Source organism: Drosophila obscura, unplaced genomic scaffold (genome assembly GCF_018151105.1).
Source record: "Drosophila obscura isolate BZ-5 IFL unplaced genomic scaffold, ASM1815110v1 contig_190, whole genome shotgun sequence".
Lineage (NCBI taxonomy): Eukaryota > Metazoa > Arthropoda > Insecta > Diptera > Drosophilidae > Drosophila > Drosophila obscura.
This window is the reverse complement of record NW_024542779.1, coordinates 442364-565810: the sequence shown is the minus strand read 5'-3', so window position 1 is coordinate 565810 and position 123447 is coordinate 442364. Positions and strand designations below refer to the sequence as shown.

The window sequence follows — 123447 nt, the reverse complement described above, 5'->3', positions numbered from 1 at the left end:
ACATTTATTGATATGTACTATATGTACGATATAGTCGCATGATGAGAGAGATTAACGAGTGGAACGAGAAGGATGTTTTTTTTTCGCAATTCGGAAAGCGTGATGATGTTTGATATTTTTTTTGTCTAAAAAAAACTCTAGCCTTAGTCAGTGATAAAAAAAAACCCCTATATATACAGCCGATATATACATACGATATATACATTTTTGTTTTTTTTTTTTTGTGTCCATATTTTGTAAGCTAACTTTAATGATAAAACCACAAACAAAAAGTTGCCTTAATCAAAAAAAAAAAAAAAAAAAAAAAATTGAAATAAAAAAAAGAAAACTTTCTATTTGACAAAAAAACTAAACTAAATTACTAATCCAACACTTTGTTAATTCTTTTGCAAAAAAAAACAACTAATATATACAAACAAAACTAATTATTAAAAATTATATATATACATACAATGAGTGGAAGAGGAAGCGGAAGAGAAACAGAGAGAAAGAGGTATACTCGTAGTCGATAGAAAGATCGATGACTTCGATGACCATTAAGTGCTGCTAAATACTGCAAAAATCCTTCAAAACTTGCGCCTTATTACAGTTTAAAGAAAGAAAGAAAGAACGAAAAAAAAACAATGTGAAACTTTTTTGTAAATTATATATTATTATATATACTATATACATATATAGGATATACATACATACATAGTAGACCATATGATGCCTATACCATTTATATATGCATGCATATATATATGTATATTTCTGTGTGTCTATTGCCTGATCAAAAAAAAAAAAACGTTATACTTATATACAGATTTAATACATATAGAAAAAGTTCTACATGTGTATAAAAACAAAACAAAAACAGCTGTGAACACCAAAAAGTGGCCTAAAGGAGCAAAATCATACACCCACACAGAAGGAAATGAAAAGGAAAAAATTGCTTTGTTTGTAATTTGTAATTGTAATTGCCTCGATTTTTACTAAAGATATAACCGATAAACAAAACAAAAATGATACAACTATATCTAATATTTATATATTACTATGTACGAAACAAAACAAAAGAAAAAAATACCAATATCATTGTCTACAATCCCCATATGTAAATGTTTAACAGAGCTCTGCACACGCCTTTCTCTAGATGTACCTATACCATAAATGTTATACATACATATATCACCATTGAACCATGAACTTTGAACCTTTGTACACCCACAGCACCCCTGTTCCCAGCCTATTTGCCTTGAATAGGTTTGATTGTTAGAGCATCAAAAAGAAATCAAAAAAGAATTTCCCTCCCCAGTTCGAAATGGGCAAGGGAGTTACCTGAGAATATTTGCAAATTAAGCAAAAACAAAAAAACTTTACCTCACACTCGACACACAGAATAACCCTATATAGAGGAACAGAGCAGAGCGTAGACTCCGTCCACTCCAGCACTCCACCACTCGGCCACATATGATATTACGCTTTGATCCAAGCTTCCAAGCAAAACAGAAACAGACTCTCAGGAGCAGCGAGTGGAGTGGAGTGAGTGGAAGGAGCTGCCAGCCTCGATCAATGTTAAATTTAACTGTAACACCACACGCTGTAAACTGTAAACTGTAAATGTAATGTATAACTGTTAAAATCGTAAAATGTAAACTGTAAATGGCTATAATGCAATCAAAAACAAAAAAAAACTGAACCCATGATCAAGCCACCTCCCAGAAGAGGTGGAGGCAAAAAGTTCTTCGCTTGTAAATTGTTTTGTTTTTTCTTGTTTTTTTTTTTTACTCATTTGTTTTGTTTTTTAATCGATATCTAATATTTATATAAAATATAGAATAATATGACATATACATACATATATGGCCTAAAAAAAGATGTTGAGATGTTTTTTGTATGCGTTTTGGGGTCTGCCTGCAGCTGCAAAATGAGAGGCATGAGGGAGAAAGAATAGACATATAGCATCATCAGAAAATAGAATCAGAATCATCGCCTCATTTCACCTCAACGACTGACACAACACGACAGACCTCTGAACACTGACCTCTGACCTTGGACTAGACCTTGACTTCATTCTCTAGCTTTTAGTTTGTAGGCTACACACAAAAACATTTTTGTTTGCTGTTTGTTGAAGCAAAAAAGAAAGCGCTACAAAAGTACCTGGACATAAAAATAAAAACGTGTAACGATCAACGCGATAAATATCGATATGCGATAGCGATCAGTGTTTGTTGAAACTTTAAATCTAGAGCATAAACTCCCTACCCCCGCCCACCCATAAAGTACACCCTAGTACCACAGAGCTGCAGACAGAATCCCAGAACAGAAACGTACGCCCAAAAGAACCTCCCATTGATTGTATAGATTGTGGAGCCACTTGTATATGTATTGCTAAATGATATTTGAAAGATATATAAAGTTAACGATCCAATGTAATATATATGTTTGTACGTGTCTGTCTTTCCACCACAAAAAGAAAACCGCAACCCCCACAAGAGAGAAAACAAGCAAAAAGAAAACTCCCACAAACTGTGCTAAAGAGGAACCCCAAGAAAGAACGAAAGAAAGGATGATAAAGAAAAAGAGAGAGAGAGAGCGAGTGTTGTTATTTGGAGAGAGTCCCAGATGTTATTTGTGTGGTTTTGACCAGAGCAAAACCGTACGGGAAATAGATCTAGCCGACTACTACTACTATAAGAAGAGAGCAAATCCAATCCAATCTAAACCAATCAAGCAAAATGCAGAAAACGCCTTTGTGTAAACTGATAAATGATAATGCAAAACCCTGACAAAACGCAGCTCCCATGTGTATCCTGTATCTGTATCTGTATCTCTAACTGTAACTCTTACTTTAACTATAACTGTAACTGTATCTTGTATATCTCTTAACTGTCTCTGTAAACCATCTCCGATCCGAACCGAACCGATCCGATCCGACCACAACCGAAATCACACACACACACACAGAAACCACATAAAAAGAACTACAATAAAAATTCAAATTTAATATCCAAAAAAAAAAAAAAACAACTGTCTTTTCATATAGCATGAATCTCCATGGTTCAATCCATTGAACAATCGATCTCCGTCCCGGCTACTGTCCGAACCGAACAGCGTCATCTGGCCCCTGGGGTGGGGGCGGCGATCCAACCTCCAACATCCAACCTGACCTGCCTCTGTCTCTGATTGTTTACCCCGAGATTATTTTCGTTCTTGGCGCGTGGCTCGGCGTGGGCGTGGGACAATCGTTTGGTTCTGCCACGATACCCGATCCGCTCCGCTCTGCTCTGCTTCGATTGCCCCAATCGCCGATCGGACCTGATCTGCATCGCTGACGGGGCTGACTTATAAACAGATGATGACATCATTACGCGCTCTCTCTCTCTCTCTAGCAATCTCGGCTATGCTTGGTCTCTCTTGCAAGCCCGGGATCTATCTCTCTCTCTCTCTCTCTCTCTCTGTCTGTCTGTCTGTCCGAGGGTGTGCGATCAGTGACTATTCAGTTGGAGGCAGCAGAGCAGGCCCCCACCATCCCTCTGGCTGCTGGCTGGCTGTTCTGCTGCTCATATGCATAAGTTGAAGGCTCGATCGTTTCTGCGGCGCTTGAGATTGAGGCTGGGACTGGAGGCTGGAGGCTGCTGGTGCTGCTGCTCGGGTGATTAATGCTCCCCCCGGCCATGATTAATGCCTAATTGCTTATTGAATGTCATAACAGTAATAAAGAAAAAGAACGAAACAACAGAACATGCCTCCAAATCCTTCTCAATGCAAAATGTGTCATACTCGTAGATTGGGTCACACATTCGATGGGCGATGATACGATGGCAATCTCCGGCTGGCCCTTACTATAGTGCATCCGGTTCTACAGTTAGTCATCCTAATCAAAATACTCAACATAAAGTTGGTTGCACATGGCTCTTTTCGTCCCTGATTGACTGTACAAGCGACCCCCCAAGCGAGGACAGAAACGTTAATCAACCGAGGAGAGCTGCCGCATGACGCGAAACACCTGCAGGACGTGCAAGAAAAGAAATAGCACCAATGGAAGAGTGAGACATCGTGTTGAACGTCATCCGATTGAACGGATCTATAAAATATGAAAACTGAAGTACGAACCAAATAACCGATCACCGAGCAGGCGAACTGCTCTGATAAATTATGGCATTTAATCGCATAAAATATCGGCAATAAATAACAACAAAAATGCATTATCATTCGGTTAACTATTAGCAATCACAGTACAGAAACACACCGTACAGTCACAGGTACAGGTACAGGCACGGGCACAATTGTGTTTGTATTTGAATTTAGATAGAGTCTTACATGTGTTGCAGCATGGGGTATTTATAGTCGTGCGTTAAGTGAAAAATTATGCCACCAAAGCCACAAAAACAACTACAACTGCGATTGTGATAAATGGGAAATGTCTTTCGGGGGCCGAAAGGCTCAAGATTAGCGACACTCAGTGCCCACAGCACCAGCACCAGCAGCAGCGAAGCGCGCGCGCGCCTCCGCCTCTGACCATCAATGTCGACCCGCTGTCTGCCAAGGTTCCACCCTGCTCCGAGGGAATGCTCTTGGTCGGCCTGTCTGTCTCTTCGTCTGTCGATCGTTGGGTGACTCAGAGACATGTAGGTGGGGAGTGTCTGTAAAATATTTGAAATTTAATCAGGAACTATATTCAGGAAACAATAGTCAAGATGAATTGGGACATAATCAGGCGAGTACAGACACCTATTTGTGTAGAACCGATGGAATCGCATACCTATGTATATCTCCTAGCTGCAGCTGCAATGGGAATAATCGGAGAATAAACACACACACATTTGCATAGGGAATCTTTATTGAAATGTATAAACATAAACAATTTAATGTCGACCCAAATTCACAAACTTCTTGTATATACTTCATGTTTTCATTGGAGATCATTCAAGGAACGTTTTATAAACGTGTTAGGTATTTAAACATTTTTTAAAAATTGTTTTCTTTTGAGATCATTCAAGTAACTTCTTCTTTGGAAAACAATTTGTGGGCCTCCTCTTTGGGCATACTTAGAACTATTTTCATTTGATTACAAACAATAATAATAAATTATTCGACCGTCAGGAGTACAGATAGAAACATTACAAGGCCCACAACAAAGCACAGCTTCTTGAACAGACTCGATTTCTGCTGGCGCTTCTGTTTGTCCAGAATATCGTCCGCCATCCGAGCCTTTAAAATGTGCTTGTGGTATGTCTGGATGCTTGACTCAAGCTTTTCCAACTCCTTCATGGAGACTTTGCCCAGAGGGGCCAACTTCAGGTTAACATGGACAAACTCAATGGAAGACTGCATGAGGTCCATCTGCGCTGTCACCATACTAACGTCCTTTGCTAGAACTGGGTTTATGCCATCCTTCTGCCAGGCGTCCACATAATAGTCGACCAATGCTTTCAACATATTCTCCCGATACTGGGTCATATCAGCAGACATCTGATTGTCCGTATTTACTGGAGCCTGTCGACTGTCCCGGCTGGCTGTTATAAAAATGTTCGCAATCGTTTTGACAATAAGCTCGTCACGAGGAGAGCCGATTATATCATCTTCAATTTTGGTCGGTAGGTTTGGCATTTCAGTAAAAAAGTAATCTGAAAGCAGAATCCAAAATGAAAACAAATGAGAAACTTGGGAAAACTTATGGCTTATTACTTATTATGATCTTAATATTTTCTAAGCAGTTAAACATCCCAAAATAAAATTATGCCATTTGTTCAGGGTCACACAACAATCATCAGAATGGGTGAGCGCATGGGCAGCAGCGCCCCCTGTCTGCCGCCTGTTTGTGTGCCTCCGCGTTGCACGCGTGTGATTAATGTGTCTGCACTTGGCGCACACACAGACACACTTACGCAAAATTAACACACAACACGTTTGCCACACGTTGATGGCAGAGCATTTTGTCTAACCAAATGGTCCGTCACAAATAAAAGCGCGGAGAGGAGAGTGTGTTCGGCGGGGCACACAGGTAGCATGTTGCACGTTGAGAAGAGAGAGAGAGAGATGAGTTGTGGTGGCATGATCTACGGGCATTATGCAGGCCACTCAATCAGAGTTTGCTTCAGTTAATCTGTCAGTCAGTCTGGCACTGGGTCAAGTCACTGGGAGGTGCAGCAGAAGGTCAGGCTGCTGTTGGCGGCGCCCGCAATTGCAATTGATATCCATATGTACATGTATGTATGTACACGACATTCGAAATTTCGCATTCACTGTCGAAGTTTTCTTAAAATTGCGGTAAATGTGCTGCTGCTGTTGCTATGGCGGCGCCGGTTGAGATTTAAGGCATCTACAAACACACGAAATTAAAGCCCCAGCACATGACTAATTCGCAATTAATCAAGTTTTCGATGTTCTTTTGTGGGGCATTACCAAGCGCTGCTGATTTGCATAACAATTACTCAATTACTCATACCTCTGTCGTGTTTAAGCTCCGTTTTTTGCACTTTTATTCACACTTTTGATCTGTCAAACAAAAAGTTGGCGCCCGGAAAAAACAGTGCTAGAACTGGAACAAAAGCATTAGCCAACACTAGTTTGATAGCTATCCTTAAGTTAATATCGATTGCATATATCGTGTCGTATATTTGTTGTATCACACCCAAAATGAGTATGAATTGTCATCAATGTAATTAAAAAATATTGTTAGCTATTAAAATAATATGTGTATTCACCAATAACGGCCATTTCGAGCAGCTATTGAATCGATATTTGAAAGTTAGTAAAATTCGTTCCACTTATCGCACAAAAATACCGATAAGTGCATCAATAGGTAGAATAAAAAATGTGAAGGTGCATCTGACTTGAAAAAACAAATAAATAGAGTTAATTTGTTCCAAATCGATGGTATATCCATATTAACGACGAACAAATATCACCAACAAATTTATTATCAAAAAATATATATAACGATATATCGATATAACAATTTACGTTCAACAACCCTGCCCCACCCGCATCCACATTGTTGCTGTTTTGTTCTTGGCGCGACATTTTGTTTTCACCTTGCAGAAAGTTCAGGGAAAATGTAAATACGGACATGGCCCAATACTCTCCGCGCCAGTGCCTGGCCACGCCCGGAGCCACCGACTTTGGCTTCCCCTTCGCCCCGTACGACATCCAGGAGCAGCTGATGCAGGAACTCTTCTCGGTGCTGGAGCGCCGACAGGTGGGCATTTTCGAGAGTCCCACGGGCACTGGTAAATCCCTGACTCTCACCTGCGGCGCACTCACCTGGCTGCGCCAGCATGAACAGCTGGTCCGCTCCGAGCTGCTGCAGCGCATCAACGAGGTGGAGAAGGAGCTGGACCGTCTGCAGGCGGCCAGTGCCCAGGCGGAGGACTGGATCTGTGCCCAGACCGCGTCCCGGGAGCAGCAAATGGATCTTCAGCAACTGAACCACCTCCGCTCGCTGCTGGAGAAACGAGAAGAGCAGCTGGCGAGGATCAGGGAGCGCACCAAGGAGAGGAAGAAGCATCAGAAGTTCAGGACAAGACCCAAGCCCGACGAGGAACAGCAGCAGCAGGAGGACATCGAGCATCACTCCGATGTGGATGCAGACTCAGATTCGGAACACGAGCTAGCAGACGGCCCCGAGGAGCAGTCCGAGGATCGATACCGCTCCGTGCAGATCTTCTTCTGCAGCCGCACCCACTCGCAGCTGGCGCAGATTGTGGCTGAGCTGAGGAAGACACCGCACGCTGCGTGGGTGCGCTGCGTCTCGCTGGGCTCCCGGCAGCAGCTGTGCATCAATCCGCAGGTGCGCAAGCTCCGGAACGTGGGCCTGATGAACGAGCGCTGCCTGGACATGGCCCGGAGCAAGGCCCCGGCCCCTGCCAATCCCAGCAAGAAGTCCCGCCTGGCGGGTGGAGCCGCCTCCTCGCTCAGTCGCTGCCCCTTCAAGGCGCCCGCACTGGTTGAGATCCTTCGGGATGTGGCTCTGTGCGAGCCCCTGGACATTGAGGAACTGGCCGTCGAGGGCAGCGCCTGCGGTGGCTGCTCCTACTACGCCTCCCGCTCGGCCCAGAACGATGCCCAGCTGGTGCTGCTGCCCTACCAGCTGCTCCTGCAGCAGTCCGCCCGCCAGCAGCTGGGCATCGATCTGCGCGGCTCCATTGTGATCGTGGACGAGGCGCACAACCTCCTCGACTCGATTGCCCAACTGCACGGGTCGGAGCTGACCCGGTCCCAGCTGGAGCTGGCCCGCGATCAGGTCGCCGGCTACAAGGAGCAGTATGCGCCCCGCCTGAGCACCCGGAATCTTCTGAGGATCAACCAGCTGCTCTTTGTGCTGCGCCGCCTGCTGAAGCTGCTCGAACCGAAGGCCGCAGCCCCGTCCCCACCCGTGAGAATGTTGCGCACCTACGAGCTCTCCTCCGAGGGCGACTTCGACAACATCGATCTGCACGCCCTGCTGGAGTTCTGCGGCCGCACGCGGTTCGCCCAGAAGGTGCAGGGCCATGCGGCTCGGGTGCAGCGGGAGCCGCGGCCCAGCGAGAACCAACCGCCCGCCTCCAGTCGCCAGACGCTGCTGCAGCGCCTGGCCACGCAGCATCGGACGTTGGGAAAGCAGACCCAGGGCAAGCGCAAACTGGCCGAGACCCATGCAGAGGCAGAAGTTGATGCGAAGGAGACGCAGCTGGAGAGGCTGGCACTGGCACCCTCGCCCATTCGGCCGCTGTTGGCCTTCATCGAGACGCTCACCAGCAATGCGGCGGATGGGCGGGTGCTGCTTAATGTCCAGGCGGGAATCGTCAAGTATCTGCTGCTGGATCCAGCCGAGCACTTTGCCGACATCCTCTCGGAGGCCAGAGCGGTAAGTGGGCCTCTATTTTATCTGGCAAATTATCTTCCACTTGCCTGCTGCAGATTGTCATCGCTGGCGGAACTATGCAGCCCACGCAGGAGCTCAAGGAGCAGCTGTTTTCCCGTTGCCCGGAGCGACTGGTGGAGCGCTTCTACAGCCATGTGGTGCCGCCGGACGCGGTGCTGCCGTTTGTCGTGGCCAAGGGACCGACTGGAGCCAGCCTCTGCTTCAGCTATGCCCAGCGTGGCGCTCCCGCCATGGTGAGTGGCAGTTGCCTATTCGCACTGCAGACCCACTTTAATCCACTCTCTCCCAGCTCAAGGAACTGTCTATGGTCCTGCAGAACCTGTGCAATGTCGTGCCTGGGGGCGTTGTCTGCTTCCTGCCCTCGTACGAGTACCTGGAGACGGTACACAGCCATCTGGAGCAGAGCGGTGGCCTGAAGAGCATTGCCCGCAGGAAGCGCATCTTTCGTGAATCCTCTGGAGCCGCAGATCAGCTCCTGCAGCAGTATGCAGAGGCTCCTGGACTCCTTCTGGCCGTCGTGGGCGGTAAACTGTCCGAGGGACTGAACTTTGCCGACGACCTGGGGCGGGCCGTGCTCGTTGTGGGACTGCCGTATCCGAATCGCAATACGCCGGAACTGCAGCAGCGGATGCGGCATCTGGACGGGCGCCTGGGCCCTGGCGCCGGCAACGAGTATTACGAGAATCTCTGCATGAAGGCGGTCAACCAGTGCATCGGCCGCTCTGTGCGACACATCCGGGACTACGCCTGTGTCTTTCTGATCGACGAGCGATATGCCAGCGCCCGGATACGGGATAAGCTGCCGGAATGGATATCCCGGCACATTGCCGAGCCCAACGGCATTGGATTCGGTGCTGTTCAGGCACGCACCGCCCGCTTCTTCAAAAGCAGATGACGAATCTCAGTATTGTTCCTTTCGTAGATCGGAGATATGTTAAATTGGTTTAAGAATAAAATTTATTTAAATATATGCACATATCGGTACATGGCGGAAAGTCTTTTTACCAATCGATAGCGATTATTCCTTAGAGTTGTGCAGACGCGGTGACGCGCAAAATTATGGAAGAATATTTCTACAGGTAGCAAAGTAAGAAAAGAAAATAAAATTCTGTTAAATGCATAATATATGTGACCATGTCCCACAAAGATAATTTATTAATTTTATATAATTCGTCAGTCACTGTCGAAATATACAAAAATATGTAGTTAATATGTTGCAAATTTGTAGCTAGCGTGTATTTACCATGTACCATCAAAAGACCATTAATTAAACCCTATTTTATGAATAATCAAATAGAAATGATTACCTAAAATATGTGAATATTTTAGGATATTAATCAATTTGTCGTAGAAAATTATATGATCAGTGCTGAGGGCTCCAGTAGAAAAAATGTTTTGAAAACAATATTTGTTTTATATTTATGAAAATGAATTAAAATAATAAATTATTATATCCATATAAATGTCATTCCTATAAAACTGCATTAACTAGATTCTATTGCGGCGCAATCAAAAGTTCAACTTCAAGTTCGAACGTCGTGTAACGTCGCTTTGGCCGTTTTAGTTTAAACCCTATTATGCAAAGAATTAAATGAAAACGAGTTCTGAAAACTAGCCAATCTTGTACAAACTTTATTGAGGAATTGGATAAAATTATTTGTTTAGGGTTGAGAGGGCCTACTAGCTAGTAATATTAAACTGAACATCAAAATTATGGAATACAATTTCAAGCAGGGGGGTATTTAATATTTCCATGTATGTAATTTAAAATATTTTAGGCATTACAGGTGAAAGATATCGTTGGTCATTTTTGTCTTGTACGTAAAGAGAAGGGTGGAGCTACAGGGAGCCTTTACAAATTGTATTATTTTCAGCGGTTTAACAAAGGGTGCTCAACTTCTTAAATAGAGGGGTGTTAAGTGGGTTAAGTTCAAAATTACCGCCAAACTCATTTAGTGCACAAAAAATACTGACATTTTTCGCTCTCAATTCGTGGTGGTTTTTCAAAATTTGCTCTCTTTTCAGAGGTGGAGAGAGAGTTTTCGTGGTGCGAGAAACATATAAACATGCTGAAATTTTTCCCATACAAATCAAATGTATCTTACGGGAACGCGTATGGAATGAAGATTCATTGTTGCGTCATTCCATACGCGTTCCCGTAAGATACATTTGATTTGTATGGGAAAATTTTCAGCAACATGGGGAAATGAAGTAGCAGCATTGTTGTGCAACTTTGGCACGAAATGAGCAACAATCTGCATACCTTGGGAAAATGGATATTTTGGACCTGAGATATTGTTTGTAATTTCAGGCTCCAATTAATGCAGACTACTCAGTCTCTAATTTAACGATATTAACGAAATTTTGCAGCTCACCTGTTCCAATAATAGGTATCAGAACCGGGATAAATGTATTTATAAAGCACAAAAACATATGCATAGATAGGTAAAAAAAAACAACTCAATCTAACAGAAATGCAATATTAATGTTTCAAAGCAGCCTGAAACAACAAATTTGACATCAATTAAAGGAAATAAGGTATACAAAAGTCCATACGTACAGAAGTAACTTGGTTGACCAGCAACACTGACGTGACATATAGTCAACATTTACGTTTTATGCTTTGGCCGTTTTTGTTTGAACCTTATTACGTAAACAATCCAATGAAAAAGAGTTCTGGAAACTAGCCAATCCTAAACAAAATTTATTGATAAATTGCATAAAATTATTTGTTTAGGGTTGAGAGGGCCTACTAGCTAGTAATATTAAACGGAATATCAAAATCGAGGAATATCATGTCACAAAATATCATGGTATGGCAGCCCGTAGCAACTACGAATTGCACGAGTCTGGCAGCGCCTCAAAAACGACGTCACATTCGTTTTATGTTGTTTTTGTTTGAACCTTAATATGTAAATAATCCAATAAAAAGAACTTCTGAAAACTCCCCAATCTTGTAGAAAATTTATGTATCTATCAGCTAAAATTATTTGTATAGGGCTGAGAGTCCCAACTAGCTAGTAATATTCAACGGAATATCAACATCGAGGAATATTGCCGTGTCCGTAGGTATATTTACGGTATATTTCGAAAATGAAAAGGTGTATTTCGGTATATTTCAGAGGGTCAGACTGGGTATTTTTTTCAGCAAGTTCCTGGTCACACTGGCACAGCGAGAAACAAAAAAAATTGCAGCGCCGTGAATTTTTTTCTGAAGCTGAATATGTAAAACATCAACGTGCTGTGCTGTGCAAATCAAATACAGATATACTGATCTGCTGCTCTCTAAAAGGTTACAATCAATTCCTCTTGATTTTGGCCGCCTCGCCTCCGCGTGCATTCGTCTGGTCGTGTGCCTTTGTAGTGTGTGTGTGTGTGTGTGTGTCACTCCTTGTTTGCCTTTTATCATCATCGATTACCATCGTCTTGAATATAGGCGTCGTGGGGTCGGGTCCCGCCATTGCACAAATATTTATGAACAATAATCATATTTCCTCGACTTCCACCGGCCGATAAAAGTCTGGCCCCAAGAGTTTTAGTGGGGCGGGGAAAGACAGAGCGAGCGAGAAAGAGAGAGTGACGCCAGTCAAAGAATTTCGTTGTGTGTTGGTCGGTGGGGGGAGCCATGTTCCTAAGGGTTCTTCGAATTACATGGATCTGTCAGGGGGGGCAGCGTTGCAGCAGTGAGTGTCATTGGAGCTGCTCGCCGTCACGTTCCGTCTCACTCTTTCTTTCGTACTTAGTCAGCGAAACTAACTTAGTAGAGTATTTAAAGCGGTTATTCTTGTTAGTTGCTTCGAACAAACCCGTTTTTGGCTGACTTTTGATAAAGAAAGAAGAAGAAGAAGTGGCACACATAAAGCGGAAAACTTTAGTCAGCATCTCTGAGTGGGTGAGCGAGTGAGTGAAAGACAGAGAGGGCAGAAATCAAGTTGCATTTTTAATTCCGTCCTGCAGGAATTATAATATATTTTTTTAGCATTATGCCTTCTTGTTTACTTCTCGTTCCACACGCTCTGGCCAGGCCCTCTTTAACCATACCGTCCTCCACACCAGCCCCTGCCCCATCAAAGGGCCCAGTCAGTCAGTCCCGTTCCCGTGCGACGGCTCTCCAGTTCAAAAGAAGCCGAAAAGAGCGAAATGAGGGAGAGAGAGCCAGAAAGCATAACAACTGTGAAACAGCGACAGATAAATGCCCTTCGATTTGCATCTGCATATGCGAGAGGATTTCAATGAAAATGCCTAAAGCGGTGTATTTATATCACCGCCGATATCTTATATGAATATCATTTAAATCCGAATCTCATATCTGTTCCCCTGATAGGACATTCACAAGTCGGCTCTCACGTAATGTGCTCTACGCTCTCTTCCTCTCTCTCTCTCTCTCTGTGTTTGGCTCGCTGGCTTTGCAGCCGCGGTCTTGGGTCTCTGCTCATTCGCAAACGGACCTCGGCAGCAATAGTAACAGTAAACGGTAAACGGAGTGTTAGTAGGAGAAGAAGAGGAAGACAACTTGCGAAACGGAATAAAACGGTACGCGAAACGTTTCGGTGTTTGAGGCGTACGTACGAATCGGGACGGTACAAGACGGTAAATGAAACAACGCCCCTGGGAAGCCGAGAACAAAAAAAAATATCCTTTAAAACGCGGCGGCGATAACCCCCGGAATAATTGCATAATTTAATCTGTGTATATATGTAGAATAAAATTCCAATATTTGTCTATATAGTATATAGCATGTGCCGGTCCGGATTCCGCTGATAACCTTATCATTATTATATATGTACCTATATATATATTTTTTTTTTTGCGAAGTGGATGCTGCGGTGCAGTCAAAACAAAACGTGGATAGTGGGGGAAAGCAGAGGGGACCTCTGATTCGGTGTGGCTATAAACGCCGCTATTTATCTATGTATATATGTGTGTGTGTGAGATCTGTGTGTGTGTGTGTATGTGGTCAATTCTTTTTATACGAATTTTTTGTTGTTGTGTGTGTGGAAAGTGAAAGTGAAAACAGGACGCGCGCCACAGGGAGAGACAAAGAGAGTGTGTGGGAGAGCGGTTTGGTGGAGAGAGAGAGAGAGCATGCGTTGCTGTTTCTATTCCTTGGATTCCAGCCAGCCCGCACTCCATCCCTTCTCTCACCCACATTCTCCCCTGTCAGCCAGTGGCTCCCTGTGAAGAAGAGAGAAAGAGAGACTTCGTTCTAAAACGGTTCTTTTGCTTGCAGCCGCCGTTTTTTGGAATGCGCTAAAAAACACTCTCAAAATTTGCGCAGCAGCAGAGGCAGTGGCTTGTGACGTCAAAAGGAGTCGCGTCGTCGTCCCCGTATTGTGACAGAGAGAGACGGAGAGAGAGAGAGAGTATTAGTGTTAACAGTTATTCCTTTGGACCTCCCTCTCTCTGTGTGTGCCGCTGCCGTTGCCGCCGCGAAAATGGAACAGCCGAGCATACTCGTCAAAATCCTTCACTCGGTGCCGCACGTGAATTACACGTTTCGCCGGGTGAACGACACCTTCAATCCGGACAGCGATATATATCTCGAGGTGAGTAGTGGTACCCCGTAATACCCTGTAAATATTATATCTCATGATGCCGCGGGACGGGGCCAGTGCACAGTACTTATCCTCTCTCACACCCTCACCCTCGTTGATTCTCAAGTGGCCCTCTTTCTCTTCCTTTCTCTATGTGTTTCATGAGTGGAAACTCTTGAGTATCCAATCCGTGTACTTGTGGAATAGAAAGAGGAGGAGGAGGGCATATGTATATTTCCTCAAGTGTTGTTTTCTATTTCTTTTGTCCATTTTCCCACCCTCGCCAGCCTGCTGCTGCTCTTCCTCTTTCCGTTCTCCATCCTCTCTTTGCACGCTCTTTACCTGAGAGAGAGAAGGGAACGCACGGTTAAAAAAAAAAACCGTGTGGGAAATACTCGCGTGAATTTTCATTTTGTTGACGGTCTGCTCTTCGCCTCTCTCTCTCGCTCGCTCTCTCTTCTGTCTGCTAGCCCGCCCGACCATTGCCATTCCGTTTCATCCATGTGCTATGTGCCATGTGCCTGCCTGCCTGCTCCCTGTACGATGATTTAGTCCGTTCCAATTCCCACTTTGTTTCAGGCCTCCTATGCCATGTGCTCTACATGTGCGTCCGCGTCCTCTCTTTTGAAATAATGAGAGGAGTGGTTGAATGTGGGGGGAAGGCGGATGGATGGATGGGGGGCGCTGCAGCAGCTGCAAACTTCCGGCTTCCTTTTATGAACCCCCCCACTTCCTATGCCCATTCTTCCCCTTCCTTTCTCTACTTTGTTGAGCGATCTTTCCACATCTTTTGCCGCCTTCTCTCGCTCGCTCTCTCTCTCTCTCTCTGCAGGGGATTCCCTCACATATGATATGCAGATTTTGCCATTCAGAAATCCCCGAGGGAAAATTTGATTAAAATTAGCAGAGCTCTTCCTGCCCTCCTCCTTCCTCCCTCTGGGAATGCCGGTTACTAGCGACTCTCGAATCCAAATCCAAAAATCCAGGTCATCGCTTGGCATGGCCTCGGCTCTACCTCTCCTCTGCCACACTCCTCTGCCTCTCCCTCTCTTTGTTGCTTGGATTGGATGTAGGTCATGCTGCTGCTGCTGCATGCACCGGAGGCCGGGTACGGGTTTGGGGCGTAGTTTTTACGCGCGTCAGCAAAATGTTGAACCGCCGCTCTACGGCTGAGGGGGAGGAAAGGGCGCGGGACCCAGAAGATGGCTAATTGGTGGGGTTTTTGTTCCGGCAAGCCAAACGGAAAAGGAATGGAGGGAGGTATGGAGGGAGGTAGGGAGAGATGTCATCTACAAGGGTCTTCCTCCCTTTATTCCATATCTACGCATGGGAATCTCTACTGCCACCCGCCCACTCATCCATTGATTGTGGGATGCGATGAGATGCGATGCCCTGGCGGATGAGATGATCATCAATTCAACCTTCAATGGCTTCAGCGGACGGACATTGAAGAGGAAGGAGGCGCCAACCCTCTCTGGATGTGCGGGTGCGGGCACCCTATAAAAGGGGGAAAGAGTAACTCAACCCGCATAAATGGGACAGATTGGACCCAGACACCAATCTATGGTTTGAGCTAAAATTAAACGCGAAAACAGCTTGGTTGAGGAAGTTGGCGACATCTGCCGCTTCAGAGTCGTCCGAGAATTGAGACACAGATTGAAGAAGGCTTTTTCCCTCTATCTCTCTCTCTCTATATATAGATAACTCTCATGATTCATGGATTTTACGAGTACTCTCTTCTTCCGTGCATATCTGTTGACACTTTCCACAGTGTGGCGGATATCATATCTCTCTGGGGTGTACTTTCATTTGAGTGGCTGCAACTGCAACTGCTGCTGCTGCTGCTGCAGCTGAACAGCAGAACAGCAGAACAAATGGGGCAGGACGACCGACCAGGCAGGCAGCAGGCAGCCAGGCAGCCACAGAAGACGGAGGCACACAGCTGCTATCACATTGTGGCAGAACAAACAGATGCCCCTGCCACATGCCCCGCCTCTCCGACCACTCGACAGATTGCTTTGTATCCCGTCCGTCCGTCTGTCCAACCACTGCGTTGTTGTTGTTGCCCTTTACGATTCGTCACACAAAAAGGAAACACACAGAGGAAGGAACAAAAGGAAGCGAAACGAAACAGAATGGCATGGAATGAAACGTTGGGTCTCTCCCTCTATCTATCTCTCTCTCTATTGTTTACACACTCTTTTGAAGCGCTTTTTTGTGACCCAAAGATCCGACCACCCCAGAGATCAGAAATTCATAAACAACAAAATAAGATGAAAGCCCAGCAGCTCCCAGACCCAGCCCCACGCTCTCGTACTGCTGTTTTGTTGATCTCTGCTGATCCAAACCCCCAGCAGCGTGGGCCCAAATAGTGGCGAGGAGGGGTAACACCGAACCACTGAAGATACCCTGTTAATGATATTTGGTTCAGAATATAATGCTCCAGAGGTTGTTTTGTATGAGGGGGGATGTCTCTTGGCGATTAAAAAATATACAAACGAAAGATTATTGCGCTGGGCACATGTCGGGAGGATCCACACTTAAAATCATTCTAATGAGAGCTCCAAAGGTAACATTTAATACAAAAAATACTAAATAAATACTAATAAAATGGCTATGGAAATTATTTTATTGTGATTTAATTTTTGATTGCCTTTATTTTTAACTTATTCTGGGCAGATGTACGAAATGCTAGAAATATTTCCAGTACCCATTTGATTTCATTAAATTCCCTGGATATTCCCCACAAAATCAAGAAACCTAAAAGTGGCTCCTTCTTTAAATATCCCACTCCCCCAACCTTTGCTGGGTGGGGAAGGGTATCCAAAGTTCAGGTGCAAACGGGGCTCTGCTCTGTGCCCTCTTGTACTCTCTCTCTCTCTCTCTCTCGCCACTGCAGGGAAAACATTGAATCGGCTACGATCCCTCTGTTTCGTTGGGTTTCCTTTGTTCCTTCTTTTGTTTTGTGGTTACAGTTCTTCCTTTGCTTCTCCTCTAGTTGCCTCTCTAGTTTTTCGTCTCTCTGTCTCTGACGATCGGCTTGGTGTGTGAAAGTTTTGCGTGGGCCTCAGCCGTCTCACCAGTTTTGTTTTTTGTTTCCAAGCATCTTTGAATGAATCACAGAAAAAAGCCACAGAACCAGTGCTCCATAGTGCTCCACAGTGCCCCATAAGTGCCACAAATCGAAATATCAACACAGAATTAATGCACATTTGATGGCTTTTGTTTATATGAAAATTCGATTAGGAGCGATCGCTGGGGCAGCTGCTGCTGCTTGCTGCTTGCTGTTGTTTGCTTTTCCAGAGACCCTTTCGCATAGCTGTGGTGGGGAGAGGGGTGATGCTTGTGGGGCTCTGCTCTCCCTTTGCTTTGCTTCGATCGGACAATGAAAAAGCTCTCTGGGTGATGATTAGCATACAGAATTATGCCACGTCCAAGAGGCACACACAGACAGACGGATGACACACCCACCTTCCACGTACCTCACCTTTTTGTTGTTGCTTCAGCACTTTGTTGCACTCGTATCGTCGTTCTATGGCGTACTTCCTTTTTTTCTACTCTACTCTACTCTCTTCTCTCCGCTTTTGCATGCTCCATTCTCCACTCTCCACTCTCTCCTCTCCTTACTCCCCTTTGCATTCGTTCCGTTTTGTTCTATGCCACTTATGTACTTCCTGGCTTTATTCCATTTTTATTCATATTTTTCCATATTTATTGTATTTATTTTATTATTCATTCTCTCTCTCCCCCTCCCCCGTTTTTTATGCCCTTCTGTTGCTGACTCTGTTTCCTGTTGCTCTACGAAAACGAGGGTTCCGTTCCTTCGTTCTCCCCCACTGGTTCTGCTATCTTCTTGGGTCACTCTTTTCCTCGCTCTCTCGGACTTTAGAGTAACCTTGACTCCTACTTCCTTCTACGTACATTTTGCTCTACCTTCTTCCCTTTTTGTGGTCATTTCTTCTTCTTCTTCCCTCCTTAGTTCCCTTTTATTGACTTCCCATATCTACATTTTTCTTCGAATGGGCAAGGAGGAGGAGGCGATAAAAAAGACAGAAACAGAAGAAGCAACAAAGAATGCCGACTGCAGAGACGGAGATAGAAGAAGGGATTCGATAGAGAGAGAGAGAGAAAGAGACACAGTGATATAGTGATGTTGTGAGAGGGGGGAGAGAGGAGCCAAAGATAGAGAGCAAAGAACAAGCCCCGGAAGCGCGTGGCCGAACCTTTTTTCCCCCCAATGCATAATCGGGAATCCATTTCCATATTCCATGCATTTCGTTCTAATAACCGTTGTGTCTGCGAAACAGATGGAGAAAGAGAGAAAAGAGAATAAAGAGTGGGGAAAAGAGAACTGGTTTTCCCCACCCCTCCCGCTCCTCATGTCTGTGTGTGTGTGTGTGTATGTGGGTATCCGATCATTGTGGTGTCAGAAGCGAAATCCGATCAGGGAAAACACGTCCCACCCACGCAGCAGGAGGAAAAACTCGAACCCAATGGGGCTGGAGCACAGCGGGGAGGCAGACAAAAGAGAGTGAAGAAGGGAGAAGAAATGGAATAATAGCCCCAAAAAAAAACGATAACTGAATCAATTTAAAAAGAAAAACATTGAAAATAATTTAAATGGAATTCGAATATTTAAATTTCGTATATTAAAGATGATTTTCCTTTGTTTGATCGAAGTTTTAATTTCACTTTGCTTGCTATTTAAAAATTTAAATACTAATTTTGCTTTCACTATGCCATTGTGGCTTCACTTTATCTGAGGGATTCCATACAAGGGAAAGTGCAGTTCCAGTGCCAGTTATCGTGGATAATCCCCTAACTCTGGATGTACCTTGATTTATTGTGTTATCATTTTTAAGAGAAAATCTCTTTGGGGGGGTCTCCTGGAAGAATCAATATGGATCATCTCTTCTTAATTTTTACCCACCGCAAATCTTGAAGCTCGAATCTCGGAATCTTCTGTGTTTACTTTCAATATTTTTGTTTTTTGTTTTTCTGGTGTTAATTTTTTGCATGTCTGGGCGGGGAGGGATGGGGGAATTATTGCATAAATATACAAACAGATACATATCTTGTGATTTAGTTTCCAATTAGCTGCCGCCACTTTTCACACTTCCCACAGTGAGAAACAGAGACAGATAAATGGCGAGAGAGAGAGGGAGATTCTCAATTGAGGAAAAGAGGTAAAGAGAGGTGAGGTAGCTGTGAAGAGCCGACGACGGTGATGGGGGGGGGTGAAGAGAGCGGAGCCGTCAAGGTTATTTGTTTTTGCTGCTGCTGCTGTTTGCTGGCAATTTGCTTTGATTTAATTCAATTGGAACACACGGAACATCGTGTAACGTTCCATCGTCATCGTCATCCACAACCATCTTCTCTCCATCTCTAGCCAGCCTCCTCCTCCTCCTCTACCTTCAACCTCCTTCATCCCAAGCATTCCATCCCATCATCGACCGTCGTTGACTGTGGCAGCGCGTAATTTTTCTCACATTTTTAAGCGCCTTACAAACGGCAAGAAAGGTGGGTGGGCAGGCTTTTCGCCCTCCCTGAGGAGCACCTCATCCGTTGGGTGGCTGCCATAAATTCCCTGAGCGAAAGGATAAATTCCCTCATCTGTTGGAATAATGAGGGCTACGATAACTTTTCCACCGATGGGTATTTCAATGAAAATTCTGTCACTTTTTCAGAGAATGGAGAAACCTCGAAAAGTGTTTCTTGTGTTCTTTTCCACAGAAAGTAACTCTTGGAGAATCATGAATAATCTATTTAGTATTCTGCCAATTAATTTGAAGTCCTTTTTTGACGCATATATTCGAATTTTTATCGTTACATTATGAGTTGAAGCAAAATTGCATGCAGCACAAATGGCGTTGATTTAATGCACATAAATGTTCCCCTAAGTGAGAGGAAACACAACCGAGAGAGGCACGAACTACATAAATGCCAATGGAAGCGAGCGTATCGTATGGTATATGGGGGAGCAGGACTCGGACCAAGGAGCTTTGGGCACGAGACATTTTCGCTTCATTTTGTAGATTGCATTGCAGCACACGCGGGGGGAGGGGATGGGAGGAGTGTGTTTGGGGCGAGGGGGGGGGTGGCGTGGCAGCGTCTCGTGGCTCAAGTGTCATTCAACTGCGAGGCGGAGGACACACGACACACACCCACACACACACACCACGGGGCGAGACGACACGCAAAGTGCTGAGGCACAAACAGAAAAAACACACACACACACACACAAACACAGCGAGCGAGCGACAGGGAAAGGGAAGAGCGGAGGGAGAACTGTAACTAGTTTTAATGATTATTTACAGTGGCAAAAAAGAGTGCAATAAATAATAAATAGAGAGCCTACCCGCCGCACCCCACCAACCCACCACCAGCAGATTACGTAGGGGAATGGATCCAATGGATGTGTGGACTCAAGGCTCAAATATCCAACCCATCCCCACACCCAACCCCCATCCCATCCACACATCATGCAATCTGGCAATCAGGGAACTGCGGACTACGGACTACTGGGCACTGGGGGTGTCGCTTTCAATTCTGATTGACAGCCGGGAAATTGGCTAGAAATCAACTTAAAAACGAAATCTGTTTTGTTTTGTTTCGTTTATATCTTCGTTGAATCTATAAATCTATGACATTTCCAACTGGGTTAAATCAATGCGTTTGTTCACTCTTTTGAGAGATGATGGAAAGTTCTTGGAATGATTCATTTCCAAAGAAAACCAAGAACGAAAATTAAAGACGTGCTCAAATAGTTCTTAGAGGATCTGAGATCTACGGAATCATCTAGGGAATATTCATAGACCTACAAGGATTCCGTTCTCATGGCAGAGTTCAAATATTGTGTTGAGCTTCTTTTCTTCAGTTTTTATCATGCAGAAAATGACTCAATGGGAAAAAGCAAGGGGATAGAGCAAACAATTTCACCGATACTCGGGTGTCGGTTGAGTCATGTTTTGTGTGCCATTGCGAGGAACGAGGAGCGTTCCCATACTCAACATCGAAATCATTAAAGATAACGAATTACGAATTAAATTACGAATTTTACAAAAAGATAACACAGTAAATTTGACCAGTTAAAATCGATTTAAAATGGGGGAAATTTCAACGATTTTCACTGGAATTATCAGGAAATACTCGCATGCCCCTAGACGCGTAAAAAGGATCAAGCTGGTTGGTTTCAATTTTGATTTCTGACTCATTTGCGATTCATTGGAATCAACGTGTGATGTCACAGACTTGCCCTGCCCTGCCCTGCTTGCCCTGCCTGTCTGTTTCTCTGTTGGGTGTCCAATATCCTCCTCCACGACTCCACGACTCTTGTAATTTGACACTCACAACGATACGCTGGGTGTGGTGTGGTGTGGAGTGGAGTCGAGTGTACTGCAGGACATATACTGGTGGAGTTGCTGTTTCTGTTGCTTTATTTTTTTGAATGACAGGCAATGAAATTACCTTTAAGCGAAGAACATTTTTTCGGTTGCAGACTGAAAAAGGGTTCCTCCTCCTGTGTGCTGTGGCTGTGTGTGTGTGTGTCCTTCTACTGTCTGCTGTGGCTGTGTGTATGTGTGTGTGTGTGTGTGTGTGTGTGTGTGTGTCCTGTGCCCCCCAAAATTCAATTCAATTTCAGACATGGACAAAAAAGTGAAAAAGAAAGAAAGAATTAACTTTTCTGCAGGCGACATTTCTATGTCCCTTTAATACCCTACCAAAGTGTGGGTATATACGGGGTGGATGCATCGCAAATGAAAAGTGCTTGCTCCTACATTTACGTGGCTTTCACTTAAAATTAGATAAAATGATTTGCTGCATATGGTATTCATACGATGGATTGTATATTTTTGTACATTTAAATATTTCAAACTGACGATGAACAGCGAATGGTGTGTCCTTTCTGCAAGGGGAACATTTTATGCAATATTTTTAATTTATTTCGAATAATGTTTCCATTGCTCCTCTTCCCCTGTGGGCTAAGGGTGTCCGCTTTGTCGCCTAAAAGGACCCCACTGCTTGCTCTTTTGAGTGCTTGCTGCTGCTTCTTCTCCTCCCTCTTGCTCTCTCTGCTTGTACTCGTTCCACTTTCCATTGCCGAAGCCAACTAACAACAAATTGCTACACCAGAAGCAGAAGCAAATGCAGCACAACAGAAGCAGCTGCAGAAGCAGCAACAAAAATGTTGCAAGTTATTCAATTAAAAGTTTTTGTTGAATGTCCAGGACAAAAGAGAAACCAAACCATTAACCAGAAAAGCAGGGGGAAAAATTTGATGCAGGAAATGTACCACCCACCGAGATTATAATACATTTAAAGCCCCCCCACCCAGAAACTAATCCTTGCTTTTATTTTCTTTACTTTACTTTACTTTTTGTTTTGTTTGCTTACAGAGTTTGGGCATCCTTGCCTCGATACCCGCCGGCCTGCTCATCGTCTCATTGGTGGGACTGCTGCTGTATTTACTCACCCGCTGCTGTGATCGACGCCAACGGAAGCCGAGCGCCCAGCGATGCCAGAGCTGCACTTTGCTGATCATCACCCTGATGACATGTGCAGCGATTGGATTAGGTGAGTGTCCCGTCCCGTCCCATCTGTCCTTCTGTCCGCCCTCTGGAATGGAAGTAAATTGGACCGCCAGAGCACGTACGTAGTTGTAGTTGCCATCGCCGCCGCCGCATCGCATGGATTGACTTCTGGCAATCGGCCAGAAACTTCTGGACTGCTGGACGGCTGGACGGCTGGACTGCTGATGGAACGTGGCTTGCAATCGTAATAAATGCATTTGCCCTGCAGTCTGGAGATTTTCTTTAGGATTATGAAACATTTGAGGGAGTTTGACACGGAGAATAATGAAGATTTATCCAGATTAATAAAGAAAGAAACGATTTGAACCGAAGAGCGGTGCTGCATGACGCGCGATAAGATGTGGTCTCTGTGATCTGTGGACTTGACATGCACAAAATATCTATAAAAGATGACTATAAAATGAAGAAAAGATGAGTAGAAAAAGAAAGAAACCCGACGGAAACTGTTGCATGACGCGTGTTGCAGAGCTGTGTGGAGAAAAGTGTAGAAAGAATAGAAGAAAAGAAGAATGGCACAACAAGTAGAAGAGAGCCCGAAAATACTTTTGTGGAGTGTAGCAGCTGGAAGATGTTTCGCTCACTTGTCACGTAATGCCCTCCAGCTGTAGGGCTCCTGCCTACCCCTGCCCTGCGCTGCCCTTTCCCTCTGTGCTTTCTGGAGCCGCCGTGCGGCAGATGCGTCATCGATTAACCAGCAATTGGGTAGAGACGAGAGAGCAGTGGAGAGGGTGTGGGCCAGGGGGGAATATGATGGAATAATAATTTAATTATTGCTCTTAATTGAATCATTCATAAATGATGTCGAGTGTGTATGTGGCTGTGTGTGTGTCTGTGGCACGGGCCTCTTACATCACTGACCTTTCCCCCGGTTTATGGCATGTGGATGGAATGTTGCTGCTCTGGTAATCCCTGATCTCCGACTCCGATCTAAGCTGAAAGAGCGACACCGAATTTTATTTTTCATTCTTTCTTTTTTTTTGTATCTATTTTTTGCAGGTTTATATGGCAACGATGACTTTCACAATGGACTGCTGCAGGCATTTAGCTCTGGAAAGAATGTTGAGGGTCTCGTTCTCACCCTGAAACGACAGGTGAGTTGCACCGGGGGGGCTGGATGGGTGATGGGTGAAAAGAAATAGTGATAATGGTTCTGCTACTCTTCGAGAGACCCAAACCATGCTCTCTCTCTCTGTGTCTCTATGAGGCGTTCTACTTCTGCTGCAGGACTCCTGTTCCTGCTCCTGTTCCTGGTCCTTACTCCTTCCTCCTTCAGTCCGGCTTCATTATAATCAACCTAAAAGCTGCTCCCCCTGCTGCCACTGCCACTGCTGCTTCTGCTCCAGTGTTGACAGTTACCTCGTAACGACAGAGAGGGGACTCCAAAAGCTTTTGCTATTCATAAACTTTGTCAGGAGCCAAAGGACATGAGACAAGAGACAGCAGCCAGAAACAGGGACAAAGACAGAGAAAGAGAGAAGCGAAGCAGCCGAGCTGCCTGCTGGGGCCGATATGGCAAAAAGGTTAAGGGAAAAAAACGGGAGGAGACTCGCCAAAAGAGTACTGGGGGGGGGCGGAGGGGAGGACTCTTAGGAGTAGGAGTGGGGGAACGGCGATGCCGCCATCAGCATCAAAGGTAGTAGGGATGCAGCCAGCCAGGGTTTGGGGGGTGGATGTGAATGAGAAATGAGGGGCCAGGAGTCATCGTCGTCGTCGTCTCGCCCAAACAGATGGCTGGCATTGCCCGACTCTTGAGTAAAACGCTATTAATTATCCCAGAGGAAGGGAACCAGAACTAGCAACAGAAGAGGGGTAGAGTGGCAGAAGAAATGACGGGGAGAAAGGAGTGAGGTGAGGAGTGGGGCGTCCTGCTCCAGACGACGGTTTGCGTGTGTGCAAAACGATTCCTTCTAAACTGAAACCCCACACACACGCCACCCGTTAAGCCTCCCTCCCTGCCTCCCCGCCGCCTCTTCCAAGTGCGGAAGCAAAAGTATTACGATGGAAACTAGTTTTCCTTTCCTTTTTCTTGCTGTGTGCCCACAATCCCTTTGTGCCTTCGTCATCTGTGCGTGCGTGTGCGTGTGTGTGTGTGTGTGCGTGTGGAAGGAAGGAGGGTAGGTAGGAAGGAAACACTCCCAAAGAAATGCAAATGTTGGGATAGGTTCAGGAGGTTACCTTACCCTTACCCTTACGCCCCCCTCTCTCTATTTATAGCTAACTCTTGCAGGGTATATAAATATTGTGGAATAAATAAATGCACAGGTATTGCTACAGCTTTAAGATACATGTATATATATATCCAGTGACAGGCTCTCCCAAATACTTAGATTTCATGGAAATATTAATTAAATATTAAATATTGGTTTCATTTTCTTGAAGACGTATTTGCACCCCTTAAAGGGGCTTTCTTTCCTCTGTCTTTCGCCTGCACTTACAAGCATGCCCCCCTACAGAATGTATCCCCCCACTATAATTATCAAGGGTATTCAGAACATGCAGACTGGTCGCCGTTGCCCCTTTCGTTTTGGTCATTAACTTTTGAACTAGGGGTTGCTTTGGCTTTGGTTTTGGCCATTTGCTTAACACTTCTCGGACTCTCTTTTTTTCTGACTCTCTTTTTGTTGTTATTTTTTTTTTTTTTGCAGACTGAAAGCATTAAGCATGACCTGGAGTCCAAGATGGCCGGCCACAAGGTGGAGCAAATGGTGGAGAAGCCCCAATACAATCAGACGGTGGTGATGCTGCTCATTGAGACGTCGCGCCTGGTGCGAGAGAACACATCACGAGCGGTCGCCTCCCTGGACAGCATGGTGCACTATTTCATGAAGGCCAAGGGCGGCGAGAATGACACCTCATTGATGGGGCTGCTGCACGTGAGTCATCAGAGTGCTGAGTGGTGGATTCCATTCACAAATGCAATCTGTCGTTTACTTTTGTTTTGCAGATGGGAGAACTCTACGAATCGATACGATGGCCCGCCACCTTGGCCTTCCTCACTGTCCTGCTGCTGCTGTGCACGGTGCTGGTAATTGGAGTGGCACGCAGGTCGCGTTGCACCTTGATATTCTTTAGTGTTTCGGGCCTGTTCTGCATCATCATCTGTTGGCTGCTGGCTGGCATCTACTTGGCCTCCAGTGTGGCTGCTGGTGACTTTTGTATGCGACCCCATGACTACATGTGTCGACAGGTTGGCATGGTGAGTGAGACAAGCTTGCACAGGCACGGGGCAAATCCCACACGAAACTAATCCCCAATCCTTTTGTTGTTTGTTCTGCAGCGGAGTCCTTATGTGGATTTCCTGAATTGTGGCACGCCCAGAAATCGTTTTATTTTGCGCCTGAACGAGAGCAGGGATCTGGTGGATCGGGCCAGAGAGAGTGTGGAAACCATGCAGCGGTAAGGATAACACAAGGACTACTCTCCTGCATCGATTGAATTGAATGATTCATGAGTTATAATCCTCAGAATGAGCCAAGAGACCTATCCCCGCATCGATGTCCAGCGCACCTTGACGGCCATGGACAATGATCTGGAGGAGACGCGTCGCAATCTGACGACCCTTTCGGCCACTCTCGATCGCAGGGCCATCGATCGGCATTATGCGGAGGCGCTGCGCGGGCTCTGCGGCGGTGGATTGCTGGGCCTGAGCCTCATGATGGTGGCGGGGCTGCTCACCTCCTTCCTGCTGACGATACTCGTGTATGCGGACTCGCATGCCTGGATCTACTTGAGCAAGCGGTAGGGCGCTATACCATTCATTCATTCAATCCACTCCTGCTAAATCTAACCCTCTCCTTTCCTCCGATCTCTGAAGACCCACGCTGGATGCAGACAAATCGGAGACGGCTCCCTTGTTCCCGGCCTCAAATGCGCCCAGTGCCAGCATCTCGCCAACAGCACCGCTGGGCACGGGGACTATCAATCGCACGCTGCTGCATCATCAGCAGACGCAGGGCGGTGGTGCAGGAGGCGGCGGCGGTGTGTCCAGCGGTGGTACACTGCCAGGATCCGGTGGAGGAGGCGGCGGTGGCGCAGGCGGAATGAACGGCAACAATGGCGTTGGACCGTACAGGAATGGAACGGCGGGACTGAGACAAGGGTTGGCATCACCATCATCACAATCTCAATCAAGCCACAACAGCTCATCCACGGCCATTTATGGCCACCACCACCATCACCACAACAACAGCAACCAGAACCAGAACCACTACAACAACAACCTCCACAACAATCACTACAGCAACCACTACAGCAACAACTACAACACACAACAACAACAACTGCAACAACAACAACAGCAACAGCATAATAGAACTAACCAGACGACAGCGGCGGCGATGGCCACGATGGTAGCTCCAATGACAATGGCCGGCCACCACCACACACGCACCTCGGTGTCGGGGGCCGCCAGAGGAGGGGGTCGTGGATCGCCGTCGCCGTCGCCGCCGCCCGGCTATGATATGGTGCATGGCACAAGGCATGAACTTTGATTTCATTTTTTTTGCTTCTTGATTTGTGATCCCCCCTCCCCCTCCCCACGAAATTCCTACCCTACCCATACTCCCTCCTAGATCCACACTTCAATTTTTTGTTTCCATTCTTTCTCCTCTTTTCTCCTTTTTCCCATTTTTCTGTTTTTCCGTTTTTCATTTCTGTTTTCTGTTTTGCCCGTTTGTTGAGTTTCTCCTCTTATTTTTTTGTTTTTGTTTGTTTCTGCTAGAGAGATTAGGGATCTCTCTCTTAGTTCTTTGTTCTCCTTTTTTTTTGTTTGTTTGTTTTGTTGTGCTGCTTGCACCCCTTGCACCCCCCTTTGCATGTGAGACCCACCGAACATTAGATCATCCACCACAACGAGGGGCTTTACTCCATGCCCTAACGTTACGTCACGACCCCCACACAACAAACACACACACACACACACAGAAACACACAACTGAAACTGGAACTGAATCGCACACTAATGATGCCACCCCACCCCCCACTAATATCCCTCCCTATACTCAGCGAACTATATTCCACGGCAGGTTTTTTGATGAGACTTAATCGTAGATCCAAGTGTGACTCTAGGAGGGTGTGCAACAGTAACAGAGCTGCAAGGAATCTTGGGAACCAATGTGGGGCACAAGTTAAGCATTTTTAACAATGCTAAAATATACTTAAAGAGTGCCAAAAGCAGGCAGGCAGAACACAATCTATAATCCAGGGGGGGAGCGAAAAGTGAGCGAGAGAGCTCTGCCACAAGGAGTTATCTATAACACTCACAGAACAGGGAGAAGACACAAAAGATCTACACTCTCTCCCTCTCTCTCTCTCTGTCTCTCTAATAGTTATAATCGTACACCTATCGAATAGATCTAATTATAGGATAGGACACAAACAGAGCACTGCATGACAACCACACGCTGTAGCAATAAGCAATTTAAAGCATAAATTCCCAGCCTTAGGATCATGGATCATCATCGCTGTGCAGGTAGCCACGTCCAGTACGCTGCGGGTAAATTAGACACCCAAAATGGTAACCCATTCAATTGCCATTCAATTTGTAACTTCTTAAATGGAATCCCCCCATGTGTACTGCTCGTACAAGTGTCTCCCCCGACATCCTGTGTCATACACAATTTGGAAGTTACTTGTCATAGTGGCTCTTTGAACACCTGGCAGCTCGCGGCAGTTGTTTCTTTACAGATTTTTGCATGTTTAAGTCCGCATAAATCACTTTATTTTACATACTTTCATCCGTTGAGTTGTAGTTACATGTAGGGCTCTTAATGGAAAAACGGTTTCACAGATATATATACCATAGATATTCCATAGATGAAAAGCATTGCCATTTTGATAAAACATTCGGTTTTGAGTGAAGCAAAAAGACACTGAAGTATCGAATATTTCAGGCTATTCCTGCTGTGGTTACTTTAGAAATACTTCCTTTAAGGCTTCCAGGAGCGTGTCTTTTCCTCTGCTATCTTCTATACCCACTTGTTCCCCACTCTAGATCCTCGAAACCGAATAGAATTTAATTATAGGTTACATTATAATTTTAATTTTGGGTTTAGCTTTAGTTTCTATGTCTATACTCTCTTCTTTTTTTTTTTAAATAAACAATAATCCAATCCCACATTGGTTTCAATGCATTAAATGGAACAGGAAACAGATGAAGGAAAAACTGGTGGCAACTCCCAGGGGGAAGGGGTTCTTTAAGATTAAAGATAACTCGGTTAAACTTTAGATATTTGCCTATATGTGTGTGGGTTTGTGTTTATGGACACCTTGGATGCTTTTTAGACACCTCAAATCCCAAAGGAAAACTTTAGACTGTAGACTGAACTGAATTTAGTTCCAATAGATAACCCCTAGGAACAATCATAGTCCTGCAATATTTTAGCCAAGAAGCAGGGCCACGATAGACGCTGGCAGAGGGATGAATCGATGGCAGGGGAAGAGAAATGAAGAATATTTATGAAAAGTTTGTGCCCTTTGCCAAATACTTATATGGATTCTCCCTTCCCTCCCTTTGTTGTTGCAGGTCCGGCCATCACACATTGGGACGTCTGCCGTCGCACCATCAGCAGAGCGCCTCGTATATGCAGGGACCGAACAATGGAAAGTACGCGACGCTCAGCAAGCAGTGTAAGACGCTCGAATCGAACGACTTTTACTGAGATTCGCTTGCCTGCAGCACCTATGCAGGCAATAGCAACAACACAGCCCAGCAGCAACAGCAGCAGCAGCTCCAACTGCAGCTCCAGCTGCAGCAAGCGCCGCCGCAGCCACCACTCCAGCAGCAGCAGCAGCATTCCCATCAGCAGCAGCAGCTGCAGCACAGCAGCAACATCATCAATCAGCAACATCAACATCAACATCAGAACAGCAGCAGCACCTTGAAGAACATATTCGCTTCGGCGACCCTGCCCCGTTCCACGGGCAGCTCCATCCGATCCGTGCTCTCCGCACAGACGGCCAATGCCATGTGCAGGTCCACAGGCAACGGCCTGGATGTCGGCAACGAGGGGGGGCTGGCCGACGACCGGGATCCCCGCGATGTCACAAACAACAGCTTTAATCGCTTCGATCCCAAATACATCAGCATCGGACCCAAGGCGGTGCGTGGCAACAATAATCTGAATATTGTGGCTGCGGCGACGGCCAACAAGTGTGCCACATTGCGGCATGTGGGCCGATATGGTGGCTCCCTCAAGGGTGTCTCCTCCTCGATGCCCATGGGTGCCTCACCGTCGCCGAATCTGCGCAGCGCCAAGACGCCATCGATAGCCACAGTTTCGAAGGATTACTGCCAGCAGCCGGACTGCATACCGCAGGTGTGTGGCTCCACGGAGTTCCTTGTCCAACAGCAGCAGCAGCAACAGTTGCAGCAGCAGCAGCAGCAGCAACAGCTGCAGCAACAGCAGAAGCTGCAATTGCAGATCCAGTTGCAGATACAACAACAGCAGCAGCAGCAGCAGCAGCAACAGCAGCAGCAGCAGCAACAACAACAGATGGTGCCACCACCAGCACCACCTCCGCAACAGCCACAGCCGCCGCCACAGATGCAGATTCAACCCGCACCACCGCCGCCGCCACCAAAGCCAAAGAATACCTTCACAGAGATACCCGGCACCACGGGCGTTGGGAGCTCCTACGCCAAGGAGCAGCTGCAGCAACAGCAGCTCCTGGCCCTCCAGCAACAGCAACAGCAGCAGCTTCTGGCCCTTCAGCAGCAGCAGCAACAGCAGCAGCAGCAACAGCAGCAGATTCATCCACCGACGACCCACATACTGCCGCCCTCGGCCGTCTACAGCATCGAGAGCAGCGAGGTGCCGACGGCTGCGCCGCGGGTGGTGCAGCGCAGCCTCAATCCGGCCTCGATCGTGAACCAGCCGCTGCCGGAGATACCCTCGCAGTCGCCCACACAGTCGAAGATATCCGCCCAGCCGCTGTGCGCCGCCAGTCTGGGACAGTATCGGTCGCTGCAGCGGCCCCAGAGCCACAAGATCTCAGCCGCTGCCTCCCAGCCACAACAGCAACAGCAGCAGCAGCAACCGCCCTCCCTGCCGCCCAAGAACAGGCACAAGACATCAAGGGGCGGAGGTGGTGGCGGTGGCGACTCTAGCAATGCCAACCACATGCAGACCCTGCCACCAAAGTCCGCCAGCCTGCGGCAACAGCAGCAGCAGCAGACAGGCGGCTATGAGAGGGAGCGGGAGAGGGATCGCGACCGCGATAGAGAGCGTGAACGTGAACGGGAACGGGAGAGAGATCGTGAGCGTGACAGGGAGCGGCCGCGTCGTGCAGAGACGCTAGACAATGCCCGTAGCTACGTGGAGCAGCAGCAATACGGTGGCCAGGTGCTCGTCGGAATGAAGAAGCAGCACTCGTACGACAGCAGCAGTACGTATCATCACCACCAGCAGCAGCTGCAACAGCAGGCCCAGCAGCAGGCGGCCTTCTACCAGCGCCAGCACAACAACAACTATCAGGGCGGAGCCGGTGTGAGCTCCTCCAAGCAGCAGCAACAGCAGCAGCAGCAGCTGCTCATCGAACAGCAACAGGCGCTCTTCTATCGCTCTCTGAAACGTGGCGAACGAGGAGCAGGCGGAGGAGGAGCCGGCGGTGGTGGCGGCGGCACTGGACCCGCCACCCATGGGACACACTCCAGCCATGCCCATGCGCACGCCCATGCCAGCCATGCCGCCCATGCCAGCAGCGACCTCTACTCGGTGACGGAATTGTAGGAGTGCGCCTGCTGCGGCGGCGGCGTTGATGTTGTGCGACGGGGCACATCATCAACGTCGCTGCACGCAGCGGCGGCGGTAGCCAGCACTCACACCCAGACGCAGCAGTCGGCGCAGGCGCCCATTCCCCTGCCCCCCAAGAAGCATCGCTCAAGCCACGCCCAACAGCAGCAGCAGCCGCCCCCCCAATCCGCCTGCAATGCCAATCTGTGCGAGGAGCACGAGTACGACGAGTACTTCCCGCAGCCATACGACCAGCAGGCGCCTCCAGCCCCCGTCCCAGCAGCCGTCACCACCACCTCCTCCTCGTCGAAGCACGCCAAGCAGCAGCAGCAGCAACAACAACAGCAGCAGCAGCGGGCGGCCACCTTCGACGTGGCCGATGCCCGGGACTACGAGCTGAAGCGTCTGGGCAACCGGCGTTCCCAGCAGCAGGCGGCACCCAGTAAGCGCAACGGTGGAGCAGGCCTTGCCGCTGCAGCAGTGGCAGCGGCGGCTGCCGCAGCGGAGCACCATCACAGCCATCGCAGCCATGATAGGGAGCGATCGCGCAGCGATCATCGTATAGCCAGCTATGCCTGCGAGGAGGCGGCGGCAGCAGCGGCGGCAGCCCTGTGCAGTGCTGGTTCCATGAGTGTGCTCCCCGCCAATGGTTCCCAGCAGCAGCAGCCATCATCCCATCGTGGCCACCAGCAGCAGCAGCAGCAGCAACAACAACAACAGCAGCAACAACAACAACAACAGCAGCAGCAGCGGCGGGAGAAAACCTTTAAAGTATGATTTTTAGAGACGTCATAAAAATTGTCCACTCCGCGCCCGCCAGACGGTGGCAGGGGCGGCTCCAGGCGACGAACGCGTTGAGGCGGAGGGGCGGTCCAGGAAGCGTTGCGGATTCTTTCGATTAGAGAACCCCCACACAGGAGGAGCGACGCCTGAAATTCAGTGGAAAAAGTGGAAAAATTATTCCGATTCTGCTGCTCCCAATAGCCATTCCAAAGCAAAAAATTTGTTTAACTTAAGTCTGTCTCTGTCTAACACCCCCCACCCACGCACCCTGTCATTCCCACTACCACTACCACTCTATCTCTGTCACTCTCACTCTCTCTCCCTCTCTTTATGTCCTGTGAACACTGCAGAGAGAGAGAGAGAGAGAGAGAAATGCATCCATATTGGAACAGCTGAGAGGCACACAGTGGCGTCCACAAATTACAGATCTATGCACACAGACTCATCCCGATTGATGCAACACTGCAGCTGTAAACTGTAACTGTAACACACCAAACACACACACAGACACACAAACACACACGCATACATACATACATACATCAGTTCTCTGCTCTGTGTTGTTGCCTATTGTTATTATTATTATAATTATTATTAACCGTACTGTACTATAATTAACAATCTATGTATGTAATATGCCCCCATTTATATATATAGTTATTTTTTTTTTTAACACCCCTCTCCCCAGACCCTCCCTATATTATGTACGATATATTTAGTATGTATGCGAGTCTTTAGTGTGTAAGAGCCAAATTATTTATTTACGAGTGGATATTGTAGTGACCCCCGTAACCCCTGACAAACCGTCTCGAGCTCGAGCAGTGGAGGAGAGGCTTGACATTTTTGGGGGAAGCATCTGGTGTTTTAAGACTTAACAATCAGCTGTACTAACTTTTAAAATGTAATTTTAATCAAAATGATATGAAGAGGAGCTTCCCAGTGCTTCGAGCTGCCACTGTACACAGTCAAGGCTCGAACCATTGGGAAACCATCAATGAAAATATGAAGATTTCCAATGATCGAGCCTTACCCCCGCGATCCGCTCGCTCGTTCCCTTCCGAATCGACGACAGAACTATTAATTATTTTTGGTTTTGTTTTTTTTTTGAACTTTATGTAATTTTATTATTTGAGAATCCGTTGCGAGAACCACCACCAACAACAACAGCACCAACAGCGACACGTACGTAGAAATTTTTGTGACGTCAGAAATCTAAAACAAACAAAAAAACAAAACAAAAAACAAGAAGAAACCAAATGCAAAAACAAACGAACACCAAAAGAAACAAAAAAAAACAAAAGCAAAACAAAAATACCATGAATGAGGGAAAGTCAAAAGCCGAAAACATTTCACAAAATAAAATTATAACAGTAATATTTAAACACCTTGAATAAAACTCAAAGCAAAAAAAACATAGGAAAAGTTTTAAATTTTAACAAAACAAACAAAAAACAATAACAGTTACATAACTTTTGAAAAAGTAACCGAGCAATACGAATACGAAAAAAAAATACGAAATAAATAGCAGAAGGAGAAGGAGAAGAAGAAGAAAATGTTCAACTATTTTAACGAGAATTCCAAAATGAAATAATAAACGAAACGAATACATAGAAATATAAACATACATACATAATACATAGCATACACATACACACAGAAATACTTACGTGCAGATACGTATATATAAACACACATATAGTAGTATATATATACATACATACATATATATGGAGAAAGCATTAACTAATTAATCAAACAACAAAAACCACACCAAAAAAAGATAAACCAATTGTTCAGGTCAATAACTGCATTTAAGCCGCAAAGAGAAGGATAAGGGGAGAAGAAGGAGCACGAACGAAACGAAATGAAACGAATAGAAAAGAAAAGCGAGAGAGAGGAAATTAAATGAAAATGGAAAATCCCTGTTAGGCGTTAAACTAAACGAAACAAAATGCTCTTTTTTTATATACGAAAAATAAATGTATTGTATGTATGGAATATTTAAAGAAACGAAAATATATACCTACACAATTTACAGAGATTGCAATAAAAAAACAAAAACACAAACGCATACACACACTCGCACAAATCCATATATATACACACACACACACACACACACACCACACCTAAGTACACCCATATATAGTGAATTGATTAGCAAAAGTGAAGAAGAGGGAAAGGAAAAATGCACACACGCTGGCACATGACAGCAGCGAACGAGCGAGCATCTAACTGTTATCCTCTCTCACTATCTTAATGTCTCGTACCAGTCAGCCAGCCAGCCAACCAACGGTTAATCCTCTCCCTCTCCGATATAAACCACCTAATCGCTATCTCTTTCTCTCACTCGCTCTGCGCTCTGTCTCTCTGCGGATCATCCCTCCCTCCCACGAACTGTGTGCCGTGGGTGGTGTGCATTTTTCGTTTGCCGTTATTCCATTGCAAAATGTTTCAGCAAGTATGTAGTGTAGTGTACGAGTAGTGTAGAGACTCCTAGCGAATAAGGCCAAAGTATATTTAAAAAGGGAGGAACCGAGAAAGGAAATACCAAATAATTTGCAGGCAGGCAGGCATTTACTTGTAGCATTTAAAAAACAAATTACATTCTACACCCACACACCCCAACACACACACACGAAATAATCGAAAGGAGCCGAGTGTGGGATTAATTCTTAAATATAAACTAAATAAAATGCAATTATAGACACAGATCGTATATAATACAGACGGGATGGATATATTATAGGAATATAAGCAAACAAACAAAAAAAAAAGAGAAGAGATTGGTGCTTCGACGAGGTTTAAGCCATACCAGAACGGGAAAACTAGTGCACTTTTTTTCTTACTTTAACGGATGGAATGGAGAGATGGAATCTTAATAAACGATATTGCAATGATGTGGGGGATAAGGATAGCATAGCCCCAAATCGTATTTAAAGTAAACGAGAAAGTAAGACAAATTTTAGAGAAATCGGTTTTTACACAGGCCAACACACCAAACCAAACAGCAAAGAAAATTGATCCTGTCATTCTGTCCCTTCACGCGTCCCATCAACCATTCGCCATTACTTCCTTACCTCACTCCCCCCATACAAAGCGATTTGTGACAAAAGAGCACGCACCCCCAGCAGATCCTCTTGAAACATTTCAGTGCATATTATATAATGCATCTATACATATATAAATAATATATAGTATATATACATACATGATTACGGTAATCCAAATATAAGTCTGTAAATTTGTTAACATTTCTAAAAGCTAAAAAAAAAAGACCTCGACCAAACAAGGTACACGAATGGATAGATCGTGTGCCTGTGTGTGTTTAAGAGGCGTCTCTGTAGTTGTAGTTAACGGAATTACAATTATTCACACACACAAACACACATACGAATGAATACAAGCCACTCTCGTCGAATCATCTAAGAAGAAACCAAAATGTGTGAATTATACAGTAATGATTGATTGATTGATTTATTAAATACGAATCGAAAAAAAAAATAAAATAAAAAAACAAAACCAAACAATTGTTGAAAGCAGCCGCTTTAAAATAAAAAAAAAAACGAAAAATAAAAACAAATGAAAGTAATTATATAACAGTTGTGAACAAATTATATTTACATAGCGTATGAATAAATTGCATAACAATTGATAAAAATACAAAACAAATAACGTCTTCTATCTTTATTGGATTTAAATTTAAATACTAACACGAAAAGTAACGTTTTCTGTCGTTTTTGCGCAGTTTTGAGCAACGCGCTAGTGTGTTTTACTCTGTTGGCGCCATCTGGCAGCCCTCTTGTGCGAGGCGTTAGTGCATTGGATAAAATCCCATGTGGCAACGCTTGCAGCGACGCGAAAAAAGTAAATTTGTACTTGTTGGGCCCCCACAAATAATAAATGGCAATTAAAACGCTGGAGGAGGCCAGCATCGACTGGGACTCACTGATAGAAGAGTGCGAGGAGTCCGAAGACTCCGACCAGGAGTGGGTCAACTCGATAATAGTGGAAGAACCAGAAGAGGAGTTGGCAGAAATTACGGTAGATCAGGACGAAGCAGAGCAGGCTGTGGATGACCCCGAAGAGTGGATGATGGGGCTGGAGGAGGAAGAATTAGAGCCCGGAGAGTGGAGACCAGATCCTACGGATTCAACGTACCGCCTGCCCTGGGCCTGCACACGCTGCCCCATGCGGTTCGCCAGTCACGAGAAGCTTATCGCCCACCGGCGCATGCATCCTCGAACGCGAAGGGAAAACTGTCCGCCGTCGTCTACCTTCACGTGCGAGGAGTGCGGCAAGGAGTTCAAACGCCGCCGCTGGCTCGACGAGCATCTGCGCACCCACACCGGCGACCGGCCGTACGAGTGCCACGATTGCGGTGCCCGTTTCGCTCAGAACAGCAACCTTAGCGTTCACATCCGGACCAAGCACCTTAAGGAGGCTAAGCATCAGTGCCCCAAATGCCCCGGCCGTCGTTTCACACGCCGGCGACTGCTCCAGCAGCACCTGAAGACGGTGCACCAAAAGCTGTTCGATCTGTCGTGCGAACAGTGCAGCGCCAGCTTCTCGCACCCAGTCTACCTCAAGAAGCACATGCTGGTCCATGGCTGCATCAAAGCCTACTGCTGTCACATTTGTGGCAAAAAGTTTAGCCGGCTCGAGAACCGAAACTCTCACCTCTTCGTCCACAGCACCCGTAAGCCCTACATCTGCACTGTGTGCGGCACGGGCTTCTCAAGAAAATCGCATCTGCTGCAGCACATACAGTTCAAGCAGCACCCCAACGAGGTGATCCAGCGGCAGCAGCCATACTTCAGCGACTTGCTCAGCCAGTTCACCCGCAAGAAGGATGCCGAGGAGCATATTGATGGAGAATTTCCATTGAATTGCAATTAAACCATTTGCTTGCATCCAGCCAGCATGTTCGACATATCCGAGATATAAGAGTATTCAAGTATATACCCCCTACGTATCCCTTCTGGTCATTCTGTTTTTTTAACTATCACTAGAAACGTAGTCCCTAAGCTAGAGCTTAAGAGAGAACATTTTAACTGAATTTTAAGTGAATTTTAAATGAATTTTAAATTAATTTGTACATAACTAGAATAAGTAATCCGCAATGCATATAACACTCATAGTATTATTATCGAAATATGTAAATCTAAGGCTCAAATACAAGAACATGCCAGTTCTTCCTCTAAGCAATCACATGCCACATGGGTGTGGAAGCCTCTTGCATTTGGCAGAAGATAGATCTCAGTAGTAGTTTGTAAAGATAAGATTAGAAACTATTTCTCGTGCATATAAAGTAGTACCTACACGTATATATATTTCGATTAGGATTAGGCTTAGGAAGAGGCCATTGAACGCAATTCTAGCCTCTGATAGGGTCTGTATTTAACTCGACTCAAACTCCTTGCCCTGCCAACCCAATCGCTAGCCCCATGAGGGAGTCCCTTAGAAGACAGCAAAAATGGACCCATCTACCGATGCTGATCAAACCGCTGTACACTACTCTTAACGGTTCCTAGCAGTCACATGAATTAAATTCCATCATCGATTGTGTGCTTCCTGGGGATTATTTTAATCACAGAAGCTAAATATCGAAATACTTAAAAAAAATGTTTCAGTTATGGTATGGATTGGATCCATTGGATTGTTTCTTAGATATATTTTCTAATGGCTAGCAGCACCAGTGAGATGTTTGAATGAACAGCAGAACGAGATACCCAGCACTCCAGCTTCTTAGCAGCCTGTGGCCACCATATATGGGATCTGATCTTGTGTTCGCAGCAGGTTTTTTAATTGTTTGCTTTGTGTTTTGTTTAGAGCCATTGCCCATAAAGCAGTAAAGGCACACCAGCCCACAGTTGATCGGCAAACGAGATGAGCTCTTCTGCAATTTCTGGATGCGTTATAATCACAGTGGCTCTACGACATGGCTCGCCCTCTTGGCCGTAGTAATGAATATATGGAGCATTACAGTACAGAATCTCAGTCTCTGTCTCAAAGGCGGTGTTCTCGATATCGAGTTTCACCCACAGGGGCGTCAGGTTCGACATGAGTATCAGCATGGCAGTGCCCTCGCGAATAGCCAACAATTTTTCATCGTGGCTCATGTGGACATCTTCGAATTTCACATCCACACTAATGGAAGGCCCGGGGCCTATGTTAAATTTACACCCCACTGCCTTGTCTGAAATTGTATACTATTGTAGCTTGGGCAGGCCATTTATAAAATCGCAAAATATTCAAACCTTTTTTATCCTCCACTTGCGAGCTTTTTGATTTTTCCTTCAAGCTCGCGCTGGTAGTTTCCTCCTCCAAGTCCGAGGCAGAGGTATTTTCCTCCACATCATAGACAATAATGTTTTCTGCCATGTTCAAGTCATTGGTTTCCTCCTCCAAGTCCGAGCCACTGGTCGATCCCTCCAAATCATAGACGATAATGTCGTCGAAGTCCAATTCAGTGTTCGTTTCCTCCAGATCCACGACAATAATTTCCCCCAAGCTTGAGGGATTATTATTTTCCGCCATTATGAAAACTCGCGGTTGTTCCTAGCTTTTTAAACTGATTTTTCGGCACAGCAATGTGTAGGAAAAAATCTTGACTAAAATATGTCACAATTTGGCAGACGAATATATAGGGCCAGTGTTGGTTAATGTGTTTTACCCTTACAGAGCGTTACTTTTCCAATTAGAATTGAGAATAGTTCTGCTTAGGGCCGGAGATCCAATTAGCTGTATGTTGCCTATTAATTGTATTGGCATTTGAATTATCACTGAAATCAGACCAGGCCGTATCGTATATGCAAACTGTTTATAGATTGTGCCACCTGATGATCAAGTTGCATTAAACAGCAAACGAGAGGCAAGCGGCTGGTGCCGCTTAAATGAATTTTATACCAAAAATCAGTCAGTGATTGAAAGTGTTTCACTGCCGTGCTGCCGCGCACGAACACTTGTATAAAATGTTCCGTTTTGCCTGCTGCGTGCAAGTGTATGGGTGCGTGCAGATCCCTGTTCTAGAGCGCCAGCGCGAAGACGACGCATGCGAATTTAGTGTGTAAGAGGGAGATGGTAGCTCTACGCGTCGAAGAGAATGGATGAAAAACCGTTTTCTGGCATTTATGTATAGTACATATCAACCATACGTACATATGCAAGTGTGTGTGTGTGTGTGGAGAATGACGTCTCATCGCTGTTTCTTGCTCGGCCGACGGCACAAAATGGCGGAAACGCCAAAGGGGCGTGACATGGATTCTTTGATTCTTTGAACTTGGAAATGATTCTTTTTTGGTTGTTTAGCAGCACGGGCAGTATTTGCAATTACGGAATTACATACATAAATACATATATGTACATACATATGTATGTATTTACTCCTGTCCATGCTTGAATTACCAAACATATTTTTCAGCATCAAATCGTTGGCTGTGAACACACACACATGCACATGCAAGTTCTGTGTACACGCGCTAAATTTATAGAGTTGTATGCTCTGAAATGTGTGAGAGCGAGACGTCGCGAGTGGCTCAACACAACACACACACACACGCACATCAGCAAACTGCCAAGCTACGCCGACAGCCGATATTTCTCACTCACTCTTGCATATTGCAGCTCTTTACAATGAGTGTGGTAGAGATTCAAATGGCAGCAGAGGAGGCAAATCGGAGGCTCGCCCAGCTTTGGGGACCTCCTTAATCTGATATATAGTACGTCTGAAACTAAGAAACCAACTCCGTTACTTTTAATGCAATGAAGAGATGCAAACTAAAATTTAAAATTAATTAATAATTAATTAATTAACTAAAATTAATTATTTAAAATTATTAAAATAAAGCTAAGATAAGCTAAATGTATTTGAAAAAAAAGCAAAATATATTCCAAAAGTTGTTTGCAAATTTCATAAGCTATTTGTGAAGAGAGCGCAAAGTTATGCTACTTTTATTTGAATTCAGAAACATTGCCAAAGTTTACTTATCGCTACAGAAAGTACTCTACAATTTTAATACAAGAAACGTGTATGAAAATGTTGTAGCATACTTTGGATGTGTAACAGCTTTTCACACAACAAAAAGAACGAACATTCGATTTCATTCAGCTTTAGTCGATATCATCGAGTATATATATCAATATAATGTATAATAATCCCGTGTGTTTCCTGAATTTTCGATTTATTTAGAAATAGTCCCCGTCGCATAGTTTCTCAACTGTTTTTGGATTCCGAATAAAAACGATGAGGTAAAATGTGCCATAGGTTCCTCTGAAAAAGCAGCTGTAAAATTTCTTTAAATATTATTCAAGATTCATGGGTTATAGATGATTGATGGACCCACCCCAGGAGGCTTCGTACCCCATTTGTTTCTCACCAAAGCCCAATCGGTGTCCCTGGGGTCGAGTCCTGACCCCAACTAGGTTTTTTTGTGAGACTTTTAATCTGGACATGCTAAAGTATAGTGGGGATCCTATTCCTTTTCCCGGCTGTACCCTACGCCAGCTATGGGGTCGGCCCCACAGCTGATCTCTACCCTCCGCTCTGGTACTTGGCCCAGCAGAAGAAATGTGTGGGGAAAGAGAAAAAGAAAGAAATGATTTAACAACAGAAAATGTTACCACATTCGAAATAACAACATGAACGACATGAAATGAAAAGTGAATGGTCGTTGTCGTCCGCGGCTGCTGCTGCACTTTAATACCGATACCGAAGAAACCTCAACCTGCCACAACCTTACAGCCATTTCATTTTATTTCTGCCGGATCCCGGTACCCTCCCTTTTGGTCAGCGGAGTGGAGTGTGGGTAAAAATTAACAAAAATCAGGCGTAAAAGTCATAAATAACAAAAGCGATAATAAAACCCATGGCACGGTGGTACAACAATAACGATGAAATGGTAATATTTAACACCTTTTAATACACTTCTGCGGAGAGTATTATGATTATCCACTCAGGTTTGGTGGCATCATGATGACACTATGACAAGTCCAGAATTAAGTCACTCCATCAGAGGTTTAATAAATAAATAAATATTAAACAATTTAAAAGGTTTTTCAATTCCCCATTAATAGCTTTGGGGCATTGGAGTACTTCGGAATGAATTAATTTGAACTCTCCTTGGATTCCTCGATCGATTAGCAAGGGTATAGAAACCTTCGGTAAGTCAATCTACTCTTTTTTTTCTGATCCCCCACCTCTTTTGGGACTCAACTCTGATGGAACTTTTGTCCAAATTTCGCACATAATTTGGCCAGCAGCAGCAATTCACATTGATCGATGGAGGTATCGATCAGTTATCGATAGCTAATGAGCAGAGCCATAAAGCACGCTCCATCTCTTTATGCATCTGTCACAGCGACCCCCTGCTGAGAGCGGCAGGGGCCTTCAACAACTTATCTAATTTATTGTGGCAGAGATCTCGCTCCCCTGCGTTTTTTTTTACCTTTCTTTTGTTTTGTGCCTGAATGAACTTGTCGACACAGAAATACACAGAAAAGATTCCAATGAAAGAAAATAGAGAATGACAAAAGAGGAAAGGAGGGGGGGCGCATATGGCTACAGTTCAGAAAAGAGTTGCGTAACTTTCACGCAGCTTTGACCCTGACGAAATCTCTATCTTGAGATCTTGAGCATTTGGGTTTGAGTCACAGTCACAGGCCAAGTCACGTCTCAGCGAGCGAATTCTGGCCGCTTCCGGATCTGGCCGGATGTGGCGGCTCAATTATGCTAATGAACGTGGGAGTGAACCCCGCCCAAGAACCGAATAAGCCAGCAAGACAGAACGAACCATGGCTGTGGTTCCAAAGCCTCAAGTTCATCTCAAGAGCAGAGCGCAGTGGGGGCCCTCTGCCCATGCCCATCACTTCCATTATTCCCATTATTCCCATCATTCCAGCTGTCCAGCTGTCATCCTTTCACTTTCCGAACTCCAACTCTGAGTCCGACTCTGAACTGGGTCAGCGATAATGGCATAAGGATCAAATGCCCCAACTGGTTGGCCGCATTATGCAACAGAGATTTGGGAGAGAGGATGATTAAGTGTGTTTTGACCATCCATCATGACCAGAGACAACCCAGTGGGGATTGCGGATTGCAGTGGAATGAGAAATCACTGGGGAAAATTTCAGCAGTTGGATTGTTGTTAGAGCCATTAATGTTCTCTCCATTTCGCTGACATACTAATCAAAATATTCCGGAGTGAGATGCCATGGTCTGGCATACTGATTAATGCATCCAAATTCCAATAAGAGAGTGCCGCAGACTGCGAATGGTATGTGGAATATATTTTAGATTAGGTCAGTCTTTGGAGGTACAACTTTCATCTTCTGTACTCCTCTGCTTATGGATACCGTGAGGATTGTTGTTAATTATTCTCCTAATTATTGCATTTTTCTTGCATATTTTCAGAAGCGTTCGCTTGATTGATTGATTCCTTTGCGAATCGAATCCCGGAACTGTGTGGAGGATCTCTTTTTTATGGGTTTCAAACTAGATGGAGACCACTTAATTTCTCTTCCACAAGTAATCGTTGTGATCGTTGGCCTCCCAGCTAATTGGCCATGCCAGTGGCGTTGCCAGAGAGCTCTGGCACTCCGCTCCACTCCACTCCCACAAAACACCACTACGCTGTCTGCTCTCCTCTCCTTTCTCTCCTTTCTCTCTATAGTTTTTGTTTTTTTTTTATTGTGTCTTTTTGCTTTGATATAGTTTCTCGCATCAATTCAAATCACAATTCACAAAATTTCGAGCAAGCGAAATCCGTAATCAGAAATCGAGCTACGAGAAATCGTGCCCCGTTGGATGTGCCCTGCATTTTAAGCATCTGGAATCTGTCCAGCTTTCCAGTTGCCTTCCTGGAAGCGCATTTCAGATCTATGGCAGTGGGGGAGAGAGTGGGGTAAGGGGGGCGTGGCAGCATTTACGTTTTTCAGTTCGTTTTTGTTTTTTTATTATTATTTCGATATAAAAAAAAATTACAATAGATTGTTGCGCTTGCAGCTCGTAAAACTAGTTAAATAATTTAATGATATCCGTGGGTGGGCACGGGCGGCAGGTAGGTGGCCTCTGGCTCGAAAATGGGCGTGGCCGAGTCACCCGAGTGGCCCGGCGCCCCGTACAGCACCTGTTGCGGTGGTGTCTGGTAGTCATATCCCGACGATGTTGGCGGCTGCAGATACTGATTGCTGGGCGTGGCATAGTCATAGCCAGCGCCAGAGCCGGAGCTGGTCTCGTGCTTGGCCCCCAGGAAGGCGCTGGGCTTGAAGGGCGCCTTGGACAGCTCGTTGAGGGAAATATCATTGGAGTGGTGGTGGCCACCACCACCACCACCACCATTGGACAGGACATCGGTGTGCAGGGCCTGTGGCTTGCTGGCCGTGTAGCTAAAGTGGCCCAGACCCTTGTGGCCCAGGGCGTAAATGGGCGTCTGGTGCTCCTCCGCCGCCTGCTCTGCCTTGTGCTCCTGCTCTTCGAGTACCTGGACCTGCACTTGATCGGGCAGCGGATGCTGTGGATGCTGCTGATGTTCATAGCCGGGCAGCAGCGGAACTCCGTAGCTGCTCAGCGGCGGTGATTTGCCAAAGCCAATGCTGGGCGCCTCGTAGCTGTAGCCGGAGGTCTCCTCTCCGCCCAGATGATGCTCCAGTGAGGGATGGGATGAGGGGCCCTGATGGGCATAGCCGCCCAGCTGCACTGCTCCATGGCCAAGACTCAGGGCGTGGCTCAGTCCCTGCTCCAGGGCCTGCTCTATTGCGTGCCCGTGGCTGGATCCGTGCTCCAGGGCATGGCCATGGCTGGGTCCGTGGCTCAGTCCATGGCCGCCGAATCCGTGACTGAAGCCGTGACCAGCCGAGGAGTGCGAGGAGGAGATGGCATAGCTCGGACGTCCGCCTGCCGATCCGCCGTGATGACTGCTGTGCGAATACTCTGGACCGGCCACCAGGTAGGTGCTGCTGGGCTTGTGGCCACCCAGGAGACTCAGGTAGCCTCCTCCGCCGCCTCCACCCGTGGATCCATGAGAGGCGTACTTGTAGCCCAGGCCAGCGCCAGATACTGATCCAGATCCAGATCCGTGGCCCTGTCCATATCCATGACTGTAGCCGTAGGTGTGTCCAGTGCCATGGCTGGGTCCGTGACTTGGCCCGTGTCCGTGATAGCCGTGGCCATGCCCGGAGCCAGATCCACCGCTCGTCTGCACAATGTACGTCTCCACCTTGGGACCCTGATGGTGGTGTCCACCGCCGAAGCCACCGCCAAAGCCACCGCTGCTGCTGCTGCTGCTGTAGTGGGGCCTGCCGTGGGAGGAGTGTCCTCCGTAGTGGTGTCCTCCGTAGCTCTCCAGCGTGCTATCCGCGTGCCCGAAGTCGTAGCCGCTGCTGGACGAAAGTCCGTTTCCGTGAAGTGCCGAGGCGTAGCCGAAGCCCGAGTCGTAGGAGGAGGAGTGGGATGGTCCGGGCGGCAGGTACTTGTGCGAGGGGCCGTGGTAGAGGCCGCTGCCAAAGCTCAGGCCGGCATCCCGCTTCAGTTTGTTGGTCGTGACGGCTGGGGCGGGGGCCTGCTTAGCGGCGGCGGCATTGATGGGGGCCTCGGCATCGACGAGCAGAGCGCAGCAGCAGCAGCAGCTGAGCAGAGCCACGGCTAACGGGATTCTTCCAAACTGCATTCTCACGGCCACAAAAACAAAAAACAACAGCAAAAAATAGCAAAAAACAGCACACAAAAAAAAGTTAACTGTTATCCTTGGAGCTAGGCTCTCTGTCACTGTCTCTTTCTCGCGTATTCCACAAGTGTCGCGCGCCGCAGTAGACAGCGCAATGTTGACGACCTCTGCGACGGCCAACCCTTTTATACGCGCTCTGCCTTGGCCGCTGCCAAAGCCTCAGTCACAGCCACAGCTCACAGCCACGACTCGAACTTGGACAGCGGCTCAGCGTCAACGGCGACGCCAACTGCGCCGACGCGCAGCGATGCGAAAACAGTTTCTTCTCTCGCCCTCTCATTCGCACTCTCTGACACCGCCCAGCCTCGACTTTGCTTTGCATACGCAGAAGCAAATGAATGTTTTCGGTTTCGGTTTCGAATTCGGCTTTGATTTCTTCTGCGCTCTGCTTTGTGTCAGCCGCTGTCAGAGGGCAGGGCAGAGGGGCGCATTTACTCTCACTCTCGACGCACGCACAGTGGGCTAGACGGGCAATGCTGTTGTAATTAATTTGATTTGAATTTGTCGCCATGAGAGCTTACTGTAGTATGAAGATGTGGTGGAGCGGGGGGAGCTTCTACTGTACTATATAGCTGTACTCCACTCTACTCTCCACATTCACTTCTTCTGTGGCAAATGTGTTGTGCACTATTTACAATGATTTGTCCCACTGTGCGGATTGGCGGAGACCCCGACAGCGCCACTCAAGTTCAAGTGACACTTTTTCATATCACATGTCACGGGTTGCCCTTTGGCTCTCCCCTCTACCCCCCCCCTGCAACGCATCCTGCTCCCGGGCGAGTGTGTGTTTTCCCAAGGTTCCCCCCCTCTTCCACAGCTGTCACCCCTTTGCCCGTAAGGCAACTCGGCTCGGCTTATGCGTAAATTGCATTTAATTCACAGTTACTTGTTGTACCTGTGCCGCAAACGCCACTCTCTTCTCTCTGCACTCCACTCTCCTCTCTCTTCATACTACACTCTCTTAGCCTGCTGTAATTGTTGGTGTTATTTCAGCTGCGAACATTTTGAAAAGAGATTTGTTTTCGATTTTGCAATGCGATGTACAGTATGCGGAACGGAACGGTACGCGTCTGGGATTACGTCTCTATCGGCAGGAAGTTTATCTATTTTCCTTTTATTAATTTAATTAATTTATGAATAAAAGACTTAATATGAGCAAACAAATATTCATTCCAATAAATATTAAGTACTTCAGTTGATAGTATCAAAGAAAAACTAAAACGGGCTGATCAGTGCACATCCGAAAAGTAACGAAAGGGAAATGATTTAACTGGTGCATGGATTCAATTAAAAATCGAAAAGTAACAGTTCTTATGAGACTACACCGATCACCCCTTGTGGCACTGCTATGGGCTATGGAGCTAGTCAAACTTACTCGCAGCAGGGGGGAAGTCACTCGCTTGAGCATTCTTCGCTCACGCGGGAAGAGCATATAACAAGCAGGCGGGGGGGTACCTTTTTGCGTATACCCTTTTGATTAAAAGTACTTCCGACAACGGAACCACTATCTCACCTACGGGGCTTCACCTACGGGGCTTAGCAGCGCTCCTACTAAATCTTGAACTGCAACCAACAAAGCCTCTATGAATATCTTACTAGGAAAACACCTTCAGGAACTTTCAATGTGCTAAGCTAATAAATGTATTTCCCAAAGAGTATTCCGGGCCTCGATCTCTCGCTGACTTTGATATTTCTTCGATGGTTTTTGTGTGGCGATTCTTCTGGTAGCTTCGCTGACTCTTTGGCGGCGTCTTTTTTTTTTCTCTCTCTCTTTGTGTGTGCCGTTTCTTTCGTTTCATTGTGGCGGGTCGTGTGCCACTGCGCGGCGCTTTTAGTTGATGTAATTGCCTGGCACCCGCTGCCCTTGCCCCTGCCCCTGCCCCATGCCACAGCCCACAGCTGGGTTCCCACTTCTGTTGCGCGTTGCGCAATCGCACCGCCAAGGTCACACCTGCCGCCACGTCGATCGAGATATAATTTCGCCGATTTGCGACTTGTGCGTTTTGTGCGTCTGGGGGCCCTCGTCTTCGTCTTCGTAGTCGTCGTAATTGAGGCATTTGAAAGCGGCAACAAATTGCCAGAGATCCGACGAGATCCGCCCATGGTAAAAGTCGGCCACCAGCCGCCTCCCCATTTCCCCTACCCTCCCCTCCTGCCATCTTCGCATCTCCCCATCTGTGGGCGAGTCATCGCCAGAGATTACATGGCCAGAGATTGGATTTCTGTGTGGGAAGAAGACCATTCGAATCGATTGTCTAACGGTGGCTTCTACTTCTTTATTTGTGATTAAAGGTAGGGGGGGGGGACTCTATGATCTAAATAGGCTGTACACACGCCCCGGGGACAGGTAGACATAGGCTCCAGCTCGTTCTGTTTCTCTTGCTGGCCCCTCCAGAGACCCTCCTCCTGCCTGATACTCGTCATACTCATCCGTGTAGCCCGCAAAGGGTGAGGGCCTAAAGGGCAGCGCAAACATGCCCTGAACAGGCGGTCCCGTGTGCTCCAGCAGCTGCGTCTGTGGCCTAAACAGATCCTGCGGCTCAGGCTCGCGCTGCTTCTGCCGCTCCCGCTGCCGCTGCACGAAAGGAAAGGTCTGTGGACCCGTATAGCCGGGACTCAGCTGCGAGAGCGGCAATTGCCGTGGAGTGGTGGGCGGCACCAGCGGACGCCACGGCACGGCGTACAGCCAGGCGGGGTATGCTGCATGCTGCTGCTGCTGCTGATGTTGCCCCTGCAACAGGGGCAGGCAGCCGAATAGCGCCAGGATGAGGCATGACAATGCTGACATGCTGGCCATCGATGTGCCAGGCGAATGATGGCCTTGGCCTGACACCCACTGCATATATATGGGCGGAATGACCGTTATCCGATATCCGATAGCCGCAGCCAAGGCTGAAAAGTGATATCTTTCTGGCACCGCTTCTTCCTCTGTGTTGCGCAACTTGCAATCCAATTCCAATTCCCATTCCCCATTACCTTTCCCTTTCCATCTGCCTGCAGTGGGGTCGCATCGATAGCCCCCACCTCCCACCACCCCCACCAAACGAATTCCAGCTAATGGCACTCTCTCGCTCTCTCTCTCTCTCTCTCTCTCTTTCTCGTTTAACTGAGTAGTAATTCTTGTTAAATGATTTTTCGGCTCTTTGGGTTTTGCGCAAATCATGTTGCAACATACAAAATTGGTTGCCTCCAAACAGTGGCTTTGGTGACTTGGCTGAGATCAACAATCCATGTAACTGAGATCCACCGCCTTGCCCTGCCCTTCGAATGCCAAATTTTCCACTTGAGGGGATACCCAGATGGCCCACAGCTGTGCTGCTGCTGCTGCTGCTGCTGCTAGTGTGGCAGATACTTAAGATCTATGTAGTAGCAAGATACAAGCAGAAGTGCCCGCCCTTTATGGTACAAAAACCTAAAAGAAAGTCATCCGGTATAGCACTCCCCCAGTCCCACTGTCCAGCTGTCCCACTGTCCAGCTGTCGCCCCTCATCGATCGCTTTCGCACCAAACAGCAGACAGCAGCATTTCAACTTTTGATGACTCGACTTGATCGAAAACGAAAACGAAAACGAAGCTTGAACATAACGAATAATGTGCCAAAAAGATTAACAGCCACAAGGTAGCAGCAGCAAACAAAAGGCAGCAGCGAAGCTGTCGCCGAAGCTGCAGATGCACTGCCATAAGGTGTAGCTGTAGGCAATCGATACACGAACAGATTGAAGAGAATTATGAGGCGAAAGGGCAGCGCAGAAGCCAGGATTGATTGCCTCCCTTCGTAGCTAACCCTTGGAATTAAATTTGTATTCATTCTCATTCAAGATTGAATCTCAATCTATGCATTAATCACTGCCTTTGCTGGACAACCCTCGGGCAGGGCATATGCATCATCCCATCGTCTCATCGAGTTGTGAATGCATTATTTTTCTTTTGCTGGCCGCTTCCTACTGCAGCTGCAAAGAAAGTTGACGCCGTGCCACAGAAAAGCTGCTGCTGTTGTTGTTATGATTTCTGCTGCAACGCTGCAACTAAGCAATGGGCTCAGCCCACCCCACTGTGTGGGCGTCTGCTGGTCTGCTGGTCTGCTGCCCGTCTGTCTGGTGTCTTGTTTGCTTTACCTTCACTTTTCCGCCTCTTTGCACACTCTTTTGCCACACGTACACGTACCACAGCAGCGGAAGCGCCCCGAGAACCGAATCATCTTTAATTTGAAACTCTAATCGCCACATAATTCGCCACAGTAGCAGCACCAGCAGCACCAGCAGCAGCAGCAGGCACTGGCATTAATTTGGGCAAATTACAAACAAATTCTGGCAATTAGTTGGCCAGAATCCGGATTGACGGTGGGAATTTGCGTAATCAAATTAGCCATGCTCGCATTTTGGCCAACAGACTCCAAGGTCCAGAGCCCCCCCCCCCCCCCACCACCAACACGATTTGGTGACGCCATCATTCAGCTCAAGACATAATTTATTGGATTAAATAATTTACACAAAAAAAAAAGGGCAGCTAAAAGATAAATTCCTGCTCAAACCAAATGCATTTCAGGTCTAGGAAAGACACCAGTTGAAGGCCAGGGAAGGGCGATGGAACAGGCGGCTCGGACAAGGGATCTTATGGCTTAGCGCGTTGGATCCCAGCGAGGCGTCAGCAGGGGATTCTGGGAAGAGTACTATCGATAGTAGGGTGGCTGGAACTCGCGGCTGGGATGACTCAAGGAGTTCTGGAAGGCGTAGGATGGGTTGGCGGAGTGAATGGATGGGTTGGAGGACTGAATGGATGGGTTGGAGGAGTGAATGGATGGATTGGAGGAGTGAATGGATGGGTTGGAGAAGGCAAAGGCACTCTCCGAGTACTGACGATTGCCCGAGTGTTCATGCTGCGGCTGCTGGTGCTGCTGAGGCCACTCCCGCTGCATGCTATGCGACGAGGGCAGCTCGTAGGAGTGCGATTGCATCTGAACAATGTCGTGGCTTTGCTGCGGCTGATGTTGCTGCTGGGGAGAGCCACCCAACAGCTCCTCTTGCCGCTGGCCCTGTCCCTGCCCTGCTGTCTGGAGGGCTGGCCAGCATTAAAGGGCACCCGCTGGTAGGCATCTGGCAGGGATTGGCTCAGTAGGCGAGTGTCGAGTGCATCCAGTCCAATGAAGCGATCTTGGTCCGAATAACTAGAAAGAGTATAAGCTGGAACAAGCTTGATATCGCGGGCAGGAGCAGCAACAGTTTTATGGCTGCTGGCATGCGCCAGAGCCGAGGGAAAACTCTCAGAGCGGTGCCCCAGATGGGATGGCTGCCAGTGGACGCTCTGCTGTTGCTCCTGCTGCTGCTCCTGCTGCTGGTGTGGCTGCTGTTGATGCTGCTCCTGGTGAAAGCCCTGCCAGGATTCAGCTCTCTGCGGATGTGGCTCCTGCTGAAGGCTGCCTTGTGAATGATGTTGTTCTGGTCTGCCAAGCTGCTCCGGAGAGTATTCCCCATCTTGGTGGCCCTGCTGATGATGTGACTGGGACTGTTGCTGGTGGTACTGCTGCTGGTGGTGGTGCTGCTGGTGGTAGCCTTGCTGCTGTCCAAACTGTCCCTGAGATGACTGCCAGGGTTCGGTTCTCTGCTGCTGACGTTGCTGCTCTGCCAACTGTTGCTCCTGCTTCCAGGAGTGCTCTTCCTGTCGATGCTGCTCCTGTCCCTGTCGCTGTCCCTCTCCATAGTACTGGGAGTTGTAGGGACCGTTGTAGCCCGGCTGCTGATGCTGCTGCTGCTGGGAGTGCTCCAGGGATTGTGGCAATTGATTGCCATGCGATCCATGTGATTGCCAGGGGCCAGTGATGATGCCCGCTTCCGTGCTGGGCGGCCCCTCGGCGGGCAGATACTTGTGGGCGGGTCCATTGTAGCGGTATCCGTCGCGGTTGTGATTGAACAGCTGCTGGTTCCTGCCCGGCTGGACGACGGCTTGGACAGTCGCTGCCAGGGCGGCGCTGAGCAGGAGAAACTGCAAAAAGAGTAGAGGCCGAGCTGTAGGAGGATGCAGGATCAAAGCGCGTTGCACTTACCACGCGGAGCTTCATCTTCGTTGTGATTTGGGGCAGCTGGTCGAGTGCCGAGCGAGCAATGGCAATGCCGAGCCACGGCAAATCCGTTTTATAGCATTACCACGAGTCTGGGTCTAGGTCTACCGACATCAATTGAAATCAGCTCTTGGCCTATCAGTGCGTGAGCGTTGGCCAAAATTCGGCTGCTCCAACCAAAAACAAAAATAAAGAGTACATTTGTGGGCTGATGATGAATGCCGAATGCCGAATGTTGCCGAAAAATGCCAGATTCTCACGTAATATGGCTCACCCACAGCAGGTCACTTACAGATGTGCCAACTAGCTCTGCCATCTTCATGCTACGAGTAGAAAGTGCATTCTGATGCGGAAATTTAGCTTAGATTTGAATTTGAATACAAGCGAATTCAAGACTGGACTGGTGGAGGGGCGGCCAGCACTTTTACTTTTACTCCAACTGGTAGCTGGAAACTGGAATGGAATCTGTTGTGGGCGTGGGTGGTCATCTCATAATTGTACGCAAAAATATTTAATTATATCACAGACACACACACACACACACACACACGTATAACGAGCGCGAAACACAAAGCAAAACCAACAGAAAATCACAAGGCAAAAAGCGAAATCCGGATTCAATTCCCCTGGTTGGCAGCACTGGTCCATGGGCAGCACTGGCTAGGGCTAGGCACTAACCATGCAGTATATGTGTAGATGTGCCTGTTCATACAAAGAAAGTGGCGCAGCTGAGTTTTCAGCGTACGTTCCCAGGTCTTCGGCTCTGAGACCGATCGCGTTCGGCTCTGGGATTGACCTCTGTCGGCTCATGACGTGTCACGACGGCCGACGGCCGACAAGCATGTGTGTGTGTACGTGTAACAATCCAAAATATATGATTGTATGCACAGAATAATTTTTAGCTGCCGAAACCGATTGAGATTTCAGGTTACGTAAATGTGTGTGTGTGCCGTGTATTCATGATTATAATTTTTCGTTTCATATCAGTAAGCATTTGTCAGCGAGCAATTAGAATTGTTCGTTTCATAGCAGTCAGCTTTTGTTAGCGAGCAATTAGAATTGTTCGTTTCATATCAGTCAGCTTTTGTCAGCGAGCAATTCGAATTTTTTGTTTCATATCAGTCAGCGAGCAATTCGAATTTTTCGTTTCATATCAGTCAGCGAGCTATTCGAATTTTTAGTTATATATCAGTCAGCTTTTGTCAGCGAGCAATTATATTTTTCGTTTCATTTCAGTCAACTTTTGTCAGCAAGCATTTATAATTATTTCGTTTCCTATCAGTCAGCTTTTGTCAATGAGCAATAAAAACATTTTTTTTTTTTTTTTTTTTATTAAAATTTTATATTAATTTTTACATATTTTCTACATTTTTACATTTTTTTATTTTTCCTACTACAGAACTTGGGCCATATATGTACGTGCTAAGAATATTATGAAACGTTATTTGTATATTGGATATAGATAAATTATTGCTATTTTGACGTTCCAGGAGCACAAAGATCCGCAGGACGAAGGACGCCCTTAAAATGTTCCGAAGTTAATTCATGAGAAATGCCGGTTCGATTACTCCCCATCTCAATCGAACAAAAATGAGGCTGTAGATGTGGATGCGTGGATCACACCCACATATGTATGTACTTTGGCACCACCAAAATCATTTTTAGAAATTCACTTAAAAAGATGAAAAATAATTGTGGGCTTCAAAAGAGAATTGAATGAACTTTCAGAGGACTGTTTTTATTCGTGTCGATGCTGCACCCATACGTGAAGATATGCTGAGGCAAAGGTGAAGTTTTCTACCAATTATAAATGGCCTTTAGAGTGAGCAGAAAGTCGCGCGTTAATGGGGCATAAATGTGCTGCTAGTGGGCCACTTCTTGGATATTCCCCCTGTTCGGATTGGTTCATGGGAGGCAAACACTTTCCAGTCTCGCATTTAGTATTCGTTTATTATTGGGTAATTTGTTTTGCGCTTTTCTAGATTGCTGACCGGGTTGCCGGGTCCGGGCAGCTGGCCGTAAAATAAATAATCATAAAATACTTAGAGTAACTAACAAAAAAAAAAAAACACATACAATACATTCAACAAGCAACAAAATGTTGCATAAAATCAGCTATGAGAGTGGGGGCGGGGGTTGGGGAATGAGGTTTACTTCTTGGGTGGGGGCCTCAGGGCGAGGCTGGCCTCCAGATCGCCACCCGCACTGGCGGCGCCGCCCGTTCGCAGCTGCTTCTTGCCCGGAGCCGGGTGTAGGTTGCCACCGCTGCCGCCGCCTCGCTTGCCACGCTTGACACCGCCGGCTGGCAGTGCCCCCCCTCCGCCGGGGGAGCCCTTGTACGTGTGCTGGTAGCCGTAGCCCTCGGGGTTATTGTTGAACTTGGGGCTGTAGCTGTCGTACTCCAGGCTGCTGTTGATTCCACCACCCTGACCCTGTCCCTGACCTTGGCCCTGGCCCTGGCCCTGCTGACCTTTGTGCTGGCCCTTGCCATGGGCATGGCCATGAGCGTGGGCGTGGCTGTGACCGAGTGGGTGGCTGTGTGTGTGGACCAGGCGGAGCGGCTGCTCCGACCAGGGCTCGTGCTCCTCCTCGTACTTGGAGCCCAGCGGCTCCTTCTTCAGCAGATAGGGATACGGATTGACTATGGGATAGCCATCCTCCTGGGACTGCGACTGCGACTGCAGTTGCAGCTGCAGCTGCAGCTTCGCCTGCTCCCGCTCTCGCTCCTCCTCCGGATCCGGCTCGGCAAAGTAGCCCGTGTAGCCCTTGTAGTCCGGATGGAGGTCCCGGTCCCCGGCGGCGGCTGCCTTCAGCTTGTGGCGGTACTCCTGGATGGCCCGCTCCGCCTCCGGATCGTGTCGCCCCTTGTCGCCCTTGAACGGCAGCGAGTTGATGTCGTGATAGATCTCCGAGTTGAAGTACAGCTTGTGGGGCTTCCCACCGGCTGACCGCGTGTGCTGGTGCTGCTCTGCTGCTGCTGATGCTGGTGGTGATGCTGCAGTTGTAGTTGCAGCTCCTCCCCCGTCTCACGATCACGCTCCCGTTCCCGCTCTGCTCCAGCCACAACATGCGACAGATCGAACTCCTCGATGTTCTTGAGGGCGGCGCCATGGTCAAAGTGCTCTGTGCTCTTCAGGGGCAGCGTGTACGGCTTGGAGACCGTCTTCACGGTGGCCGTCTGCAGCGGGGCACGCGTCTTGATCTTGTAGATGAACTCGACATTGGGACTGAGCTCGTCCACGGGCAGATCGGGCGCCTGGTAGGCGGTCTCCGTCTCGGACTGGTAGTGCTGCACCTGGGGCTTCGATTGCGAGTGGGACGGGGACTGGGACTGGGACTGGGCGTACGACTGGGAGTGAAGATGCGGATGAGCCTTGCCCTGATGATGGTGCGCTGCCAGACTGCCACCACTGGGATGATGATGATGATGGTGATAGGAGGAGGACGACGACGTCGACGACGGCTGTCCCTGCTGGCGACCCTGTCCCGGCGCCGCTGTGTACTTCGGTCTCACTGTGCTGCTGCTGTAGCGCTTCTCCTCGGACGAGGCAGAGCTGCCTGAACTGGAGGATGAGGAGGATGGTGCCGCCGAGGATACTGAAATGGAGGCGGATGCCGGCTTGTAGTAGGTTTTGATCAGCGGCGGTGGCATCGACTGCGGCTGCTGCTGCTGCTCCTGGGGCGTGCTCAGTATCTTGCCCTCCGCCTCCAGCTCCTTCATGTACTTGATGACCGACTTCTCGATCTGCTTCATGATCTCCGACTTGGGTATCTCCGTGGAGGCGGACACTCGCACCTTCTCCTCGGCCTCAGCCTCCAGGTTGCGGTACAGCTGCGGCGCCGGATACGGCACATAGTTGTAGTACTTGGTCCGATACTGCCGCTCGATCTCCCCCGCTTGCGGCTGCAACTGTAACTGCGACTGTGACTGCAACTGTGACTGCAACTCCGACTGAAACTGTGACTGTGACTGCAACTGTGACTGTGTTGAGGGTTCTGCCTGTTCGTAGAGCTCATAGCTGCGCGTCACGGGCTCCTTCTCGTACACGGGCGCTGGTGCGGGCTGTGCCTGCCTGCCGCTCCCGTTCCCGTTCCTCATCCCGCTGCGGCTGCTCGGAGGTCGCCTGCGGCTCCTTGGGGGCTGCCTGCGAGTGCGTTTGGATGGTCAGCTGGGGCTGCTGGTAGGCCAGCTTAATGGCATTCGCCACATACTCGGCGGCACTCTGCGAATCCTCCAGCGTGATCGTATCCGGATGCTCACGAACTCCACTTGCGACTGCCGCCGTGGTCGTGCTCAGACTGCTCGGATACAACGCCTCTGGCTCGGGTCGCACCAGATTCAGTTCCACCTGTCCGTAGGCATAATCTGCGAAGGGGTGGTGGAGGTGGGAGGGTGACAGCTGCTGCCTGCTGCTAATTGAAATCTGTTTCGCTCACCTTTGTTCTGCGCCTCTTTGGCTCTGCTCTGGAGCGCTGCATGGCTGGCGCCACGTCTGCTGTGCGTGCGTCCTGCCAGGGCCAGCTGATCCGGCACAGTGTCCTCCGCCAGGGATTGCGCGCCGCCCGAGCGGCGGCGGTGGCTGTGGCTGTGGCTGTGACTGTGGCCCGAGGTGCCTGTCGTCACGGAGACGGCATCACAAAGTGTTCCCAGCTGCAAAAAGAGGCAAAAGGGCAGAAAGGAGTGGCTGTAAGTGGGCGTGGCTGATCAATTTCACGGCCAATTGTCATCGAAATGCAGAGGGGAAAATTGTGCATCAATTTGTTGCACAAACACACACACACACACACACACACACACAAATTAAACTAATTAAATCTGCTAAATATATTTAACCGATTTAACTTTCGCTTTTTGTCCATCAGCCAGGGGGGTGGTGGAGGGAGGAAATAGCAGAAGCAGGGGGGGTGGTGGGGGGTGGTTGATTGCAGTTTCTAAATGATTGAGTTTGGCGCATGGGGCGCCACTCGCTCGCTCGTTCGTTCGCTCAGGTTCAATGGCCCAAAGATCGTTGGATCGTTTGAATGTTGAATGATGATGGGGGGATGGTGAGCGGTATGGGGCGCTTGTGGCATGAAGTGTTTGCGGCACGCAATAGTCGATGGGCACTGCTGTGCATCGTTGTGGCAGATTGGCAGAGGATGCCAAACGCAAAGCCAAAAAACACGTGATTTCTGATTTATTCTGTAAATATTCTGCACGAGATTCTGCACAGAAGATTCTGCAAGGATTGTGGAACACATGGAGCAAAAATAATAAAATCACATGCAGAGCTAAGATAAAATATGAAATTTATGGCTCTGCTTTGTAGCTCTTTAAATTCTACAAAAATGCCAAAAATATTTACTGGGAAGAGATTTCCTTTAAAATCTTTTGTAGGAAAAGAAATGCCATACATTTCTGAGAAGAGATTTCCTCTCGGCACTCATAAAAACCACACAGAAGGAAGCTGTGCAAAAGATTTCCATGCGCTTGCCGAATTTATTTGTGGGCCTAGGCAGCAGTTTATTTGGGCAGTAAAGCAAATCCTTCGGGCAAATACTTTTGCTTGCTCCTTTGGTGCCTCAAATGGCGTCCTTGGAGAGCTCATTAAGTCGCTTGGAAATATAATAAAAAAATATTCACTTGGAACACCTTTCACACACTTTATTCCTAGAGGATTTCCTGCAGAATTTCGCGGACACAAACCGAACGAAAAATGGCACGCAGTCACTTTGCACAAGAACCAAAAAAAAAAAAAGGGAGAGTGGATTGTGCGCAGTCCTTGCGTTGTAGCTCGGGGCAGGGATGTGTGCCCCCCTGCCTGGGGGATTACTTACGAGTAGCAGCAGACAGAGGCTGCGCACGAGTGGAGGAGCACGGGCCATTGTGTTGTTGCTGGTGCAGCGCTGGCTGGGGCTGAGCTGTGACTGTGGCTGTGGATGTGGATGTGGACTAGTCCGTGCTTGCTGCTGGCGCGCTCTGTTCGCGGACATGTGCTGCGAACGCGTTGGGGTCTGTGGTGCAAGTGTTTGCGGCACGCTGGCGCAGTGCGGCTTTTATAATGATGCGGCCCGTTGCAGCGGAAAATTTATGCGAATGTGCAGGCCAAACAAAAAAAAAACACACACACACACAGAAAGAGAGAGAGAGGGGGAGAGAGAGAGAGAGAAAAGTGCACAGAGATTCACTTTCGATGACAATTGAAATTGTAACGAGGCAATCGACGAAAAAACGCACTGGCGTATGCGTGATATGTACAGTGTAGAGAGTACAGTGTACACCCATTATGACCCCCAATCTCTGATACCCAATCGACTGTCTATTTCCAATCCTCGACTCTGCTCCTCCACACAACGGGCAGCTAGAACTGGTTTCTCGGCTTCAGTTTGGCGACTTTGATGGCCAATTAAGCCATAAGCCAAATAGACAGAGCAGCCCGGACCAGACCAGCCCGGACCAGCCCGGACCAGACCAGGCAACACACAACACAAAGACAGTTCAATGAAATGTTTGGGGCTCAAAACGGTTCGTAATACCCGTAATTGACTTGTAAAATCATCGCCAGCATCGATGGCATTTATTGGTCTAAGCGACAGCGAATCGATCTGTCAGCCCAGCCTCTGGGATAGCTTTGCATGCTCGCATCCGCGGCGCAATGACTCTAGCAATGACTCTAGCCCTGCAGGCTGCTAGCCCAATGGGTTCTCGATTTGTTTTGGTGTTTTTGGGTTTTTCCTCGCCGCTCAAACTGTTTCCGAGAGAGGGTCTGCCTCAAGAGCGGTGCCTCAACCGATGCAAGCAGCAGGCGCATGGGATGGATGGGTGGCTGGGCAAATGTTTTGGCTTCATGGTCACTGATTCAGTGCATAATAATTAACAAGCAGCGAGACAGAGACTGGCTGCAAGATTTATGATGATTTTCGATCAAATGTTGCAGTTGCAAGCAGAGAGAGAGGGAGAGAAAGAGGGAGGCAAAGCAAGGCAAGGCAACAATGTTGATGGCAATTTGCAGATAGCGCGGCTTAAGGCACACAACCAGAATGATCCCATTGGGAGGGTGGTGCCGCCTATTGATTGGTTTTTTTTTTTTTAGAGTTTTGGCACACGATTTTCGCCTGGCATTAAATGCATTTCTTTTACGTGGCCCCCACAGGGCGTATGATTTATATATATTAATATTCTGGTGGGAGAGGCAGGCAGGCAAACAAAAAGCGAAACGAACACCGAAACACTTGCCACACTTAACGCCAGCGATAATGGCCGTAATAATCAAAAGCGAAACAAAGCACACATATAAGTGTGTGTGTGTGTGTGTGTGTGGTGTGTGTGTGCCTGTGGTGTGTGTCTGTGAAGATCAACAACCTGGCCAACAACCGAATGCGAATGCGATTGCGATCCATGCCCCGTTATGTGGCCAAAAGCTGCAGCCACCACCACAAATCCAATGGCAATGCAAACAGCAAACAGCGGCAGCAAAAAGTGTCCGACAGACGGACAGGCAGGCAGGCAGTCAGCAGGCGCTATCGATGACGTAGGCCACACGAAACAGTGGGCCCAGATAGATGCACAAATTAATTGGCTCAAGGAGATTTAGAGACTTATTTGCCCGATGCATGAGGGGCCATCAGAGATTGGGTAAGTCCTGTGTCCTGTGCCATGGAAAACATAGATTTAAACCACATCTAAGATGAACAAAGCTAAGTGCAGCCCATGGCAATAGCTGGACTACTGCCAGAGAGCAAAGCTGCCAGCACGAGCCAGCAAAGCCAGGAATTTGCCCATGGAAAGAGCCACCTCAAATATTCCACTAAAAATTGTCAAATATTCATTGAGATTTCGCCCACTTTGTGGCCACTGTGGCGGCGGCAGTTGCAACGCTTTGGAAAATGTTTGAAAATGCTACGTTTTTTGTGGTGGCTCTGGCTGTGAGGAGGAGACACCGGCTCGGCTCAGTCCGGCTGCCTGGCACCATCTCTGGCGTATCTTAAACTTATTAATTTCTTGCCGTTGTTCAGCTTGGTTTATGGGTCCATTGTTGAGGGCGGTCGCTGGCTCGTTCCAGATCATAACGAGACTTTTTTCATTATGCTTTTGGTGTCGCTTGTTGTTTTTCTTCTGCAGCTCTGGATCTCTGGAAGTTGAGCGGAAATGGCCGTGATTCATTAGAAGGAAGCACTTGCCAGCTACAGCTGGGAAGCGGCAGTCGAACCCAAACTGAAAGTTTTCCATCATCATTTTGTATCAGTTTGAATCAGTTAGGTGCCAGAGGTGGGGGTCTTGGCAGTGTTCCCGGCCAGCCGTGACAGCAATGACAACCAGAAACTTTCGATTTCCCACATCCAGGGCGGGGCGGCTCGAGCCCGGCCTGGGCACAGCTCCAAGAAGCGGACAGCCAGCATAGCACATCTGACATCAGAGCAGCCGTAGAGTATGCAAATGGGGGGGGGAATCTCTCGACCAGAGATTGCGGAAGTGGCACTCCACTACCGAGTACACAATACCCTTCTCCACTTGCCACACACCACACACCACACACCACTCTTCAGTCTCCTTGTTTTTTTTATTTCTTTTTTTTATTTAAATGGAAAGTCGAAATTATAGAAATTGGCACAATTTACCATCCATTGCGGCAGCTGATTATGCTAATTGTTGGCGGCCATGCCCGCTGCTGCTGCTGCTGCTGCTGCTACCGATGGGGATCTTTACGTAAACAGCGTTTAGGCCGCAATGCTGCAACCAACAAGCAACAAGCAACAAGCAGCCCGATGTGGCAAGGAAGAAACGCCACCAATTTGCGGCAACTATGTGAAAGTGATTTCTGGAACTGGCGTGGAATTGCAATGCATTGGATCACTGGATGACTGGATCACTGGAGGATCAAGAGAGCGGAACAGACACTTTGGAGAGATAACAAGAGGGGCAGATGTACCCTGGGCTAGGGATGACTGAGATAAGTGGGAGAGGCAGAGGCAGAGGCAAGGGAGAAGGTATTGACAGATTACTCCTGGAATAGGAGTAGGTTCAGCAGAAGCCCTTAAGTGGCTCAGCAGAAAGGAAACTTTTGCTGCTCAGTGCATCGAGCAGAGGCTTCCCCCGGGACTGGGATACGTACAAAAAATAAACTGCAGCCCAAAAAGCGCAGAAAGGCGTTGTGTGCCGATCCTCCATGGAGTATTGCATATTGATTGATCTACTAAATTCAATTTCCCCCCATCCCACCAAACCATTCGGACTGTGCGCAGCTGTGCATTTCCTATTGTTGTGCACATATTTTGATTTTTGATTATTTTTGTTATTTTTGTGTGTGTTTTGTTTGGGTGGTTTTTTGCGTGTGCATTCGATTACGAATGCCAGCAAGTAGTACTCGTAATGTTTGGCATTTAGCACACGAGTTATTTGCGGCCAAACATTAATGGGTTTTCGGTTTTTGGTGAGTGACTTCCGTGACTACTTATGGCAGTCTTTCCCTGCGGCATGCAGCCTGCTTGCTGCTAGCTGCCCCCTGCTTGCTGCACCCCTCTGTGTTGTGAGGCTTACAAATTTCATTTTTGTTTCGTTTAATTATGTAAAAATATGAGTACAGATATGTAAATACAAATGTAGGTTACAGACTAATTATTGCACACGTTTTCAGCACATTTTTGTGTATAACAAAAAAACAAACAAACAAAAAAAAACAGAAAAAACAAACACATAAACAAACACAAAATAAATGAGAATGAAAAGCGCTGGGGGAGGGATGGAGGTGCCCTGGCCTGGGCTCAGAGAGAGCGAAACCATTGCATACTTCTGGGCTGAGCGGGCAATTGCTGGCAGTTCGATCTGAGCGGAAACCACTGCATACTTCTGGGCTGTTTCCATCTGCAGCCTGCGCTGCAATGCATTGCAATGGATTAATGAGTGGCTCAAAATGAGCTGGCTGGGTGGCGAGCAGGGCTGGGCGGGGCGGCGGCAGCTGCACTCCCACGTGGCGCAGAATAAATACTAATGAACGGATTTCAGGCACGAGAAGCAACTTCAACAACAAACATCACGATTACAATTACAATTACGAGCTAGTACTAAGAATGGAGCTGGGAGATGGGAGATGGGAGCTGGCAACGCTTTAGCCCTCCAGCAGCTGCGTCGTCTTGTACTCCACCGCCGAGCCCATCTCCGCGCCGAGCTTCTCCCGCACGTACTCTCGGATCTGCTGCAGTCGCTGGTCACCGGCCGTCGCCTCTGGTTGCTGCGCCTTGGCCGAACGCTTGCCCTGGCGCATCTTGAGGCCGTGGGCATGGTAGTTGTACGGCCGCTGGCCACTCGGAGCACTCTCCTCGGAGGCGCCCTCCTGCTGCTCCAGCTGCTGCTGCTCCTGGTGCAGCTGCTGCTGCTGCTGCTGCTGGGAGTATTGGCGCAGGGCGGGGTACATGTGGCTGGGGTGTGAATTGAAGATGACCTTGGTGTGGGTGGGCCGCGGATTGTTCTCCGTGATGGGTAGACTGTGCTCCTCTTCCGCCTCGGGGCCAGTGGGTGGCTCTGACTCGGGCACATAGATCGGTTGTTGCTGCTGTTGCTGTTGCTGCTGTTGCTGTTGCTGCTGTTGCTGCTGCTGCTGATGTGGTTCTCCGTAGTCCGCCTGTGGTGCTGCTGCCTCTCCGTAATCCGGCTGTGGGGCCATGGCTATCAGGTAGAGCTGCGGCTGTGCCTGGCCCTGCCCATGGCCATGGGACTGTGGCTGGGCGTAGTAGAATTGCGTCGGCTGCTGGTAGCCCGTTGGCGCGTAGTAGGCCTCGGCCGGTGGCTGCTCGTTGCACCTGCTGTTGCACCTGCTGCTGCTGCTGTTGCTGCTGGTGGCGCCCCTTGTAGCTCTGGTAGACATCGTCAATGGCCGCATACTGCACGGGCTGTGGCGTGGGCGCCAGCTGGTGGGCATAGCTCACATCGGGGTGGTAGGGCCCCTGCTCGGGGACACCATATTGCTGCGTGATATCCACATGTTGCGGTTGCTGCTGCTGCTGCTGCTCGGCCTCTTGCAGCAGACTCAAGTACTGGGCCGCCCGGATCTCGAGGTACTGCTGCAGCAGGGTCTGCAGATGGGCGGCGTACTTTGCGGGCCCGGGTATGCGCAGCACAATGACCGGCTCCTGGTAGCCGCCCTGAGCCGCATGCTGCTGCTGCTGCTGCTCCTCCTCCTCCTGCGGCAGATCAATCTGAGGCTGCTCCAGGCCATGGCTGGGATGCGGCTGGTGCTCCTGGGGCTGTGTCGGATGCGGTGCCTGTGTCTCGTAGGTGGTCTGTGGCTTCAGCTCGTAGGAGTACGATGGCTCGATGGTCACGCTAGTCACGTGCTGCTGCTGCTGTTGCTGGTGCTCCTGCCGCTGCTGCTGCTGCGGCTCCTCTGGCTCCTGCTCCTGCTCCGGCTGGGGATGGGCAAAGCCGGAGGGTGCATAGCTGCCGTAGGTATCCAGCGGTGCCTCTGTGGCCGGAATGTCGTGCTGCGAGTACGGATAGAACATGAACTTGGGCGGCGTGTAGTCGTACCCCGGATGGGCATAGCCATAGCTGCATAAAGGAGATTCGCATGATTAGAGTTGGCTTAGGGCAATGCCTGACTTGGATCACTCACCCCAGCTCCCCTTCGATGGTCCGCTTGCTGTTCTTGCCGCCGCCGCCACTGCCACTGCCACTGCCCGTGGCGTTGTCTCGCTCCACCTTGATCTTGATCTTGTCGCCGTGCAGCTTGAACTGCTTGTCCAGCTCCTTGATGAACTCCAGATCATCGGCGGGCAGATTGCCAAAGCTGGCGGCCAAAGCGGGCGCCTTGGTGGTGCCCCTGGTGACTGTCGTCGTCGCCGTCTGCCTGCTGGTCTTGCCGATCTTCACGCGTGGCTTGCTCGGCTTGCTGGTCGTCCGACCACTGGCCCCAGCGGCTGTGCTGCTGCTCGATGTGGCTGCGGTCACCGCTGTGGGCGTCTTGGTCGGTCGCTTCTTCAGCGTCGTCACCTTCTTGGGGTAGCTGGACGCCTTGGTGGGCGCCTCCGGCTGGCCCAGGCCGCTGGCCAGGCACACGGCCGCGCTCAGAGTGCACTGAAAGAGCGGAAAAGCAGAGCATTCAGCATTGGTTGGGGGGGGCTTGGGTTGGGGTTGTCTGGCCATCGCTTTGTTTCAGCTCAAGGTAAGACAGGGAGAGAAAGAGAGAGAGATAGTGACGGAGTGGAGACGATCGACAATGGTCTCAATCTCAATCTCCATATCGATGTCGATCGTCGATCGTTAAATGATCAATGCGCTGCAGCGATCAAACTGGCGTCTGGTGGTGGGGGGGCAAATAAAAGGTTTCACATTTGACATTTCGTCAGGTGAATGCTTGCGGTGCTTTTCAGCAGCGTCTATGGCGGGTGGCGGGTGGCGGGTGGCAGGCAGCGAAAAACGGGGGCTAGTCAGTGTTGCAGTGTTGTAATCGAATCTGGCTCGATCGCCTCTGCAGGTTTTGCGGTGTCTTCAGTAGTTTTGATGGTGACAGATAGGTTAATGGCTGCAGCCGTGGCTGAGTTATGGTTAGGCTGCCATTTAATGACCAATCGATTATGAGCGATAGCTATCGATAAGTGCTGTTGGTGAGTTTATCTATTAATTATGCCTATTTATTGTTGATTGTTGCATTTAGTTCTGGTTCTGGTATGCTTCGCTTTTTGCTAAAATTATCGATACATACATCGACTATGTTATCGCAAATAATCGAATCTTTAGATATATTTTCCTGAGGATACTTTTATTTGAGCTGCCTATATGAAGAATATAGAGATGTTACCAAAAATGAATCGATATGTTAATCGAATGTTATCGATATAAATTGATGGGGCAGATATCATTTTCCACTAGCACTAGCACAACCCACTACCGACTAGCTGTGACAAATCGATTGCCAAACTGATTTGCATGTGTAATCGATAATCGATTAATCGCTGCCTAGTCCATATCTGCATACCTGGGGCCATTTCGCAAGCAATGCCTGACCAATAAGCAAATCTGGCGGATGGCTTAGTTTTAATTATATTTTGTCACTCAATTACCGCTGCGTGAAGTGGAGTGCCACCCCGCTCCACTCCACTCCGACTGTACTGCCCGAAAACTGGGACAGTGTGTCAAGTCATTTTAATAGCTCTCTTCTGGCTGGCTGCTTGGCTGCTTGGCTGCTTGGGTGCTGCTTATGTTACGGCGACTGTCGGTGCGCTGCTTCGTTGTTTCGCTGCCTGTTAAGCAGGAAGAGTTTTTCGGCAGACTTGCCACACAACAAGCGCTGCCACAAAGCCAGCAACAAATTTGTTGTCAAATGTTCAGCATGTGAGCTGTGGGAGCCCGAACAGAAGAGCTGACTGCTGCCTGCTGCCCCTGGTGGGGAATGGGGGGGTGACTGGTGGTGGAGGAGGTTTAAAGTTGCTCATGTAGCTGCCACAGCAGCGCTTTATATAATCATCTATGGTCCGGCAGCAGCAACTACTCGGGTCGGATCGGATCGGATCTGTCTCTACAGCCTCTCCAGCATTGATTTATCTTTGCCAACTATTTTCTGTAATAATTTAATTTAATTGCATTCGACTCTGTGGCGCTGCCTTTCACTTTACCAACAGAATGGAATACGCTGAGAAGATATTGCTGGCTATTGGCTGTGCGGATTCATCTCTGGCAGGCAGCCCAAGATCTGCTCCTGGCAACTGCTGCATGGAACTCTACACGGGATGCCTCTCATGGGTGCCTCTGCACCTGTACTTTCGCTTGTACAACTGAAATTATATCTGCAGCCACTTCGAGGCAGAGGGAAAGACAGTGGATGTGGCAGTGGATGTGGCAGTGGATGTGGCAGTGGCTGTGGCAGTGGCAAGCGATCGTCACGCAACGCGTGCAAATTAGTCGGAGTCGAATTTTTGCTCAGTGTTTTTTTTTGTTGTTTTTTGTTTTTGTTACTGTTTGGCTTTCGTTGTTGCATCATCATCATCTGCAGCATTAAAGCCAGGCAACAAAGCCATAAAATGTAAATTAGACAAAGTCGGGATTATCCTGCCACAGCCAGCCCCCAGCCCCCAGGCAGTGCCCCAACAATCCTACATTTTCAGCTGGTAATAACTTTATGCAACCCCATTAAAGAGATAGAGAGAGAGAGAGAGAGGCAGGGTGAAACTAGTTCTGGTTGCGTCACAATCCATCCGCACTGTGCGGCCATTCTCTGACCAGACCAGACCAGACCAGATGCAGCTCCAGACCCACAGCTCGTCCAATTAGCGCCCAATCTCTGATGCCAGGTGATGGCCCTTCGCTTTGCTTCGAGATTGATGGACAAGGGCAAGGGCAGTGCCAGTGCCAGTGGCAGGTGAAGGTGCAGCCAAGCGAGGAGGTCAAGCGCCAGCCACTCTGAGAGCAGAGCCAGATATACAAGGAGGCTGTGGTGGGGCGGTTGGTTCAATGCATCCTGTGGCCAGACTTGACTTGGTTTTCCCGCTTTCCAGCAGTGCTCTGCAGCTGCAGCCAAGCCGGCTGTGCAACTGGAAACTGCAACTGGAATGCAAATTAATTTGTCAGGCTTGAAGAGGGGGAGGCAGAGCCAGTGGCAGTGGTTTGGGGGAGTGGTTGGGAGTGGCTGTAGATCTCTTCCGGGAGATTGTGCAATCATCGCCAGCAGCATCAGCTGCTGCATCACGGAATCTTACCAGTATCAATGCCAGTCGCATGGCTGTCTCCGGGCAGTTCCTCCTACGCGAATATGCGAACAATGCACCGCCACAAACGAACTTCTCACGCACTTTGTTTTGTCTGGAGATCCAACTATATATATATCCAAATACACTGGCGGGGTCGGCACTTTCTTCTACCGATTTGTTCGTGGCACACACACAAAAAAAAAACAATAAATAACTATATTTAGTAGGGGGTGTCCGATATAACGATATATATATAGTCTGCGCTGGATTGGGAGCTGCGTTGCCAGCGTTCAAAAGTCGCGCCTTGTACTGTGGATGGCGCTGGCGATGCTCGCGGTTTTTATATTGCGCACTTTGGCAAACCGCAGCAGCAGCACCACCACCAACACCACCACCAATACCAACAAATACAGCTACAAGTTTTGGTCTTCGTTTTCGTCTTCGTCTTCGTTTTGGGTTGCATCAAGCCACTTGGCCAGTCAGTCAGCGGAGTCTCCGATTTTGATTGGGATTTCGGATTCAGAGCTGGTAGCTGGTGGTAGCTGGCAGCAGCGGGTAGCTAGTGGGGGCTGCCAGTAGTCGAGGGCAAAGCGTGCGGAACGATACGAACCGAACCGAACCGTACCGAACCGCAGCGATCTACGATCTCCGATCTCTGTGGACGAGTTCACCCAGCAATGACACCCAGCACGTCCACATGAGTAGCTGCCTCTGCCTCTGCCTCTGTGTGTGTGTGTCTGAAGGTGTAGGTTGCCTGGATGGAATATTGCCACAGCTGTAAGCTGCAGATAGAAAGATCTTTCCATTTGTTGTTCAACTGTAAACTGTGTGTGAATGTGCCTCTGTGTGTGTGCCTCTGTGTGTGCCTCTGGTGCCTGTGTGTCTTTATTTCAGTGGGGAAGTGGCAGTTGGGTGTTTTGTTGTTTTGTTGTTGTTTTGCTTTTGGTGGAAAGTTCGAATCATCTAATAACACGAGACGGGGGCTGCTGCTCAAATGCATAGCATTAAACGCTAATGGGAGGATCTTACCTAAGGCTGTCACTCAGCTCAGCTCAGCTTAGCTCACTCTGCTTCACTACTCTGCTTCATTTGCTTCATTTGTACTCCTCCAGGCACTTCTGCTGCACTTACTCTCGGAGTCTAAGAATTCTGCAATTTAGGCCCGCATTAGCCTGCCCCACGATGTTCAGATTTGCCAATGTTGCAGCCGAAGATTTAATTAATTCAAATAATAAAAGAAAAATAAATCAAATATAAATTAATAAAATATAATTTAACTATGAATTTAATTATTAATAAATTAAATAACTTAATAGAATTTTATTATTTAATTTAACATTAAATTTAAATTTAATTAATTTATTAAAATTAAATTAGATAACTTAAAGAAATAAATAAAATAATTAATTAATAAAATAATATAGAATTTAATTAATTAATTAAAATTATGAGATAGCTGCAAATGCAGAAACATTGAGAATTATTTTACCTACCAGATTGAAGAATTTGGCTGCAATCGGTATTTATTATTTTTTATTATTTATTTTTTTATTTTATTTATTTTTTGGAAGAGAACAAGAGTTAGCCGTTTCCCTGTTAGACCGTAATCCATGGAAAATCAATATTATCTGAATTATCTTTTTGCTACAAACTTGTCATTGGCTCATCATTCTGTCTGCAAAGACTTTCCAATTGTAATATTTTTTAAATGCAGAATTTCACCACAAATTGTTTTCCTAAAAATATCAAAAATATGTTTTACATCTTCTGGATGTACATAAATTTTAAAACCATGCAAATCAATGTTTGTGCATGTGTAATCCTCTAAAGTAAAAACAATTTAAAAATTTCAAACAATTTTGAAATATTTTTGATTGTAATTATAATTTGTAAGCAATATCCCATATGAGAAGGTACATTTGTTGGTACATATTCCAGTCTCTGTGTCGTATCACATGCAGCTGCATGATGTCTGTTCGCTTATGTGAAGTTTTATACAGCGAATCAACGTCCAATGCTGGCTGCAGACTGCAGCTAATTAGTTACTGTTACTATTGTGATTTAGTAGCCGTACTAGTGCTTAGTACAGCACATATCAATATGCATATTTCCGCTCTATTCCTACGTGGTGTATTTTATTTCTATTCTATGGTAATTTACAGTTTTAAGCCATTTTTAACGCATCATTCAACTGCGTGAGAACCCAACAACTGACCTTGCCTCGCCATGGGAGATCGCACCTTTCACAAAGGTCTCCCCCCCATCCAACCATCCAACCAAACAACCAACCAATCAACCATCCATCCAGACAGACAGACAGACAGGCAGAGACACAGACTGAGACGGAGACACAGACAGAGAGACAGACAGACAGAGAGACCTTTCGCTTGCAGCTTGGTTTGCCTTTCTTTGGAGACAAGAGATTTGACTCTTCCATTGGCTGTGTGCCTACTCTTTCAGTCTGCTTTCAGTCTTGTCTCTTGTGTCTTGTGTCTTCTGTCCGATTTCCAGTTCAAGTTCAAAGTCATAAAAAAATTGGCGCAACTTTTGTTGGTCGCTGCCACAAAATTGACGTCCATTCCCCAGTCCGGTCCAGTCCAGTCCAGTCCAGGCCATAGCTATGGCCATTCCGCAGGCCTTTCATTTTGGAGTGAATAATTTTTGATGGCGTTTATTGTGGGGCATCGTGTCTGCCTTTTGTATGCTGGCATCATAATGATTTCTATGCCCTGCCACAAAGCCACGCGAACCGATCGAAACAACAAAATTTGCATAGAAACAATTGCAGCTGGAGATACGAGGGAGAAAGATACGAGAGTAGTGCCAAGGGGTCCACGAGTAGTGGCAATTTAATTGGCGCATTAACTTGTCTGCGCTCGGGACTGGGTTGGGGACTGCGACTGGGGCCCAAGCGCGAAAATAGAAATGGCATAACAAGAGTTTGTCTCTTTTAAGGTGAGGATTTTGTAATCGGCTTTGTCAAAAAGACACAAAACAGAGCACAGCGGAGATAACGATAAAACAGCAAATAGATATTCAAACAGAGTTTGAACACTCACAAAACTTCATTCGCAATCATTTTGGGTTGCATTGTCGAAATTGTTTTTTTATACCCTTGGCTGCTGGCGGTGTGGAATGGCAACGATCGTGGCGTTGCCTGGACCCTGGCTGAGAGGAGTCTGCTGGCGCAGTTTTGATTGATTGCAACTAGAAATCCTGCAATATGTATATTTTACTTGGGGCCAACAATCCCAGCATATTTCAATATGTGGATATTGTTTAGATGATTTGTAAAGCAAAAGACTGTCAGTTCTCAAGGATATCGCGCGGGTTTTGGGTTGCCCCTCAATACGGTTTAGTTCGATGATCTTTTGTGCCGCTGTCAATGACTATGGCGAATCGAAACAGATGGATGCCGATCCGTGGCTCAGCAAACATTGCACAATGGCACAGCAACAGCCAGAGCCAAAGCCAGAGCCAGAGCCACAGCTTCAGTGTTCAGTGTTCAGCCTCAACCTTAGCTCAATTTCAACTAGCGACGAGCCTCATTGTCTGCTTCTTAAGCTGCAACAATGTCACTTAGTCAGCGACTATTATGCGGCCAGGGCAGGGGCTGGGGCAGGGGCAGGGCCAGGCATTATTTGTATTTATTGTGAAGATGCGCCTTGAGCATACGGAGTGGGGAAGGGGGCGCCTGCCATTCAGTTAGCGTCAGCCATTGGGCGTCTATCGAGAAGGTTGGCCGTGGGTAGGCGCCACAAAAGATTCCCTTCTTCAATGGGAATTATTTATGTACGGATTTAAATGCAGGCAGATTTACGAGCTCAAACTGGAGCACGGTTTGGGGGTCATCCAAAGTAAGGTGAAGCCTGGGGCTGCGCTGCATCCGTGAACGGAGACTGCAGTCAGGAAGTGACCGACCAAACCACCCCAGTCCCAGTCCCAGTCTCAGCCTCCCTTTCCAGCCAAAGGGCAGGGCCCCACTCAGGCTCAAGTGCTGTCTGCATATTTAATGGGTGACAAACAGGCAGACAATGCAACAATTTTAATGTGCCCCATCCAGTGGCAGCTTCATTAACAAACATGAGATGGCCAGAAAAAACCAAAAACACATACGAGTACGGGTAGGGAGATACCAGGGGATGTACGGGATACAGGCAGCATCTTTGTGGCATCTTTGGAGCATCTTCGCTTCCTACTTGCATAAATTTCCACCTGTCCGTTTGTCTATCGGCGGACTTGCAGGCTGCCATGCCACATGGGGCACACTGCCACACAAATCATAATCTAGCCGCGACTTGTTGCTCCTCTTGCGCTGCCTCTCGCTCCCTCTGCCACTCTGCCTCTCTGCCACTGCCCATAATTGTTTGTTATTGCTGTTGGCTGGTTGGCTTTATGGCCGCGATTACGTGAGCAGCAGCGGCAGCTCCAGAAGCGAAGTGAAGAGCAGCCCCACTGGCTCATTGACAAAGTCACATATTGCACATTTGATTCGATTGGCTTGAGCTTCAGCTCTGTCTCTGGCTCCAGCTTTAAATGGCCCGCAAAACGAAAAAAAAAAAAAAAAAAAAAAAAGGAAAAAAAATCAAAACTGAAACTGAAGATGAGGTTCAGCCTGTTGAATGTTGAATGTTTCTTTTTTTTGGCGTATGGCTGCTGCACCCGTTGCCGGTCTAGCGGCTGTTATGTGATCTCTGCCGAGAGCTGTCTCTCTTGGGGGCGACTGAGAATGCAGGAAGACTGCGGCTCGATCTGCTCCATCTAAAGCGAATCATCGTTCGTCGTTCAACGTTTATTGCTCGTTATTGGCTTTAATAAATAGTCGTAAAATATATATAAAATAAAAACACAAACACACAAAGAACTGTTAGCCTAAACATTCGCTTGCAGCGACTTCTTCACGCTCTCAGTCTGCCCCTCGGAGCCCCGCTTGACCAGCCTCAGCTGGCGTGAGACGACGGGGTAGGCCAGGGTATGCCGCTGCACCGGACCATGACTGCTGTACGGATGTGGATGTGGATGTGGCTGGGTCTGCTGTAGCAGCCGCAACACCTCCCAGCTGGGTATGTACGAGTCCAGCAGCGACTTGGACGCACGTCCGGCAAACAGATCGGGCGTGGGATCCGGCTGCGAGGGCCGGAAGGGCTGCTCTCCATGGTGGCTCCCATGCCCGTGGCCCGAGGGCCGTCGCGTCGTGATGCTGATGAAGCTGGGCGGATACGGCAGGGGTATGCGATGCCCAGTGGCGTAGCTGCGCTGCGGCAGCGGTGCATAGGCGAACTGCTTCGATTGTTGCAATCCCAATCCCAATCCCAGTCCCTGTCCCAGTCCTGGCGGCGGTCGGGCGGCGTACAGTCTGGACGGCGGCGGTTGCGTATAGCCGTAAACAAAGGTCGGCCGCTGTGGTCGAGGCAGTGGCAGGGCATTGCTCCCCACATACTGAATGCCATTCAGCTGCAGATCCAGATCATAGGGCACAATGGGCTTCAGGAGTCTCGCGGAGCTTGCTGCGGCTGCGGCTGCTGCTGTTGTTTCTGTTGCTGCCGTCGCTGTCGCTGTCGTTGTTGTGGGCGTGGCTGCTGTGGGTCCGCTGTGGAGGCAGGGAGCAGAAATTGTTAACGTTAACGAGGTGCTATGATACTATGCTGATTGGTTGCTTAATTCCCGCAATCAGCCATCATTTGTCGGAAGCCAACGGCGGCCATTAATTTCAACACCCACCCACCACAAAGTGCCACCCCCCACATCACCACACACACAAATTAGTCTGGGATTAGGCGATAGTTAGTCCGAAACGAAAGTCTGCAGCAATTTGGGCATCAATCAGCCCTACCAGCAGCAGCCAAACGTAGGCTTCAATCCAGCCAGCAGCCAGCAGCCCACTCCAATCAGCTGTCAGGTCAGACATTAAACTTTAATCATTAAAGCAACTCGATCGTTCGTTCCCTCTTGGCTCTCTCTTCTCTCTCTCTCTCTTGGAAGTTTGTGTCTTTAGTTGTTCGTTTCAGCGTATCGAGGGCTTTAAAGCTCTCTGCCGCTGCCAAAAGTTGGCCAAAGCTGGCTAGATAAAGCTTCAGGCAGACGGAGCTTCTTTGCGTAAATTGTCCCAGCTAAAAGCAGCAAACTTGAAAGCTTTCAAGCTCCACAAACTTCCAACTTGAATGCTTTAATGCTCTGAAAGCTTTCTCTCTGTTTCTCTTTCTCTGTTTCTCTGCTCTCTGCTGTCATTACTCACACATAAAATACGCTCGCCGGCAGGTGCGCGGGAAACGCATAGCCTGCGCTCAGCTGCTGATGCTGCCGCTGCAGCTGACGCAGCGCCTCCAGTTGGCGCTCTCGCTGGGCGGCATCCTGCACATAGCTGGGCGGCACACTGGCCGCCACGCCCGGCCGCCACTCGTAGTGATTGGGCAGCAACGGCGGCCGATTCACATCCAAGTGCTGCTGCTCCTGCTCCTGCTCCAGCTCCAGTTCCAGCTCCCGTTCCAGTTCCAGTTGCCGTTCCAGTTGCCGCTCTTGCTCGCGTTCCCGTTCCAGATGCTCCAGGCGCAGCTGCAGCTGCGCGGAGCCGTCGTCATCGTAGCCGGGCGGGGGCGAGAGTACAGCCTGCACCACCGACAGAGTGACGATCATCAGGAGGAGGAGCAGGTGATGCAATGCCTGTGGAAGCGAAGGCACAGACAGGTGGATTAGCGACAGGAGAGGCAACGCGGGTGATTAGAAGGGCGCCATGGATTACATGGACAGACAGACAGCAGACGGCAGACGGCAGACAGGTGGCAAATGCTTTTTGGTGAAAGGTTTTTCTGCCACTGCCACTGCTTCTGCCTGCTGCTGCTGCCTTTCGCCGCTGCCACGCCCACTGGCAACCAGCTGGCCTATTGGCCATTGATGCGTTTAATTGAGTTTTGACTTCCCCTCTTTTATTTTTGGCAGTCAACTGAAAAGATCGTGAACCGATTTGCAAGCTGAGACAAATTTGGCGTGAAATTTGCTCAGGCCAAGCCTTTTCTCTTTTGTGGGTGCATCATCTGTGTGCGCTCCACCTGCCCAGGACAAGGCCACACTGCGGCACACTGATAAGCCGCCAAAGGCCGCCTGATTGGCTGAGCGCAGCCTTTCTAAAATCGCCAAGCAGCGCAGAGCCACAGAGCAACAGAGCCACAGAGCCACGGAGCCACTTATGACCATTTGTCACGCAAACAGTCGAAGTCTAAGTCGAAGTCTAAGTCGACGTCTTACGTCTAAGCTGCACCAGCCTCCAATGAAGAAGAAGTAGGAGAAGGCGAAGGAGAAGCAGGAGAAGGAGAAGCAGCTAAAGAAGCATTCCGCGCGATGTTGCAACATTGCGAAACGAAATCGAAACCTGCGAAACAGCCTCAAGCCACGACTAAGCCTCAGCCTCAGCCGCCTCATGCGTGCCCCAGTTTCCAGGGCTTTTGCGGGGGGCTTTTACCTGTAATTATTTTTGGCGGCCTCCCCCCACCGGGCTAATGATCAGAGCAGGTCAAATCGGGCAGCGCGCTGATTGATGGCCCAGAGCGTGGCTAATGGAGTCGCCAGCGTTCAAATGCGTAATTTGTGGGCCCACAAAAAAAAACAAAATATATAACAAAATGAAGTAAAAAAAAGACGCAAGACACAAACTGTGGCTGACTCTGCCGATTGGGGTTCTAGGGCAATGTCAATCACTCAGCTGACAGAAAGAACCCAATCCCAATCCCAATGCAGAGGGTCAGTCACATGGAGCGCGGAGGTTGTCTTTCCATTGCAAACGAACTGCAAATGAACTCTCGCTCTCTGATCCATTTTTGGCGGCTACCTCAGACAAAACTTTCCCCTTCATTGTTTTTTGATCATAATAATACCCATGAACAGATCTAGCTACCAGCTAAGAGCTCCCCCCGCTTCAAGCTCCGTTGACATATGATCAATCAATCCATGAAGCATGAAATTGTCGCAGATTGGCTCATTAGAGGCACTCCCTTTCGCTCTTTCTCTCTCCTGCTATGTCTCTCGAAGTCTCTTGATATCTGTGGCTATAAGTATCTGTGGCATCATTATGATAAATCTGATTTCAAAAGTGATGTAAGGCATACACTTTCCTCTATTGATTGGCTATGAAATATCTTCATTTTAGTTGAATTATTTAATGCCACTTTTGACTGTCAACTAAACTATTTGCTATATCCATTCTATCATCTGAAGTTAAGTATTATTTCCAGTATTTTTTTGCTCATTTATCTGCACATATTAATCTACTTATCCCTCTCAACCTCAGTCTATTATTCGCTTTATATATTTTTTGGCTGCTTTGTTGCTTTCTGCCCACCAAATATATATCCCCTATCTGTTCATGATTCTTGCATACGCACCATAATTCTGGTAGCTCCTTTATGGTCTTCCCTGCTGATGATTCCGTTGCTGCTGCTGCTGCTCTTCTGCTGATGATTCCGCTGGTTTGACCAGCACAGACAACATTCACCAAAGCACACAACAAAAAATGAACAAAATATTTTTGAGCACACACCAAAAAACAAAAATGAACACAAAACTAAAGCCGAAATAGAGACCAAGACCCAGAGCAATACCAAGACCCGAACTGGCTGAAACTGTGGCTAAAACCGACCATGTGACGACCACTGAAGCGACTGCGACAGAGCCGAGCTGTGGCAGTCATTTTATACCGCCCTGGTCCGGCCTCTGGTCAGAGCTGGTGATCGCCGCTGCCACCACTCGGAGTTCTCTATGAGGCAGAGGCATTCACTGGATACAGATGAGCGAAGAAAGGACTGAAGCGGGCCTCGGATTGGTTTGGATTGGTTTGGGTTTGGTTTTGGATCCGTTTAAAGCTCGGGCAATTAATTGAAATGGAAAGTAAATAGCTGAAAATTCAAATTGAAATCATTTGAGGCAACAAGCAAGCGAGCACCGCCCAAAAAAAAAATAGAAAAAAAAGACAACAAAGACCAAGCCATAGAGCTAATTTACGCGTTTTAAAGTGTTATAACAACGTCGGACAAGTGAAGCGCGCCCCGGGCCGCAGCCGCAGCTCCAACTCCACCTTACTTAACTGCCTGTGTCAGATCTCAGACCAGAGCAGAGCAGAGCAGACCCGATCAGAGCCCAGCAGACAGCAGTGTAAGTCATCCAGAAGAAGCAAAACATTGGCCATTAATCGAACCATTTCGAACCCCGACTCTCGAGTGTGAGTGTGAGAAGCGTTTGTGTTTTTTGGTTGGGCCAGAGAGCATCGATAACCGCTCACTTCCGCTGCCCCCCCCCAAAAAAAAAATAAAAAATAAAGCGTGCAGACGCGCGCCAAGTGCGCCCAATCATCCATCCATACCCAGCACTGTACCCTGCCCCAAAAAGATATACAAAAATCTCATTACAAGGGGATCCCATCCCATCCAGCGATGGACGCCACGGGGCGCGTCGTCTTCATCACAATCATCAAAAAAAATCATCCCACACATTTGGCCAAACAATTGGCACAGCAACATCCATGGCAACGGCAACGGCAACGCAATGACTGCGACGACATGTGGAACATTTGGGTGATTGAAAGTGAATTGTGGCACTGAATGTGGCATGTAATGCCACTCAGCAAATACGCTAACACATAAGCGGAGTCGCTTGCCAACGAGAGACTCTTCGCGTGGGTGTGGGAAATAAAATTATTACCGGAACTGGAACTAGAAAGTGCTGCAGAAGTTGCAAAGTGTTGGCCTTCTTTCTGTTCTGCCAGCACTAATGCAGCATTCAGATATGAGGCAAGAGTATTGCCACTTCGTGGGCTTTCAAAGACAGCGACACAGAGGGGCGAGAGGGGAGGGGCAGAGTGAGAGCCCTTGGACATTTGCTCCACATAAGTGCGGCGCAAGTGAAAGATGTTTTTGGGGGCTTAGACCCGCCGAGCCACACCCGCTGGGGTACGGGAACTGCTGCTGCCGCAGGGCAGGCGGCTGTAGTGGAGCCACTGAAAGCTCCATTCCATTCCCATTTGAGGCCAGTTAATGCCAAATGAATTTGTCAAGTTGTGACAATTAGGAGTGCAGACAGATGAAAGGCAGACACGACACCGACTACGACTACGACTTGGACTTGGACTCTGATGCAACTTCAAGGTTGCCCCACCTGTTCGTGTGTCAGCGTAATACGCGCTCTCTGGAAGACACACGACTCCTACTATTACTCGACTCGACTCCACTCCACTCGACTCTGTTCCGGTGGGGCGTGAAATTGTTGCTCACTTTCCACAACACACAGACAAACAGACAGAGAGACAGACAGAAAACGAGACAACAAAAACAATGGCACTGCATTCTGTACGCACTCAAAGACGACCTTGTTGAGGGCACCCACAGCACCACCCCACACCCCCCACACTCAACCTCTGTGCTAAAACAAACAGCTTAGATTCGGTAAGGTAACCATTAACCGGGTTCCGTGGTGTGCCCCTCTTGGCTGCCCTCTTGGCTGGGTCCCTCTTGGCTCATGTGATGTGAAAAACGAAAGGCGGAAACCCGGAAACCCCCCTGCCCCAGACACTATGCGATCTACTTTAAAGCGGGCGGGCAGGCGGGCAGGGGGGCATGCAAGTGAAAGGTGTGGAATTGCCCCCGCCTAAAACCTAAACGGAACCCATTACCCCACGCACCTTGGGTCTAGTTTTCGTTTTGTTGCCTCAAATTGTTGTTTTAATAAAAGTTCCATTAGATTTCATTGTGGCTGCCATTTGGGGATGTTCCTTGGGGTGGGGCTGCTGCTTCATTTTTCCATCAGATTTATTGGGGAATTCATACAAATAACAAAAAAAAAAGAGTCTTAAGTGTTAGAGCAGCAAACTGTGACTTTGGCTGGGGCTGTGGCTGTGGTTGTGGCTGGAGCTGTACCTGGATCTGCACCTGTAGCTGCACCTGTAGCTGTGGTTCTTCTACGATCGCGCCCTCAGATACAAATGGGTGCTGGCATCGTGACCCACCGAGGAGGCGGGCATATACTCGTTCAGATTCAGCGAGAAGGTGGGCGGATAGTGCTTGTCCTTGGCCTCGCGATTGATGCGGTAGGTGCTGCGGTAAGCCGCTGCTGGATTGATGCCACTGGCATAGCCCTGCAGCGCACCGTAGTTGGGCGGCAGGGCGCTCAGCACGGTGGCTGTGCGGCCGGAATAGTCAGGCTGTTGTGGTGCTGCCACCACACCGGGCGCTGGCGGCGAAGCGGCGGCAGCAGCCGCCTGCAAATAGGGACTGATGGGCACGATAATCGGCCGTGTGGGTATCAGCTGCAGGTACTGCACGGTGCCGGTGCCATCCTGCAGCGTTTGGGCGGGCAGATATTGCATCAGCATGGGCGTGGAGGGCAGGCCGGCCACGCTGGGCGTACCCGCCGTCTGCATGGGCGTGAAGTTGGTCTCCATTTCGGGCATCTTGTAGGAGGGCTTGAAGGCGGAGGAGGCATCTGCCACGGCTTGGGACTGTGCATGGATCTGGCTTTGGAGCTGGCTTTGCAGTTGGCCCTGCATCTGTAGCTGCGCCAGGCTGTCATATCCGCTGGCATAGGCGCTGAGTGAGTTGAGGTGCGCCTCCTGCTGCTGCTGTTGCTGCTGCTGCTGTTGCTGCTGCTGCTGTTGCTGCTGCTGTTGCTGCTGCTGTTGCTGCTGCATCTGCAGGCTGTTTGGCGACTGGGCTGCCTTGTTGGCTATCTCCGGGCTGGACACGGGCGAGCATTGCATGAGGGGCAGCAGCATTAGCAGCTGTCCTGCCAGCAGCAGGCGGCAATGGATGTATCGATGGCACAGCATCTGCAGGAGCGAGCCAGAGAAACAGAAACAGTAAACAGGGAGTCAGAAAAAGAGTCCAAGCGGGAGGCACACAAAAAAGAAAAAAAAAAAAAAAAAAAAACACTTTGAATGTTCACCTCAAGGGATTTTCAATTGATATTTGGGGGCTATACGCGGCCTGCACTGCACGGATGGGAGAGCGTGGAAAGCACTTGCACTTTTCCAGCGACGCGCTACGATTAACGCCGCTCAGTCGATGGCAGCTGCTTTTATACGACGCGCGCGGCGGCCACTTGCCAATTTTCTTTCAATTTTCCTCAATTGCCAAATGCGCCAAGGCATGGCTAGGCGCTGCCACTGCAACAGCTAACAGCTACAGCTTCCAGTTGCCTTTGCGTGTTGGCAATTCTTTGGAAGCAGCAGCAGCAGCGGCGGCAGCGGCTGTGGTGGGCATATGTTGCGGCATGTTGTTGCGTGTTGCATTTTGGCCATGCTTCAAGTTCAAGTTTAGCCTTCGATCACAAACAGGCAGCAGCACCATTTGGCTGTGTCTCTGTGCCTGGCTCCTGGCTCCTCCGCAGGCGCCGACGGTTCCGTCTTCCGAAGCCCACAATTAGCCAGTTGGCGGCCTCTTCCGCATTGCCGCCTGGCCATGATACGGTTAAACGGGTTTTCCATTGGCCATGGAAAATGAAAATGAAAACGAAAATTGCTGCTGCAATTGTCCAGTTTGATTTACGCGTTCGCTGCGCTGCGACATCGCACCACACAGTGCCAAAAAAAAGGATGCAAACTTCGCTCCTTTCTGTTGGCTGGAAAATCGTTTTATTTATTGCTTTGGCTTTGAGTGCCCGCGCCCCGTGTCTTGGCATTACTTAACCCATAAATTTGAGCAATTTTTCTTCATTTGAACTGATAATTTTGAGTGTGTGTGTCAGGCAGCAAAGTTCAAGGCGCTCTCCTGGCGTGCTGGCGCTGGCCGTGCCTCCATGCCGTTGAAGAGTATGCGGGAGAGCTGTCGATGGCAGGCGCGGCGCCAGCTCTGCAGCTCATCCCGCAGCCGCTGGGGCAGGGCCAGGGCCCAGAGCGTCACCCACAGCAGACAGACGCCGATGACGGTGGTGAGTGTGGCCTGCGTCCAGTACTCGTACGCCAGGAAGGAGTCATCATCGACGGGGCATATCTGCAGCACCCCAACGATGGCACAGTGCACCAGTCCCTCGATGCGGCACCACAGCTTCGTCAGCATCAGGTCGAGCACGAAGCAGCACATGCTCGTCTCCAGCAGCAGGGCCGTGAAGTTGGGCACTCCCCTGGGTATGAGGCGCACCGCCTGCAGCACGGCCACCACACAGCCCGTGAACAGCCAGCTGCCCAGCAGGGGCGACGGCTCCGTCGAGCAGCGTCCCATCTTGAAGAAGTAGTAGTAGGAGATGCCAATCACCGAATGCAGCAGCACCGCCACACCCAAAGCCGACAGTCGAGCCATCTTTTACGTTCACGTGGGGGGTTCCTGAATTTACCCTGAGTTGCCCGAATCCCTGTGTAATGAATACTGCCTGTTTGAATTTACTTTTTTGAGGCTTAAGGCAGAGACTACCCCGTTATCGTTACAAGCTACAAAAACAGGCTGGCAGCCAGTCCAGTCCAGGTCCTCGTTTCCATTGGGCTCATTACGTGAGAGCAGCCAAAGTGGTTATGGGAAATGGGAAATGCGGGGAGTTCAGCCACAAAAGTTGTCCGCTTACTTTCATTTTTAATTTGGCGTTTTCCATTGGAGCAGCAGAAGATCAGCAGCAGCGCAGCAGCAGAGGAGCAGCAGCAGCAGTGGAGGAGCAGCAGCAGAAGCAGTGGAGGAGCAGCAGCGCAGCAGCAGCCAGCAGAGGAGCAGCAGCCGCAGATCAGAGCTTTGACTGCAAAGCAAATGAAAGCTCTCTGAGATCTTCGAGATCTGATTGTAGTGCGGAGCTTTGACTCTGCTGCGCTCTCACAAAGCTTCCAAGCAGTAAGTCAGTGAGAGCAGCAGGCAACGCACCGCTTTTATTTCTGTTTCTTTTACTTACAATTATTTACTTACTGCTATTCATGGCCCGCGTCTTTGGGTTTTTGCCTGCTTCCGTGCTTTTCCGCTTTGACATCACAATCTGCTGGGTGTGTGGTCTGCCTGTCCCTCGCTTGTCTCTCTGTCAGCAAACTCATAAATCTTCAACTGCGACTGAACTTGATACATCAAAATGTTGGTCAAATTAAATTTCTTGCGCCCCTTGCATCGTCCTGCTGCGTTGTCGTCTCCTGTGTCTCCTTCTCCCAGGAGCAGCTGCCAAGTAATTCGTCAAGCTGCTTTGTCCTCCTCAAGCATCGCTCCGCCATCCACCATCCACCCGCTCTCTGCCTCTCTGCTGGGCGAGCATTGTCTGACTGCCACCCTCTCTCTTTTCAGCTGTCTGTCTGTCTGCCTCTTCTGAAGCTTTTGCCCGTCTCGTCTGCTCTGCTCTGCTCCGAGGCTGCTCCTCTGTGCTGCCTTTCATGTCAACTGCATTTTTCCTTTTGCTGTGCTGCTGTGTTGTGTGCGCTTTTTCACTGCTTTAAACCACTTAATGGGTTTTTTTTATGCGGACCTGGCTTAGACGCTGATAGGACAGCGGGGGAGGGGGTGTGGCGGGGTGGCGCCTGGGGGGCTATTCATGCTGCAGCTTTCTTGTAGCTTCATTCACAAAGACTTGCAATTCATCAAATCTCGTTAGCCTCGGCTTTTATAGAAAATCTGCAGCCAGCTGCTTTTGCTCCTCCTTCGCCTGCTTTGGTTTGCTTTTATTTTGGGGTTTTTATTTTTGCCTGCACAGCGGCGCTGCCACGCCCATGGACACTGAGTGGGTGGAGCTCATCCATGGAATCCCAGCGACTATCAGCATCGGCATCATCATCATCATCATCCTGCTCCGTCGTCGTCGAAGTCATTGACTGGCAGCGAGCTTTAAGGCAACTTTTGTCCCATTCTCAGGCGCTTAACTTTAAGGGGCTTCCTGCCTTATCCCCCCTTATCCCCTTATCACCACACAGCGCACCTTGAACAATCCCCACAATACCCACAACCAATTTGGGCTAATGGAAACCATGTGTGTGTGGAAGTGTGTGTGTGTGTGTGTGTCTCGTAGGTTGGAATGGAATGGAATCCTTGCAACTGCTGCAACAGGCTGAGAGTCCGAGAGATGCTCTGATTAGAACGAAACTGTTGTACAATGAACGGGTTGGGGCTGGAGATGGGGCTAGGGCTAGGGCTGGGGCTGGGGGCATGCAGTTTTAATGACACCAAACAGCTGGGCCATCGACATCCCCACCAGGTGGAACACATCCGGAGTGTGCCATCCGATGCAGGGGTAAGAGTTCCTCAGAAATGTAGCAAACCCATGAGTCCGAGATTTCCTCCTTTTTGCTTGACTCATCAGCAGTTGAAACTGTTAGCACAGGAATTACCAACACTGAGAGTTACTAGTGTTGCGAATTACAAAATTCTTAGCTTTGAACCCACACTGAATTTTTTGCGGTGTTGTAAACGCATTACTGAAAGCTTTCAAAGTTTGTTCGCGACACAAACATGTATTCGAAATAGATTATAAAATTTATTAGGCAGCACTGCGCGCTGTAGCAGTGTTGGGCAGTCCTTGTTCAGCGTAAAGTGTTGGACAGAGGCAAGGCCATGGGCATGGTCACATTTCCCTGAATTCTGCTGCTGCTGCGGGGCGGGGGGCTGGGGCCTTGCCTTCTGGCCCCTCCTGGCAAAGTGCCCCATATCACGCACAGGCAAACATTGCAGGGAACCCAAAATGCATTCAATTAACAATTTCTCTCTCTCTCTGGCTCTGGCATAAAACTTTGCTGGCTGGCTGGCAGCAGGAGGCGGTGACGCCACTGGAGCAGGGAGTATGGTAGGTGGAGGCTTTTAATCAAAAACTTGCACTTACCAAGTGGCGTGGTAACTTTTTGGGCCAAGTTTTGTGGCGGCGCCGCCAGAAGTGGGTAAACTTCTCCAAATTGTGACGTCGACAAAAGTCAAATCGTGCCGACGACTCCACATAGCCCACGAGGTCGGTCTCTCCGCACATGCTGCTGCAATCAAAGGGAGAGTTTCCAGCGGCAGCAGACAGACCTTGGGCATACCCTTTCGACGAACGTAGAAGGCTGCATCGAAGCATGGCAATAAATTTATGCGATGGATACCTTGAAGATCAGAGCTGACTGGGCATTCCCCAGAGGGTGTAGAGCACCCCTCATGGCATTGCCCAGCAATGTGGAATGGGGAAAATGGGGAAAAGCGAGTGCCGTCAACCTTGTAAGCAAAACTCAGCGAACTCAGCGGCAAGAATGAAGCTGAAGCTGAAGCCGATGCCGAAACCAAAGCCAAAGCCAAACACCCGCATGCCAAATGGAGTTTCTGCCATCTCCTGGTGCAGTGCCACTCCCCCCAGTTCCACTCACCACTCCCCACTTCACACTCTGCTCCTCAGGACTCTGTTTACCTAACACAGTCAGGATCTGGCTCTGGCTCTGGGCCTCGTGCCATTTAGCAAAAGTAATTAAGCGTCGATGCGTTTCATTTGTGTTACTTTTCTGGGCAATTACGGCGCAAAGTTTTGCAGTTTTTCTCCCAGTTTTTCCGCCCAGTTTTCGCCCAGTTTGCGCCCAGTTTTTCCTCAGTTTTGCAGTGCGGCGTAAAATGTTCATTGTTAATTGTAGACGGGTCCGCGACTGCTGCTCAGCCCAGAGTCCTGATGGCGTCGATAGTCTGTTGGCGCAAAACTTTTATCCGCCTGCTGCCAAATGTGCTGCGAAACGCTGCTGCCCTGGTGTATCGATTGCGTGGGGGGATGGGGTTGGGGTTGGACGGGCAACAAGTGAATGTCCAGCAAGCAGCCATCAAACAATCCCGAAAGTGTCTCCAGTGTGGCAGCAGCTATATGATGCGATGCAATTGCCGCAGGCATAAGCTCATTCCATTCCCATCATCATCATCATCATCAGGATCATCAGGGTACTCCAACAATTTACAAACTACTGACTCATCGTCGGCTCATCCTCATTCTCATCATCATTCTGTATCCTCATGCCGATGGCCAGTGCAATGTGCAAAAAGTGTTTCTCATTAAAAAGTTGTTTCACAATTTTATTATCCTGTCGTTGTCGTTTCTGTGCAGCTCCTCCACCTACTCCTGCTGCGTCAGGTGCGCGGCTCTCATTGTCACGAGCCGGGGTGACAATGCCAATAAAGCAAACTTCGCCCCAAGGCAGCCACTCCATAGAGTGGGAGTGGGAGTGGCAGTGGCAGTGGCAGAGAGCGTGAGTGAGCGACACCCAACAGAGCAACATGAAATTATTTTTAAATTACTTGCAAAAATGGCAGCGCAAGGAAACACGCAAAAAGTTATAATCGTAAAAAATATTAAAAGAAAAAAAAAAAAAAATAAGGCAAGCAGCAGCAGCGAAACAAAACAAAATCGTTTACGATGCCCTTGGGTGGAGTGCAAGCCAGGAACTAGTTTTGCGCAGTTTTTTTTTTTTTTTTGGTGTAAACAATTTTCACAGAAATTAAGTTTTCCGAAAAACTCCACACCACCGACTAAGCCATGTGTGTGTTTGTGTGTGTGTGTGTCCGGCTGGCTCATGCATATTTGAACGTTTCATTAGGAAAATCCCTGACTAGGGATTAGGCTTTTGCCTGCCTCACAGGACTCACAGGACTCCCAGGACTAGCAGGACTTGCTACAGCTGCTTGGGTTGCTTGTGCAGCTGATCCAAATTGATTGCTTGGTGACCCCGAACTCCTTCCACTATTAATCCATACACTCATAACTTTTCTTCGAGTGCACTCTGATAAACGCACTTTTTTCTGATAACAAAAAGTCCAACTTGATGGCTCGGATCGGATTGGATTGGATTGGACTGCACTAATTACGGCTAATTGGGAATTCTGGTCGAGGGGTTGGCCGTTGTTGTTCTGCTCGTGCTCGCACATTGATAATGAACATTTGCTCGTTGTTAGGTGGTGGTGGAGCATTGGTAGTTATCGCCCCATTTGCGTGATTAGATTGTCGGTAACAACGGCGCTCTCCCTCACTCTCTCACTCTCCGTCACTCTCCATGCGGTGCTCTCCATGGGTCGGGCAGTCTTCTCTGTGGGCAGGTGTCAGTATGCTCTCGAGCATAATGTCAACAAGAGGTGGATTTGTCCGACTTACGCTGCTCGTGACGGTGTCCGTGTTCGCCCTGCTGCTGATCCTCAACGCCCTGCAGCGATCGGAGCAGCTGGTACCGACCCGGGCCGCCGTTGCCCCGAAGGAGCCAAAGGCCACACCGCCGCCAGTGCAGGTCGTGTCGGAGCCCATCAACGAGGATCTCGTGCGGCAGCTGGAGCAGGAGCTGCCCGAAGTCGACTACGGCCTGTGGTATCGCGCCGCCAAGCCACTCAACTACAAGGTGAACGCCAGCTGTGCCCACTATCCGGATCCGCTGGACCTGCACCTGCACAACATCTACTGGCAGACGTTCCTCAACGGCAATGTGACCTTCCGGCTGTATGCCGCCTACCTGGACCAGCGGGCGGCCGTGAAGAGCCGCACGGTGCGCATCCTGGCCACGGCCAACCAGATCGGCGACGCCTTTCCGGCCACCCACTGCCAGCTGTGGTACGAGGGCCACCGGGAGCCCATCTTCGTGCGGGTCAGCGAGTTCCTCAGCGTCTGGGTGAAGAGCTGGGGCCACCAGCCGCAGCTTAGCTACCCCCACCTGCTGAGTTGTCCGGTGCCGACGGCACTGCCGCCGAATATCTTCGACTCGCTGCCCCGCACCGTGTCCCTGGTGGCGGTGCCCTGCCACACGGCCAGCAACTCCCTGAGGGTGCACTATGAGCTGCCCAAGCCCAGGCCGATCGGCGCCACTTCCGCCGCCAATGCGACAAGTGCGACGAGTGCGACGAGTGCGACCAATGCCAGTGCGCCGCTGAGCTTTGGGGTGTGCCTCAAGGGCTTCGACTTTCCGTATGTGGACCTGTCGGAGCGCCTGATCGAGTGGTTCGAGCTGCAGCGACTGCTGGGCGCCACGCGGGTCTACGCCTACATGTACGACGTGCATCCGGCGGTGCAGCGGGTGCTGGACTACTACCAGCGCACCGGATACCTGGAGCTGCGGCCCCTGACGCTGGCCAACGGCATGCCGCGGCTGCGCCACTACCAGCACATGCTGCTGCAGCAGCGGCGGCTGGTGAAGCGGCTCAACGAGCTGATACCCTACAACGACTGCTTCTACCGCAACATGTACCGGCACGACTATCTGCTCAATGTGGACGTGGACGAGGTGATTATGCCGCTGGGCGAGCAGCGCTCCTGGCAGCAGGTGGTCGAGCGCGCCCACCAGCTGGAGCGGGCCAAGGGGGGCAAGTGCAGCGGCCGCTTCACCTCCCTGTGCATGATCAATGCGTACTTCACGCGGGTGGTGCCCGAGGCACACAACCACGAGGAGCAGGAGGCCGGCGAGCTGTACGTGCTGCAGCACACGCTGCGGCATCGCAACCACTCGCTGGCCGGTCGTGCCACCAAGTGCTTCCACAACACTCGCTACTCGCTGACGCTGCACAATCACTTCACGCTCAAGTGGCTGGCGGGCGCCTGCAGTCCGCGCACCGTCGACACGACGGTGGCCCAGATGCAGCACTACCGCGAGCCGGACAAGAAATACGAGCTCACCGATCTGGTGGAGGATCGCAGCGCCTGGCGGTATGCCGATGCATTGCGCGCCGCCGTCGAGCAGGTGTGGCTGCACCTGGACGATGTGCAGGGCCAGAGCGGCGATGCCGAGGAGCAGTCAGCGCTGGAGGAGGCGCTCGTCGAGGAGCAGGAGACGGATCTCGAGCAGCAGCAGCAGCAGCAGATGATGCTCCATCCCCCAGTGCCCGTCGCCCAGAAATAGTTCACGCAGTATCACAACCCTCCTTTTTTTTTTTTGTTTCTTCTATGTATTTAGTTCTAGTTCCTATTCAACATTTATACTCAGCAGCTCAGCAGCTCAGAAGTCTGAAGCAACCGCCCCATCCCTCACGCATGCCAAACAAGAAATAAAAGTGATTCGCCCGGAAAGAGAGTGACAAAAAAAATGCAGAGCTGTTATCTTAGTGCTGCGTCTGGTTGCCACTACACGCCACATCCATCACACTTCAAACTTCCAGTTCCCAGTTCCCAGTTCCCGATTCCCAGCTCTCTGCTGGCTGGCTGGCTGGCTTGCTGCTATTATTGTTATTTTTCTGGGCTCGCTGTGACATTGATAGGCGCTTGATTAGACGCGGCACCAAGTCGTGCCCATGTGTTGGAGAATTTCGGCTTCAAGTGCTTTAATTAGAAGCTGCCAAAGGGCCTAATCTTATCTTACACCCAACTGCCACGAGTGTGTGTGGATGTGGATGTGGATGTGTGTGTGCGCTGGGCAGGGTATTTCCATCTACATACAATATTTGCTCATTAATCACAATCATTGCATTCTAATTTTAGTGTCGCCTTCTTTATCTAAATTGTGATTTGATTGATTAGTGCGATTTCTGCGATGAAATTTCTGCCAAGCGTTCCCCACAAATGAATCAACGGAATGGTGCAGAAACTACTTGATTGCCTTTTGAAATATTCTTCGCTTTTTAGTTGGCTAACATTCGACACATTCATAAATTAATTTACGATTCGCATTTACTATTCCCAGCCAATTTTTAATTGGCTAAAATGCCCAAAAAGTTCACGGCAAAACAAAACGATGACTGACTCACAGCTGCCAGTCCAAACCAAAAGTGAAACGGCCACTCTCACTCTCTGTCACTCTCGCTCTCCCACCTAATCTCCCACTGATAACACTTTTCTGCAGGAGCGATTACAGCTCGTACTTGGCCAACGGATTTACCCCCCCCACCCCCATAATCACTGACGGACGACTAAGCCCGCTCATTAGCACGGAATTATGACAAGCGATTAGCGCCTCATTTACGAGTATGTTGTGTGGCACACAGCACATACCACACAGCAAACCTTATCACCTGATATCACATACTCTGGCCAAGGGAGAGGAGAGCGCCGACAGACACAGACGCACACACAAACACACACCTCACAGCTGTGTGCCGAAGCTCGCTCCAGCCCGTGAGTATGCCTTGATCTTTGGTTGGTTTTCTGTTCATTGTACTGGCAAAAGCTTTCGTGATAAGCTTGCAGGGAAGGCAGGCGCGCCACAGCCATCGATCAATGGACATAGGCTCGTGGGATTTGTGCAAGAAAAATGTCTCGCTGTGCGAGCTATCTTATCTGTGCAGTAAGCTAAAAATATGTGCATATGTACATGCACACATAAATACACACATAAATAAATACACACATAAATACATACATAAATATACATATGCGTCAGTCTGAGTCGGAACTCGGAAGTGGCACGCACATTTAATGCCACTTTTTCATTTAATTCTAATTTTTATCAGTGGTAAAAAATTTTAAAAGAATTTCTATGAAATTAAACGAAACACTGAACTGCGCTCTGCGCGCTTAGCTATTTTTTAGTTTCCACAAAAATATGTCTGCGAGTGGAGTTCACTTAGAAATTGTTTTGTTTCCTGTGCCAGAATTTTTTCTAGCATTAGTTTGGCCTTCCATTCCGCTGCGTCCCCTAAGCAAAGTTCACTTTGGAATCACTTCACGTCGTTTCTCCCGAAAAACATTAACAGCAAAGCACATCACGCGTGACGCTGTGTCCATTCGCTTTTGTGACATTTAAACAGCGAATTAGCTTTACAGTAAGTCCAGAGTAAAGACCTGAGTAAGTCCCGAGTAAGTCCAAAGTAAGTACAGAGTAAGTCCAGAGGAAGTCCAAAGTAAGTCCAGAGTAAGTCCAGAGTAAGTCCAGTGTTGAGCAGTGCTCTCAGAGTGCAGTTAATAAATCAACAAAAACTATCCACCTATTTCTGCTGCACTGGATCATTCGATTCTTGAACATTCCTTCGATTGGAAGATTGGGAGCCATGCGTACGGGCATGTGGTGCGGTGTTTCTTTTTTTCTTCAGTAATCTCTCTTTTATTATGAGCAATTCCTTAGCAGACATTAAATTATATGGTACTCACACTCGTACTACAGTACAGCAAACAAAAAAAAACAAAAAAAAAAAAACAAATGAATAAGAAGTAAGAAATACATAATACATAATACAAATAGTAGCACATATGCAGGGGAACATGGGGAAGACGGCGAACACGGGGTACACGGGGAACACGGGGAACAGGGTAACCCATATCTGGCCACCCGTTATCGGTATCGCTATCGCTATCGCTGACTGACCAAACAGTAACAACTACAACGGCAAATAAACGACTTGGCAGCGGCTGACGTTGAAGTTTGCCGAAATACCATAAAAGATTTCTTTGTCGGTTGCCCCGCGCGGATAGGATATGGCTTGCGGCTGGGCTGGGGGGTATGGACGCCTCAGTGGCGTAGCAGCAGGGCGGTGAAGCCCAGGACCAGGGAGCCAAGCAGCGTGGTGCTGGTGCTGGTGGAGAGATCGGCGGCACCGCCGCCAGTGCTGTTGCTGCGGGCGGCGAGCAGAACGGGCCGCTCATTGGCGCGGGCCTCCATGTACGCCTGGCAGTCGGTCTCGTTCTTCACGAAGCGGAAGATGGACTGCACGACATTGGCGGGTGTGATCTCGGAGCACTGCTCCAGGTGGTGCATGACGCAGGCCTCGAAGCCCTGCAGATCGACGCAGTGGGTGGGCGAGAAGAGCAGCTCGGGGCGGCTCATGAGGTCGGGCAGGGCCGCCGGGCCGTCCTTGGGTATGTACTGGTGGAAGGAGCGATTCAGACAGCTGCTAATGGCCTCCTTGTTGGCCTCCAGGCACTCCGGCCCCTTTTCGGCCACAAACAGGGCGATCTGATCGCCGCCACGCGAGCACGCAAAGCCCAGCAGGGATGCTCCAATGCGAGCTATCGTCTCCTGGTGGCGCTTCTCCTCGCTGGTGAGGCACACCTGCATCTTCTCGTTGAACTCCTTGACGCAGGCCTCCGCCTCGGGCGCCCGCTTGCAGTACTTGTGGAAGACGGTGTCCAGCTCGCCCAGCGGCTTTGCCTCCTCCATTTCCGCCTGCAGGGCGGTCAGATTGGCCACGCCGCTGATGCAGGCGCTCATCTTGGCCGCCGCCTTCTCGATCTCCTGGTAGAAGGTCGCATTGTCCGCGCCCGTCACCTTCTTGCACTTCTCCCGGTACATCCGCTTGACGTCCTCTGTGAATCAGAAGATAAGCCCACAATATTCACTGCCTCCAGTCTTGGTTGGTCTTGCAACTCACCCACGCTGATGTTTGTGTTGCGATATTCCGCCGGCAGGAACTGCGCGGAGAGTCCGCCCAGCTGGCTGGCACTCAGCGGTGGAGTGGCCACAGCGGGATTGGGATTGGGACTGGGACTGGCCTGCGCCTCGAGCAGGATGGCCCCCAGGGCGGCCATCAGGCAGACGGCCATCATTGCGTAGTGGTTCATGCTGGCAGTGGATCGCTGTGGATCTCACGGATTGCGGTTGGGTGTTGGGTTCTGGATTGTGGGTTCTCGGTTCTCGGTTCCGTTTGTGCCCGTTTCGAGTGCGCTGCGGCGAGTGAATGAAATCCGACTTGTCGCCACGAAACGAAGCCACACAGCGCGAATCGGTGGGCGATCGGTGGGCGGTCGGTGGGCGAGGCGACAGCACAGTGGTACGCGGGCACTCCATATACATATACATATACATATGTATATATAGATGATAGCACTTCATTGAATCAGTTTTTATGCTTGCTTAATCTGAATCTTGGCTGCAACGATTATCTAATCGATTATTGATAACAAAATTTCCATTTTAATGCTGAGTTTATCGATTGCGATCGATACCTGCCCTGCCTGGTGAGTGCAGTGCACAAAATGACGCATTTAATTTAGCAGAATTTATTACCAAAGATAAGAATTCGCCTTTGCTGCATTTTATTTCATGCATAAAAATATTTTCCACATATTTGCGGCCACTGTGCGATCGCGGCTCGGGGCTTTGTTCAATCAGCCGACGACAGTGACATCATTCACACTTCGGGGGCACGGAACAGATTTCGCCATTGCCACAGCCCCTCAATGTGTGTGTGTGTGTGTGTGTGTGAGGCAAAGTACAAAGTTTCCCAGGCATCCGCTTCTGTCGCGCACACACACATACACACAGACACATTCAGGTGCGGGGATTGAATGTGAGTGAATGATTCACGCTGCAGTCCAGTCCAGTCCAGTCCAACCGAATCGAAGGGTTAGAGGGAGAGTCACAGAGAGAGAGCGAGAGTCACACGCACAGGGACAGGCACAGTCACAGGGACAGGGACAGGATAGTCACAGTCATGGCTATAGATAGAGTGCGGAATATACATATGTATGTATGTATGTACCTCCTATCACTATGTAGCTGGCAGCTATAAATTCAACTTAAACATTGTGTGTTCCAACCATTTCCGATCCGATTGCTATGCGCTGGCGCATATCTTATCTTATCGGTCGCCCTCTGCCTTATACATACATATGTATATGGCCATAACCAATATTTTATGTGTAAATATCATGTAGCCAAAGCGATACTGTTTAGCAACCCGGACAACAACAAGTACAAATGCTACAAATTAAGAACAAAGCCGCAACGTCAGCGATCAGCGATCAGCTCTCAAGTTTCCCCAATCCAAACCAAACCAAACCAATCCCAATCCGAATCCCAACCCATCGATTGCTGCTGCATTTTGCGGAATTGCTTTTGTTTATTTCCTTGTTTTTCGTGTCGTCTCGGATTGCTATTGCTGCTGCTGCTGCTTTACTGAATTTCAATTTATTTTCGCAACGGATTTCTTCATAATTTTTCACATTGCCCAAGCGGGCAGCATACTCGCTCGTACATACATATGTAGGTGCAGTGGGTTGTGTAAATGGGAGCAGTTCTGGGTAAGGAAAATAAAACAAAAACGAAAACAAAACGAAACCCAAGATGAGAGACATCCGAGAAGAAGGGGAGAGTCATGTCAGAGCTTTGTTTTTGCACAGTTCCACTGTGAATGTTGGACTCTCGGCTTGGTCTTGGACTAATTACTCGTCTGATCTTGTGCTTACCCGAAACCGGTTCACATAACGATCCACATCTACAGCCACCATAGCCCGCCATATAGCAGTAGCAGGCAGCAGAGTACAAAGGTCGCTGGCAATCAGCTGTCGACGTACCGGCTGTCGACGTAACAATTTGCCAGATAAGCTTTTATCATTTACAGCTTTTGCGCTCGCCGATCGCCGCCCGACGTCGCATGAATGGAACAGAGCTGACAGCGGGCTGCTGAGTGGGCGGTTAGTTTCTAGAAGAACGAGGGTAACGTGGGGAAGCGAAAAAACATTTATGGGAAGAGCAGTCGTCATGCTACCCCTTTGAGATGGTGGGGGAGTGAGTGGGGATCGTTTGCTAATCGCTCGCAGCAAGAAATTGCATGATCCAGCAGCAAGTAAAATGTTGCATGGATTAATCTAAGACTTTGTGAGCAGTTCTCTTTCCACTGGAAAGATCTCGAATGAGCAGAGACTAGCATTAAGAGATATTCTTTATTTAATGATTTTGATCATATTCCCAGCTAATGTCAACGTGTGTGCAGATTCCTGCTGCAGTTTCGCTAGGAAAAACCTGCGAAATATGCGAAGTATGAAAAATCTTAAGCCAACTTTTGGGCGGATCTTTCAGTTGGAGTTTAAGATCAGTTTCGGATCAGTTTCCGAGGCCTTCACTAATTACAAACAAGAATTTCGCATTGGTGTCGCATTGCAGTTACATATGTACATACATGCATATGTATGTATGTATGTAATTTTTTTTGCGTACAATTATGAGATTCAAATTCAAATCTTAGCTACATTTGCGCATCAGAATGCACATCTGAGACAGGATTGAGCATGCACAAACATGTTTAAGTCGGTTTGTGTGCGAAGACAACAGGACACGAGGGCAAAAACGTTTCTTTCTTGCTTCTCTGCTGCTGCGGACAGCCGAGCCGAAGCCACACGAAGCTTTTGCGCGTGCGTGTACCGACTGCGCTGCTCCCGAGATCTTTTCGTATGCACATAGCAGACGACGCTGACTGCCGCTGCTCTGCTCTAGTCTGTTATTGAACAGGCTTATGCTTGCTTCGTTCAGGCAAACCCAGGGCAGAATTCCATGTATAATGGGTTCCATCAGAAATATTGATGTACTACATATGTACATGGCGATCGTTCGTACTGCTACGCCAGAGGCCACAGAAAAAAATAACAAGAATGAGAAAGATGCAGGACGGCTGATTTTATGTGAAAACAAAACAAAAACCAGAAATATAATAAATAATAAATAAATTAATTGCAATTGACGCGCGAACATTGTGGGAGTGGGCGTGGGCTGCTGTTGGGTTTGCGGGGGAAACGCATGAATGCTAATGAGGCAAGTTTATGAAAAAAAAGAAAAACAAAAACAAAAAACAAAAACAAAAACAAAAGTGGAGTCAAGTATTGCATTTGCAAAATATTGCAATAAATAAGCTGCTTATGAGAGACTCTCTCTGCTGGTTGGGTTGGGTTTGCTTTTCTATATCCTTTTGAAGGAGCCAATCCGGTTAGCAATTTGCGGAAAATGAACACACACACACAGCACACACACACGCACACGCACACATATGGATGCGCTGTGTGAGTTTGTGAATTCCTGCTCATTTGCCACATTTTAGCCGGCTATGGCTTTTCCTTCCTGCCGACTGGCTTAATCAGACCAACGTCAAGGACTCGACGCTGTTGCCGCTTGCCGCTTGCTGTTGCTGTTTGCCGCTTGCCGCTTGCTGTTGCTGTTTGCCTTGCTGGCTCTGCTTTATGAGCTTAGTCCGTGTGCTTTACTACCCAATTAAGCTCGGAAATATATTTAGCAAACTAATGAATTATAAACACACAGCCAGAGCTAGAGACAGCGACAGCGACAGAGCCAGCGACAGAGCCAGCGACAGAGCCAGCGACAGAGACAGCGACAGAGCCAGCGACAGAGCCAGCGACAGAGACAGCGACAGAGCCAGCTAGAGCAAGAGAGAGAGGGAGGAAGAGCAAGAGCAAGAGAAAGACGTGCAACAGGAACAGAACAGCAAGTGCGGAGGGGGGCTAGTGTGTGTGTGTGTGTGTGTGGGTGACTATCTGATGCCCTCTTCCGCCGTTCTGGATGTGTGCTCCACATTCCAGCAGCCCCCTCCCCCCCCCATTCATTGTCAAAGGCGAAGCTTGGGCGGGGGCGCATCAACGTCTGGCTGCGATAGCATCCTGCTTTTCATCTGCTTTTCATCTGCTGTTGCTCTGCGCTTTCTCTGTTTTTTTTTGTCCCCCTGGCTTGCCTCATATCAAACATGCCCCAGCCATACCCTCTCTGCTCTCTGCTCTCTGCTTCTCTCGCTCGCACTCTCTCTCATGTGCTGCATGCTGCCGTGTATCCTTTTAAATGAAATTAAGCTAATTTGGAAAGCAGGCAACGCTTCAGCGTTGTCCTGGACCTGGATCTGGACCGTGGAATGGATACCGCTGGATGCCGTAAAGCTTAATGCCGTGTGGCCAGCGAGAGAAAGCGCCACAAAGAGACAGAGAGAGAGGAGAGCAGGGGAGAGCCGCACACATGCATGCTGCGTGCCAAATCAAAGCCTGCCCCATATGCCGCCGCCGCCGCCTCTTCCTGTCGGCTATTTTGCGGCACATGCTGCACGTCCGCCCCGTTCTGCCTGTTCTGCCGCACCTGTGTCCAAGTCCAAACGTTTGTCCGTCCGTCTATTGTAATTTATTATCCTGCATGGCAAAAGGGATTTTCATCAATTAATCATGCTGATGATGGTGCTTGCTGCTGCTGCTTGCTGTTCCTCCTCCTCCTGCTGCTGCTGCTGCTGCTGCTGCTGCTGCAGTTAGACAACAGCAACACCGTAGACCAGCAACCCGTAAAAGTTGCCACTCCGCCGTGCCCGCTGTCTGTCTGCCACGGGGCTCTTGTCCCACGCCTTTGCCCCGCCGCAGTTCATTCGCATTCAAACAAAATATTTTGCGACTTGAGTTATGGACCACAAAACGGATAAATTAGTGCCAAATAAGTCGAGGCGATGAGGTCAATGTGGGCTGGGCTGGGCTGGGCTGGGCTGGCTGATCGGGGGGATGCCAGCAATGGCATGGCATGGCATGGCATCTAGTTCTCATCTTAAAGTGACTTTCCCTGCAGCTGGCAGTTGGCCTTGGCCCCACTGACTCCTTCCAAGGCTGATTTATGGCACGCAGGCCACACAGGACACAGGACTATCCACATGCAATGTGTGTGTGTGTGTGTGTGTGTGTGTGTGCATCAGCTTAAAGTGCATGAATGGCCAATTCATGGACGATTTCATCAATTATTCAAAGCCTTTCTCTCTCTCTCTCTCTCTCTCTCTGTCGACTGCTCTAAGTAAAAGTAAATTATTGCCTGGCAGCAGCAGCAAAAACAAAGCCCAAGCCCAATTTTTCGTATGGTTTATTATGCAAAATTTAATTTTAATAAACAAATAGGGCAAATGGAGGTGCAGCAGCCCATTCGGTCAGGCCATTCAGCCAGTCCGGGGCAATCCATCCATTAAACCAGTCCCAGTGCCAGTCCCAGTGCCAGTCCCAGTCCGCCAGTCCCAGTCCAGAGCCAGTCCATGGCCAGTGCCAATCCTGTGCATGTGCATGTGTATGTGTGTATGCAGGGCAGGTCAGCGGTCAGGGGTCAGGGGTCAAGCTGCAACTGGAATGGAATTTGTTTTTGTGTCCTGGCTCTTGCCCAAACCTATGATTGATTGATTGATTGGCTGACTGTTGGCTAAAATGGGCTAACTGGCTGACAGCGTTGTGTGTGTGCGTGTGTGTGTGTGCGTGTGTGTGTGTGCGGTGTGTGTGTGCGGGCAGTGCTGGAAATATTTCCTTATTATTATTTCAATTTAGAATTTTCAATTAAATAGAAATTAGTCGCCGTCGTCAGCTGCATCTTCTTTGTGCAACAAATGAGTGGCTGAGAAATCCCATAAGCAGCTTACATTTTGGGCGCTAATCAGGAGAGGAGTAACCCCCCGGTTGGGTGGCACTTAAAGGGCATCCAAATGCTTGCCATTGTGCCAGTACTTTGGAGACTCGCTTCTGTGGGGGGGCACAGCCAGACATGGGAGACATGGGCAGCAGCTTGCCCTGCCACTGGCAGCACTTTGAGCTACTCCAATGTGGGGCCAGCGCCTGCTCCTCTCCTGCTCCTGCTGCTTTGTGCACTCATCTGAGTGGAGCTTCGGCTCTTAAAGGCATTCCAGATCACAGAACTGTCACTTCAGGAGTCAGTCACACAAGTATCTGCAGTCTGGCGACACTGCTTCACTTTCCCCCACAGAGTCAAAACTCTGCCCACGCCCACTGCCACTGCCACTCCCACTCAGTGGCGCAACTCATCATCTCCAGGATGGGAACAGAGCTATAGGGTTGGGTTGGGTTGGCTGTTTTGTGCTTGTGTTAATTCAGGCCATAAATTTGCACTCCTGTTGCTGTTGCTGTTGCTGTTGCTCCTTGCCGACTCTCGGGGCTAACTAAGCCGCGCCTCGCCTCCGCCACCGCCACTGCCGCGTGCCTCGTCTCGCTCTTGATATAATGTGACACCAGCTGCTTAATGTTTTGGTTAAAAGCATTTTAAGTGAAATGCAACAGGGCGGCAACCAAGCAGGCAGCCAGCCTGCAAGCGACTTTCACTGGCCGCAGAAAACAGAAACAGAAACCGGGACAAGAAGGAGCAGCAGCAGTGGCAGCAGCAGCAGCAGCCTGGCAATTTGCTTAAGCGCAAGGCTGTGCCACATATGAGGCAGTAGTAGCCGTGCAACAAAAAAAGAAAAAAAAAGAAAGAAAACCTCTGCCACAAACACAACAACTAACAATGTGGCAAGAGACGCAACCAACAGTGGGCTGCATGCAGCCAAGCAGCGGCACACAAGGCGGCAGAACTTTAGTTTTTGATCGGTGTAACTTCGTTTTTGTGACACCGTTGCAGACACCAGCGCCGGCGACACAACGTGGCACTATGGCTATGTGGCTACGGCTGCGGCTGCGGCTGCGGCAACATCATCATCATTCATTTGCGCTCAGGTGCGTTTTCGTGTGCACTCAGGACCTTACCTTAGGACCAGCCTCCACCCCACCCCACCCCACCCCACCCCTGCACCCAGCACTCCTGGCGTTGCTTGTTATTTGGGTTTTTCTTTTGGTGTGTCTGTTGCAGCGCCTTGTGTGGGGTGGGGCTGCCTTGCAGCAGCCACAGCGACAAGGACAACAGCCTCTGACTCAGCATCAGCCTCTGTCTCAGCCTTGGGGGCACAGCTGCAGCTACTGTGGCATGTAGCATGCAGCATTGGGGAATGGAAATGGCAATGTTTCTGTCGCTTGTTTGTTATGCCAAGAACTTAGGCCATGTTCTGCTTGGCTGCTTGCTCTAGCTCTAAACTCTGTCACTGCTTTAGTTCTGGCAGCCCATTTCAGTTCCTTTGGCTTCTGGCTCCATTTCAGTTCTTCTGGCTCTGTCTGCGACTCTGTCTGTTTTTGTTATTCCCGCAAGTTGAACAAATACAGCGGCTCACATATTCGAACGTGATCTGGTTATGGCTGCCAGAGAGTTACTAACGAAAGGCTTCCGAGCCACCATTAATGTGCTGCTCGCAATAAAGATCAACCTTCGAGAATCGCAAGTCGTTTGTTTGTCGTGTACATAATGGCAGAAACACCTCAATCAACAACTGCAACGACAAACTATGGGGCTAAAGCTGAAGCTGCCTGCACGCTCGTCGACAGTTTGGTCTGAGGTTGTGGCAGTTTCGGCAGTGATACTTGGCTGGGTGAAACGCAATGTCTTCGAGCTATACGCGTCTCTTTAGAGTGCTTTTCGTGATCGTTTTGCTGAAGCTGATCTTCCTGGTGATCCTCTACTGGCGCAGCTATGAGGGGGGCGCCGCCAGACTGCAGTCACGGGCACAGGCACAGGCACGCCACAGGGTTGACATCTTCGATCAGCTGCTGGTGGACAGAAGGGAGAGTAAGTACAAGGATAGCTATGAGTCTACAAGTAAGTCATCCCCCCCCCATCCGCTCCTTTGCAGTGCCCAGCATGGAGCAGCGTTTGCGTTGGATACGCCAGGAGTTGCCCTCGTTCCCCCTGGAGGAGCTGCTGCAGCGACCAAATCCACCAGCACAGCCACCAGCAAATGGCACAAAGCGACCTGCAGGCCGCTTGGATTGTGGCCTGGCGCCGGATCTGATGAACATCGATTTCCACAACACCTACTGGCAGCGGGCGCAGGCCGGCAATCTCACGTACTACATCTACGGGGCGTACTACGACGACCGCGAGGCGGTGCCGGAGGCGCCGCTCGTCCGGCTGCTGGCGATGATCAACCAGCACATGGACGCGAGCTTCCAGTACCCGGCGACCCACTGCCAGTTCTGGCTGCAGGGCCGTGTCCAGCCGCTGACGGTGCCCGTCACCGAGCACAAGGTGATGTGGCCCTTTGGCCAGGCGCCGCGCCGCTATTATCCCACACTGATGGGCTGCCGGCTGCCCGAGGGCCGGCACCGCTGGCAGGTGCCGCAGATGGTGTCGCTGGTGGCGAATGCCTGCGATCGGGCCAGGAATCTGCTGCGCGTCGTCTACGAGGAGTCACAGTCCGGAAATGGATCAACAGCAGCGACACCCACTCCGAGCGGAGAGGAGGAGGAGCCAAAGGAGGCGGAGGCGGAGGCGCCCGCACTCCGCTTTGCTGTGTGCGTCAAGGCCATGGACTTCCCGTACGAGGACAAGTCCTGGCGCCTCATCGAGTGGCTGGAGCTGATGCGCGCCCTGGGCGCCCACAAGGTCGTCTTCTACGACGCCCAGATGCACCCCAATATGACGCGCGTGGTGCGCGACTATGTGGCAAGGAGTCCGGGCTTCGTTGAGCTGCGGCCCATGTCCCTGGGCCGCGGTGAGCCGCACGCCCAGCCGCACTTCCATCACTACGCCATGGCGGCAGACGGCTTCAATCGCATACTCAACGAGATGATACCCTACAACGACTGCTTCTACCGCAACATGTACAACTACGACTACATCGGCGTCTTCGACATCGACGAGGTGATCATGCCGCTGGGCAACAGGACCACCTGGCCGCAGCTCATCGAGATATCGCGTGCCGCACCGGACTACGGCGGAATGACGCCAGCCAGCTGCAAGGAGTGGGTGAGCTTCTGCTATCGGAACGTGTACTATCCGCGCTATCCGGAGCGGCCCAAGGTGTACGGCAATCTGTCGAGCTCCTTCTACATGCTGCAGCATGTGGAGCGGGTGCGGGAGCACTGCGGGCGCGGTGCGGCCACCAAGTGCCTGCACGACACCCGCTTTGCGGTGGGGCTGCACAATCACTTCACCTTCTACCACACGGAGGCGGCCAGCTGTGCCGCCAAGTCGGTGCCCATTGAGTTCGCCCAGATGCAGCACTACCGCGAGCCGGACACCAAGTCCCTGCTGATCGATCCCGTGATCGATGCCAGCATCTGGCGCTACCAGCCGCAGCTGCAGGCGCAGGTCGAGCAGCGGTACCGCCGGCTCGGCTTCCTGCCCGACGAGCGCCAATTGGCGGCGACGCTCGAGCGGCGACGCCTCGAGGATGAGTCGCTGCTTCGTGAGGCTGTGGGTGACCAGACCCGGCCACAATGAGATTCAGCGCAGGCAGGCCACAATTATTCCTCATCTATTTTTTATTTTATTTTATTTTTTTTTTGTAGTTTTTGTTTGTATTTATTTTTTTACTGTTGCATTTAATAAACCATGAAATAAGCTCTGACGCCGTTGTATGGGGGGAGCTGCTGGCGCAAGTTGGGCACAAGCTGGGCAAACAATCGGCGCCAAAGTGGAGCATAAACCAGAGAAACAATTGAACTAAGCTACGTACGCATGTTTGCTATTTCGAGTGACTGTAAGCATTGTTTTTAGGGTTTTTTTTTTTTTGGGTTTTTTAGGTTTTTCTATTTGTGCTCTATTTCGCTCTCTGCTTTCTGACACCTGTTCCACCCGAAAGTAGCTCGAAATTCAGCAAACAGAAATAACGGCAAACAGCCAAAATTCCATTTCCAGCCAGAGAGCTGCTACTGCAATGGAACTGTTAAGTCAGTTTGCTACTGCAAGGAACTGTTAAGTCAGTTGCTACTGCAAGGGACTGTTAAGCCACTGTTACAGCTACTGCTAACAGTGGTGTAGGCCAGTCCAGTCCAGCCCGGTATTGTGGTTGCGTCGCTGCTGTATGAGAGCGAACATGTTGCGCGAGTCCTGGCTGGCTGCTGCATCAGATGGGGGCTGCTGCTGCGTTAGGTGCGGATGGCCTCGGCCCTCTCTCAATTAGCATAATATTCCCCCACACTCCCCAACACACACACCCACCACGTCCACTCACACTCTCCTCGTATCAATTACACACTTTTACCGTGTTTGCCGTGTTTCCGCTGCTTTTGTTCTCTGTATTCTGTCCTGTCCATCAACAAAAACAATGGGTGTGGGGGGGTGCGAGCGACGTTAAGCTGTTAACAACTCTTAAAATATTTGACATGATTTAGCAATTTTAATTGATGCTCCATCCAGCCGTCCATTCGTCCATCCGTCTGTCTGTCCGTCAGTCCCTGCTTATACGCTTTCATAATGCTCGCTCGACAAATGCTCCGGATGAATGGATTTTGTGTGTTTTTTTTTTTGGTATATTCGAGTTGTTCTCGCTTGCTCGTTACTTTTTGTGACATTCCAGAGCTCGTTAAAAATGCACATAGAATTTAATTTAATTTAATTACCATGCAGGCAAAGGCACACACAAAGAGAGCGAGAGAGAGAGAGAGAAAAGTACAGGGACACACACACACAGCCACACACACAAATGCACACATTATCCACTTCTAATTAATTGCATTTCATTACAAAAACAAAAACTAAATATACATAAATGTGTACATACATAGGTACCTATATAAGTATGTATGTATGTATGTATGTACATACGTGCCATGGAAATTGCTCGGTCCAATGATTCCTGCAAGCCAAATGCAAATATGATACAAATACGTGTACTACGAGTACATATGTACATATCTATGTATGTACATATGTAAAAAAAACAGCAAAACCAAAACAACAACAACAAAAAACTGGCCCAAAAAGAAGATGTAGAAATATTCATTATTATTTGACCAAATGGCAAATTAATGATATGAGCAAACAAGCCAAAATGTTGTTGCCATTCAATTTATGCGAAGCGCTCAGGAAAGTTCAGTGCCAGGTTCACCGAACGACCAAGCACCCTGCCACAGTGGAGTCGAGTCGTTAAAGTTCTTTGCGTAACTCAGGAACAGGAACAATTCTTTTGGGTTTCCAGTGCAATTTTCCAAGCACTTTAAATGCAGCTGAACAGTCACTCGTTGCGACTGAAGTCCGTTCGCTTAGGGGCACTTTTTGCCAATTAAATTCAATAATTTTAAGTACCGTTACAAAGAGTAGAAAGCAGCCATCTATATTGGTGCTACATTTGTGCTTTAATATTGCAAAATATTTGTGGTAACAAAAAAAGTTCAACATTTGCAGTGCTTTTACATTAGCCGAATGGATGCCATTTTAACCCTTTCGCTTATGTACAGCAAATCCAAAATATTCGCCACATTTGCATTGAATTTCCATGGAATACTTGGAGTGAAAAGCGATATTCGTGACACTCCCCCCCCACTCACACGTCTTTATGGTGTCAAACGAGCAGCAGCAGAGCAGAAGAGTAGCGCAATTTTTTAATTAAATGTTTTTAACACTAATCCAGCGCAGGGTGGGTGGGGGGTGCACTGAATGAGGTAAGGGCTTGAGCAGCGGTCGGAGAGCGTTGCTTGGATTAAGAAAAATATTTGAATAGCTGAACAGCAGTTGAGCGGCAAACAAAGCAGAGAGATAAAAGCGAAAGCCAGAAATGCAAAATGCAAAAATACTAAATGTAAAAAAAATACAACCCAAAAAAAAAGGAGGAAGAAGCAAAAGCAGAAGAAACGCGCCAAAGGGAAAAAAGCCAAAAAGCGATGCCTGCGTACGAAAATGGACTCAAAAGCGGAAACGGAAGGGGAAACGACAGCCAGAGCTACAATGGCGCCGCGTCAGAGGGAACTGTCACCAAATGCATTCACAGTGGCAGGCAGTGCACCCCCCCCAGAGATGGAGTGCAGGAGCAAGTGGAACGGGCGGCAGGGAGTCGACTGATGAGTGACCTGTAAGGAGGATAACCTTGGTGGGCAGCACAGGCATCAGGCAATTATTTTTGGTTATTTTTAATCGAGCATTGGGCACTTTTTAGTGCCAGCCCGAAAGTATGCAGCAGCTTTTACCTCACCGCCCCCACCAGGCACATCAATTGAATGGATCGGGGCAGGCTATGGGCCCAGCAGCGCGCCTCCAGCGCCTCATCCACCAAAAAAACAACTGAAAAGAAGCAAAGTTCAAACTAACAAAACAAAACTAGCTAAACTAAACAAAACAAAACAGAACACAACAGAAGCAGAAGCAGACACACACACACAGCCACACACACACACACACACACACACAGAGAGACGGAGTACACGGAGGCAACACGGAGTTGGCCATGTTTTTTGTTAATTAAAATTGGCATGGCAGCCGAAACGGCAGGCAGTGGGGCAGTGGGGTGGAGGGTTCTGGGCAGTAACAACATTTTTGCATTTTCATCAGTTTGTTATTTTTTTTTTTTTTTTTTTTGTTGTTGTTGTTGTATTTTCTTTCATTTTGTTTGTTTGTTTATTTGTTTGTTTGGTTTGGTTTGTTTGTTTGCTGATTTTGGTCAGTGGAAGTGAAACCCCAAAAAAAGTGGAAACTTTCAATTGAAATGCCACTGAAGAGAGAGGCCAAAAGAATCGCACCTGAGAAATGGCAACTCCTTTCGGCATACATTTACCTTTCAAGTGCTTAATTTTTCATTCACAGTCCCGGCAGCATCTCCCGCACCCACAGAGAAGCCAAGCCAGTGAAGAGCAGAAGCTAGAGAGCCACAGAGCCAGAGAGCCACAGAGCCAGTGAGAGGTGTGGGCGAAAGAGGCGACCGATTTATGGGCTGCCAATAAATTTACTCAACACTTTGGCCCCGACTAATACAATATTTACATCAAATGGCTGTACACCCAACGGCTGGGGTGAGGCTGGGGTGAGGCTGGGGTGAGGCTGGGGTGCGGGTGGGGGTGCTCCCGGGATTTTGCTGGCTGTGGGTGGCTGTAAAAAATTGCAATGCGTTTTTCTCAGTGGCAGCCAAGATGCCAGAAGCACGGCAACACGGCAAAGGGGAGTGCTGTGTGGAAGAGACTCTGTTTCAGCTTTGAATCCCTGCCCCCCAGCTTACCCCTCCACCCTCTACCATCTACCGTCTACCGTCTTCTGTCTTCTGTCTTGTTTCGCTCGTCCCCCCCCACGTGACTGTCATTTAAGTTAAAAGCGCATTTGTAAATGTGCCGAGGGGTTGGGGTTGCTGTGCGGACTGCCCCCTGAGCGCTTTTTAAAAAGGCAAATCTGGCACAAGCTGCTCCTGTGCGTCCCGTGCCGCCCCGTCCCGTGACGTGCCGTCCGTTGTGCAATGTTTTAGCATTTGTTATACTCGTGTCCTGCTACAAGCTTCTCGACCCTCTCTCTCACCCTCTCTCTCCCACTCTTTTCTCTGTTTCTGTGTCTCTGCTGTTTATGGCCAAGTTAAGTGTTAAGTGTGTGTGGATCCGCTGGCCGAGACATACATTTTACCCAAGTCAAAGGAGCGCGGGCCAAGCGATGCCACAAAGACCTGGTCAAATATTTGCTACGCTTTGCTAACCAGGCTCCGGCTCTGGCTATGGCTATGGCTCTGGCACTGAATTTGATATTTTTCATTCATTCCGGCGATTCCAATTTGAACACCGAAACATCCAGCCATCCGGACGGACCCGTACCCGCACCCGGACCCGGACCCCATTTAAACTTATGACAGCGCGAGAGCCAAATGAAAGTTTGCTCTTTTGCTTTGGCGGTGCTCCGGTTCCGGCTCAATAGCATTCGACACGAACAAACAAAAAAATGTTGCCATTAGTTAAAGTTTTGGACTCTCCATGCACTGCCCCCAGGCAGGGGTACAAGGCCAAAGGGCAGACTGTTTGTTCCACAGGACTTCTTCAAAGATATTTAGCACAGAATAAAGCCAAAGCCTCTGCTGAGCCTCTGTTGGGCCGCGGTCGAGCCACTGTTACGTCTCTGTTGAGCGTCTGTTGAGCCTCTGTTGATCCTCTGTTGAGCCTCTGCTACTTGGTTACCTTTCTCTGAAGCTCTCCCCTTACATTGAACTATCCCTTGCCCTTGGAGAGGGTATCTTCAGCATCGGCTTGCAGGCATTTACTTGCTTCCTATACTCTCGGATATTCGGTTCCGTTTCATGCGAACCGTAATAAGTTTCGAGCGCAACTTGGTCCAGTCGTTCGTACTACCCCCCAAGTGCAGGCTAATAAGAAATGCGTGATGTGTTGCCCTGCCCTGCCATCAACTGCTGGGTATGGCTAAGGGTAAGGGGTACTGGTACGGGGAGCGAGTGTGGTGTCGCCTCCACTCGAGAGTCCGAGTGTTTCTCTCTGTGTGTGTGTGTGTGTAAATATTTGTTCTCGTAGCTGTGGCAAGTTCTGGCACACGTTTCTTGGGTCGAGCCCTGGTCAGCTTGCAGCTCGAGTGGAACTTGCTCGTGCGGTGCGGTGCGGTGGGTGTCTCCCTACGTCTACAGGGCGAACTTGGACCAAAAATTTCACTCACGTTCCGTTCCAGGCGGGAGAGCGGCAGTGAGGGGGGAGGCTCTCACATCGATTCACAGAGCAGGATGTGGGATTGTCTCATTAGTAGCGAGTACTAAAGCGAGTAGCGAGTACTAAAGCGATTAGCGAGTAAAGTATAGTAACGAGTAGGGGGCGTTATTGATACATAGTATGTAAAATTAATATTCAACTTCCAACCCGATGGAATCTAGCAACGAGCAAAAACTAACGAGCTACTAGTAACGAGTAACGAGTATGCATTTTGAACGATCTTACGCTCTCTGAAAAATACATCCATCATGCCCTGAATTTCTGTTTAAATGACATAGAAATCGGTTTTTTTTGGGCGGGGGTTTGGGGGGGATCACTATATCCATGCACTTTGATGTCGGTATGGCTGTGTCGGCTCTCGCCCAGTTCAGTCAGTATAAAAGTGTAGCTTCACGTAGAAACATCGAGAGTAACGGAAGCAGTATCAATGCTCGAATTTTATATTTAGTTTAGATCAACAAAAAATAAGAAAGGGAAAACCTGTCACGCGTGTGAAATATATATTGAAATTCCTAAAGCGAATTGTATTTGATTCTACAACAGTAATCAACGGTAATTGAAGTAGTGCGATTAACTCAAGGTGAGTGCCTGAGCCCACACACCCCACACCCTTCCCCCGGGTTCGCTCTTCGCTCTCCACCTTTGGGCACAAATAAAAAAATTTCTAAATCCCTCTACTCCTGGCAGAGCTTAGCCGTGCGCAATGTATTCGAATGGCCCCAATATGCCCCTCGCTCAGCAACTAACAATGCTGAACCGATCCTACAATCAAGATATGGCCCCCCCAACCGTTGTGGGGCAAGGGCAACAGAAAGAGGCAGCTGCCGCCATCCGATCGTTGGATGAGGCCTCCAACCAGGAGAATTTCGCGCAAGGATCCGCTGGCGATTTCACACAGAACAAAACAGATGAACAAAAATTCTATAAATTTGCCACACACGACAACAAACACAGGGACAGGGACACAACAATGGGATCCGGTGGCGATGAGCCCCACGCTGCCGGACTAAAGCAGCAGCAGCAGTACACAGTTGGGTGCACCACCCCATTGAAGGGCATACTCGTTAGGAGCGGCACACAGAACCCTCACCCACTGACAAAGCTTACAATCCCGCTGTCAATGCCCCACAGAGCTCTGGGCCACTGAAGCAGCATCCAGCTGCCGCCCTCGCGTCCGTTTTAAGCAAATCTCAAGGCACCCATGGGAATGGATCGTCCGTTTTGGCTGCTTTCAACCAGAACCAGAAGACGCCTGATGCCGGCGGTCCCAAGCAGCAGAATGCCGTGCAGAATTCTTTCCCACTGAAGAAGTTGCCACAAGCCGCCCTCACATCGGTTTTGAGCAAATCCCAGGAGCCGATAAGGAGGAAAAATCTGGCCTTTCTTCCGCAGTGGAATGCAGCAGACAAAGCCACTTGGCCAATGCTGCAGCAGAGTCTTACCGCCAGCTGTCGACTTTCGCAATTCTCAAGGCGCTGAAGGGGACGGCTCGTCCGTTGTGTGCGCCTCGCAGAGTGCTGCTGGGCTGCTGAAGAAGATGCCCGATGCCATCACATCAGTTCTAACACGAACTGGATGCTCTGCTGGCACCAAGGGCCAGCTCAGTTCTCCAGCCGCCATATGGCCCACACAGATGGAAGACTCACCGCTCGAGGAGGTCATCAGCAGCCCTGTGGCATCAGAGTCTCCTGCAATGACTCGACCCCAGTTGATCCCAACGATCGCTTTGAAGAAGCGTTCCATCGAGACGGTCAAGTTGCCTGTGCAGCGCGATGCTGTGGATCGGCCGCGCGTGCCACCCCAAGACGACTGGAATGTCCATGTGAAGTTTACGAGCAAGCGGAACCGCGGGCGCAAGTCCTCGCCCAAGGAGATTTTGCCGAAGACTTCGGCCAAAAAGAATCGCACAAAGGTCACAGCCCAGCCGCCGAACTTGACCCAGAGTGCGCCCTGGAACGTGGTGGCGGGTGGCTCCTGGAACACTTCACCTGCCGCCGCGGAGGCAGCGCCCCCAAAACAGGAGCGTCCACCCATGGCCGCAGCCAAGACTGCAGCCCCATCGACACAGCCAGAGAAGATTCGCAGTGAGGATGCTCGAGCGGCGCCCGTGGCCCGTGTCCCAGCCACCATCACAGCCACTGTCCCTGGTGTGGCCACATCCTGGAACTTGGTGGCACGCAAGTCCTGCCACAAGGCCCTGGCCACCAAGGAAGAGTCACAGAGTCAGCAGCCAGCAGCTAAAGCCAGCGGAGAGGCTTCCCCGATGGCTCAGCCTTGGCCAGCAGCCAAGGACGAGCCACAGAAGAGTCCAGTCTCCCCAGTCCGGGAGTCGTCGTCGGTGGCCCTGGAAATTGACTCGGCCCCGCCGCGTCCGTCCAGGAACTTGATCGCAGAATGGGGCCTCGCAGGCGTAGACGCTCAATGGATCCCTGCTCTTCCTCCTCCTCCTGCTTTTCCTCCTCGCGAGACTCGCGTGTGAATTCCAAGGGGCGAAATAGCCGCGGGGCCATCCGTGGCAGTCAGAGCCCGGAGCTGCAGTGCCCCCAAGTCAAGGGTTCCTCGCAGCCAGTCCACACCGCTCTCATGCCCAAGACGTTGGGTGCAGATGAAGGTCCCTTTGCCTGTGCCTGTGCCTGCTCCTGCTCTTGTGCTGAAGCGCAGCAACAATTCCGCCTCCATCCATTCCCAGATTGAAGCTCTAACTCTAGATTCCGAGTGCAGCGATCAGGAGGGGAATGGGCGGGACAGTGGCAGTGAGTACGGTTTAGAAGAGACAGAAGAGGAGCAGCAGGAGCAGCAGGAGGGTGAGGAGGCGGAGGAGGAGGAGGAGGAGGAGGGTGATGAGTCGGAGGAGTCGGTGCCGCAGCATCCCTTGAACAACGAATGGACCATGTGGTATGTGGAGCCGGATCGCGCCAAGACCTGGGAGCAGACGCTGCATCAGATAACCAGCTTCAAGACCGTCGAGAACTTCTGGAGTCTGTACTATCACATCAAGACGCCATCGCAGATCAAGATCGGCAGCGACTATTGCATGTTCAAGGCCGGCGTGCGGCCCATGTGGGAGGACGAGGCGAATGTGAAGGGTGGCCGTTGGATCGTCAGCTTCCCCAAGAGCGCCACCGGCGACCTGAACTTCTACTGGGAGTACTCGCTGCTGTCGCTGATCGGCGAGTTCTGTGAGCACAGCCCGGACCTGTGCGGCGCCGTGGTCAACATACGCCAGAAGGCGGACAAGATCGCCCTGTGGACCGCCGACGGGAGCAACGAGGAGGGCATCCTCGAGATTGGCCGGCAGCTGCGGGACGGTCTGCCACCCAGGGGCCGGTTACGCTCTGCAGTATCAGCTGCACAGCGACAGCATGGTGCAGCAGGGCTCTGTTTTTAGGTCCATTTATACATTGTAAAAAGTAAACCACCCCCACCCACCCATCACCCACCACCAACAACCAGCAACCCATCACCAGGGAGCAGCAGCAGCCTCCCCACACACACACACACACACACACACACACACACTCTCTCTCTTTTTGTTTTGTCAGCCATCTGTTAATTGTTTCGTGAAAGAGTCACCCCCCAAATTCCACCATCCACAAAATTTAGAGTAACGGCACTTTACCCTACAACTCTTCACTTTCGGCCTTCGTCAATGGAATATGAAAATGTGTGTCAATTCCAAATCAAAATCCGAAAATTATTTGTTCAAATTTATGTGTCTGTAGCGATTTGTAAAACATAATTTGTGTTTTATGTTTTATGCAATGTAATCAATAAATTTTGCGTTCATCACAAAAATACGAGTAGGAGAGAGCCATTCATCTGGAGATTACCTGCCAAACGATATGAGAGCCGTGTGTGTGGTAGAGCACTGTTAGACAGCTGTAACAGTGCGCTGTAAGCGGAGAACCGTAACAGGCTGTTAAAGGCGAGCGGTAACAGGCTTAACTTGTACTCTTGTTCTGTTACAGCTGGCTGCCCTGAACACAATACAAATCTTTGAAAAAAAAAGCCAAAAATGTGCTATATCCCTGTTACGTACTATCTAATCCAAGCAAAGATCAATTAAAGAACTTTTCCAGCCAAAGATGGCCGTCTTTATTTGCAGCCACAACAACAGCAGCAGCAGCAACAACAACAACAACAATAACAGCAACAACAGCAGCAGCAGAGAGCACTGCTGTTCAGTGTAAAGCAGTTCTCTTCCTAGATCACATCACTCTCTTTCTGCTAGTCGCCGTCTGAAAGCAACAAAACAACAGGCAATGACACACACAGATCGTTACATGAGCGGCGAACCTGATGAGGGAGGCCACATGGTTGTCGCCTCTTCGGCGACCTGCAGCACCCGTATGCAATTTGTTCCCAGTGGTGCAGTGCGAGCCGCCTGCGCCTTCTGCTGCACGCCTCGAATATTTGAATGTAAGCCCCTGGCCATTGCTCTCCAGAATTTCCAGCAGCGTTGAAACTGTTGGCGGTGTCAGTTGCCGCGTAGAATCAGCGCCTGCCCTGGGTTCGGAGCGCTACAGCAGGATCTGGATTAGTTCCAGAGCAGCTGACTGTTACTTCTGATGCGAGTGTAGAGTAGCTCTCTGTTAATATCCAACTAGAATTTCTATGTACATATTTCTGACACTGTTTCACGTGACCTACTGGAAACGGTGACTTGTAGAAATGAGTCCGAGGCATTACCCTGCCCGATCATGGATGGTTGTCGCTTCATTCCCCGATTATCCAACTCCAATCTGAGCAGCAGCAGCAGCAGCAACATGCAACATGCAACATTGTATGTCTCCCCAGACTCCAATTGCTGCTGCCTATCCGCTGCCTGCCCCTCTCCCTACCACCGATGTTCATGTCGCGAAGTCCATGTCCATGTTCTTGATTCTCTTTGTTTGCTTCAATGAATGCTACACGGCTCCACTTCGCTCCAATCCACTGCGGGGACTTGCTTTTGTTCGCCTATTAAGGCAAGGGGCTGGTGGCAGGGGGGGGGGGGGGTCACACTGGACATTGGGACTTATTTGGCGCACGCCGTCAGAAAACTTGGCCGCGCGCTCAATTGTTTGATTTATTGACGTTTATTGGCAGTTGGCATTTTATTGTGACTATTTTTGGGTGACTGCCGAGCCAGAGAATCAGAGTCAGAGTCTGAGCCTGGGGGCCGTGGGCAGGTGAGGTGGGGTCTCCACAGCAACGCTTTTCTTTCTTCCATTTGATTGGTTTTTATGTGCTTAATGTTCAGACCCCATCATCCTCCTTAACCGCACACTGAGTGCTGCCCGGCTGTGTAGCGTGGTCCTCCTGGGTGGTCCCATCACGAACAAAAAAAAAAAAAGGTCAAGGCTCTGACCGCAGCTGGTCCAGGCCATAAATATGTACGAGAGAGCCCCCCCTCCCCTTCCCTTAGCCAGCAGCTAAGTAGAAGCTCGACATATTCGGGCTCTGATTTATGGCAGTCAATTCCATTTCACTGAGCGATGTACCACACCACACCACAGGACCACAGGACAGCCAGCGAGTTGGCCTGGCCCAGGGGCCCAGGGTTGATTAAACACTTTAACCATTTTTATGGCTGCGACTAGTTGGTATGGTCGTGGGTGGGTGGAGGGGCCACACTCATTAGAGGGCACACACACACACAGATCTTGAGAGGCAGCAATCGATTTGGCGCACGGTTCTCTCTGCCAATAAAGCGAAACGAACAGCAACAACAACAACAACACAAAAATCTGTAAATATGCAAAAAGAGAGTGGCAGGGAGTGGTGTGTGTGGGGGGGGGGGGATACCTACTCTGAGCATAAGCCAAAAAACAGCCTCCACACGCAGAAGGATCCAGCGGAAGTTGTACGGTGTCTGCTATGCCCACAGCCAAAAAGTATAAGATAGAAAGGCAAATTTACTTTAAAGCTTTCGAAAACTACCCCCCAAAAAGAGCACACCCCACATGCCACACAGCCCCACCCAGCCCCACACAGCCCCACACGTTCCTCACAGGTGGCATTTTGTGTGTTGTAAGACGGCGATTTACATGCGTGTTGAAGAGCTGAAAGAGCTGAAAAAGCTGCAGAGGGGCAGAGCGCTGACGAATTTCAATTTATTTACTTGTATTTGCTTATGCAAAATAGTCAGTCCGGGCTGCGGCTTGCGGCTTGCGGGGCAGGAGAAACGACTGTGGGCTGTGCTGCTGGATAATGGATAATATTATGCCCTCGAAGAGCTTTAACTGACGCCATTTGGCACTTAAAGCTGCTGCTGCTGGGGAAAAAGGATTCATACACGGCAGATTATGGGCCATCTCCGGTCTGACACTTGTCTCAAATTAAATGCCATAAAGACAGTGGACACTGGACACTGGAGCTGTCTGCCAGCATGTTTGGCATATTGAAATACCAGACACTGGCCACACACATACACTGAACGAGGCAAGGCTCTCCTCCGGTCTGCACTTCGCCTCTAAGCTGGAATCAAGCTAATTATACGGCCCTGCCCAAAACACACAGCTGGTTAATGCCAGAACAGCAACATTGCTCCGATGTCCATGTCCATGTCCATGTCGATGTCGATGTTCATGTCGATGTCGGGGCGGAACGGAGCGAAGCGGAGCGGATTGGAGCCTTGAATAAGTCATGTCATGTGGCTGTCAGTCATGCGTTGTGTGGCCTGGTGTGATTACCTTTGGCCCAGCTGCCCCCGCCACCGCCACCGCCCCACTTGCCCCCAGTCCATGGGCCATTTCTGGTCTCCATTTTCGGTTCAGAGTTCAATGGCCATTCGCACGATATGTCAATCGGTGGTTCGAGGACAACGAGGACGACAACCAACATTTTGTGCCGAACATGAACCGGAAAATGTTTGCCAAAATTGTTTGCAAGCTGCAACTAATTCCTGGCGCTGCTTGGCTGCATTAATTAAATGTGTGCGTCATCGCAGAAATGCAAATCAAAAGCAAATTTTGTATGGATTTAACCTTACGGCACGGATTGGGTCTTCTCTAGCGTTTTTTTGTGTGTGTGTGTGTGTGTGTGTGTTTGGTTTTTTGTTTGTTTGGCTGCCATCCAATCTGCTGCCAATAAATCGGACAAAACGCTGAGGGCCAAAGGCTGAGGGCTGAGCGCTAAGGCTGAGGGCTGGGCCACGTCCAGGACTTCATTAAGGGCAAATTGAATCGATTGTTTAGCTGTGATCAAGATAACTGCGACTAAGCCGACAGCCGACAGCCAAGGCACAGAGTCAGTCTTGGTCTCAGTCCCTGGATAGTCTGGTGGCTGCCGCTGCTCCTCCTACCACTTTCTGACCCTCTTTTGGGCCCAAGTGCACTTGGCTGGCAAATGTTGACATTCCTTCTTGGGCACTTGGGCACCGCCAAGGAGGCGCATTTGTGCGCCTGGATTTTGTATTTTTGTTACCCTCGGCAAGCGGTGGGCGTACAAGCTGGGTATACTCGGCTACCGATCACCACTAGGCAGGCACACATTTGCACTGGGATGAAGACAGAGCCAAGCAAATGCCGCAGCAAGCCCAGGGAGCCCCCCTGGCAGCGCTCAGCAGTATCCACCAAGTATCCCACTATTATTGCCGGATATGTAAAAGTTTCATGTGACATTCTAAGGGTGGGGGTGATGGCTGTGCCGGGTATCTGCTAGTTGGAATCTCTCGCTTGGATTTCGCACTTGTTTTATTATGATTATTTTAACTGCTGAGTAAAAGACAAACAGAAGGAGAGACACACAAAGCGTGAGAGAGAGGGGTGCGGGGGGGATTCTTAGGGATTGAAGGCGAAGCAGCATAAAATGCAATTTTCACATGCTACAATCCGAGGGGCGGCCGGGGCTATGAGGATGCGAATGAAATGGGTTTGGCGTCAGAGCCCGAGACAGACAAAGTGAAATGCAATAAAACAAAAGGGCATAAAAAAAAAACAACGAAAAATAGAGACAGAGAGAGGGAGAGAAAGAGAGAAGAGAGGGAAGAGAGGAGCAGAGAGGAGCAGAGAAGCTCCACGAGCCAGAGACTGCAACTGTCTTGTCTTGTCGTTGCCGCTTGAATGCCTGCAGCTGCGACCCTGCCACTGCCACGCTGCCACACTGACACTGAACCCTGCCACTGCCACTGCTGGAGTCCTGCCACGCTGCCCTCCCCCACAAATGCAACGCATTTACAGCGCCATGATTCAAATTGTCGCCTCGGATTATGGATTTATTACGCGACTCGTTCTCGACTCGCTCCTCGCTGCAATTGTGCATGCTGCTTGCAATTACTATCAAATGCCCCCGCCCCACCCCATCCCATGATGCCATGGCCCATCGCTTACGAAAATGTGCCAGTAATTCGCGTTGACAATTTTTCGGGGTTAGCTTTCACACGGAGCAGCTCCCTGGGTACTGGCACTGGCACACATCCCAACCCATCCCATTCCCCCTCCCCCAAACTTATTGTCTTTAAGCTGAAACTTCGGAGGATGCCACTGCCACTGCCACGGAGATGGAATGGCTGATATATGTGGAGCAGAGCACAGCACAGCACAGTGTACCCCCCCCCCAGAGTATCCTTATGCCAAATGCTTTTGGAGCAGCATTTAAGACGAGTTTAAATTTGGTTTTAAGGTTTCCATTGCAGAAAGAATTTCTCTTGCTGGAAATTTAAATTCCTTTATTGGGCTTCGGCTCGTACCATCATAATCAGCGGGATGCGAAATGTCGAATCATTTGGGAAGAACTCTCGTTACTCGTCTCGTTGCTCGTCTCGTTACTCGTCTCGTTACTAGTCTCGTTACTAGTCTCGTTGCTCGTCTCGTCTCGTCAGAGTGGGTCAAGGTCTGTGCCCTTTGGCGACACTTGAGGTGGCATTTAAGCCTACTCATGTTCATGGCCTGATCCCCGGGGGCAGGGGCAGGGGCAGCGGCAGAGCCAGGCCGTGTTTGAAAGCTTTTGCGTAATTATTATTATGTATTATTTGTGTATAACTCTAATTGTCGTCAACAGCAGTGGCAGCAGCAGCAGCAGTAGCATCCATTGTCGCTGCTGTCATTGTTCGTCGCCGTCGGTGCAGTGTCGTTTGCCGCCGCTGACAGCGTTGACATTTCCAATTTAGACATTGCGCCCCCCCGCGACTGTTGACCGCACATTAAAATGGGCTTTTTGTGTGCCACGGCTACTTAGGATTATGTTATGGCCACAGACCACAGACGGTCGGGTCGGGTGGGTCGATCGGTCGGCTAACCATTTTGGGGCATGTCATACGCGATGCCGCAAAATACTTAACTTTTTCCGCACTGGCAGCAAGCCGGAGCTGTGAGCTGTATGCCCCGGCCACATGCAACAGGCAGCCAAACCCAATCTTTTCTTCGGGGTTCGCATCCCAATAACCGCCATGGAATGTCGACTTTGGTAAACAGAAAATTATGCAAAGATTCACTCGGCTGGGGGGATGAGCAGGAATGGCAAAAAAAAACGTGTACAAATAGCAGGAGAAGAGCGAGAGAGAGAGAGAGTGTGTGGCGGGGGGCTAACCAGGAGGTCACGAAGATGCAGCAGCAGCAGCCACAACAATGGAGCTGGCGCTGCAGATTAATTAGCGTCTGGGCGATAAGCCACGTAGAAGTCGAAGTCGAACTAGTCGCTGCAACGTGAGCAATATGGGCAGAAGACGGGCTGGCTGCACCACAATCAATGCGGCACGCAGACAGCTCAAGATGGTGTTGCACAGCGCCTGGAACTGAAGTGGTCTGGTGCCCAGAAATTGCCAGGGTATCGATGGTACGTACTCATTCTAAAACATATAGATAACATCTCCAACTACAAGGGGCAAACGGGAGCAAAGCAAGCAAAGTGCAGCTGGAGATGAAAAGTGTCTCCGGATACCAACTGGAGTTCTGATACAGAATACATCGACACTGTTTTGTTCATGCTGAATGAATATATATTCATATATATTTCGTAGCTAATTATCATTGTCTGGCTTAGTGGCACGAATCGCATCCAAGAAGGTTCTTTTACTGTGTAATTGTGCGAAGGCCATATCCAATAGTATCTTTTTCTCCTTATCCAGCTCCATATGCTCCTTGGCCTTGTACATCTCCTCGCGCTGCTTGGCCTTCTGCAGCGCCTCCTGCTGCTTGGCCTTCTGCTGCGCCTCCTGCTCCTTGGCCTTCTGCTGCGCTTCCTGCTCCTTGGCCTTCTCTGGTTCCTCCTGCTCCTTGGCCTTCTCTGGTTCCTCCTGCTGCTTGGCCTTCTGCAGTTCCCCCTGCACCTTGCCCATCTGCAGCTCCTCCTGCTCGTTGGCCCCCTCTATAGCCCTTGCCTTTATGGCCTGCTCCAGCTCCTTTTGCTCCAATCGGCTCTGATTAATCTGCTTCTTCTTGAAGCCAACTATCCAGTTAAAGAGCGCCCTTTTCAGGTCCTGTAGAAAGGGGTTCGTGGTCGCGGGCACCATAAACTCCATCGTGAACGATGGTGTGCAGACGATCCCCTTGAAGTATTCCTCAAACTCCCGATCCGCATCCATGGGAAACACACCAGTCTCCAGCATTCCAAAGCTACAAGAGAGTGGGAGAGAGAGCGAGAGAGTGGGGATGGGAAAATTCTGAGAGCCATGTCACAAAGACAATACTCACGAGGGTAGGCGCTCTTGCACGTAGCGAAGGCGGCGGGCACACAGATTTTCGATGCGCTCATCAAACTGTGTGCCATCAGTCGCCAGCTTGGTCTGGATCATTAAACTGTTCACGGACAGAGCTCCGGGCTTCTTGGTTTCGTAGATCTCCACAAAGTAAATGGCCTCGTGCAGATCCTGGCCAACGATTTCGGCATACGACCCCTCAAACATCACTTGCTGACGGAACATCGCCGTTGCTTCGCACGGCCACATATATTCCGGCGGATGGACACGCGCAAGGGCGCCACGGACGGCCATGGCCGGCATATCGGTGAACCCCTTTGGCAGGAAGCGCAGATCGTTGCAGGCGATCTTCTCCAGGCGGCCGTAGTCTATGTAGAAGACCGAAACGTGCGTTGCATTGTCCGGCGGCTCGGCCACAATACGCACACGCCGCCAGCCGCCCCACTTGGAGGTGGCGGCACAAATGTATCCGGGCAGTAGGAACAGCGGTAAAACTGGCTGGCGGTGCGCCGCGTCTGTGCTGTAAAAGTGGCTGTGGATGGAGAGAGAGAGAGAGAGCGCGCTCTTGTTGAGGTGCTGTCAAGCACATGGTATACCGGGCAAAACTCACCTCATCTGGCTTTGCAGTCCCCTCCAGATTGTATTTGTTGTTGCTCTCAATGAATTGGAACCAGAACTGAAGGGGGCTGTACACCTGATTAAAGGATAAATATTAAACCCAATCATATTAATTCACACACACACACACACACACATACATTGGTTACAAGTATTTTAAATTTTTGCTTGAGGCCGGCCACTTTGTCCATTGGCAAGCGGAGCAGCTTCTGGTCCAACATTACTGCAGCGTCTTCCTGCTGATCCATTGAACTGACATCCGATCAATCGCCTAGATACAGAAGGTAATCAATAAACAAATACACCAGGATCAGCAGAGCGATTTAAATTGGTGTTTTTTGCCCTTACACTTTACCAGAGCAACGCGAGAACAACAACCCGCAAAAAAAAAGTGAAACTTTTGTTGTTTTCGGCACAGGGCTGCAGCGCAGAGTTGCTTTGGAGTAACGGAATTGGCACACTTGAGTATTGAGTGACGGGTTTGAGTGAACTTTCGATAGGCTTGGTTTTTTTTTTTCGTTTTGTTTTTTACTAGCTGCATTTATTATTATTATTACCTGCAGCTTATGTGCACCCGAAAATGTTTGATAAACAAAATTTGCAATTTAGTTGCCGATATATTTAGTTGTCGATATGGCACCGATATATCGGTTCTGCCAGTATGCAAGCTAAGCTTACATTTAATTAGGCAAAATCAATTATTAATTTGGTATTTATGTGGCACATAAATATATTATTATTATTATCAAACCAAATATTGTTTGGCGCAGAATCCGGTGGCTGTGCACACACACACACACTCACATTAAAGCTCTATGTATGTGAATAGCCGCATTCTATTTTTAGAACTGTTCCCACTCAAATGTGTGCTCACGAGGCGCGCAGGTACCTCTCTCTGTCTCACTCTCGCAAGTTTCAAGCAGTGCAAGCTCAAAAACCTTCCTTTACTTCGTCTGCACAATGAGTGATAGAGTGTGATAGAGGGAGAGGAATGGTGAGGCGGCAGAAGAATGGTAGAGAAGGCAATCCGAATGTACATACATATGCATACACATACATACGATTACTGCCAATGTGAATAACTCGTCCCTACATAAATAATAAATATGCGAACAAAAGAAAATACGAGCCAGTTAAATATTTTTTTAAAATTTACTTTTAATATGTGTGGGCTACTTTTAATTTTACTTTCGGCTCGTTAATGATATTAAAATCGTATCATAAAATATAACATAAAAGGTCCTCAAACGATAACTTCTGCGAGCTACCGAAACCGAAACTTTCACTACCACAAACTGAGCGACTAGTGATTCATTTTCGTATAGTTTTCGGATCTGAATTCGATGGTTTTAGCCGCTTGAGTTTACGAAGTTTTGGTACACTGGGTATGCACACATAAATACAGCGCTGCTCAACACTGGGACCACCTCACCTTATGCTGATAAACCAACTTATTTTTCGACTGTGACTAAAGGATTAGCGTACCAGAAATCCGAATCCAAATCCAGAACTTTACGGCTCTAAAAAACCCAATGTTTCAGTTGAATTTCTTATCGATTTGCGAATCAGAACCCAAACCAGAGATCGGCAGCAACAGCGTACCTTGCAGCGCCCTTTTCGGGGCGGCACTGTGGGCGGGGTTGGCGGCTAAGCCCATAGACCACCCATCCCACCACATGATAAATGAGTGCAATTTCTCTGTCTTTCGCTCAAGAGTCTCTGTCCTGTCCCTTATGAGCAATGGCAAATCGCTGCAAAAATATGCGCTAATTTATCCTGTTTGTCCAGGGAGAGGAGAGGACTCTAAGGAGGAGTCCGACCCCACTGAGAAATGATGTCTAGACGTTTTTTGTTTCCCGCTCGCTCTCTCTCTCTATCTCTCTCTCCTTCTCTCTGGTTCTAGACTCATTTGATTTTTAGAGGAGAAAATATAAAACTTACACTTAAGGCATTTGGACATTAAATTAAATATTTAATATTTAAATTAAATATTTAAAATATGTACATATGTATATATAAGATAATGAGTCGGAGCAGGGAAACGAAGGCGGAGAAAGAGTCGGCGGAGGAGAAGGAAATTAAGTCGGAGGAGAAGTCAAGTTCCCCTTTTGCTTTTCCTCCTCCGACTTCAGCTGCTTCTCTTTCACCCTTGCTCCACTTGGGATACGCCTTCCCAATCCCCTCAATTTCACCGTCGAATTTCACATAAATATTCACTCCGCTGCAAGTGGAGTCTTCGGAAAATCTCTGCGCTAAAGGATCTTCAAAAGTTCCCTGATTTAGGCTGGGGCTCGCATATGTAGTTTAAAGATAGACGGCTTAAATTTGAGCAAACAGGGCCCACCCAACCAGCCCCATCCACTTCTGCCACATCTCCTGTTTCTGGCTGTTTGTTTCTGCCAGATCTCTGGTTCCCATCCTGCCCCCATCTACGGCTGCTGCTGCCACATCTCCGCTGGTTCCGGTCTCCTTTCCATGTTTCATTCTTTCTGCTCGTTTTTTTGTCGCGACCAACTAAATACCTGTATAAATATTTTATTACGCAAATGAAACAAGCATTGTTTGCATTTTATTTGCCAGAACAAGGAAACGACTCCAGGTGCAGGTGGCAGGCGGCAGGCGAACAGGGGCAACAAAATGTGGCCGAGAGACACACACACACATTTGTATGCAGGACACGAAGCGAAAGATGGAGAGCCTCCCCCCGTGTCCATTTGACCGCAGACACTGCCACAGGAAATGCAAAGCAGAATGCAAAGAATCCGCACGGACACAGGAAGTCCCTGCTGTCCTTGCAGTGTAGAGCTGGATGGGGTGAATATACACAGCTAGTTATTGCCCTGATTCACAGCCCAATTCGCTCGGGATTGATGGAAAGCGATTGGCCATTGGCCAGTCGCTTGAGGGTGAACATAATAAAGCTTTAATTTAGTTTCAGGAATATCTTTTCAATGATCCTTTAGTATATCAAGTTTGTATATCCATATATCCATTAAAGGGCATCCCAAAAGTCACCGTAGCAGCCAATGTGGCGTTGCCAATTAGTCGACAGGCAGCCCCCTGCTAATTGAACCAAATGGAGAGACCTAGTTACAGCCGTCGAGGAGTTGCCTCCTCAGACCTCGCAGCAGAGCGAGTCCTCGAATCCACGTCCGATAAACTGTCCACTCAAATTGCAAGTTAAAGCACAAATTGATGGCCAAAGTATGTCAAAATGAAGTGAGGAAAAAGAGCCAGACCGGCACCTACACCCAGACCCACACCCAGACCCTGTGTAATGGCTGTCCAAACAATCAAAGTTGCTGCTTGGGGGGAGAGCCATCAGAATTGAGGCTAATGAAATGCTTGTTAAGGCAGTGCGAGAAAAATGCAGGAAAATTGATGTAGCTAATGGCGAGTGTGCGGGGGATTTTCTATTGACCCACATAGACCCTCCCAACTACGAGTACGAGTACGGGCATGTACATATGTACGTCCTTCGCTGTCTATGCGTTAATTATTCATTATTATTTGGCTTTTGTGGCCCAGTCATGCTGGGCCAATGGGCCAATGCTGTGCTGCCTGGCCCTTTGGGTCAGGGGTGATTGAATGATTTGCCATTTCTGGCCAATGCTAATTGATTCGCAAAGATACCCCCCACCCAGCTACCCAGTCGAAGCTGTAGATTGAAGTGAAGGTCCAAGATCCACTCTTAAGGCCATTAGCAGCATTCTTTTCTGTGTTGTTTTGAGCTTCGGCTAGATCTTTGGCAGCCACTCTCTGCTCTTTAAGTGCTGTCAACATATGTGCATAAATTTCACACGTGGCGCCCATGCGATTCATGCATTTTACATGCACCAAAGGATTTCCCACTCTGTCCAATGTACCCTGCCACCCTGCCACCCTTCCATCCTGCCATCCTTCCTTCCACCCACAAGCCACTCCATCAGCCATTGTCCGTGTGGCTGCTCAGCTTTTTCCTCTCTTTTCTTTTCTTTTTTTTTTTTTTGCTCTGTTCTTCTGTTCCATTTTTCCCCATTGCCATTTTCCTTTTATTTTTTCAGCTTACCAAAGAGGAGAAAAAAAATAACACACCCGACTGTAGTGAGAAATGGCTGTTTGTTAATACGACGGCATTTAATTTTTAATCGCTGCATCCGACTCCAAGTTGACGCGTGGTCCCCGGTCCCTGGTCCCTGGTCGGTCACTGCTGTCTCTCTGGCCGCCCTCTGCCATCTTGCAACGATTGTTAACCCAACGCGTTACATATGTTTAATGAAGAGAGAGAACCACACGCACGCACGAGTTGCTCGTGCTCCAGAGGACGAGCTGCATGCGGATAAATGCAAGGGAATGGTTATTCTACAGAGAGAGAAATGGGGGGAATTGCCAACAAATGGCAGAATCGGCTCAAACCTTTAGACAGACAGCTCATCTATTGTTTGGCTCTTTGAACACCTGGCTTAAGATCAATATTAAAGGGCCCTGGCGAAATGGTGTGGCAATTATGGGGGGTATGTGAAACATTTAGAAAGCAGAACAGAAGGAAGGAATGAGGTTGCGCAATGTTTCATTTATGGGGAATAATAAAGAGGAACGTCTTGGCTGGGCTGGAATTTCAATACTTACGATCACACAAAAACATAGAGAATCCCAAGAAATAAACAAAATCGTTTAGTTTTAGGCAATTACATATATGAGTTTTGGGCAATGCGTACATTACGTACGTATTTTTTAGTGGCAAAGCCGATCCAAATAAATCCTTTACGGGCTTATCACAAAGTTCACTGCGTCAAGTGTCGAATATTTCTGGGCATATTTCGAAGATCTTGTCGCAGGAGAGACACGCAGGGGCTGGCACATAATCCACCAACGCAGTCGTCCTTCCCAACGACTACAATGTTCCTTCCGTTGCTGAAATAAATACATAAATTTGTATCAAAGATTCTAAAACTGTTTAATAGTAGTTAGGATAAATACACAAAATTAAATCCAGAAACTGAAGCAGTAAATGAAGGTACAGTTACAACGTCGCAGGTAGCCAGCCGTTCAGGCGAGAGCGAAAGCAACTCAAGAGCGAAAGCAACTCAAGAGCGAAGGCAACCCAAGAGCGAAATCAAGCCCAGAGCGAAGTTAAGCCGAGAGCGAGGGTGTTTATCAGCTGAACATCGGCAAAGCAGAGAGCATTGAAATGTAAGAAACCGTGAGAGTGTGTCGTGTCCCATTGTTGTTGCTGTGTGGGAGAGAGAGAGAGAGATCGAAGCTCGTGCATGACGACTGACTGCAGCTCCTGTTTCTTGCAGTGGAGCAGCAGCATTTTTTTTGCAGTTGAAGTTTGCCTTTGCATTCGAATGCCTTCGCAGCCGCACTCGCGCACACATTGAGGCATTTAGCATGTGCGTGTGTGTGTGCGGCAGATAGATATGTGGCTGCTGGCTGCTGGATGCTCGCTTCTGACTCTGCGGCAAGTTATTATAACAGTTCATTGATTTTCAATTTTCAATGCATTTCATTGTTTGCCATTTTCTCTCTTTTTTATTCGCCCACCAACTCCAGGCCCAGCCCCCCGAGAACGGCTCAACTTCTGCCTCCTGCTGCCTGCCTGCTGCCTCGTGCCACACAACTGCAGCGAACATTTTTCCGCACTGCAAAACTCACTCGCAAGCATAAATGCATGCAAGCCCACCCCCCCCCCACAACTTTATTTTTTGACGAAAAGCGCGCGCGTGAAAAAAAGTCGGAGAAGAAATGAGAACAAAAATTTAAATGATTTTCCCAGGCTTAAAAGTGGTGCGAGCAAGGGGGCAGGCCAGTACGGGGGGACTCAGCAGGAGTTGTCCAACACCCCCCGCCGCCCAAACCCAACCCAATGCAGATGCGGTTCATAATGCTTTAAGCTCCAGTTATTTATGGCAGCAGCAAGCAGCAAGCGGCATGACATGGATGGGTTGTGCCCCTTCTGAATGGAGGCAATGGGCTCGAAGAGGGAACTCAAATTAAGGGAAGCTTTCCCTATTGAATGCAAACTGGTCCTGATCCTTCGCTATATTAAACTGCAGCCTTTTGGGCATTGGATTCGCTCTTTTCTCTCTCTTCTCCCCAACTGAGTTTTTTTCTCTGTCAGAAACCAAAGCCAGCCCCACACTTGACTTGAATATCAAACACACAAATAAATCATTAAAATCAAATTAACAACCCAAACAGAATGCGCTCAAAGGACACCTCTATCCTGTATTTATTGCCACAGGCACTCATGCACATTCCACGAATCCAAAGCTCATACTTAAATGGATCAACCTGGACTGCGCCTGGTGCAGACTCCTGGACTGCATTTAGCGCGACGCCTTTAATGTGGAGTTCTGCATAGGCAGGATGTGGGTCCGCCTGCCATGTGGCCGTGGAACTATGACATTCTGCAGCGGGCTCTCAGTCGCTGGGACCTGCCGCTGGAGCAACTAATGAGAGCCAGCACCAAGCAGCTGATTCACCTCTTTATGGCTCTATGGGCAGAAAATCGGCGCAGGCTACACAGCCACAGCCAGCGAGCGGACCCCTAAGGGAGTTGCTTGGAATAGCTGAAGAGATTAATTGTGGCTAAGTCCGTGGCAGATGATCCGGAAGCATATCTGCTGCTGTTTGAGGAAATGCATGAACCGAAGCCTCTAAGAAAGTCCCAGCACACGCAGACAATTTCCTAAGTGCTGTTGCCACGCCTGAGCGCTGGAGAGCAGCACCAGCAGCAGCAGCAGGAACAGCCGAAGTTTGATCACTGATCCGTGATCACTCCACTGATCGGTGCCTGTCATCAGATGTTGCAGTGCCAGAACGAGATGGGAGGAGAGTGACAAGGAAGGAAGGAAAGATGCCGCTGAAACTTGTGCCCTGTGGCCGCCTTTCTGCTTTTTTGTGCCACTTAATACACTTCCATTTAATGGACGGCGCGGCGCGCACATCTTAATAGGGTTTCCGCGGCAATGGGCATCTTCTATCTTTTCTGTTCTCTGTCTGTTGCGGGTCACACTTTTCCTACTCGCCCCCTGTAGCCCCCTGTAGCATGCCTCAAACTTTGTTTGCTTGTAATTACTTTGACCTTGTGGGGGGCAAGGGGCACTCGCTGGGCAGCCAGTCCTGTGCCTGCACTATGGAAATGGCAGGCACTTTTGTGCGCCGATTCGAATGTTTGCTTGGGGCTGTCAGCTTTTGCTTCATGGATGCCTCTGCAATTAATAAATAAATACAAGCAATTACAAATAAATAATGCAAAATAAATAAATAAAATAAATAAAATGAAATATAAAATAAATAAAAATATAAAAAATCGAAAATATTCCAATTTAAATTTAAAGAATAAATTAAAACATATGAAGTACGATTAAAACGTGTTTAGTATTAAAAATTAATGTTTGTGAAATATATGATTAAAATAATTCTGTCTTAAATATAATTAAATCTAGCAGCACTAGGGTAAAGACCAATAAAATAAATAAATGAATCAAGAACTCACATCTACTTATATCGTAAATATTTGTAGCAGCTATGTTTAATATATTTCCCATGGCCTGGCATTCGGTAGCTATTTATTAAAGACTAAAACCCAGCGTGATTAATTGATGCAGTGCACTTAAATCAGAACTAAAATGATTATAGATGCCCACACTCTATTTACAGATTAATTGAACCCACACAAACACTCTGCTCAGTCACAGATTTGGCACTTTAAAGCTTCACTGGATCTGTTTGCCCCATGGTGGCCCTCTGGTAATTTAGTTTTTCCTTTTTGTTTTTTTTTTTTTTCTATACCCATTCCCCTCGCTGCAACGTTGTTAATCATCTGCTCTTCTCTGTCTGTTTTGTCTGCTTTCTTTCCTTTCCTTTGCTTTGCTTTCGTTTCCTTTATTTTTTTTGTGTGTTGTCCTTTCTGTCCGAATTGCCATTACAATTTCATTCCAGTTCGGTGTTCAGGCCACCTCTGGTGACCCCTCGGCTGGGGTCCCTCCTGCTGCTCTCCTTTTACAGGTATTTAATTTGATTGTCCCATGGCCCCTGACCCGAACCCATGGCACTTGGCACATGCCACATGGCACATGGGGCGATGTCTTCATAAATTTTAATTATGTGCATTTTTAAAGACGCCGACACGGCAGTGTCCACCCTGCAGTGCATCATTGTCCATGACTCCCGGGGACTCCCAGTACTCCCAGTACTCCCGGTACTCCCGGTATCCATGGACCCTGAACGAGAGGCGCTCAACCATTAAATGGGCAACGCAGGGCAACTTCATATCGAAGGGTTGTTTTTCTCTATTTCCGTTTCGGCTGCCCTGCCCTGCCCTGCCCTGCCTGCCTGCCCCCTGTCTGTTGTGTGTGTGTGAGAAAAGGAATCCTCCAGCCACTCCACCTACACATTCAGGTGGCGTTCGATGTCATCTAATTAGCGCTTGAGTTGGCTCTGGGGCCTCACGACCGACCCTTTCAATTACAACACTCGCGGCAACTTTGCTGCCTCTGAAACCTTGCCACAGAGAGAGACAGAG

The 123447-nt window shown here is 48.8% G+C and overlaps 19 protein-coding genes across 22 annotated transcripts; 7 read left to right on the top strand and 12 right to left on the bottom strand.

The window, feature by feature from the left end:
• Positions 1-4973: 4973 nt before the first annotated feature.
• Positions 4974-6534, bottom strand: LOC111071949. The gene is made up of 2 exons (XM_022363508.2): positions 6434-6534; positions 4974-5612 (listed from the first exon to the last, which is right to left on the bottom strand). The coding sequence occupies exon 2, from the start codon at positions 5593-5595 to the stop codon at positions 5074-5076; it is 522 nt and encodes a 173-aa protein (XP_022219200.2). The 5' UTR covers positions 5596-5612; positions 6434-6534; the 3' UTR covers positions 4974-5073.
• Positions 6535-6956: 422 nt separating this feature from the next.
• Positions 6957-9850, top strand: LOC111071921 (ATP-dependent DNA helicase DDX11). The gene is made up of 3 exons (XM_022363469.2): positions 6957-8833; positions 8887-9084; positions 9141-9850. The coding sequence occupies exons 1-3, from the start codon at positions 7058-7060 to the stop codon at positions 9744-9746; spliced, it is 2580 nt and encodes an 859-aa protein (XP_022219161.2). The 5' UTR covers positions 6957-7057; the 3' UTR covers positions 9747-9850.
• Positions 9851-13299: 3449 nt separating this feature from the next.
• On the top strand, positions 13300-32783 carry LOC111071920 (AF4/FMR2 family member lilli). The gene is given in 10 exon segments (XM_041593481.1): positions 13300-13325; positions 14082-14397; positions 22782-22959; positions 23973-24067; positions 25622-25849; positions 25921-26172; positions 26254-26372; positions 26442-26714; positions 26791-27453; positions 29500-32783. Coding segments are annotated over 9 exon segments (4905 nt in total). The 5' UTR covers positions 13300-13325; positions 14082-14286; the 3' UTR covers positions 32486-32783.
• Positions 32784-36328: 3545 nt separating this feature from the next.
• Positions 36329-38103, top strand: LOC111071927 (gastrula zinc finger protein XlCGF7.1). Its single transcript, XM_022363476.2, has one exon. The coding sequence runs from the start codon at positions 36395-36397 to the stop codon at positions 37388-37390; it is 996 nt and encodes a 331-aa protein (XP_022219168.1). The 5' UTR covers positions 36329-36394; the 3' UTR covers positions 37391-38103.
• Positions 38104-38189: 86 nt separating this feature from the next.
• On the bottom strand, positions 38190-39237 carry LOC111071928. The gene is made up of 2 exons (XM_022363477.2): positions 38752-39237; positions 38190-38690 (listed from the first exon to the last, which is right to left on the bottom strand). The coding sequence occupies exons 1-2, from the start codon at positions 39029-39031 to the stop codon at positions 38320-38322; spliced, it is 651 nt and encodes a 216-aa protein (XP_022219169.2). The 5' UTR covers positions 39032-39237; the 3' UTR covers positions 38190-38319.
• A 4204-nt stretch (positions 39238-43441) lies between these two features.
• On the bottom strand, positions 43442-45295 carry LOC111071940 (hornerin). Its single transcript, XM_022363494.2, has one exon. The coding sequence runs from the start codon at positions 45154-45156 to the stop codon at positions 43516-43518; it is 1641 nt and encodes a 546-aa protein (XP_022219186.2). The 5' UTR covers positions 45157-45295; the 3' UTR covers positions 43442-43515.
• A 2226-nt stretch (positions 45296-47521) lies between these two features.
• Positions 47522-48001, bottom strand: LOC111071956. The gene has a single exon (XM_041593492.1). The coding sequence runs from the start codon at positions 47999-48001 to the stop codon at positions 47522-47524; it is 480 nt and encodes a 159-aa protein (XP_041449426.1).
• Positions 48002-49882: 1881 nt separating this feature from the next.
• Positions 49883-51323, bottom strand: LOC111071953 (putative mediator of RNA polymerase II transcription subunit 26). The gene is made up of 3 exons (XM_041593491.1): positions 51254-51323; positions 50293-51192; positions 49883-50230 (listed from the first exon to the last, which is right to left on the bottom strand). The coding sequence occupies exons 1-3, from the start codon at positions 51266-51268 to the stop codon at positions 49883-49885; spliced, it is 1263 nt and encodes a 420-aa protein (XP_041449425.1). The 5' UTR covers positions 51269-51323.
• A 1368-nt stretch (positions 51324-52691) lies between these two features.
• Positions 52692-57259, bottom strand: LOC111071951 (RNA polymerase II degradation factor 1). Its single transcript, XM_041593498.1, is given in 5 exon segments — positions 52692-54239; positions 54299-55355; positions 55357-55634; positions 55706-55919; positions 57086-57259. Coding segments are annotated over 5 exon segments (2526 nt in total). The 5' UTR covers positions 57242-57259; the 3' UTR covers positions 52692-53418.
• A 3879-nt stretch (positions 57260-61138) lies between these two features.
• Positions 61139-66006, bottom strand: LOC111071952 (putative mediator of RNA polymerase II transcription subunit 26). Its single transcript, XM_041593495.1, has 4 exons — positions 65936-66006; positions 62857-63317; positions 62057-62792; positions 61139-62019 (listed from the first exon to the last, which is right to left on the bottom strand). The coding sequence occupies exons 1-4, from the start codon at positions 65954-65956 to the stop codon at positions 61354-61356; spliced, it is 1884 nt and encodes a 627-aa protein (XP_041449429.1). The 5' UTR covers positions 65957-66006; the 3' UTR covers positions 61139-61353.
• A 4792-nt stretch (positions 66007-70798) lies between these two features.
• Positions 70799-73273, bottom strand: LOC111071957. Its single transcript, XM_041593490.1, has 4 exons — positions 73169-73273; positions 72440-72586; positions 72162-72364; positions 70799-71516 (listed from the first exon to the last, which is right to left on the bottom strand). The coding sequence occupies exons 1-4, from the start codon at positions 73271-73273 to the stop codon at positions 70799-70801; spliced, it is 1173 nt and encodes a 390-aa protein (XP_041449424.1).
• Positions 73274-76698: 3425 nt separating this feature from the next.
• On the bottom strand, positions 76699-83671 carry LOC111071944 (probable serine/threonine-protein kinase DDB_G0267686). Of its 4 annotated transcripts, none has more exons than XM_022363501.2 (2): positions 83443-83671; positions 76699-77732 (listed from the first exon to the last, which is right to left on the bottom strand). In XM_022363501.2, exons 1-2 carry the CDS (start codon positions 83554-83556, stop codon positions 76866-76868), a joined length of 981 nt encoding a protein of 326 aa, XP_022219193.2. In that variant the 5' UTR covers positions 83557-83671; the 3' UTR covers positions 76699-76865. The 4 variants fall into 4 exon arrangements, with proteins under 4 accessions (XP_022219193.2, XP_022219194.2, XP_022219192.2 ...); XM_022363502.2 differs by lacking the exon at positions 83443-83671 and adding an exon at positions 79775-80122; XM_022363500.2 differs by lacking the exon at positions 83443-83671 and adding an exon at positions 79789-80122.
• Positions 78522-79259, bottom strand: LOC111071945. The gene has a single exon (XM_022363503.2). It carries the CDS (start codon positions 79198-79200, stop codon positions 78646-78648), a length of 555 nt encoding a protein of 184 aa, XP_022219195.2. The 5' UTR covers positions 79201-79259; the 3' UTR covers positions 78522-78645.
• A 233-nt stretch (positions 83672-83904) lies between the features above and the next one.
• On the top strand, positions 83905-85692 carry LOC111071943. The gene has a single exon (XM_022363497.2). It carries the CDS (start codon positions 83913-83915, stop codon positions 85668-85670), a length of 1758 nt encoding a protein of 585 aa, XP_022219189.1. The 5' UTR covers positions 83905-83912; the 3' UTR covers positions 85671-85692.
• Positions 85693-87977: 2285 nt separating this feature from the next.
• Positions 87978-89317, bottom strand: LOC111071922 (27 kDa hemolymph protein). The gene is made up of 2 exons (XM_022363470.2): positions 89068-89317; positions 87978-89002 (listed from the first exon to the last, which is right to left on the bottom strand). Exons 1-2 carry the CDS (start codon positions 89255-89257, stop codon positions 88209-88211), a joined length of 984 nt encoding a protein of 327 aa, XP_022219162.2. The 5' UTR covers positions 89258-89317; the 3' UTR covers positions 87978-88208.
• Positions 89318-96679: 7362 nt separating this feature from the next.
• Positions 96680-98522, top strand: LOC111071950. Its single transcript, XM_022363509.2, has 2 exons — positions 96680-96866; positions 96931-98522. Exons 1-2 carry the CDS (start codon positions 96680-96682, stop codon positions 98520-98522), a joined length of 1779 nt encoding a protein of 592 aa, XP_022219201.2.
• Positions 98523-105236: 6714 nt separating this feature from the next.
• On the top strand, positions 105237-106178 carry LOC121404223 (titin-like). Its single transcript, XM_041593489.1, has one exon. The coding sequence runs from the start codon at positions 105237-105239 to the stop codon at positions 106176-106178; it is 942 nt and encodes a 313-aa protein (XP_041449423.1).
• Positions 106110-107125, top strand: LOC111071926 (eukaryotic translation initiation factor 4E1). The gene is given in 2 exon segments (XM_041593504.1): positions 106110-107012; positions 107014-107125. Coding segments are annotated over 2 exon segments (801 nt in total). The 5' UTR covers positions 106110-106304; the 3' UTR covers positions 107107-107125.
• A 6514-nt stretch (positions 107126-113639) lies between these two features.
• On the bottom strand, positions 113640-115465 carry LOC111071946 (tudor domain-containing 6-like). The gene is made up of 5 exons (XM_022363504.2): positions 115284-115465; positions 115076-115206; positions 114928-115011; positions 114313-114849; positions 113640-114234 (listed from the first exon to the last, which is right to left on the bottom strand). Coding segments are annotated over exons 2-5 (1218 nt in total). The 5' UTR covers positions 115078-115206; positions 115284-115465.
• Positions 115466-123447: the final 7982 nt, after the last annotated feature.

What these genes read in the sequence shown, in the direction of transcription:
- LOC111071922 (XM_022363470.2), bottom strand. Translation starts at nt 89,257, where the DNA reads ATGAACCACTACGCAATGATGGCCGTCTGCCTGATGGCCGCCCTGGGG. An exon ending in CAACACAAACATCAGCGTGG is followed by an intron (nt 89,003 to 89,067) that starts GTGAGTTGCAAG and finishes TCTGATTCACAG; the next exon opens with AGGACGTCAAGCGGATGTAC.
- LOC111071945 (XM_022363503.2), bottom strand. Translation starts at nt 79,200, where the DNA reads ATGGCTCGACTGTCGGCTTTGGGTGTGGCGGTGCTGCTGCATTCGGTG.
- LOC111071940 (XM_022363494.2), bottom strand. Translation starts at nt 45,156, where the DNA reads ATGCAGTTTGGAAGAATCCCGTTAGCCGTGGCTCTGCTCAGCTGCTGC.
- LOC111071949 (XM_022363508.2), bottom strand. Translation starts at nt 5,595, where the DNA reads ATGCCAAACCTACCGACCAAAATTGAAGATGATATAATCGGCTCTCCT.
- LOC111071928 (XM_022363477.2), bottom strand. Translation starts at nt 39,031, where the DNA reads ATGGCGGAAAATAATAATCCCTCAAGCTTGGGGGAAATTATTGTCGTG. An exon ending in GCAAGTGGAGGATAAAAAAG is followed by an intron (nt 38,691 to 38,751) that starts GTTTGAATATTT and finishes ATACAATTTCAG; the next exon opens with ACAAGGCAGTGGGGTGTAAA.
- LOC111071956 (XM_041593492.1), bottom strand. Translation starts at nt 48,001, where the DNA reads ATGTCAGCATTGTCATGCCTCATCCTGGCGCTATTCGGCTGCCTGCCC.
- LOC111071927 (XM_022363476.2), top strand. Translation starts at nt 36,395, where the DNA reads ATGGCAATTAAAACGCTGGAGGAGGCCAGCATCGACTGGGACTCACTG.
- LOC111071943 (XM_022363497.2), top strand. Translation starts at nt 83,913, where the DNA reads ATGTCAACAAGAGGTGGATTTGTCCGACTTACGCTGCTCGTGACGGTG.
- LOC111071953 (XM_041593491.1), bottom strand. An exon ending in TGCCAGATGCCTACCAGCGG is followed by an intron (nt 50,231 to 50,292) that starts GTGCCCTTTAAT and finishes CAGCGGCAAGAG; the next exon opens with GAGCTGTTGGGTGGCTCTCC.
- LOC111071950 (XM_022363509.2), top strand. Translation starts at nt 96,680, where the DNA reads ATGTCTTCGAGCTATACGCGTCTCTTTAGAGTGCTTTTCGTGATCGTT. An exon ending in GCTGGTGGACAGAAGGGAGA is followed by an intron (nt 96,867 to 96,930) that starts GTAAGTACAAGG and finishes GCTCCTTTGCAG; the next exon opens with TGCCCAGCATGGAGCAGCGT.
- LOC111071921 (XM_022363469.2), top strand. Translation starts at nt 7,058, where the DNA reads ATGGCCCAATACTCTCCGCGCCAGTGCCTGGCCACGCCCGGAGCCACC. An exon ending in TCCTCTCGGAGGCCAGAGCG is followed by an intron (nt 8,834 to 8,886) that starts GTAAGTGGGCCT and finishes TGCCTGCTGCAG; the next exon opens with ATTGTCATCGCTGGCGGAAC. An exon ending in AGCGTGGCGCTCCCGCCATG is followed by an intron (nt 9,085 to 9,140) that starts GTGAGTGGCAGT and finishes ACTCTCTCCCAG; the next exon opens with CTCAAGGAACTGTCTATGGT.
- LOC121404223 (XM_041593489.1), top strand. Translation starts at nt 105,237, where the DNA reads ATGCCCGATGCCATCACATCAGTTCTAACACGAACTGGATGCTCTGCT.
- LOC111071952 (XM_041593495.1), bottom strand. Translation starts at nt 65,956, where the DNA reads ATGCGACTGGCATTGATACTG. An exon ending in TGCGACTGGCATTGATACTG is followed by an intron (nt 63,318 to 65,935) that starts GTAAGATTCCGT and finishes CCGCTCTTTCAG; the next exon opens with TGCACTCTGAGCGCGGCCGT. An exon ending in AGCAACAGCAGCAGCAGCAG is followed by an intron (nt 62,020 to 62,056) that starts GTGCAACAGCAG and finishes CCACCGGCCGAG; the next exon opens with GCCTACTACGCGCCAACGGG.
- LOC111071946 (XM_022363504.2), bottom strand. An exon ending in GGACTGCAAAGCCAGATGAG is followed by an intron (nt 114,850 to 114,927) that starts GTGAGTTTTGCC and finishes CTCCATCCACAG; the next exon opens with CCACTTTTACAGCACAGACG. An exon ending in GTGCAAGAGCGCCTACCCTC is followed by an intron (nt 114,235 to 114,312) that starts GTGAGTATTGTC and finishes ACTCTCTTGTAG; the next exon opens with CTTTGGAATGCTGGAGACTG.
- LOC111071944 (XM_022363501.2), bottom strand. Translation starts at nt 83,556, where the DNA reads ATGAGTGTATGGATTAATAGTGGAAGGAGTTCGGGGTCACCAAGCAAT. An exon ending in CTGCTAGTCCTGGGAGTCCT is followed by an intron (nt 77,733 to 83,442) that starts GTGAGTCCTGTG and finishes TCGCTCCTGCAG; the next exon opens with ATGCTGTGCCATCGATACAT.
- LOC111071957 (XM_041593490.1), bottom strand. Translation starts at nt 73,273, where the DNA reads ATGTTGCAACATCGCGCGGAATGCTTCTTTAGCTGCTTCTCCTTCTCC. An exon ending in GAGGCTGGTGCAGCTTAGAC is followed by an intron (nt 72,587 to 73,168) that starts GTAAGACGTCGA and finishes TCGCTTCCACAG; the next exon opens with GCATTGCATCACCTGCTCCT. An exon ending in AACGGGAACGCGAGCAAGAG is followed by an intron (nt 72,365 to 72,439) that starts CGGCAACTGGAA and finishes GAGCAGCAGCAC; the next exon opens with TTGGATGTGAATCGGCCGCC.